This window comes from Astyanax mexicanus, chromosome 23, assembly GCF_023375975.1.
Source record: "Astyanax mexicanus isolate ESR-SI-001 chromosome 23, AstMex3_surface, whole genome shotgun sequence".
Taxonomy (NCBI): Eukaryota; Metazoa; Chordata; class Actinopteri; order Characiformes; family Acestrorhamphidae; genus Astyanax; species Astyanax mexicanus.
This window is the reverse complement of record NC_064430.1, coordinates 8,382,314-8,526,492: the sequence shown is the minus strand read 5'-3', so window position 1 is coordinate 8,526,492 and position 144,179 is coordinate 8,382,314. Positions and strand designations below refer to the sequence as shown.

The following is a 144,179-nucleotide window of genomic DNA, read 5'->3' as shown; positions in this document are numbered from 1 at the left end:
AGATTTGAACTGAACGCTCTTACTTCTTACTACCATAAACAGCAATAAACCCATACAATGTTTTATTTTTTTTTTCTCTTGTATTAATAGCAAATAAATGTGGCGGGAATTGAATTGAAATCCCTCTTTTTTTTTTTTTTTTACCACAATCTATATTTAAATATTTTGGCTTTTTAAAAATTTTTTATTAATACACTAACTTATTAAGCTAAATTCCACAGCCTGTTTGTTTGTTATATTTAATTTTTAATCTCTAAAAGACCAGAAGGTTTGGAGGTCTGGAGGTTTGGAAGTTTGAATGTTTGGAGGACACGTACAGCTGGAAAGGTGAGCAAACATGAGAAAATGGATCCTTCTCCACATCTACTTCCTCTCAGCTCATAACAGACCAATCATATTGGGTTTCATAGGTGTTGTGCCGGGTTGGCCCGCCCTTACCTTTTGTATTCAGCCAATCAAGAGCCTCCCCTGGGAGAGAGAGCGAGTCCAAGCTGGGAGGCCGAGTCAAAGCCAGGTAACCGGTAGAGGGAGAGAAAAAAAAAAGGAAAGGTAGAGAGAGAAAGAGCTGGAGGGCTTGTTATGGGGTTAGCGTGAGAGAAAGCGCTGTGTTTTCCACCCTTCCTTTACCAGTCCAACCAGTAACTCTGGATAGAAAAGCCTCAGCAGGTAGAGTCTCCGGCCGCACTCTCTGCCGTGTCCTTCTCCTGAAATAATCCTCTTTTCCACACTTCGCCTTTTACCATTATTATTGAGTTTTCCAGACCTTTTGTTTGCTTCTCTTATCACTTTGGAGAAAAGGTGAACCCTCGTGTTACTGTGTGTGTGTTTTTTTCTGTTTTTTTTTTCTTTTTCTCTTTTTTTTGTTCTTTTTTTGTGGATCTTTGCTCTTAATTGTAGTTTATACCCTTGTGGTCCCTGATGGCTTCGCACAGTGATACTCTGGTGGTGTTCTTTGGGGCAACAGCTGGTGCAAATGGGGGTAAACTGGGTTCGGATGAGAGGGAAATAATTCTGTTGGTGTGGCAAATTGTGGACCTACATGAGAAGAAGGTACGGACCTTTTCACTCGTTGTGAGGTTTCTCTCTCTCTCTCTGTCTCTTTTTGTCTCTTTTTTTATCTTTTTTATCTATCTCTATTACTTTCTCAGGTAGGCTACAAACAGCCCCTGTTGTAGCAAACTAAGCTAGATAACTAAAGCCTCACTGCACTGACAGCTGGCATTTATCAACAACACACGCTTTACTGGCCTCTTAATTAGCTAGTTTTAGTAGGAAACATACAGAGCTAAAGCTGTACGTGAATGTGAGCTAGTTTATTATGTAACAATTAAAGTAATAAGGGAAAAAGAAACGGATATTAATTAAGGTTGAGAGGACAAAGCGTGTCTTTTGTGGTAACATGTCAGCACCATGAGGTCTGCAGGCTACAACCTGTGTTTTTGTGAGTGACCTGTGAAAATGTGTGTAAAAGTCTGTGTGTGTGTAAAAGTCTGTGTGTGTGTTTTTGTGTGTGTGTGTGTGTGGCCCTATCTAACCTAGCTAACTGTAACTTTGCAGCTGTAGCTATTGCACCTTCTTTAAAAATGAGTGACTTGTGTTTTCATACAATAACTACTAGCTAGCCAAGCTATTAGTCTGTCTATCTAAAGCAGGTGTGTTCAGTTCACTCACAGAAGTGTTGGATTTAAACTATTTAGTGCTGGGCGATATTTACAGTCAGTATCACGGTATTTTTTTTAATTTACGTCACAAGTTTTTTTAGGGAGCACTGAAATAATCGTTTATGACCGAACTGAAGCTGAAGAAAATAAAAAATGTGGGCAATTTTTAGCACTCTTTGCACCACTGCATGAATTATGTTTTTTTTTTTAAGGCAATTACTAAAACTAGAATTTTAATCTTACGTTTTTTTAACATCATACCAGAGCAATTCGCATTGTTAAAGTAATTTAGCAAAAAAGTAATTAAGTAAAAAAATAATAATTATTAAGCATAAATTACTTTTCACTTAACTGACCAAATTCCTTTTTTTTTTGGCCAAATTATTTTTCTTGCTGAATATTTAATGCATGCCTTATTTTAGGTAAACATTTAGTTAAGTATAGGTATATAAGGCCAGGTTTAGGAGCAATGATAATAAATGCTAAAAACTAATCAGTTGTATTAACATGTTTTAAACTAATTGTCAAGCTGCATTCTTGAATCTCCATTTTCCTGGTTTTTAAACTAATAAAAAGTGTTACTGGTAGTTTTACTGTTGTGAAATTTCAGGATAAACAGATGGAACAGAAACAACATTGATTTTTTTTTTTATGTTGATTATTTAAATAAAATTTAAATGGTTGTAAAGATTTTTTGTTGTTGTTTTTGCATGTTATTAACTATGTTTTCTTGCAAAAGTTAACCAAACAAATTGGTAAAAGATGGTATTCATATTTTTATTAAAGCTCTTTCAAGCACTTTTTCTCTTTTTATCTATAAATATGTTTGATTACCTATTAAAACTGAAATTAAATATCACCCAGCACTATCTTATTAAAAAAATTCATTTTAATAGCTGAATATGTTCAGGTGTGTGGTTCAGATTGGGTTGAGTTCAAGCACTTCATGGCTTTATGATACAGGTTAGGCTGCTTCTTGTCGTAACTGAAAATGAGCTGTTGAGTGCTGCATGCTGTGACCGAAAAAAAGTTGCTTTTCTTGACAGGTGGGAAAGATTCAGCAACGACTGATTAAACCAGACACGCTAGAGCTGACAGACCAGTGCAAGGAGGAGACTGGACTGACTGTGGAGGAGCTTGGCAAAGCAGATCATCTGGACACAGTTCTGCAACAGGTGAGGAGCGTTTGGACTAAAGGTGCACCCAATAATCACCCAGATCACCTGGCTTGTTTTGGCTCTGAGTAGAGAACAAGGGAGGTTCTTCCCAGACTTTTTTTTTCCTTTAGAGGTGGGGTTAAACAGTCGCCTTAAGGGTAGTCTAATTGCCCCACCCTAATGCAGATCCAAGATTGCCCCTTTATCTCAGAAGTGTAGAAAATGGTCCACTTTGCAAAATGTACTAATTTATTAGGCTATAAAGGTGTGGAAAAGTATTTTCATTTATTACTCTGTAGGTAGAAGTATAGATATTAAGGCTTTTTACTCTTTAAGTAAAAGTGTAAAAGTTCTGCTTTCAAAACTACTTAAAGTATAAAAGTAAAAGTAATGTAAGAGGAAAAAATAAAGCCATTAAAGACAAAATCTTAGGCCACGCCAAAACACATTTTTCGAAAAGATATAATGACTGTAATGTTGTATTAAAATGTTAATGTTGATACATTTGGGATGCACTAGGCTCCTTAGTGTTTCAGCTGCTTATATGCCCATTGTAATGTATTTTAGTAGAATGTAAATATATTAAAGAAGCTTAGTTGGACTGGAGTTTGTCTAGAGTCCTCTTGAGTCTCTGCACGAATCGTCTTCATACTAGGCTACATACGTCTGCTATGTTCTTGCTGGAGTCTGTGTGTGGGAGTGGGGCGTGTGCAGGATGTGTGATAGATCACAGTATAAACCAATAGGGTGTCAGAATGATATATGTTTAGACTTCAATACATCCAACCACAATCAGATTCATTCTATCTGGATGGAAAGATTTATCTGGATAGGGGTTTTATTGAACGATGAGAAGCTAAAATGAAATTGAATTAACAAGGCTATTTTTAAAATATAATTAATAGAAAGTTCAGATAATTGTGTGAAAATGTAAAAATAGTTACTAAAATAAAATAGATACACAACATCTCTACTTAATTAAGGTAATGACGTGTTTGAACTTTGTTAGACTGCAATTTAAAGCAGTAGTGCCATAATATCAAAAATAATAGAACGTCTGTTACTTGAAAATGTCAAACTAAATTCCAGTTTGCTTGTCTGTCTGGAGAAGTGCTTGAAGTTTCAGTTGTCCTAGATTAAGGCTGCTCTGTTTGATCTGTGTTGTCAGCAGGTGTCTGTTTCAGTGACGCCTTAAAACTAAATGCCATGTAAGCACAGGTTAGGTAGGTGGACCCTCAGTCTTAAATGTTATTGTGCTTTTTTGTGTTCTTCCTTTTTACAACAGAAACACGCACTTGCACCAACATCTTACCGATTAGACACAGTTTTAAGTTAAATTCTAAATTGTTTGTGGTATGTGCGTGTGTAGGTGTGTGTGTGACTTTTTCTATGCTGGGGTGAGATAGGCAGGGTTGTCAGGGAAGCTCTTGGTTACAGTGGAAAGTTGCAGGCCTGGTCTTGTTTTAGTCTGGTGTGATCTGCCGACACCTGGAAGACGGAATGTTTACCTGGGAACGCTCCTCTTTAGCTGCTGTAAATGTCACTGGCTTGGGGCTAGAAAGAAGGGGCGTTTGAGGGAGTTGGGGGGTAGACCAATAGGACAAACAAGGGAAAAACAGAGAGGGTGCAGTTACCAGTGTTTTTTTGTCCTGAAAGGTATCCTGATCAAGCGCTCTAACAACCAGGATGTGGACAGTTTCAGGTTCCTCCTGAAGTGCACAGGTATGTTTTGACAAAAGGCATATGTTGCCAAACGTGTTTCTCAACGTCCCCGTCGAGAGAATTTGTTTGCGCTCACTCGACTCCTTCCCACCCCCCACTATTTCATAATTGAAACCCTGTCATTATTGGCCCCACAGAGAGAGATCCGAGCTTGAGATTAGACTTTCTGACCAACCCAGCCTCTCTGGCTTTCAGGTTGGAGCAGGCTTGTGGATGCGGCTTTAGTCATGAAGTGCAGGGAGGGTTTATGGCAAGTATTGAGTAAATGTGAGGAACTTCAAGCTCTTTGTTTGGCTTAGCAGTGCTGTATTGAACAGGCTGCCTGTTAGAGGTAGGCGATGTGGCTCTAAAATAATATCACAAAATGTAATGTTATTTTTCGCGGTAACAATACTCTTGACGATTTGACAAAACGCTGAATAAAAAAAATAATAATCAAGAATTGCTACTGCCTGCACATGTTTGCACCTATAAGGATTAAGCCTAGTTTTAGTTTAGTAGAAAATCTCTATTCTAAATGCTCTGTAGTCCAAGACTAGCCTTCTTAATCCCTGTTTGGGAAACTGTGCCTAAATATATTCATACCTGAGTTTTGCTTGAAACTTATTAAATTGCACCATTTAGATTTAAATATCAAATTGTAGTGCAGTGGGGATGTTTTGTGTGAAGCAGCCTTTAGCTTGGAGCTAATTGGCAATTAATGATAAGTAGGCTGACTAACAGAAGTACCATATTAAGTGAAAAAATACCAATACTTTTACCTTACTTATGTATAAATGTTGGTCATCTATACCTTACTGGAGTAATTATTTTTTAGATTACTTTTTACTTTTACTACATTTTCACACAATTATCTGAACCGGCAAGAAACCGTCCTATTGAGATACAGCAAACATGCAAATTAGTGCTATGAGCATCTTCCCTGTTTTGTGTCTTCTAGTCTGGGCTACTCCTTCTGTAGTCAGATCTGTATTTGCTGTGGATGCAAATATAGGTGTGAAAGATCACCAAAGTTAAACCGGATGCAAAGTTCCACACAGAACAACACAGTAGCTGTCCAAAGTTTGGACAAACCTTTTCTCATTCAGTGCGTTTTTTTTTTCTTTTTATGTTTTTGACATTGTACATTTAATATTGAAGACTATAAAGCTATATAGGAACACATGAACTATTCTGTAAAAATGTTAAACAAACCAGAATATATTTTATACTTTAGATTTACGTTCAGGACAGATCTGCACACTCTTAGTATTTTCTCTGGTACTTAATTTGGTATTTAGAATTATTTAGTAAGGTTTTATGGTTAATATGGATTCTATTTGTTCCTCCAAGATTTTTACAGTCAGGTTGCTGCTTGGTTCTTTTGGATGTTTTTGAAAGTTTTGTGACCTGTGTTGTGCTAGTTTAGTCAGCCTGACTCATACATCTGATTTCAAATGCAGTTGATCTCCATGAGCTCAGTAAAGATTAACCAGAAAAATCAATTTCTCCTTGCATTCCTCACCAAGGGAAACACTTTCTCCTGACACAGGACTACTGTAGCTCTGTCTGTGTTCCAATCGATTTAATTTAGTCTAAGTTAAGTTAAGAGCAACTTAAATGTCTGAATGAAGTCTGGTCGTTTACTGTGTGGCGGCGACCTCGCTCTGTTAGGTTTGGTGAACTATTGATCTGATATGAGTAGTCAGTGTGGTACACTGTGCCCCTTCCCCCAGCACACGTTTACACATACGTACGTCATCTGTTAGGAAAGCTACTGTCTGCTATATGAAGGATAGAATAAGAAAATGTATACAGTTAAAATGCATTTATATTCCATATTTAAGTCTAATTCTATGTACATTGTGTATACACAAACTAATTTATAAATTATTACAGTCCTTTTTCTTATATCCAAATCTTTGAATAATTAACCAGCTAATAGTACTGAAAAAGGTATGTCCTTCAGTTGCCCTCAGATCTCTGTATAATGCTGCAGTATAAATGGTAGATACAGTACCAGTCAAAACAATTATTTGATCCCTTGCTGGTTTTGTACATTTGCCCACATTTAATAGTAGGTTAATTTTAATAGTAACATAAATTTATTTGCAATTTTGCAGAGAGACATAAGTATTTGATCTTTCTAGACAACAAACTTAATACTTGGTGGCAAAACCCTTGTTGGCAAGCACAGCAGTCAGATGTTTTTTTTTTTTTTTTTTTTTTTTTGTAGTTGATAATGAGGTTTGCGCACACATCAGGAGGAATTTCGTTCCACTCCTCTTTGCAGATCATCTCTAAATCATTAAGATTTTGAGGCTGTCGCTTGGCAACTTGGAGCTTCAGCTCCATCCATAGGTTTTCTATGGGATCTGAAGACTGGCTAAGGCACTTTATGACTTTAATGTGCTTCTTTTTGAACCACTTGCCTTGGCTGTATGTTTTGGGTCATCGTCATGCTGGAAGACCAAGCCACTACCCATTTTAAATGTCTTGGCGGAGGGAAGGAGGTTGTCACTCAGGATTTTACAGTACATGAATTCATTCATTGTCCCATTGATGCAGTTAAGTTGTCCTGTACCCTTAGCAGAGAAAAAAACCCTGGATGGTGGATGATGTTCTTTAGGTCATAGTCAGCTTTTCTCTTCTTCAAAACATGGCAGGCATTGCAGGATTTTAATCCATTATGGCATAATGTGTTACTGGTAATTGTGGTCCCAGCTACCTTGAGATCATTAACAATTTCCTAAACCCAAATGAGATGGGTGATTTGGGTAGGACTGTATGTAAACAGGTAGATGAGGCTGCTACTACTACTATTACTACTGCTGCTGCTGCTGCTGCTGCTGCTTTCCCAGCCTCTCCCTGAGAGAGTGACGCCCATCTACCCAGTTCCACAGGAGCAGACATGCTCCTACCAGCCTAAAGCAAGGCCCAATCTTTCACTCGCTCGCTCTCGTTCACCTCTCTTCCAGAAATGCCCGTCTCTCACTTTAACTTGCGCACCAACATGCACTCACGCTCATGGCGTCACCCCAAACCCATACAGGCAGGTGCAAACCAGTGAGTCAGACTCTCAGGGCCCAGAGCCATAATTCACCCTGTCCACACACACACAAACCTAGAGCTCACCTGAGGGCTAAAAGGGCTAAAGAAACATTTTAATTTAGTCTGGTTACTTTAAAACAACAGCTTTAACATCAAGCTGATGGTCCACTGCCTCTGATAATAAGAACGCTGTCTCTGTCAGTTGCCAATCAAGGCCAGAACGCTGCTACTGCAGCACTATGTAACTCTTGATAACTGAAAAACTATGCATTTCCCAAGTCTTTTTCTTTGTGCAAAACCCTGTAATATTACTACTCTGCTGCCTAAGTGCACTTAATTTCTTCTTTATCCTTGTACAAATGCTTGTACAAATGTACATGGTATAATTGTCCGTACGGGGAGCTCACAGTCTGATTTGTATTTACACCGTGGAGTAAAAGTTAGTTAATTATACTCCACTGTAACTTTAACGGAAGCTCAGGAGCAAAAAAAAAAAAACGAATTAGCACTTAATGCTGCTTTAAAGGTGACTTTATTTCAAAACGAAATTGAAATAATGTTTTTAACTTAAGGTCATGCATGAGAATAGATGATTCCCTGAAGTCGCCTACAATTATTTTGCAGAAAATGTATAAAATAAAGACAGAATGCTAGCATTCTTTATAAACAAAAATTAAATTAATACATTTAAAAGTTTCAATCTTTTCAATTTGTACTGTATAGGCATGTCACAATAAGAATTTTTTGTGGACAATAAATGTATCTAATAAATTTGACAGTTGCCAACGTGATCGTGCAACTACTTGGTTGGTTAAGGATTATGTGCAGATGTGGACTGTAGGATAAACAGGTTCCAATGTATCTGATGAATGTGCATTTTATGTGGTGATATGGTTGTGTTGCTTTTATTTGTACACCCTTCCCATTGCCTTATCTTGGAGTTGTCCCTCCTATGAGACTTAGACAAACAACCTTAGGTAGTGCTGATTGATTGGCTGTGTGTGTGCACTAGAAATCAATTCGCTCTCACTCTCGCACTTTCATTGTTGGAATGACTCAAGTAATGTGAAAGTGACGCCACAAACTGAACTGTTGAGTCTTTTTTTTAAGGGTGCTTTCGCTCACACACCTTGTTCGGTCCAGAGTTTTGGGCTTTGGATTTTGGTCTAAAAGCTAAATAGCAAGTGTTAAAAGTACTGAAAAACGAGGTCCAGGCAAAAGGACCAAAATTTGGTCTCTGCCCTCATCAATTAGGTTTTTTGTATGGTTCAATCTTTGAGATCAATTACAGAAAGCTGCAGTAGGCTGTCCTCATCTGTTAATTAAAGAAAAAAAGGAACAGGCATTGAGCTGAAATCCGTCTCTACCTTCACATTAATGTGCATCATGCAGCAGTATGGGTACAACTAATTGTACAACACTGGAGATTTTTGTATCTACTGTAACTGTAGATTAGCCCTTATTTATCAATTGAGTCTGAGGATAATCTGCATTTTCATTCTGCCATTTAACACAATGCCTTGCATGAATTAACATTTGGCCATTCTGGTTAGTGTCAAATATAGAAAGATGGTGTAGGTGATGACAGGATTGTTACTTTGGAAAGTTCTTTAGGATGCTACGCTCACTAAGCTGCAGTGTGACACCAAAACTACTGTATTTTTCCAACTATAAAGGCACTTAATTTTTTTTTTTTTCAAACATCAACAGTGTGCCTTTATGTATGAATTCTAGTTGTGCTTACTGACCTCAAACCGATTTTAAGTGGTGCATGGCACTCTGTTGCGCCAAGTTCCTCACCCCTGCCAGAAAAAAAGCACTCCCTCTCAAGACTGTGCACTCGCTTAATTTTGCTTAAACTAAAAGCTGAGATAATAAAGATCAGCATTCCCACCATTAAAAGCATCCTTTTTTTGGAATTGGGTGCAGGTGACGTTTCTTTTCATTATCTTTAATAATATATATTTTAAATTATGTATGTGCATGTGAACACGTGTTTTTGGACCATACAGTCAAGCCAGGAACTATTTAGGAGACCTTATCATTAAGAAGTAGTGTATTATAATGTCACCTTTTTCTGAAATGTGTGGTGTTGAGTAGGAATGTACTTAAGATGATTTGCATGTTCGCTTCTTCTACTTGGTTGCAATGGTTGTTTTTGACCTTGTGTGCCCCCAGCTCACTTGCGCTCTCTCTCTCTCTCTCTCTCTCTCTCTCTCTCTTTCTCTCTCTTTCTCTCTCTTTCTCTCTTTCTCTCTCTTTCTCTCTCTTTCTTTCGCACAGTGTTGTTTTGCCTCTGAGGAAAGAGCCAAAACAGGCAGGGTGTGTCACTCATTTCTCCAAAGCCCTTTGTGGGGTAGGAACTAATCCGGTTGCTGATTTGTGCAAGGCGGGGCTGCATAGCTGCGACCGTGGCCGTAAGCAAACATGCAGACGCGGCGTCAGTTTGAGCGGTTCTTTTCTGTCATTATGATGGAAGTTCTGTACTAGAAGACCTCTACTTAAGAGCTTAGTGACTTCAGAAAGAGGCCTGAAGATCCTGAGTTGTGTGTATGAATATGTCTCAGGAGTCACCTACTGCTGCGCTGTCAGACCCCTTAAGGTCAAGGCTTAGGTGGGTAGATGTGTTTTTAGGCCAAGTTTAGACAGGTAATCAGACATTTCAGTTAATTTATCCCATAATATCTGGATGGAACCATAAAAAGACTGTAATGCTGCTTAGTGTATATTTAAAAGCTCTTTTAGTGTAAGTTTAGCATCTAAAAATACACTACAAAGTTTAAAAGTACACCATAAAAGATTAATTTTAGGTTTATTACATTGTTATTCTATGCCTAGTTTATTACTTAAAGAGACAGTCTGATTTGGTGATTTATTGTCCTCTGTGGTGAGAATGTATAATTGCACAGAGCACATGGAAGAGTACTTTTAAGATTCTTGCAGATTGCTGCTTTAAAGCAGCACTAGGTAGGATTTCCTTGATTTTTTATCTTTTTAAAGAAGTAAAATTACAACTTGAAACTCACTGCAGCGCTGCATTGAGGTGTAATAGGAGGAATAGCAGTGCTCTCCTGTCTGTGCCGGACTCCTCTGAGCTCAAACAAGACTCTAAGTTTTCTGAGGCAGCCGCGACCAACGCTCGCGAGAACTGCGCCCTGCTTTCCGATCTTTAGTTGTAACAGTTCTACAAGGACTACTGGTTCATTCTTTACAAACTAACATACAGACACTCTGGTAGAAGCTGGAAAGAGACCGAATATATCTGTAAAAGCCAGAAAACGAAAGAGAAACTAATCCGCCTGAAACATTTATTACACTCTACAACTGTAGGGGGAGCCCACGAGCACAAAATCTCAATCCTACCTGGTGGAGCTTTAAATATTATATTTTTTCTGTATAATTATTTGTAATGTATATGCAGGAACTAAATATTCAGCACTTTAGTATATTGATAGATTTTTTGCCACATTATTTGTTACATTTTGTGTAAAACAAAATAAGAGACTAGGTAAGTTGCTAATGTTCACAAAATAATTATTATTAATAATAATAAATAATATATGTTTCTTTATTTTTTTACATAATGGTAAATAAAGAGCTGTCAATTACTAAAATGCTAGTATATTATTATGAAATGTGGGGCAGATTTACAGGAAGACATGAAGATTGTCTTCCCCCTTCTGATGCACACCTCCAAATCACTTGTCAATCAGTAACTAATGTTCTAGTAAAGGGGTAATTTAGTTGTTGTGTGTAATAGATGAATTTTGTGTGAGTGTGTGTGAGTGAGAGTTTTCAGTATTACCTGTATTTAAAGCTGATTTGTAAGAGCTGGTGATGTGCTTTTATTTCTGTGGATTATTTCCATGCCTTTGCTTCATTTGGTTAGGTCTGATACACTGTCAGCACATCTCTGTGTGTGTGCATGCTGGTACAAGCACACAGATCTTTGGTACTGTGCTTGTTGGATATGGCCACTGGCCATGCAGAAATTACTCCAATTATAGACGCTGTTGCCGCTCTGTCAGGATGAACGAATGGAGCTGCTGGATTGGTTGCATCATTAAAGATAATCTGTGCACACACTGGAGGTGTTGGTGTAAGTCTTTTAGTCCTGTTAGACGTGTGTGTGTGTCTGTGTGTGTGGATATATGTGCTTTTGTTTGAACTAGAGGTTATTGACAGTTGTGGAAATGTGCAGGTTTAGTAAATAGACCATTAAAACGAATGTTTCCTACTAAACACAGGTGTGTAAGATGAGAGAGAGATGGAGGTGTGTTAATGGTAAGCTGGTTTGGCCTGTTTTTTGTTTTGGCTTTCTTGGAGAGCGACTCACACTGAGTGGGTGTGTGTATACTCCCTATTAGGGTCGGCGATATGGCTCTAAAACAATATTACAATATTTCAGGGTATTTTTGCGATACCGATATACTTGGCGATATAGGAAAACTAATAATGATTCATTCATTTCAGGAATATAGTATAACAGTATAATCTTAATGTGGCAAAATAAATAATATAGCATAAAATAATATAATGCAGCAAAAAATATTGCAGAATATTTACTGCATGCATATAAACTGCAAACTAAAACAATTATACAATAAATACACCTAAAGCTTCACAGTAAATAATAGACTACTTTTAAGACAGAACAACCCTATTATCACGATATGGATTTTTAATATCATGATATTTCTGTGTTACGATATATTGTACACGATATAATATTGCCCACCCCTACTCCCTATTGCTGTTTTTTTTCCATTAATATTCTATGGTCTAGTGATGTGATACTTGTTCTCAGTGATTATGGACTAGTAGTCTAGTGCCCAGTTTTTCCCTAGTATAGTGCTTTACAGGTATGTACTGTGCGTGTCTGAATATCAGGGTATCTGGTGCCCAAGTAGGCCTGCTGTACATCTTTCAGAACCACACTCAATGAGAAAGTGTTGTTGTACTATTCAAGTCTAAAAGCTTAATTAATGTATCTAACATAAAATAAAAATGACTATAAAACTTGGCAGAACTGCTTGGGAACCTTTTATTTTTAATAATCTAGAAAATCTGTTTTTAAGACCATTGCATTAGCGTAAAGCATGATTTTAGCATTTTTGAAAAGTATTTGTTTAGATGGAAAATATTGAATTAATGCAGTTAAACCAAACACTAAACTTAATCCAGTCTGTGAATATGAATATCTTGATATGTACAGCAATACTTTGTTGATTCTCAAAAAAATCCAGTAATTTGTATTAATAGTTTAAACTGCATACTCAGAATACTTAGAATGACTGGATTTAACCTGTATCTTTAACCTGTAACTAAGTGAAATCTGTTATATAGAGAATGTAGAGTCCGTCCTTATGACCTTGTTTCTGCATTATCAGACAGTATCAGTTTCTCTGGTTGATATCTTGGATAAGAGCTTTGCCTAACAGCAACTTTTTTGGTTGGCGTATATTTAAATACTTAAACACCATCTTATGTTCCGTGCCCAGGTTTTATTGCTACTTGCTTCTTGCTAGAGTACAAGTAAAGTCACCTGGAATTCAGGCTTTCAGTTAACAGCTGTGCTGAACTTGTCAAGATTTGATTACTTGAATTGTATTCCTCTTAATGTGTTTGAGAGCATCAGTTGTAAAGTAGTGAGGAGGTAGAGTTGGTATACAGTGAATAGCCTTATTTGAGTAATGTTTTAATACATAAAAATACTTTAAGAAATGAAGATCAATCAATAATTTTTGAATGTATCCTGCAAAGGCCATCAAAAATGTTATGATGAAACTGGCTCTCATCAGGACTGCCACAGGAAAGAAAGACTAAGAGTTTTCTCTGTTGTACAGGATAAGTTCATATAACACTGCAAGTTAACAGAACCCCAGATATAAGCACCTAAATGCTTCAGAGTATTTTGCTTTGTTTAACACTTTAAAGTTACTGCATGATTTCTTATGTGTTCCTTTATAATATGCATCACTTTACTTTTCATTTACAATAAAGAAAAAAAAAGTACCTGAATTATTTGAGACTTAATGGAAATCTGTCTGTCTCTTTTGTTTTTTGTCTTTTCCCTCGATGGGCAGTTCCAGCAGGCTGTCTCAGCTGAGGTAAAGGCTCTGGGTCGGAGCTCCTACACGCTGTGTGTTGACGGACCCCTTCTCATCCGCCAGGCGCTGCACCCTGAGGCATCCAAAAAGGTATGTTTAAAACTCCAGCAGCACTGCTGTCTGATCCACTCGTACAATTAGCATGAAAGGAGGACAGTAATAGGCAGTGCAGAGAAATACTGCAGATACAGGACTACAGTCTGTAACTATTATACAACTACAAAATGTCATATATATTCAGTGGATAATCGGTGTAGAAACAAGGACGTGGTTATAATTCATAATTCCTGTAGCATCTAGGCCCTGCCCTGGCTCCACACACTGCTCTTAGTGATTACTTCTAGTCCTATAGTTCTCTAGTCCTTTCAACAGGGATGATAACAACACCTAACATGTAATTCTGTTCTTTATTTATCTGTTGTTGCTTTAAAATATTAAAGTGACTGATTTAGGTTTTCCTCCTTTTTTGTGTGTGTTTCAGAATCTGGTCCTTCCAGAATGTTTCTACCAATTCGTGGATTTAAAGAGAGAGTTCCACAGATGTTGTCCAAACGCTGGTCCAGTGAAAGACCTCAGCCTACCCTCAATGCTCGAATGTATCCTTAGTTGCTAACTTACTTATCATTGCATTGCAGTGTAAGATATATGAAGGCAATAATAGACCTTTTTCACACTTTTGGTGAAATACAGCACTTTTAGTCCATGCTCCCATAAGGTTAACTACAAGCATGAATTCCAGATGTTACTGAAAATATCTGTATAACATTCATGTATTACCACATAATTAATTTCTTAATTATAATTAATTAAGTCTTTTCACCTATCCTACCTATTCGATACTGCTCATCAGAGGTGGAAAAATACTGAAAAATTGTAATTAAGTAAAAGTACCTTTACTTTGGTAAAATTCTGCTCAAGTAAAAGTAAAAGTACCCATCTAAAAATCACATAATTTATTATTCCACATAATAATTTGGACCTTTCAGGCAGTATTTGTTTAGACCACCCCATAAAACAAGTGGTATAGGTTTCTATGATCCATTTTTTTTCTTTACTATTAAAAAGTTATGGTCATATAGGTGACTATAAACTGTAATTTTTTAGTTTTACAGTTCATTATTATTTTTTTACTTGCCATTGCTATGCTTTAACTGTTATTTACATGTTTTTTAACATTTAAGCAGATTGTTTAATGAGCAAAGTACTTACACCACATGCTTTCGCAGATTTGATGTGGAAGTTTTTAAAGCTGACAGCTCTGTCCGGCGGGGCACACTTTGTATTGCATGAGGACGTTATTGCCTCGTTATTCCATGTGCGAGCATCCGTGCCATTTTTTTTTTTTTTTTTTTTTTTTTTTTTTTTTTTAATTCAGACAATTTTTTTCCCCCCCAGCATTTTATTTTTTACTCAGTAATTGGGAGTTTTCCAATGTAGCAAAGTAAATTACTTGTGTCAGAATGTACTTAAGTAAAAGTAAAATTACCTATTTTAAAAAACTACTTTAAAAATTACAAATTACTCATAAAATCTACTCAATTACAGTAACTTGAGTAAATGTAATTAATTACTTTCCACCTCTGCTGCTCGTTCATCAATTTATCATGAATGAATTCCAAGGTGGTGGTGCACAGAGAGTCTCTTTTTAATACGTCTGCCTCTAAAACAAAAGCTCATGCCTGGCCAGTTTACATGATCCCTTTCTGTCAACATATGGTGTTTTTGGCCACATTGTGAAAGAAGCAACCAAAATATGGGAGTTTTGGTAGTCTTAGCATTTTTCCTTGTTGTCTCTTGAGAATGATGATGACAATTTTATATTTTGTTTTAGCAATATTAGGCTTTACGTTTTGCTTTATAAACAAGCAGTTCAAAACCACAATAAAAATAAATTTCAGTTTTGTTATTTGTCATACATTTTTTATACAGGCCATGCTAATCCAACTCATCAGCTGATTATTTAGACTTGTGTTAGATTTGCTGTGTACACTGGTGTTGAAAACCACTGACCTACAGGATGTGGAATTGGTTGCACTTTAGATTCTAATCTACAGTATTAATCCCTCAGTGCAAAATGTATTGCATTTTTAACACTATTGAAAGTCTAGTTTAGTTTATTTGTTTATTTTTTATTTTTATTGGAAAGCAACGAAAAAAGTTAATTTAAAAAATGATTTTAAAAGTTAATTGGTGGCATTCATGAGCTGTGCTTTTACCTTTCATTTTCCATACTTTCTTATTTATTTTAATTATTTTAAAATTGTCTTAACAGCACTGTATTATCACTAGTTTAAATATATATTTTTTGTTTTATCCTTTGTGTATTGTATATGCTGGTTGTCCTTACATTCGAGTCCACAGATTTGTGTCTCCCTGCAGTAAACGAGCAGCTGGCTGGAGTGAGGGAGGTGAAGAGCATGATGATGATCATCCAGCACATCCTGGCTGAGCCATACAGTCAGTAAAAGTATCTTTACATCCTCACATATGACTGCATACACTCTGGGCTCTATCGTACACCCGCCAGTCAACAGTCTATTTTTTTACGCCTTCCGCCTGTTCCATTTAAATAGCAGCAGAATTTACAAACATACCCATGCCAAACAACGTGGTGGTCAGGCAGTGAGGTGTGTTCAGGTAAATTTGTGGTGTATTGCTATCTTGGTGGTGGAAAACACAGATGCGCCACTGACTGATTAAAACCCTGACAACAGTCAACCGTTAGACATCCATACCTATCTTGGCTTTGCAGATGCACCAACTTTTACATTAATGATAAACAGAATACTAAATAAAATAACATTGCTGTTCACATTTTCACAGCGTGAATGCGGAGATCATTTTCCTCTGCTTAGAAGCAAAAAGTGCTGCACAGTTAAAATACCAATCCGCCCCAAGGGTAGTCCGCAAAAATGGATTTACGAGTGACCCATGGATCAGTTTATTTCATAGATCGTTAAAATACGGCTCTCAGTCTTATTGTACTTCTGGACTTTAGAGTTCTATAGGTGTAGTTAAAGTATTTAATTTCAGATTTTAATCCAGAATTAGTAGTACTGGTGTTTCATGGTGTTCCATTGGTATTTTTTTCATTTTACCAGTGAGCCTACACTAAACAAACTTAAACCTTTGATCTAAGTCTTAAATATTGCTATGGGGACATTGGCTTATGCTATCGTTTAAAAAGCATTACAGCCTTAATGTGCCTGTATATGTGTTCATTCATTAAATGATGAAATTATAACGTTTGTGATTTTAAAGTGAGCGCTTATAATGTAACACCTTTTAAATCCAATGTTTAGAGCACCAATAGATTTAGATGTTTAGGTTGAGTGAAATCCTCTCTTTAAACCCAGAGATTATGTTTTGCTGATTATGAAAACTAAAGTTTTTAAGTGGAGTTTTAAGCTCAGGCCCTGCATTAGTAGCTGTAATCTGTTAAAACATTAAAGTTACTTTGGAAGCAAAACAGTTAGTGACCTGCATTGAATCATGGCTTCTGTGGCAAACACCCACACCACAGGGAAAAAACTACCTGACTAGGATGTGGGCTATTTGCAGAATTTTAATGGAAAAAGTAAAACCATACCCACAAAAAATGTCAGAGGAGACCAGAAGTGGAAAGGTTAGTCACAGCCAACTTCCGTTCATCTCCGTTAGCAAGTAATGATCTTTTATCAAGATCAAATTGTCTTTTCCTGTTTAAGGTGAAGACCAGTGATGGTAAATGTTTATTTACTTTGAATGGTAAAGAATGAATGGTCATACTTTGAATGGTCAAGAATTTCCCCTCGGGGATCAATAAAGTATCTATCTATCTAATAATGTGCAGTAGCGCAGTGGAGTAAAATGTCAGGGAGCTTTTGGGGGCAATCCAAAAGCTAGTCCATAGTTGAATATATTGAGTATATTTTGGATCATTATCCTGTAGTACAAGCCTTGTGCTTATCAAGTTAATCCGTATAACATGAGATTTTGCATTTGCATCCAGAATTCTCTTGCATTTTTGTGTAATCCATTTTTCCCCTTCACATATGCAATGTGTCTCTGTGTGCATCACAAACCCAAATCCTGATTCATTTACCCTGTGCTTTACAGTTTGCAAGATGTTCTTTTCATGAATGATTTTTAGATTATAACAGGGATTGTTATAAGTAAATGTGAAAACAATGTAACAGCAAAAAAAATTATAAAATAAAATCAATTGAGTTGTATTTGAGGAAAATGTCAATTTACATATGAGAACATTTTAGACTTGTGTTTCCCATGTGTTGTGCTGATTTGTCAATGTCCTACACGCTTTCTCAATTTGGCGGTTTCACAGATTTCACATGCACTTATTTCTCAACCTGTGTTAATTTCAGGTTAAACTATTGCTTTCGCTTTGTTGATTCAAACATAATTTACAAACCGAATGGTTTGAATGTAAACTATCTATATAATATATAATGTATTTAAAGCATTAACATGAATGTCAAGCCCTCCTTTTTCTCTTTTTTCTCTTTTCTAGATCATAAATTCTCGTCGCTTGAGCCGGTGAAGTACAAGTTTGAGTCTGGAGCCTGGTAAGTCTCTCCTAAAGCATCTGGTCTGTCATGTTTCTGAGTCTGTGATGTAATAGTGTTTGAGCTGCTCTCGGTCTGCTTGTATCTCTTCTACAGCAGTAAGACTGAAGCTGTGGACAGCGAGACGGTCATCAGAGCCAGAGGGTTGCCATGGCAGTCATCTGACCAGGACATCGCTCGCTTCTTCAAGGGCCTTAACATTGCCAAGTAAGAAGAGAGCTCAGAATATTTGTATTCTGCTCCGTGTTCAGTTTGTCCTGGGCGTTGTGTTTAGTCACATTTAGAATTAAGTTACATTGGTGGGAGTGACATTTGTTTGGAGTTTGTCAAATTTATCAAACACACTGCAGTATTAAGAATGTTTGCAACTGGCATTGCAGTATTCTAATAATTCGCTATTCTTAATCTACGTTTTATTCTGTTTTGTCCGTGTTTTAGAGGCGGGGTGGCGCTGTGTCTGAACGCTCAGGGCCGCAGGAATGGAGAGGCTTTGGTGAGATTCATCAACTCTGAACACAGAGACATGGCTCTGGAACGGCACAAACACCACATGGGCAGCAGATACATAGAGGTGAGTTGCCCCCAGAGCCCTTCAGCCATTTACTCACTCCACTTCCATTAAAATGTACGTTTATTTTCTTTTATGTTAAATATTTTGTTGGACGTGACACTGAGACCTGTTGTCCATCAGAATAGATCGTAAACCAGCCAATGAAAACAATTACAGGTCAGAGAAACAGTAGCTTTGGCCTGCCCACTGCATTGGAAAAACAGTAACACACACATTAGAGCATGGCAGCACTAGAGAACCAATAAGGCAAAATAAAGAGCTAAATTGTATTTGGTTTCAAAACGATTTTTATTATATTTATATTTACTGTTTAGAGATGGTTAGTGAACTAAACAGGTCAATATCAAATATAAACTAAAAATGTGCACAGAGTGGCCCAGTGGTCTAAAGAACAGCTGGTTTGAATCCTGCCCATGCAGCTTGCCGTCAGCTGTCGGAGCCCTAAAAGAGCTCAATTTCTCTCTCTGGGTAGGTAGATGGCGCTCTTTTACCTAATCACTTCTAGGGTGATTTATCCTATTTGGGGGATAAATGGGAGAAAATTAGGAATAAATCTTTAAAATAAATAAAAGGTTGAAAACAACATTGTTCACAATTAACCCTTTCAGTCCCCAATAGTCATTGTTGAGCTTACTTCCCAAAATAAAGCCCATTGAAAACAATTGAATAGGGTTTTCTAGAGTAGCCAAACATAAGCTTATGGTGGGCAGTTCTGAGCCTGGAGGGCTGGATTTGGGCATTTTTGTGCTTTTCCTGCTCAAGCGTACGTGATTCAGATTACCTGTTAATTGGCAGATTAAGGTAAGGACTGATGGAGCTGGAAAATCTGCAAACTGTACTTTTAGAAGAGGGGAATGTTAGGATGTGGCACTGTGTGTGTGCTATAGATGCTGTGTGTAAAAAAAAAAAAAAGACTATGTGCTATTAGAAATCCTATACTTCTTGTGCTATATTTATCCTCTCCTTGTTGCAGGTGTATAAAGCAACTGGAGAGGAGTTCCTAAAGATTGCTGGAGGTGAGTAGATTCTATAGGCTTTGTGGTACGGTGTATTGGAAGTCTTAGATTACAGACTTCCAGAATATGGACACACACACACATGATTGAATAGTAGCGGGAACTTTTCCCTGTGATGTGGTGTATGAGTGAGTCTCTCTCTCTCTTTTTCTTTTGCTCTCGTTCTCTCTCTGTTTCTCTCTCTGAATCAAAGGCTCTTTTGTGTGTTGTGTACCTGTGCTGACTCATGTTGAGCAGGTTCAGGGGGAAACTCTATTCTCCCCCTCCCCACCTCACCCGTGCCCGCACCCGAGAGACAGCAGCTTCCCCTGAGAGGCAGCAGAGGCAGCAGCCGCTGAAAAGGCCGGCTCTGCCCTCTCACACTCAGGGTGTAAAGAGCCGGTGGCAGGCCGCGATATTGCTGTGCCTATTGAGAGAGGGGTGAAAGTAGATCCACAGCAGATGCCCTGACACACTTTTTTCCTTTCTCTGTTGAACTTTGAACACAATCCTAGTGGGTCAATACACTTTCTGTCAATACACTTTCTGGTTTTCAAAGTATATTTGAAACACCAACAAAGCAAACCAAACCTTAATCTCAGCAGTTCTATTCTGAGTTTACCTCAGCAGTGAAATTTTAGTCAAAAATTTACCTCAGTAGTGCTACCCAAGTCCCACTTTTGGTTAATAAAATAATGCTAACACCTTGTTAGCTACTTTAGCGAAAACTACTATTTTAGACCTGTACAGCTTGTATCTTTTATTGTAAAAAAAAGTTTGCCAGTTTGTTAAAAGGTAGTAAACTTTATTTCATTTAATTCATAAGGGTGTAAAAATTAATTTAAACTCTCTCTCTCTCTCTCTCTCTCTCTCTCTCTCATTTCCTGTCTTGTAACAACATAGCATTGTAGTTCTTTCATCTCTTTGCCTATTCAGCTGAACATCAATTTTAGCCAATTCAACAATTCAAACATTTTCTGCATCCCTAGTTTTAATCTATTAAATTTGGATTAACACAGAAGTGTAAAACTCCTAGTGATGACTGACTGCTGTTTCTTCCTCTTTTCTTCAGGCACATCCAATGAAGTGGCTCAGTTCTTGTCTAAGGAGAACCAGGTGATCATCCGCATGCGTGGCCTGCCTTTCACTGCCACGCAGCAGGACGTGCTCGGGTTCCTGGGCCCTGATAGTCCTGTAACGGATGGAACTGAGGGCCTGCTCTTTGTCAAGTTCCCAGATGGAAGACCCACAGGCGATGCCTTTGTGCTGTTTGCCTGTGAGCAGTATGCACAGAACGCTCTGAAGAAGCACAAGCAGATTCTGGGGAAGAGATACATTGAACTTTTCCGCAGTACTGCAGCTGAGGTCCAGCAGGTCAGTCGAATTCTTTATAGGCAAGTCTGTACACTTAACTTTGAAGGTCCTTTTGTCCTCATTTATGCAAGCTATGTCACCCTATACTTGACACTGATTGGCTTTTGTTAATTCGATTAGATGCCTTTCCAGGTGTTGTGTCAAATTCAGCCTTCTTGCCAGAACAAAACGTATAACATATTAGTCTTAGATTCCCTGTATTTAAGTTTATAACTAATGTTTAATCTATATTTCAAATAGATACAGGAATCAAATATGCAAATATGAGAGTTTGGGTTTTGGCCCTTGGTTTAGATCATGGTTCACAACACCTTTCACACCTGCTTATTGCTTCTGACCAAATGAAAGAAACTAAACTCAAGGTCCAAATAAGGTTCAAACATGATAACTTTCATGAATACTAATCCTGGTGTGTGTGTTTGTTATTTTGTTTTTCAGGTGTTGAATCGTTACATGTCCACTCCACTGATTTCCACGCTCCCTCCTCCTCCCATGGTTCCGGTTCCTGTACTTGCTGCGCCTCCCTTCATCACCACAGCCAGCACCAGAGACTGCGTCCGTCTGCGGGGGCTCCCCTACACTGCGGGTATCGAGGACATCCTGGAGTTCATGGGAGAACACACTATAGATATCAAACCACATGGTGTTCACATGGTGCTCAATCAACAGGTGGGAAGAGGAGAAGACTGACTGACTGACTATCGTCTGATTTTATAGTTTAGCCCTAAATGAATTTCTCTATTCTGACAATACTCTGATAATAAACACACATGCCTTTACAGTCTCACACCAGAAACAATAAATAACCTGTGTCTGTTATTTCAGGGTCGTCCTTCTGGTGATGCCTTCATCCAGATGAAGTCGGCTGACAGAGCATTCATGGTGTCCCAGAAGTGCCATAAGAAGATGATGAAGGACCGTTATGTAGAGGTGTTCCAGTGCTCCACTGAAGAGATGAGCTTTGTGCTGATGGGGGGAACTCTGAACCGTAGTGGCCTTTCTCCTCCTCCCTGCAAACTGCCCTGTATGTACCCCTCCTCACCCTGTAATGAATGCAGCTGGTCATGTTTAGGCTCCTCCCAATAATCAGTGCAAACAGTTCTTCACAGGTGCTCAGGTTTTCAGTTTAACCTGTGTTCTGTGGTATTGGGATATCGTTATAATGCAGCTAGCTGGTCTTGGTTCATTTGACAGAGAGTATCTTCATCCTCAAGTGAAGGCTTTGTAAAATTGACATTCATTACTTGGGTAAAAGTATAGATAATAGGGTTTTTTAGTACTTCTGTAGAAGTTTAAGTTTTTTACTCAAGTAAAATTACAGGTTTTAAAACTACTAAAAGTATAAAAGTAACTAATATAGCTCTGGAAAAAAATTTGACCACTTCAGTTTCTGAATCAGTTTCTCTGATTTTGCTATTTATAGGTATGTTTTATTCTATAAACTACGGACCACATTTCTCCCAAATTCCAAATAAAATATTGTCATTTAGAGCATTTATTTGCGGACCGTGAGAAATGGCTGAAATAACAAAAAAGATGCAGAGCTTTCAGACCTCAAATAATGCAAAGGAAACAAGTTTTAAAATTTTATAAATCAATATTTGTGGAATAACCATGTTTTTTTAATCAGTTTTCATGCATCTTGGCATGTTCCCCTCCACCAGTCTTACACACTGCTTTTGGATAACTTTATGCCTTTACTCCTGGTGCAAAAAATCAAGTAGTTCAGCTTAGTTTAATGGCTTGTGATCATCAATCTTCCTCTTGATTATATTTCAGAGGGTTTTCAATTTGGTAAAATAAACAAAATAAAAAAATTGGTCTCTTATTTTTTCCAGAGCCCAAAAAATAAATGTATTTTAGTACAATGCAAAATATATTAAAGGAGCTGGGTTGGGACATATAGCTTGAGTTTATTTGAGTTTCTGAGTATTATTAGCTATCTAGTTGCCTGGACACTCAACAACATCTCTGTTAAACCATCTTTTCTCTGTTTAAACATCATACTGCAACCAGCCAGCAGAGGCATTAGACCTTTGCTGGCTTCACTTAGCGTTTATGTATTTCTATAGTCATTGCTTTTTAAGTTCAGAGAAACGTATTGTAATTTCGCTGTTGTTTTAGATTATGACATGGGTGCAGCAGATCTAGATTGAGAGCTAAATCATTTCTTATGTTTGACCAGCATTGCTTGCCTACAGTCAAAGTTTGTGATGCCATAAAAAAATAGCTTTCTGTTTCCCAATAGGGTGGATGTGAGCTTTGTCAGAGCAGTGGGTGCAGCCTGTTGAGCAGGGCTGATAGTGTAGATTGTACTCAAGCCTGTGCTGTTCTTCGCTCCTATCGGCCTAGACTTTTGAGATTAGATTTCAGCTTATCTTGGACGCCGCAACGTGAGCGCCCCTGTCCCTGCCGGAGAGGTGCAAGGTTTTGGCATTTATAAAGACGGGGCTTAAATCGGGACTAAAAGCGCCCTGTTTGCGTGGAGATTTGATCTGTCTGCCTGACCTTGGTTTGGGAATGGGCCCTTATTTGTGCATGCTGAAGCAGAGAGGGGTAGGCTGGCTGTTCTGGGGCCAGTTGAGGTAATCTAAAGCAAATGACATTCCCCCACACACACTGTAAGGTTGTGTGTACATTGTTAATGTGTGGAGTGCAGCAGGTCCTTTTTGCAAGCAACCTGTTTGTGTGTAAATATCCGTGTCTGTTTAGGTGTGTGTATATTTTATTTTAAGTATTTTTTTTATTGACCTTTTGAAGGATGTGCTGTGCCAGGAAATTCTGCTGTTATTTACTTGCACAGATATAAATTGCTAACCAGTCTTAGGAGCTGTGCAGTATTGGTGCCAGACATTTAGCTGGGTTTCCTATGTTACATGTGTTAATTCCTCAGTCCCTTGCAGACTTACGATCCTGCAGTCCTGATCTTATGATGTTTAGGTTAACTTGTGTTGTGTTAACTAATGTTTTATATAGTTGTTCTCTGGTTTTGTAGCTTGCCTGAGGGACCACAGATTGAAAGCTATAGAACTTTCTATTAATGTTTTTTTTTTTTTTTTTTTTTTTTTTAATTTTTATCCCATTTACTCCCCAATTTAAAAGGCCAATTACCCAACCCAGTCATTAGAACTCCCCCTATTACTAGCAATGCCCCAACACTTGGAGGGTGAAAAATAGCACATGTGAAATCCATCAACGCTTCTTTTTAAACTGCTGCTGATTTAGCAATCCCAAATAGCCAGCCCAGCGAACCGGCAATCCTCAGATCATAGTCTGACTAGGACTTTTAATATGTTTTATAGTTTGTTGGTATTATCATGATGCTTTTTACTGTGGAGCACTTCGAGATTTGGTTCAAATGTAAAGTGCATTACAAATAAAATGTATAATCGTGAGGATGACAAGAAGCTTCACACTGTTAAACTGTAAGATCCTAGAGGAACTTTTGGAAGCTCATAAAATTGAAATGGTGGAGAAACCGTTTTAATTTAAAGGGTTCCTTAAAGGGTTCTCCACAGTTTTAAATCGAAGAACCCTTTAGGCCCTTTGGTGAGGGCCACTCAAAAGCAAAGCAGATTTGGCAGCAGCCGGTTAGCCACAATTTCCTTGTAACAGCAGCGGCGACCAATCTAAGCATTTTGGTTCTTTTAAAACTGCGTGTGAATTATGCCTGAGAAAAAAATATGGAAGTGTGGTCAGAGATAAGTGACAACTAAGTGCCAATAGTTGCCCCTCTCTAATAAATATGCTTTAGTCTGTCCCACTATTAAAGGCTTTAAAACTTTGTGTTCTCACTTTTAAACCTTTTGCTGGACTTATATTAGGACTGAGTTGCATTGGCAGTGTTGAATTATAATGCTTAAATGACCTTCTGCTCTTTGCAGTATATCGCTATCACGTATGTGGCTGCTCTTGTTTTACCCTTGTCTTGGTTTACTCTTATTTATTCCTTTCTCCCCCCCCCCCCCCCCCCCCAGGCCTTTCTCCACCGACCTACGCTGCGTTTCCGTCCCCAGCAGCCATGCTCTCCGCTGAGGCCCTCTATCAGCCCCCCCTGCTGGCCACACCCAGAACTCCACAGCCCCCGACTCACAGTCCCGCTCCCGCTCTGACCTACTACTCTCCTCAGCCACAACTGTACATGAACATGAACATGAACTACACAGCCTATTACCCCAGGTACGAGCTCATTCCAAACACAGCGGCTTCATCTTCAGAGCAGGTGGTTCTCAAACTGCGGTTCACAAAGCGTTTCAGAATGGTACACCAGATGTCCTGGTGAAATATGAGGTTTTTAACCTAATTTTCACAATTTCTTCAGTTTTTTTGTGTTGTGTTTAACCTGTTAGAGCTTGTATGTAAGTGTACTCACTTCTGTAAATACAGTTCTACACTATAGTTTGATAGGCCCTACAACTAAACCCTGTGGAACCTCATGATTTACAGTAATCTCTGCATTAGTAATAATGGCAAAATAATTAGATTAGGATTTAAGGGTGTGCCATGTAGACTCCCCTGTAGTCCACTACATTCTCTCGCACTCCTGTTATTTTCCTCTTGCATTTACAAGACACAATTGTAAATTTCCCAATTTCCCAAGTGGGTAAGGCCCACACAGTAGCCCCAGTAAGTGATTCCAAAATGTTTTTTTGTTTTTTGGTTTGATCATGGGTGGTACATTTCTTTAAAAGTTTATAAATTGTATTATTTAACTTCTTATATCATTGATGAATGATTGGGTTATTATGTACTACATTTAGTACAAAATACAAAAGAGTGAGGTAAAGCAAACCACAGCAATCAATAAGTTACTTAAAAGTGTTTGTTTGATCATGGTTGGTACATTGCTTTAAAAGTTTGAGAACCATTGTTCTTAATTTAAATGTACTTCATAAATACTACTGGATATTGGAGTTTGACGGTAATTCAATCAAGGTGTCCCTATTTAAATTCTTCAGTTTCAGCGTTGTTCCAAAAGTGTTGGGACGCGATCATGCGGATGCTGTGTTAATTGCTGCTTGCTTATTTTCTGCTTTGTTTCAAGCATGCATGGACTGAAAAATCTGAGAATACTCTAATTTTGGGAAATCTGATTAATAAGTTTAAATCCAGCGCTCTCTCTCTTATGTCTTAATCAGACTTTTAGGCCATATTCTGATTTTTAAAAAACATAAAGGCTGTCTACATGAACAGGGGTAGGAGTCAGAGGGCATCTCACGATGGTTGGGCACCATATTAAGCCTATGCTTTAATATAAATATTGATTAATAATGCCACAATACAATATCAGTATTATTTTGTCCAACCTGTAGTACTGTAGTTATCAGATTATCAATTGATCTTTGTGTGGATGTACAGTGAAGCCAGTCACTTGTGGGTAATGTAAATGTAATGCTCTCTCTCTGTCTCTATTTCTCTTTCTCTCTCTCAGCCCTCCAGTGTCGCCCTCTACAGTAGGCTACTTCGCAGCTCCTCCAGGTTCAATGGCGGCTGCAGTGGCTCAGCCACCTCCACCCGTTCTGCCCCAGCCTGGAGCTCTGGTCCGCATGCAGGGGTTGCCATACAACGCTGGCGTCAAAGACATACTCAGCTTCTTTCAGGGCTTCCAGGTAAAAGACTGAGCCACCGTCTATCATCTTCTATTATTCTATTATTATGCTACTTTCTTTTGTTGCGGTGACATATTTTATTTATTTATTTTTTGGATGCTATATTAAGAAATATTGGGGATAAACAGTATCATGGCCATTTTAAGACCATTTAAGAACAATTTATCCTTCTGATAAGATCATATAAAAGCATAACTTTGCAGTTACACTAATGCATTTTTAGCTGTTAAGAATTTTAAGACATTGGAAGTTTTTTTTTTTTAATATTCTAAATAAATAAAATATATAAAGCCACAAGTTTTAAACAAATTCAGCATTACAGCTCCTCCACATTAGTGACAGAGTAAACACAGTGGGCACTATACATAATGCATGTATATATTTTTATCAATTTTCTATGTATACATATACAAAAAATGTTCAAAGTACAAATGCACTGTTCTGTGTATTTTTGCCCCCTTTCTTTCTCCTTATTGGCTGACGTCTGAGTAGACGGAGACATCAATGCATGGTATGAACTTCAGCAGCTAGGATTTAACTGGGGTGCAGGAAAGGGAATGAGTGAAAGGATGGGTGTGTGGATGGATAGATGGTAGGAAAGAGTGAGAAATAATGAATGATTGGTGCTTTTATATTGGGAATGGGTGTTTGTGGGCTTTTAATTCCCGGTTGAGTAGCAGGGTGTTGTAGATGGAAGGTAAGAAGGGGTGAGTGTGTGGTTGAGGGAGGAAGGCTGCTCACTTCATTGCCTGTGTCTAAGTGTGGGAGTGTGTATGGGAGTGTGTATGTGTGTGTGTGTGAGAAGTTGGATTTAGCTTTGACTTCTGGCTGAACCATTAAAAGGGAACTCTAGCCACCTTGCTAAGTGTGCTTTTAGCTGCTCAGACAGAGCGCACACTTCACATACATTTTACGGGAAGAGGGTTTCCTTTTGGTGAGTTTTTTTTTTTTTTTTTGTACCTCTCATTTCCCCCTCGCACTCCCTCACTCTTGTGTGTGTATATGTGGGAGTGTGTGTGTTGGCCACCAAAATAATGCACTCTATATATTCAGAACTGAAGTAAAATAAATACTTGACAGATATAATCAAAAAAAATTTACCTGATGGCCCATATAGCCTTAAATAATATTATGATACAGCTCTGGAAAAAATGAGACCATTTAATGAATGTTTTTTCTTAATTTTATTCCAAAGATTTTTAATTTGGTAAAATTAAGAGGAAGATGGATGAACACAGCCATCAAGCTGAACTGCTTGAATTTTTGCACCAGGAGTTATAAAGTTTACATTAAGTTATCCAAAAGCAGTGTGTAAGAGAACATGATGCCAAGATGCCTGAAAACTGTGATTAAAAACCAGGGTTATTCAACCAAATATTGATTTCTGAACTCTTAAAACTTTGAATATGAACTTGTTTTCTTTGCATTATTTAAGATCTGAAAGCTCTTTCTTTTGTTATTTCAGACATTTCTCATTTTCTGCAAATAAATGCTCTAAATGGCAATTGTTTTATTTGGAATTTGTGAGGAACGTTGTCCAAAGTTTATAGAATAAAACAACAATGTTAATTTTACTCGAACATATACTATACCTATAAATAGCAAAATCGGAGAAACTTAATCAGAAACTAAAGTGGTCTCTTAATTTTTTCCAGAGATGTATTTTATGGTATTTTTGCAATAACAATATTTAGAAATGTTGGCAATATTATTTTGTACAATACAACATGACACATTTATTAGAACATTTATCATGATATGTTAAAATATTGTCTCATTGGCCAGCTTTAAATTGTAAGGATATTGCCAATCACTCTATGCTGAAGGTATTCTTGAGGTAAACTGTAAAATATTACTGCACTGCTATTCAGACATTATTCCAGTGAAGTGATCCAGTGTTTAGACTGTTTAACCTGTGAGTGTGGTGGATGTAGCACTGACCGTAGGCTGTTGTGCTGTATAGTATGCTCCTGAGGATTACAGCAGTGTGATGGGAGTGAACGATCAGACCCGTGCTCTAATCCAGTCCAAAGAGTGGCTCTGCCTGTAGGGGGCGCTCCTCCAGGTAAGGTCCCACAGTGAGCTCTGCTGCCGCCGGCCCTGCATGGACTGAACCGCTGTGCTTCCTTTTCTTCCGCTTTCTCTCCTGGGTTTCCTGATAGACAGCGAGGTTCCCAGCAGTTCTCAGCAGTCCCCTCCTTTTATTTTATCTGCTCAGTTTTCCTCCTTTACTTTTATCTTATCTGTCGCTTGCTGATTAATGAAGATGACCCCCCCCCCCTCATGTTTGATTAACCAATTTAGCTTTATTCCTTTCTGTCAGTGTGCTGTTGGGTTTGGATGGTTTTTTAGCTGATCTTCATCAGGCTACATCGTCTTTCTAATGTAACCACAAGAGTTGCATTGCATTCCTTTCTGTTCTGGAATTTCTAATAAAGCTCTTTTATTTTTATGCATCCTTACTAACTTGTTTTGTTGTCTGCAGGAAGCTCTTTAGATGTGTAGAATGGGTCTGCATGAACTTAAAGCATATCATGTTAATTGATCTTGATACTCTGTGGTGTATAATGCTCTGTCTTCGTCTGCAGGAAGCTCTTTAGATGTGTAGAATGGGTCTGCATGAACTTAAAGCATATCATGTTAATTGATCTTGATACTCTGTGGTGTATAATGCTCTGTCTTCGTCTGCAGGATCATGATTACAATTACGAAAATATAGAGATATGGCAGAGGTTCTCAACTAGAAATCATATTGGGTACCATGAAAAGACTTTGCTTTTTATGTAAAAAAAAATCTCAATTTCTGACACTGTAAATGTGAAAATTTGGACAAAACAAGTAATTTTCTTTTCCCTTTCTTAGGGCACAAATCTTTCAATGTTTGCTTATTAGTTTTTTTCAATCATAACCTACTTTTATGACATAAAATGCCATTACTGGCCTACTATGGGCAACTCCCCCATCTTGAAATTGGGCCTGCAGACCACTATTGGGGTGTTTCACGGCCTACGGGTGGTTTAACTGCCGCTCACTAGTTGAGAACCCTTGTATACTGCTCAATTGTATAATAAATAGAATATATTTTGAAGTGTAATCAATGAGTGGATATTTTAGCGTTGTGAGTGTAATAAATTGTAATAAATTGGAGAAAAAAAGCTCAAAATAAAAAAAAGTTTTAAAGTAATTAACTTAAATAAATAATGTTAAGCTTTCTGTGTTCTTTAAAAGACCTAACTAAAATCAACACAAATAATGCAAGATGAGCCCCAATCACAGTCTGGGGGAGGTCTCAGAACGAACAATGCAGTGTTGATCACCAATCACAGTCACAGTAGTGACTAGTAGTAGTAGTCTCAGTCAAGCAGATGGTCATGTCATATAGTTTGGGGCTGGTACTGGAAAATATTTAATGATTAGTACCAATTGCAGTTAATACTATGATAAATGGAAGTAGGCCTATTACAATAATGTTTTATGTTTGGAGATGGTGCATTGTTCCAAAACTCTTCTATTTTATTTCAGTTTAATTTTCTGTTTTTGATCCACCCTTCATCTAAAATTACATCATAATTCTCACAAGTGAGAAGTGATACCAGTCACCAAGCAGTGCAGCTGCTGTCTGCAAAACAATAGAGTAAAATTAAACACAAAAAAGGAATTGAAGAATACATTTTAATGACAAAAACTAGGTTCCTTTTTTATAGTATGTTTGTACTTTCTAATTGCTAAAACTTTAACTTTGTGTTAACATTTGCGCACTTGTAACTGAACAAATGGGAATTAGTTACTAGCCACCTCTGGATATAAATATTGTTGCTGTCCAAGGAAAAACATGTGTTTTCAAAACAGCAAGTTTTGAACTAAAAACAATTTTAACTTTCAATGTAAGACAATGTAAAGAGTTTATTTCAGGTCATTTTGTAAATGTTTTATTGGTCCATTCATTAAGAAATTTTGACACAGAGTAAGAGATGGTTTGTGTGTTCAAATGTTTAAAGAATATACATGAATCTCCATTCTTAGCCTAGTCCAGTCCAGTCTAGCCCAATTTATCCTACACGTTAGTAAAGTGCTGTAAAGTGTCAGCAGGCCATAACAATCAGTCTCCTCGTTTTTGGCAGCTCTGTGTAGATGATACTTATTTCCACTCATTTTTTTTAAGCTGTGAGGAAGCAACCTGCTAAGATTAGGGCTGTGCTGTCTTTCTTTTGTTGCCTTTACTTCATTAACCAGAGTGCAATACCAGCTGAACAAAGATTGGCAGGCCTCTCTGGCAATCGAGTGGGCATATTCTTTCTTGTTTTTTATTTTAAGCAAGTTTGAAACCTGTGTGTGTGTGTGTGTGTGTGTGTGTGTGTGTTTGTTTTTTTTGTGTGCGTGTCTGTTACAGCTCCAGGCGGACTCTGTCCTTGTCTTGTACAATCTGAGTGGCCAGCGGAGCGGGGAGGCCCTGGTGACTTTCCCCAGCGAGGAGGTGGCGAGGCGGGCCGTGGCCGAGCGCTCCAACCTCCCTCTCTCTGGTCACCCTGTCCGTCTGATGTGCTGCGATTGACCAAAACTCTAAACTGACTGCTGGACCGAGGAACGAGCAAGCTCCGCACTTCACCCGACGATCCTCCATTAGCCTGCGACCTGTGTACCCCACCTCTAAACCAACCTCTTGTGCAGCTGGCACACGGGCAGCCTTTACTCCTCCTTTTTTGTGTTTGTTTTTTTGTTATGAATAATGTGCTGCTACCGCTGGAGGGAAACTAACATGAAAAACATTGTGTATTTATATGTATTTGTATTTGGATATGTATAAGTGCCTTATTTTTGTGTAGATCAGCCGTGTGCGTTTTGAGACACAGGGAGTAAAAAAAAAGGCGTGGATATTAGCTGTGTGCCTTATTAATATTATTTCTTGTTATGTTTTAGATGTTTGTACATCTAAACCGTTATCGAGGCCTTCTTTTTCCAAGTGCTATGGAGCAAAAAAAAAAAAAAAAAAAAACTAACCTCAAGCTCTTCCTGTGGGTGAATGCCACACTAAAGTATCCACTCTTTTCTAACGTGTACACTACTCCCTGTAAGCCAATGGAAGGCAGTGCAATATTATAATACAAGGGCTAAGCCATAAGGCCTGCTGGATATAAGAGTTAAACTGAAACTGAAACACTACTGAATGCCATATAGCTGTAGAGTGTGGAAGCCACTACTACTGAATGTACAGAGAGGTTATACACAGCCAAAGTATGCTTTAAAACCTAGAGACTATGTAGACGACTTGCTGAAAGTAGGATTTATAAAGATAGGATTTTTTGTTTGTTGGCTTTCTGTTATTGAGCACTGTAGAGCCCTGTAAAACCACACTGTACCTGAATGCTCAGAATGAAATACTCAAAAGAGTGAACAGAGTGTTCCCCTCTTAGTTTATTCAATTCCTGAAGAGACATCTCTTTTTATTTAATGCCACAAACTAGTTCTGTTTAGTTTGACCTGCATGCTCTCCCTCTAGGCCTTTGCTAGTGACTGAGGCAATGGATTTTGTTCCCTGCTGTATCTACTGTAAGAAGTGCTGTAAAGTGTCAGCAGGCCATAACAATCTGTCTCCTTGTTTTTGACTGCTCTGTGTATTTCCACTCATTTTTTTAAGCTGTGAGGAAGCAACCTGCTAAGATTAGGGCTGTGCTGACTTTCTTTTGTTGCCTTTACTTCATTAACCAGAGTGCAATACCAGCTGAACAAAGATTGGCAGGCCTCTCTGGCAACCGATTGGGCATTTTCTTTCTTGTTTTTTTTTTGTTTTAAGCAAGTTTGAAACTTGTATGAATCTAGAGACGACATTTATGTGACTCTTGTATGCAAACAAATAAAATATTACTCTGTAAAACCTGATCTAATCTCATTTAATTTTGTTCAGCTGAGACAAAAAGAGGTTTGTGCATGGGATACTTGCAAAAGATTATACATCTAAGCCAAGTTTAAATGGGATATATCAATATCTGGGCAATTTAAACACACTGACAAGTTTGTGTTTATGTATTAGAAGTACAGCTTTATAATTATTAACATCAGTAATACAGATATTATCTTATTTACTGCACAGGTGTTAACACCTTCGTGTTTATGGTGTTTATGTAACCAATTATTAATATTTAAATCATTTGTAATCCACTCTAAAATATAAAAAATTAATAAATACTACAAATGAACCAAGTATTAACATTCTCAGAAATGTATAGTAAACTAAAGTAATAAAAAATATAATAAATAAATGTAAAATATAGCAGGGTGCTATAAAAAGTAAGTAATTTTTTTTTTTTTTGCTAATTGTTACTATAAATGTTCTTGTGGAATATAAAACTGTTACAAAATGACTAATAAAACAAAACTTTTACAATATTATTAAGCACTTTAAGTAGTAAATAGTAGTAAATAATTTAAATAGTAATGCTGGTGATAAATTCCTTATAAACAAAATACTAAGTTGTTTTGCTGTTTGCTTCAAACGTGCGACAGATATATATTTTGGGCTAGTTTAGGCCCGTTTTGGTTGAATCGTGCCGGAGCACGGTTCGGCCCCCTCCCCACTCCCCCGCAGGCCTGCACTCACACTGCGCTAAACGATCCGTGCCCGAGCACGCTTTCGTCAACAGGTGACTTTTGTTTTGAAGAACAGTATGCGCGCGCAAAACAATGGAGTTCAGGATTGTACTGTTGTTTTTGTTTCTCTGGAGTCGTTTTGGGCGTGCAAATACGCAACTGAACCAGAGATTCATTGATTGTGCAACACAACGATTTACTGCTAATCGTGCTGCACGTGTAAGAAGGTTTTTACACAAGCAGCAGACGTCCAGGGAGAAATTTGCAGCTTTACTCGCGGACTACAATTCACGTTCATCAGTAAGGTAGACGTACTTGCTATATACATAAATAGTGACCAAAGGAGCGAAACATAAAACTCAAGTAATATAAAATGTGTCACTGACGTCATCTTGATCCGTGCTCGGGCCCACCTCTCCAAGCGGGCCCGGGCACGGTTCAGCGTACCGTGCCCGGGCACGGTTCGGAGCGATCACACTACCCAAACGAACCGTGCTTTGGGAGGTAACCGTGCCCGGGCACGGTTCGGATTGCCTAGTGTGAGTACACCCTTAAGCTTCTGAAGGGCGGTTTTTAGACTGAGTTTGGGCTGGATATTTTTTTTGTCGGACCTGGCAACCCTGTACAGGCCACGTGAGTGCCCAGCGTGCCGCTGTGCTTACGCATTATGCACTGACCCAGGCGGAGGAAAAAGTAGTTCCCACTAAGCGCATTCCATTTAGACATGGTCTAAATAGTTTAGTTACTTTTAATTGTGTTTCCGTTATACATTGTGATATTCATTGCCTCAAATGACCGAAGTATCAAAAGTATCGATATTTTAGAGCATAAAGATCTGGGTATCGGAGATGCAGATAAGCATTTAAAGATGCTTTAGAGATGCTTTAGAGATGCTTTAAGCATTTAAATTATTTTGTTTAATAGTTATATGTAGAAACTTTATCTACTAATGATCAGTCAATGTGTGTGATAAGTAGCAATCACGTCAATGTGTGTGATAAGTAGCAATCACACAAATGTTTGCTGATTTGCCTGGCATTTAAAAAGGGTAATTAGATTGTTAGTTATTTTAGATAGCTGTCATAGTTATCCGACAGCCAGATCTCCTCCCCATCACAGCATTTTCATGAAATGGATTTGACAGATGGATAACATTTTGCATGAAAAATCTGCTCTGCCAGCACATTGCGGTTTAGAGTCTTAAGTCAACAGAGTGAGTTCTGTCAGCTGCTGAAAGCTGATGTGAAAATGACAAGCGTTTGTTTTCCTTTATTAAAGCCAATTTCCTGTAGCGGAGAATGGTCCTGCTGCTGGAGCTGGCCAGTAATTTTGAGGAACTGTGGAATGAAGCTGAGATGGTGGGCATGATGCACTTTATACCGGCACGCAGGATATGAGGGGTTTGGAGCAAAACATATATATTTTTTTCTTTTTTTAAGGTTCTCAGTGGGATTAAAATGGCAGTACAACAAAAGAAAATATACATTTTCTTTGTAGTAGTACTGTGTTTATCCGTCTTAACCTGGTTACCGGCGCCTCCCACAGACCAACGTGCTCATGCAGGTCCTTCTCAAAAAAATAGCATATTGTGATAAAGTTCATTATTTTCAGTAATATATATATTTTGTTTTTGTTTTTTAGTAGAAAAGGGAAAATCGTTTTTTTTTTAAGATAATTTGGGATAATTTATGAAAGTATGGATGGAGGTTTTTAAGAATCTGGGATAGGTTGGCAATGCTTTTTGCGTTTTTGTTTGATTGTGATGTGAAACACTGTTAGTAAGCTTGAGTTGAAAAGAGACTAAAAATAATTGTTAGGGTGGAACTTCAGGAGTTTGGCTTTATGTCAGAAGCACTGAAATGATGCCCTTCTGTCTCTGACAATAAATGAGACACTTAAAGATGCAAAGAAAACCATAGATGGAAAGAAAGCTCAGTCACCAGTTTTATAAGCAATTATTGACATTTATTTATAAATGGAAGAATTTTGATTAGAATATTTCCACTTCTTTCCTGAACAGGCTCTATAAAGGCCCTATAAATGTCTTGCTCAGCTTCAGTTGCAACATTCACCCTTTATAAAGTTATTAAAGTTTATTCTGAAACTCACTGGTACATGCTAGTTACATACAAACATTTATAAAGGTATTTAAAATAAAGGTCAATCCCACTATTTTTTTTTTCGCTTAAAAAAAAAAGAAAAAAAGAGATTAAGTCTGACTTTTCGGGACAATGTAAGCCAAGATCAGTTCAAACTCAAAAACAGAACAAAAAAAGAAGGACAAAAACAGACAGGCTCAGTCTTTCTAAACACTCTTTGGAATGGTTTGGTCAAATGTCAAATCAGTCAGGATGTTTGGTGGTCACCGCGTGTTTCGTTTGGACTTCACATTAACAGAAGAAAAGAAGTATGAGCACTGTTCTTTATTCAAGTTCATTTTGGCTATTGGCTGTTTACATTACAGTTAAGTGCATTAAAGTAAATCCATCAACAGTGATAACTGGGGTCCAACAACTCCAATCGCCAAACCACAATTTTTTGAGCCTTTTGAGCTTGTAGTGATAGATTTGTGTGAAATAATTCCAGCAGTATTTGAATGGATGATCAGATTGCTTCATAACATGTTCTATTCAATCAAGTGCCTCCATTCTACTCCTTGTCTTGTTTTTAAATCTGGAAAAAATAATAATAATAGTAACATTAAGCAAAAGCATAATTGATACTTAGCCTCTTAATCTCTATAGTCTACGACACAACACATATATTATATATTATTATATTAAAGTAAGAGCTTGTTGAGTAAGATGAGCTAGTTTGAATAGAACTTGTTTTGGTGCAATATAATCTTCCAATCCCCTGTTATTGAAACTGATTCACAGAATCATATAATTTAAAGCTTGTAAGTTTTTGTTTTAACATTTGGAGTGTTTGTACCGCAGTAATCACTGTTGAGGGCTTTTAAGTAAATCCAATAGACACATTTATTGGAGAAAGATAAAGATATGGAAACTGTTCTGTGTTTATTTACTTAAATAAATTTATTTTAATTACCGAGTGGGGCAAATGCTACAATCTAACTAAGAGGAGAGAGACAGAAGGTAACATAGACATGAGGGCACACTAAAACAGTGGCATCTATTCACATCAAGAATCACCCTTTGATCTTGATTGTGAGGTTGGTTTTGTCATGTCAGATTGCATAAAACAAACAGTATCTAATGTATTCCTATTGTTTCAGTTGAATAATTAATGCTGAATTATTGCCAGTGAGCCACTAGCTGGAGCAGCATTATCTGATACAGTTGTATGGCTTTCAGAAGTCTTCTGTGGCGCAGCTCACTGTTGCAACACATTTTAGGAATTTAATTTAAAGTTGTGGTTGAATACACAGCCCCCCTCAACCAGAAACTTGTGGGGTGTTTTAGTTGAGGGATCGTATTTAGAGGTTTCAGGGTGTATTAAAGCAGAGTGTTATTAAAGGAGCATCACATTCAAAATCCATTATTCGGAATGTGGCCAATGCAGACTCTTTCAGGACTGGATGGTCGTGCCATAAATAAGTTGGTTTAGTGATTTTGGGATATGAAGTGAATTATGCTCTTTGTTTCTGGGAGATTTTCAATTTTATTTTTACAGAAAATATTGAACCTTATCATTGCATATTTGCACAGCTGTCTAAGCAATCGAAGCACCACTCACATTAGACCAGAACTGTTCGCTATCAGTTTAACAGTAGACAAAAGTCAAAGTTTAGTTCATACCAGAAAACATGGCAAAAGTGATATTAAGTGGTATTCTGTTTGACCCTTTGGCATTGTTAGTTCATGTCATTCTAACATAAAGAACACAAGGGGGCGACAGAGTTCTCATAATGTGATCAAGCCAGTTACATTACACTATATACACATGAAATGTATTTCAAGAATGCACTACTGCAACAAAATTAAAATTTTATCATTATAATTATTTAAATTTTATTATAGCATACAATATATAGCACATCGCCTACTAAGATATCAAAAAATACAAAATTTTATCACATTTGTAACACAAGTTAATGATCCAGAATGTCAGGATACTAATAATGCACTCAAAATATTTACATATATCCAGGATTAAAAATAAATTATAGTGGACAAATCTGTCTCTAGTTGATATATAATGGGATATAATATATAATGAGAACAGTGTGAATTTTTCTAAAAAAGTAGTACCCTGATGTGATAATTAGGGGTGGGTCACTTTGTCTCTTACCCATTTGTGTCTGTCTGTCCTTCTATCTGTTTATCTGACAATCTATTAATCTAAACTCTCTCTTATGAAGTCAAATAGAGGAAATAAGCCATTCTCCTGCTCCAGAATCATATAGATGTTGGTGTGTGACTTTGACTCTGAAGCAGAAATGGCTCATTCTCACCCCACCAAGCAGAATCTGGCTGGGCTTTAGATGAGGTTTCTGTGTTTTCCCCAGAAAAAGGAAGATCAAAAAAGGTTTTGTGGTATTTCCTGTAGTGCTTCAGGCAGTTTCTCTTAAACTGATTTGTTGTCTTCTTCTCCAGATGTGGCATTTGCATACTTCACTTTGAGATTTGAGGAGATGCCATGCCTTCCTCACTGGCCTGTTGGCATCACAGACTCCAGCAGCCTGGATCCAAAAGACAACAGTAAGGACAGTGATTCTGGTGTATTATCTCTCGGTAAGACCTCAAATTTCACTCGTTCTAAATTAAATGTTTCTTACAGTGTTTTACACAAAATCTAGAAAACCTTTATTTTGACAAATCCATTGGAAAGACCTGTCAAGATGCCCACCTGTTCGAAACCAACTCCAAATATTTTAATGGAACTTTTTGACCTTGTTTTGTTTGTGTCTCTGGTTATGTTTAGCATTGTGTAACATTAAAAACTTTCATTGAGGATAAAGCCGTGTAATATAATGCAGAAAATTGACAAAAAATACCTGAGTGTTAAGGGGTTGAATAGTTTTTAAACCTGTACTTTTACTTACGTAAAACGCTTGAGTTGATACTTTAATTTTGCTTTAGTTAAATGTTTTATGTCATATAAGTAGTTCTGATACGATTTCTAGATCAAAATGTATAAATGGTAAAAAAACAAGTTGATAAATTGTACAAGTACAAGTTGATAAATTGTTGTTGTGATATTTACATAATTATTTTAACCTTAAATCTATTTATCTGATTTTATTTAAAATTAGGCATCACTTTAGTGATGTTTTGGTTCATTCAGTAAGCTGTAGTTGGTGGAATGCCCACTAGATGGTGGTAAAGGCCTGTAGTTAAACGCATTTTCCTAGTGTAGCCAGTTCAGTGTTTTGTCCCTGATGTTTTGCCGTAGTTTACCCATGCAGTAGTTAATTGTTGATTATAACTCTCTAATCACTCATGCTGTTGTAGTGGGTGTATATGGAGATGTTAGATGATTAGGTTAAATGATTTATTGCTTTCCCTTTGATAAATGCTAATAATAATACCCAACACAAGTAATTAACTCAGCCTAGTTAATGGAATATATGTTTGCAAATAGCGCTATGTATGTACCTAAGCACTCAGATAAGCTGTAAATGTGTGTTTTTATCAGTAGAGTAACTGCTTTATGTATGGTTAGTTAGCCCTAACTATAGTCAAAGTAAAAATATAAGTCTCAGGCACTGTTTGTGTGTATTAGGCAGACACGGTTAATTAACCACACACTTACTATGTTATAAAAAATGTTTGAATCTTTTATAAAACATGTTGGAATCTCTTTTTAAATCAGTATTTTAAAACATTCAAATATTTTTAAAGCAGTTTAAATCAGTATTTTAAAAAGATTCAAATATTTTTTGAAGCAGTTTAAATCATTATTTTAAAAGATTATTTTTTAAACAGCAGTTTAAATCAGTATTTTAAAAGATTCAAATATTTTTTTAAAGCAGTTTAAATCAGTATTTTAAAAGATATTTTTTTTGAAACAGTTTAAATCAGTATTTTAAAAATATTCAAAAAATTTTGTAGAACGCAGTTTATTTAGTAGTTTAAAAGATTTAAATCTTAAAAAAAGCTGTTTAAATTAGTTCTCAAAGATTAGTGTTAAAAAAAGCTGTTTGAATCAGTTATTTAAAATGTAAATATTTTTTAAAGCAGTTTGAATCATTTTTTAAAACATTTAAATATTAAACAAACAGTTAAATCACTTTATTAAGCACTTTAGCATTTTATCAAAAGTATTTGAATCTTTTTAAAATGAAAAAAGTGAATGAAGCTGCTGTTGTAAAGTCTTGACTTTAGTGATGTTTTGGTTCATTCAGTAAGCTGTAGTTGGTGGAATGCCCACTAGATGGTGGTAAAGGCCTGTAGTTAAACGCATTTTCCTAGTGTAGCTAGTTCAGTGTTTTGTCCCTGATGTTTTGCCGTAGTTTACCCATGCAGTAAACAGAGCTGGAGCAGGTGTGCTGTTCGTTTGGTGGATTTTGATGATTTCTGAGCGTCAGTTTGAGCAGAAGTAAGTTAATTGTTGATTAGAACTCTCTAATCACTCATACTGTTATAGTTGGGTATATATGGAGATGGCAGGTTAGATAATTATTCAATTAGCAGTTAATGAGAGAGAGCTGCAGGAGGTAAAGTGAATGGTGGTGTTTGTTTATTAATCACATGTGGATATTTTGCTCTGTTTGAATACCTAAGAACTCAGTTCAGTTGTAAATGTGTGTTTATTAGTGGAGTAACTGCTTTATGTTTTCTCTAATTTTAGTCAGTGGCTGAAGGTGGCATCTAATTCCTCCGCGTCTTATTCAATCACCTTAAAAAGTCGTAGTACTAACGTGGCGCCAGTAGGTGGCAGTATTTATCCGACTCAAAAAAGGACATTTATTTAATATTCCATGCTCTTCACTGTTTATTAAATCTAGTTTCATAAAACAGTGTCAAATTCAGTAAACTGTTTGACAATCTTTAGTAAAGGCAGCTGGAAATACGCAGAAGAGGATTTTTCCTCATTCAAATCTTTAAAAAAAGCTATTTGAAGTCATCAAATATTCTAATTAAAAATTACAGGTTTTAATTTTTTCAATAAATTGTGCGAATTAGTCCTTTAAACATTCAAACCTTAGGAAAGTTGTTTGAATCAGTTTTGTAAATATAAAAAAAGCTAAAATCAGTCTGTTAAATGATTTAAATGTTTTGGAAAAGAAGTTTAAATCAGTTATCAAATTTTATTTATTTTTTTAATATTAATTTTATATATATACTATTACAAAGCATTATACACTTTGGATGCTGTTATTATCAGAAGAATCTACTTATTACAGTGATTCTACTTTAGTTATTATTTATATAAATTGTAAAAGTCTGATTATTAGTTTTATATTATAATTTATTAGTCTTTACTTTAGTATTAACATTTCCCTTTATGCTGTGCTCTTAAAATTGACTTCCAGGTTTGTGGGTTTCCCATGAACATATTGGTAGGTGAACATTTAGGGGTGCGAGTGTTTTTGGCTACCTTTATATTTATCGTGGCCGTTAAAAAGCCTTCTAAGTGTTCTAATGAAAATGTACTTCCTTTTCCCAATTTATTTTTTTTAATTGATTCCTCTTAGTTTTAATTTCAGAGAAAATAATGATCCTTTACTTGATTCTCTAATCTTGCATTTCCGCATCTTGTACCAAGAGCAGGTTGGATTAGATCATTCATCATATTGGGGGGAAAGAATCTAAAAATCAGATCAGATCAACAAAAAAAAAACTTGTCATTTCTTTGCTACCCCTTAATTTGAGATTTGAGAATATGAAGAATCAAGTAAAGAATTCTTTAATTTCTTGAATCTTTCATTTTTACATCTTATAATTTAACCTGGTTTTGTTACATCACCTGATTAGTGGAGAGAATCTGAACAGTCAAGTAAAGATTTATTTCAATATTTTTCCTTTATGGTCTTGATTAGTAAATTCACATCTAATTTTAGAGTAGATTCAATAGAGCTGTTAATAAGTCCATTGTTGAGTTTGTACATGATGGCCCTGCCTATGAGTTAGTACCCAATAGTTTCTGCCAAGCAGTAAAAGAAATTGCAAAGCTGAAATGAAACTCACTTCCATTATGGATACAAAGCAATCCATTTTTATTAAATATGAATGAACTTGTTAGGAAATGACACTTTGAGTATTGAGTACACATTCACGCTCCAGCTGTAAGTGGAAATTCAGCACCTTGACGTTTTTTCCCTCTCCTTTTCTTTTTAAATCTTGAATTGCTTTCATAGTTCATGTTCAAGAATGGCACTTTAGTGATTCCTTGGCTGGCTGGCTAATGCATAAAGCACGTACAAAGTTATCAGTCCTTAACCTCCTACTTGCTATGTACTCAAAGCACCACTGGTGCAAATATTTACAGGCTATGTGCATTTTTATTTGTCTGTTTTTGCTGTTTTATTTGAAACTCAAACAAGACAAGTGAAATGAAATTAAATGAAAATTCTGCCTCCTTTTTCTTTAAACAAGGCCAGTCCAGCAGTGATCAGAGTCTGGGAGCAGCACAAGAGGGCACAACTGACCTGAGGCCAGTGGAAATTCCCCCCCAGCTCCTCAAACTGCTGACTCTACAGGAACTCCAATAGAACAGGTCTGACTATCAAAATATGGAGGGGCAAATAGCATTCAAACTGGAAGTGCTGACCACAGGTCAGCTTCAAGAACTTAAACAGTAATAAATGAAGAACTGAACAGTCCACAGTCTTTAGAACAGAATGCTGCTGGTGCAGAAGAGGAAATCCGACTGCGCCACGTAGCCACAGGATCTCTTTATACCTTCAGGTACTAAGGTATGTATATCCGAGCCACATGCTTTGTAGTCTTGCAGTCTCCAGCAAAGAAAAGTGGTCAACAGACAAAACGAGGAAAAACAGAGAAACTGAAACAGTTCATAACTGCATTATAAACTAAAACAACACATATTTACACATAGATAAGAGTATAGAAAACTACTGTACCAGAACTTTTGAAAAGATAAATACAAGAATATTTAAACTTTCTTAAAAACAAAACAAAAAAACAAACTATATAAGCTATGAAAGCTCAAAAGTCGCCTTTTTTAACAGTGCTATTTTCCAGCTCTTTCAAAAGTCCACATGAGATGAGATGTGCTGGATTTTTTTTTTTCCAGAGGAGCATAAATTCTGTCTTGACTCCCCTTCTGCATGTGTCTTCTCTTATGGGAGTAGCTGGCCCTTAAACCTGTGAACACAGAATATGATTAAATTACAAAGTGCATTTAATATGAAAAATTTTATTCCTTTTAGATCAGATAATCAGATAATGTTTTAGACATTGACTGGTACTGTATACAAAGCTAATGAATGGTATTGTTGTAAATGCAGGTGATTTGCGTTTCTGACTGAAGCAGTTTGAGTAGGTGAGAGCGGAAGCAGGACTTACGGCAGCAGTGGTTACAGCAAGCGCTCACACTATAGTAGATGGGCCTATAACCTGAGCGCCTTTCTGTGGGGAGAAGGAGATGGGGAGGGGTTAATATTACAGGGTTAGGGGTTTTAGTTTTAATGCTTTATGATACTGCAATGTGGTAATTAGATGTATATGAGATTGTTATTTATGCTACAGGACAGTAAAAGGACTTGTGATATTGGCGTGAAAATGAAATGTGTGAACTTTTAAGTATGACCCCCCATACATAAAGTCTCAAAAACTCCAAACCAAACACAGATGGTTCAGATGGTTCAATAACAGACATTATTCAACAGTATTCCATAGCAAGCTCTCACACCATATGTGGAAAAACTTGCATCCAACAGAATTCAATGGGAAAAAATGCATTTAATCTTTTAAAAAGCATGAAAAATCCAGAGTTGGCCAATATGCTGTGTTTTATATTAAAATGTCAAATTTGAGAACATAGATCAAACTAATGGATAAACACCGTTCTACTAAAAACAGGAGAAGCACAGTTCTTTCCATTGTCTTCAGTTGGATCGGGAAGGGTTGGACCATGTGCCAATGTCTTAAAAGGTGTTCCTGACAAATGCGCTCAAACACACAGATACTGACCGCTGAAATGTACTGGCTGTTGAAGCGTGGTTTGTGGTCGGAGGGAGAGGCGGAGGCGATGGAGGAGTAGCAGGAGGCGTCGCAGGGAGAGCTGGGCTCCTCAGATAGAGCTTCAGGGAGGTGACTGGAGACACAGCCGCTGTCTGAGCCACTGGAGCCGCTGCCTGACAGACAGTGTGAAGAAGATCCTGAACTCTCTGTAGCTAAACACACAGAAATATGGCACTGTTTATTTACACATCTGTTTAATCTGACTATAAATCAGTTTCATTTTTTTTTTTTAACAGTACTTGCTATGATCTGTTCCTGTACATACTCATAGATGGCTGGCTGCTGGTCTCGTGCTCCAGCTCATCCTCTTCAATGCAGGGGCTGATGAGGGGTCTCTCTCCTGGTAGCAATGTCTGGCTGCTGTATACATGCAGATTCAGGGGCCCCAGCAGCGTGGAAGAGGAGGGCCCGCCAGCCACCGGAGGACCGCTAACAGGAGTATTAACCGGAGCTCTTTTAAATGGATTTGAGTGGTCAAACAAGGAGACGGCAATGGAAGCTCTCGTTCTGGCTCCTGCAGGAACAGAAGACGTGTGTGATCATAAGAATGGCTTGATGTGGTTAGAAGCATAAGCTCAGTGGTCTCGTTAAAGTTAGTTACAGGGCAGCATTTCAAGGAACAGGCCATGTCTGACACTGACATTGTTTCAGCTCTGAGAACTCAACAGATGTGCACAAGCATTTGTAGCTGGCAACCGACCCTGATTTGGCAAAAGTCATGGGATAGGAGCTAGTGTATTGTTTAGGACCTATTCTAGCCTGGCGAGGTGCACTAACTCAACTTTGCATTAATTCCACAGGTGGATAGAAGACATCTGAAGGTTGCTGCGCCAAGCCATCTAATCAGCCACACACATTTCTGTTTTATTTGAAGGCGCAGGATCTTTTGTGCAGATCCTGCACAAACAAGAAGTGTGAAGGGCTTCAAATTGTCATTAAGCAGTGAAACGTAGCAGGTACTGGTTAAAGATGTGTTAAGACAGACCAGTAAACTAACGTCTGTTTGTACAGGCAATTCTAGCCAGATGCCACAAGGCACAATCATGAAGCACCTGTAAAAAGCCACTGCTCTGTGAAACTTTGGGTAATGATGTCTCTTATAGCTTATTCCTGCTACACAAAAGACACTATGGATCAAGACATGTTAAATCCCCACACAATTTTAGAAATGGAACATCTCATCTATCTGCCACCCTTCACCAGGGTTGGCTATCAACTTGCCATGAGCATGCTGGCCAGGCTTCAGCTTCACTCACAAGATAACACCTCACAACTTACTCATGTGTAAGTATTCCTAAGCCACCTACTGAGGAAACAGCACTTTATAATTTATTCACATACTGCCATCCAGTGACTTTTGGCATTTTTATTTTGATTTGTGATTTAGGTTGTTTGGTTAGTGCATGACATACCTCTGCCCTTCATGATGTAATCAATGGCCCGGTCATTTATAGCAGCATCACTGGGTTTGATGTCCAGAAAGGGCTTATTACCGACTCCCATAGACACCATTTCCTGCATACGGATCTCTGCACACACACACAAACATATATATTGAATACATTATCACAAATACATAAACTTGGACAGCAGTGGTGAACTAGAAATGTATCAGATCACCATTGAGAAATCAGTAATTGAATAAAATATTCAGTGCTAAGCCAGAGTGTGAACTCGAGATGCTTTCAAAGGCCTAATGATTTGGGTTTTCATCACACTCTGAGATCCCACGTCCAACAGCAGTAAGATAATACAGGTGTGATTCAAATGAGGAGTGTTTTTAAAAGCCCGTTCCTGCAGCCCTGAGGCGACTACAGCTACAAATGCAGAATTAATGATTACCAAACATTCTGCTGAGGTGCTGGGAAACAGGAGACCCCTCAAACAGACTCGCTCTCTAGTTCTCTCCCCTTTATCCATTGTTTTCATGTGATGACCTGACACAAAGCCTCAAAACACACTACACCAGCTCAGCACTCGCAGAAAGAGACACACACACACCTTTGTTGCGTGTGGCCTGTTGCCACAGTATGCGGGCGATGTCAGAGGTCCAGGAGTGTTTGATGTCAGCCGTAGCAGCCTGAAGGATGTAGGCCTGATTCTTTGATGTCCTCCTTCGGAACCAGACCTCAAAGCGCAGAGCGTTTTCCCCTGACGTCTCCGTCATCCCCACATCAGCAGTCTACAGTAGTGAGAGAGAGAGAGAGAGAGAGATATTAATGAAGTATTAAGAGAACAAGTCGTTGTGAGTCTGTGAAACCAAATCAATTCAATTTAGTTTTCTACTGGATTCTGGAAGTATTGAACGCCTTTATTATTTTACTTTTGTTGTCTTTGGAGCCAAAAAAACAGATGGCGAGTTACTACCAGCTGCAGCCAGGGTCTCCAGGTCCAGCAAAGAATCCTGTCAAAAGTCTGTCTAAAACCCTCAGACTTTCACAACACAGTACATTTTCACTTTGAACGCTTTGCAAATAAGGCTTTTTGGCGACCACTTAAGATATAAAAGTAGACCAAAAATCTGCACCTCTGATTTTCCAATTGGACAATTTCCAATGTCCAATTTGGCAGGAAAAATTTAGCTGTCAAGCTGCAGTAAAACATGCATTGGATCAGATTAGTCGACTCATAAAAAAGTCATTAGTTGCAGCCCTATAGTGAAAGTACTTTTGCCAGGTGAATTACCTGTTATTTAAATTCTGTTGATTTATCCTTAAGGCGGACAAATGTTTGGAGTGCTGTTACCTAGTAATACTGGTACTCACAGGATGTCTCTCAGCCAATCACATTGCAAGACTGTGGTATACCACTTAAATAATACTTCTGTAATCAAAAACACATAACTGAGATCATGATAATTCAAGCTGTATACACGCAATTTACCTTGAAGGAGTGTTTGTATATGTACACGTCCAGGCCTCCTTCAATCCGCTTAGGTTTACTAAACAGTACCAGGTCCTCAAACAGGAACACGTGTCTCTGGCACTTTTTCCTCCCGTACCAGATGGTAAACTCATCCTGCCGAACCAGCTGTCCTTGTTCTTTTAGATTTACCTGAGACATCGGAAAGAATAGCAAACATAGGCAACTTCAGTACGGTGTTAATATGTCATGCATATTGAATTTATAATGAACATCATTTTTACAGTCTCCAAAATCTAACAAACAGGTGTGACTCACATCACAATCACGGATGGCGTCCATGGCGAGCAGGTCATTTCCGTGGCGAAGCTGGAACTTGACCATCTCAGCAGCAGCACGCAGGTAGGACAGCTCCTGCTCCTGGGCCTCAGTCACCTCCTTAATAAGGTCTTTTAGGAGCAGGGCATATTTACTCATCCGCTGGATGGGCTTTAGCAGGTATGAGGCAAGGTCCATCTTATCCTCTAGCTCTAGCTGCTTATTCTGAGAAGGGGGAAAAAAGAGACAGAGAGAGAGAGGTTGAGATAAGCATAGGACACTCAAGCACAAACATGATGGAACATTTGTCTTGCTAATGTTTGTGCAGGGCTTTATTAACTTACCCGAAAGAAGCTGTTGCCATGGCTGGCTAGCAGTGCATCTGACTTGGGCTTATTCTTGCTGTAAAGAGCGTACATTCCAAACTGGTCTTGCTGCAAATTAAGAAAAAAATATATTAATAAATACATTTAAAAAATAGCATGCTTGAGTTTTAGCTAACTGAGATTTCTTACTGTCTAAGTTACCACAAATCCACAAAGCAGTTCACCAACCCAATCCAGCATTTCAAACCCTGAGGAGCAACCTGTCACTTTATATTGGACAGATGTTGTTGAATGGAGTGGAACAGTGGACCAGGCATTTATTTTCAGTTTTATTTGGAAGCTGTTTTCCAGTGATATGGTGCAAAATGCTTTATAATGTGTTTTACGTTCATTTGACACGCGCTGAGCTGCTCTCGCTGTGCCAGGAATGTGTCGGGTAATTTTAGACCCTGAGATGAGGGCTCTGCTGTAGGTCCAGAGGGTTTCCTCACTGGCCTTTATTAAACACTGATCCTCGCTCCCTCAAACACTGTGCGCATACTAAACCTTCCTGGATCACAATCCTCAGAGAGAATCAGCGCTATGAGGCGACCACAAATATGATGGACAGAATAAAGGGAGAGGCTGCAGTAGAGCTGCACTCACTCAGCAGCTCTGTACCTGTTTCATGTGGCTTACTTTGATTTCCACTTAGAGTTTAAAACGTAAAGAGACGTAGGGATTTCTGAATGTATTTTTACAGTTGTTCTCTCTTATGGGTTTGGTAAAATATACATGTAATATTCTTATGAAAGTACTTAAGAGTAAGATTGATTTTCAGTGGAGAGGCTCATATTAATGTGTTAATGTAGTCAAATAATTTGCTTAGCTTGGGGATACTGGGTGGTGCAGTCTAAAGATCTTGGCATACATCTTGTAGAAACTGCATTTGCAAGCAAAATTACATAACACTACGTGACTAAGCATGTGATTTGGTTGCTTGTTTAGTGCTAAAGAGGAAAAACATGCCACATTGTGTATGGAACTGACCCATGGTGTCACAGTGCCACCTACAGTACTGGAGAGCTCAAATGCATGGCTAAAACCAGGGGCGTCGCCTGGCCTGGGCTTCTAGGGCTTTAGCCCTGAATAATTTTCCAGCAGCCCCGAATCATTTTACTCAGATCAGCTGTATTATTAATGAGGAGACAGGCTGTGTGTGAATCAAAAATCTCTTAACGCTAATCACGGAGCCAGTTCAAGGATAGAGTTCCGCCTTTCAAGAGAAACAGCCAATCAGCTTGCTGGTTTTGCGAAGCTCGGTGGGCTAGTAGGAAAGTTAAAAGTTGTTCTTACATGCCGCAGGAAGCAGTGGCTGACGCGTAGTGGGTGGTTACAGCAACTCTCCAGCTCCTTGAGGAAATACTGACTGTGGAAGTCCACCAGCTTCTCCAGGTTACCGAAGATGACGCTACGTTTTCCCCGCAGGTCCTGGGGCAGGTCGAGCCGTTCCATCTCAGGGAAGTAGTGATCGATGATGTAGCGCAGAGAGCGCACATACTCGCGCTCCGTCGTCACCATCTCATCCACAATGTGCCGCAGTTTACTGAAAAAGAAACATTGACAATTCTGGTTAACCAGAAATAAAAGATACCATATGCTGCTTTCAAGCTCTTGACCAGCTGGATTTTTTTTTTAGCAGGGTTTACAATAAGGGTACATTTATTAACAGTTCTTACAACCGATTGTCTCAACTTATTATTTAACACCTGTTAAGACAGTATCAATTATTGTGATTTTTTTAAACTAATGTCTACATTTATTACTGTTTACAAAATCCTTAAGCACTAACATTTATAATGTTTATAATTGTCCTAAATAGTGTCAATAAGTAGTTAAGAAATTCCTTAACTATCAATCAATGTTTATTACTGTTGTAAGTTTTGTTATTTGGGTCCCTTGTTGTAAAATGTTAGAGAAAATTGTGTAAATCAATTGCAATTTAGCTTCTAAAGCTTACGAATGTTTTCCAAGGTAGTTTTCAGACTCTACTAGCATAGCAAAGCATTAGCACTACATTTAGTCTGAAAGAGTGACTAGCTGTGAGCATCTCCTTCACAGTGTAGGAGTGGCTGGAGCTTAGGGCTTTAGCTTGTCAGTATGGTATGAGCTACAAAACAGTACAAACACCTGTAAGCACTGCTGCATGGGTGGATCTCCTGTAAGCCAGGGATATGATTCATAACTATAAAAATCCAGACTGGAATTACTAGAATTGGGTGGTAATCCAAACATACTTAAGAACCGTGTGTGTTTAATTATAGGCAGTATGGGCACGTCTCCAAATACAAGTGTCCAGGCCCTTCAATACAACAGAAATAGAAATCTCATTGAACGACAACAAGCAGTTGAAGGAAAGCGGGATGAAGAACTGCATTTTCAAACTAACAATGTTTATTCATTCTCTGCAAATCCAAACCTTTATAATAAAAACAGATACTTGCTGATGTATTTGTTATACACTGGAAATGGACCAAGTGATGCTGACCACTCTACTACAGTCGGCCAACACTGGCTGTGCTACTTTAACACCCGTTGATTTAAGCCATTTTTTTAAGTAATAGATCTATTGATTTATTTAACCTGTTAATTAAAAAAAAGAGTTTCAAGCTGTGACCATACTATGTAAGGAATATTTAAGCTAAATAAATGAGAAAGCAAATTTCTTAGTAGATACCTTTTATTGTATTGTTTGTATTAAATTGGTTGAAAGCCAAAACATAAGTCAAATAAATGTTTGTCAACATGTTTTGTAAAATTATACTGGGGTGTGTAGTAAGTTATAAGCTCCCAGCTGACCACATACACACACACACTTATAGAATTTTTTTTCAGTGTAACATAATGTGAAATGTGTTTCCTTTTTTTGCCCCTGGTCAACTAAGAGGCAATGTGCAATTATTTGTAAATACAATCTTAAGAGTTTTAGATTTTTTATTATTTATATTATATATAATGTACTGTTAATTGCATCTGTTTTTTTTGTAAAGAGTGCCTTTCTATCCTTTTTGCTGCTGTAATACTGTGAATTTACCCATTCTGTAGCAAATAAAGAATTATCTTATCTTACCATATTTGTAATATCTGATATCGGCATTGGCCTGAATTCTCACATCAGTGCATCCCTAATTGTTTTTTATAGACTACATTAAACTAAAATAAAAAAATAGTAGCACTCTAAACAGTATTATATAAGGGATGTTCTATTTTAAGTGTCTAAAAAATAAATAATAATACGTTAAACAGGAGTCCTGCCGAGGACTTCATCTGTAGCCTTATTTACTCCTTTATGGCCTCTCCCTCCTCCCTCCCCAGTGCTAATAAATGGCTGAAATGGCCTGGCCTAATTTTTGTAGTGTGTAAAGCAGCGGAAGACAAACGCTGCACTTCAAAGTCCTTCCACACTGCTCTCATCTGGGAGAGCCATCAGGGGCTGTGTTTTTTCTCAGGGGGGTTAAGAGGGGGCAGGGGGCCCTCTCTGCAAAACACATCACCGCCCTATAGAGGAGAAGGATTATGGGGCAAAGACTGACACACATATACTGCACCGCAGGACTCCTGCATGGCCTATAGTTCCTCACATCCACATGAGGCACTTGCACACATGCCTAGTGTCTGCAAACAGCTGCTCAGCATGAGGCAGTGTGTGTGTTTAGCCAGGACAGAGGGGGTAATGTGTGTGTGTTTTGTCAAGGTGACAGTAGGTGAAGTGTGTTTGTGTGGATGAAGGAAAGACTCAGTAAAATATCTTCAGCTTGGCTGTGTGTGTTGGCTGTGGTGTCTTCCTCACTGAACATGCACTGTTTCCTTAGGCACTGGGTTGCTGAAACAGTCCAGAGGAGCTTTATTAAAGGTGTGTGAGGGAGGATAAGAGTAGAGAGAGAGAATGAGAAAATGTGCATGTGTGCCAGGCTATTCTTCAGCCTAGAAAAACACTGAGCCAGCGCCTACCTTTCGGGCATGAATGCATGTGTGTGTGTTAAAGTAAGTGTTCGTGATTTAGACCAGAGGTTCTAAATTTATCCTGTGTGGAGCTTCAGCCAGTCCACACTGTACTCCATCCATTCTGGCTCCAAACATGTCTGAGTAGGTTAATCAAGGACTGCAGGATGTGTTGAGGCTGATTAATACCTAATACTTTGTACTGTGTGAATCTGGCAGTGGTTCTTTATGTTGTGCCAAAATTTCATGATTAATGGACCAATAGTAAGCTAGCAGAATCAGATATTTCCAGAATCTGAATATTTGCATGCATGCTGGCCTTAAGGAATCAGGCCTCTTTTTCCAACACAGGACCAAATGGTAACTAAAGCCATGCTGTACTGTTCTGTGCTGGTGTGGCCCTTGTTAGACTGGTTACAGTTTCTTTTTGCTTTATTAGTGTTGTAGTAGTGTTGCTAAATCTGGACCAGAAAGTGCACCATGTTCATAAAAATTATGAGATTAAGGACAGTTGCTAGTTTTAGATATATCTGGTCTCACATTCCCACTCTGACTGCAGGGCTGGGCGATATTAAAAAGAAACAAAATCGATGTATTTTTTAAACAAATCAGCAATTCTGAGTAGAGCACAGTTTAGAATTTTAGTTCCTACAAAACTTCATTTTTTGATTTATAAACAGACAGCATCAATTACTCTCTGGCTACAAATCAGGCTAAACCTGATTTGCGTGTGTTCCATGCTGAACAGTCTCTGTGTATGGGAAAAAGTCCCAGAAACGGTAAACCTTCGTTTTCAGAACCATTCGCACTGCAGTGGAATATAGGCCTGGAAATACTAAACACAAATTCAGAGGAGCAGGGGATCCATAAAAACATATCTGAGACAAAATGAACCCCACAAAAACAACAATACAATGGTGATAATTTAACTCTTACCTGCCCTTGGCCCGTGGTTCTGGAACAGGGCTCCCACTACGGTGTGTATCCACTGATGCCCAGCCGTGTGCCGGGGTCAGCCGCGGGCTGTACGGCCGATCTGCCACCTCTGTGCTGCTGACCTCCAGGCCTTTGATAAAGACGCCAGTGTTTCCTCTGCGGGCCGGTTCACTTAGTGTTCGTTGGCACGTCCCATACCGTGACCCCACCTCGCTACCTGCAGCATCAAAGCTCTGAGTCTTCCGCAGAACTCTCTGATTCGTTTCCGCCAGAGAGGAGAGACTGGGGCTGTAAGAGCAGGAGGAGGAGGAGGTCTGAGGAGACTCCTCCGAAGAGACGCTGCGGGTTAGCCGGTGAGATTTAAGGAAGTTTTTGTGTGGAATTCGATGTTCTAGGTGATAGGGACTTCCTGTTGGGGTCCTGAATGAGTCTTTTGTGTCCGGGCGGTTGCCAATCGGACTGCAGGGAGTGGACGAGGAGGAAGAGGAGGAGGTGCTGGAAGACTGGAAGGAGAGTCTTTCACGAGCCCAGCTACCACTAAAGGCCTTCCTACAGGAGAAGGACAAGCTGCTGCTGCGCTCCTGGGGCTTGGCACAGCCTTCCGAGTGCCGCCGGGGTGTGCCACTCACTGACCTGGTTTCACTCTGGTCGCTTGAAAGGGTGCGGCGAGCGCGCAGGGCTGCTTCCAGCTTCTTCTCAAACATCTGTTTGGTCTCCTGGCATTTAGACCAGGCGAACTTCCATTGCTTAAGACCCTGCTCACTCTTCAGCTCCCCGGCCAGGTCCTTCATCTCCTGGAAGCGTGTATCCGGTATAGGCGGGTGCTGGCTGCGGTAACTCTCCAGGCAGGCGATCACACCCTGACATTTCTTAGGCATGCTGCAGTCCTCCATTGTGACACAAGCCAAATGCCTCATACCTTCCAGAGCCCACTCGTATGCCTTGGAGAAAGACAGAGAGAAACATAAACTGTTATCGACCTTTTTTAAAAAAAGAAGTGAATGCGTTTTTGACAAGGTAGAACGTCTCCAATTTGTGCTTAACTCAGGGTTCTTGCTCCATTTTAAAAGTCAAATTTAATGCTTTTTAGGTCCTTTTGCAGACCTCAATAAATATAATTTAAGGCACAAAAATGTAGTCAGAATTTCTTAAGTAGAAAGTAAAGGATTGGTTTGAAAATTTAAATTTATTGTTTCTTATTTGTTATCAATTTTCTTTCGTTCCATATGTGATGCAGAACATGTTACTATGTTCACTCGCTCACCGCTAATGTTAGCTAGATCTAGGGCTGGGGCGACGCGTCGACATAATCGACGTCATCGATTACAAAAATACATCGATTTGCATAACGTGCGTCGGCGCGTCGTAAACATGGCGGCGCCTGTGGAGAGCATTAGAGGTTAGATCGGGCCCAAAAATTCCAACTGGCTGTTTTCGGGCTGTTTTAATGAGCGAAATGTGATCAGAATTATGTTAATTAACACGGTAACATAGAACTATTATTTAATTAAAATGATTTTTAAGAACAGCTAAACACAGTTCTGCAAGTCAAACGCGGAGGAGTTCACGTGCGAGAGACACAGAGAGAGAGAGAGAGAGAGAGAGAGAGAGAGAGAGAGACACAGAGAGAGAGAGAGAGAGAGAGAGAGAGAGATTGTTCTGACTTGTTCTGGTGAGAGCTACTCACAGGTGAAGGTTCTCTTTGATCTCGTGCTCATATTCTAGTCCCATTCATAATTCTGCAGCTCCCTCAGTGTTTTCTGTCGTATTTTGCGGCTAGCGCGAGCGCTTACAACTGACACCGCGGACCGCGAGGTGCCGCCGCGTTTGTGCCGAATCCGACTCTCTGCTGAATCTGACTCCCGCTTCGCGGACAGAATCGGCACAACACCCCCGCTGTAGAACTGCGGTAGTGAAAACAGCGCTTATAAATAAATTAGTTTAGTTTCACTTTCAGTTTTCGTTATTTTTTTTTTTAATAAAAATATAATTAAAAAACAGACGCCTACATCTCGGACTATTTTCTGGAGCCCGGGTCGGATTTACGGGCGGGCCTCGGGTCATGTCGGGTTCGGGCAGAGAATCTAAGCTCTAGAGAGCTTGGACTCCGGAGAGCAATCTCCAGCTACAAAAAAACGCCAGCGGGCATCTAAAGTTTGGGAGCATTTCACGCAAAAGGGCAACGATGTGGTCCTCTGCCATACGTGCAAAAGGAGCACTTGAAGCGCAAACATCCAGGAGCACTATGTCAACAGGGTCACACAGTAAGTTACCGTTTACATCAGGGTCTCCGCGGGTGTCCTTAAAAAGACTTAAGGCTGTCTACCAAAGGTTTTAAACCTGCCACAGGCAGAAATTATACATTTTTGGTTTATATTTGTGCATGGCATTTCGCAGTTTCCAGAAACAGTAGCATTATTCATAAGTTCAGGTGTTTAGCTAAGCTAGCTGCCTTAAGTTATTTTAGCTAGCGCCGTCGGCGCTGCGGTGTCACACCGTTTTCTGTCACCGTCGGAATTTTGTGACCAGTGCTCACGGTTATGAGCGTTCATTGGCAAAACGGAAGCTTTCTATACCTACACCTTACCCTCAGCCCTAAACTGAACCGTTTTGGCCAGTCGGGGTAAACATTAGAAACGAACACGTTTCGAATCGGCCAGTGCACCGGTCTGCTGAGAACTACTTGCCAGTGGTCACAAAATCTAGCGGTCACAGAAAGCAGTGCAACACACGGTTGTGGTGTATGGGAGCTTATCCATTTTTAGCGTTAAAGATCTAAACAACGTGCTGTACATCTAAGTGATTATAAGTGTGGGGTTTGGTTTAGTAGGCTTGTGTTGTTGTTGTTGTTGTTATATATAAATATAGTAATTTATCGTTTGCTTTAAAACGTAAAATAATTATTTAAATATGTTTCTCAATGAATAGATTAGTCGACTAATCGAAAAAAATAATCGTTAGAATAATCGTTTAAAAAATAATCGTTAGGGACAGCCCTAGCTAGATCCACGCTAACCTTAGTTATCTCCCTAGTAACGTTAGCTAGCTTGCAGCTTATGTTAGCTAGCTCTCCACTAACCTTAGTTCTCTCCCCAGTAACTCGCCGCTAATGTTAGTATGTTTTTAAGGACCTGCGGGAATACTGTAACTCAAGCTTAACTCATCTCGAAATAAATAAACAAGTTTCTTTTCAGAATGAACTATGGGAGAAGGCTGGTTAAATCCACAGCAGACTGTGGCCGAGTGTCTCAGATAGATATTTGGCCTTTCTCTCCACCCAATCATTTAGTGCAATACTGAAATAGCCTATCAAGTAAGCACAGAAATTAATAATTTATAAGTATAGCACTGTTCACCAACTGCAGTACATTTAATATGTTGTACAACCTTGCTATTTTGCATCATATAAAGAAATCATTTCTGGTCTCAAACTCTGAACAATGGTGTTGGTAAAAAGAGAAGATTCATAAGTATAAAAATAATAATTTATAGTAAAATTAATCAACTCTGCTTTTATAATCCCTTACTAGTTTCAGAGCATTTCCAGTAAAGTGTGCGCGAAAAAACAGCCTGGAACCCAAACTGTGTGTGGCACAGTGCCATCGCCTGAGGCAGGGATGATCTCCAAGAGAGATGAGAAGAAAGCACAACAGCATGTTAGTGGAAAGACAAGTGGAAAAGAGAGTCTGAAAGGCAATTCTTTTTTCCCTGCTAAAGCAGTCTCTATGTGAGTTGTGTCTGTGGAAATGTGTGTGAAGCTGGGAAAGAAGACAGAGAATGAGAAAGAAAGACCATGTGAGAGAGAAGCTCACACATCTTTGATGTGAAATAAAGAGGTATTTATGGAGGAGCTGGGAGGTCTATGCAGTAAGGCTTTAACACATCAGCAGCAGGAGAGTAAATGGGTTTAGCACTGTGAAACAGGCCTGTGCAGTTAAGACACAACTTCTCTTAATCACTATACCACCAATGCACATCCCCCAGTCCCTCACACTCGCTTATTCTCCTATAGCCTCACTACCTCACTCTCTCAAGCTCCGATTCACAGGCTCTGTCTCTCCTAAAGCCTGGCTCACTGTCTGTCCCACTATAAACTCCCACAACACAGTGCTGGTTGTGTTAGAGAGGATTAAGACCGATCAAACACTCACTCATGGCCCTTTGACACGACAAAGCTCTGACAGATTCCTAAAGGAGGAGACAAAACCCTTCAGCTCCCTTTACTCTCTTCCCCTGCAGGGTTTTTTTTTCTGGTGGCTGGTTGACATGGTGTGGCTCTCCAGACATTCTTGCTTCTCTTAATCCATGTGTCAAAGCAGGCCTACCATGTTTTCCCTCCAGAAGGTACCTTTTCAGAAGACATTCGTCCATCACCCTGAGCTGACATATGGAATCTCACACATTCCAGGTATCTCTCTTAAAGGTGCTAGATGTTCTCTCTCGCTTCCAGGATTCTGCCAATTCTTTACCCTCCTCTTCTCTTCTGTCTTGTCTCATTTTTAAGTGGGAATCCAAGACTGACCAGGTAATATACCCATGTGGTCCAAGTGGGTCCCACATATGGATGTTGTTGATGAGACCAGAATAAGTTTATACATGGCCCCCATCTGGGTCTTTTCTATGGCATTGTTCCTATTGAAGCCATTCAGCCACTTTGCATTTGCACATCTGTTTCAGCAATGGGTGCAATGTATACACAAACACTGACACAACTTGTCAAGTCCTTGAAGAGCAGTAATGCAAATATAATATGGCACTCTGGAGCAGTTAATGCATTAAGATAAACCTATAGGCACCATAGCTTCTACCAGGTGTAGGGTAGAGTGGGTATAAATGTAGGAACTGTGTTCTCTGGATAAACTGGGCGATGACCACACTAATGTGTGTAGAAACAGTTACTCCAACAAAAGCAGGATAAACTCTTAAGACCATTAAAAAAAGGTAACAGCGTCCCATACTTTTGTCCATATAGTGTATGCAAATAAGGTTTGTCCTTTACTGGCTCTGTATTCTGCCTCTTATTACCTCCATGTGAATGGGTATAGTTAATCAGCTATATACACACACACAAACAAACACACACACACACCACAAAAACAATACATTTAACACTGATTGTTTTTGCAGCTTGGTTTCCACATGTGGATAATATAGATTGGACAGCAAGTACATCAAACTGTTTTGTTCTCCAAAAAGCCTTGGATAATTTAGGGACCTTTTTAAAACAGAGAGAGAGAGAGAGAGAAAGTGTGTGTGTGTGTGTGTGTGGCCTGGGTGACACTGTAGAGCCACATACCAGTGTTTTGAGCTCCTCAGCACCCAGATACTAAAGTCACCCAGCAGAGCAGAGGTCAGTTCAGACTAACAATACACACTGCAATTGGGTGACACAATGAGAGAAAAGAGAGAAATAAAGCAAGAGAGAGAAAAGAGAGCGAAAGAGAATGGAAATAATTGATGACTGTAATTTAAACACATGAAGGTATTTCTTTTAGAAAAAAAAAAACATACTTGGTACCTCACTGTTGTGTATAAATGCACACAGATTTAGGCATTTCACATCAGTGTTACATTAAACACAAAGACACAAAGGAAGTGGTCTGAACATAGAGCCATAAGGAACTCCGTTTTCCATCAGAGTTTGCAATGACAAAGCCACCACAAGGCTTTATAGAGGCAAAGAGGTCACAGTCCCGAGGCAAACTATCTTTCACAGCTTCCCTTGATCTAACACATCTCATTTCTCCATTAGGGAACTCAAACCATGCACTTTATATCAATGCGGCAATTCACGCTCTCTGTGATCGCCTATTTGATGGTTGTAATGCTGTGGATGGGTTGACGATGACATCATGTTAGAGAGAGCGTAAGGTCCTTTGAAGTGTGAATGGTGTGTGTGCTAGCCGTGTGTGTGTGTAAGTGTGTGGCAGGAGTGTTTGATTGGTGAGAGAGAGCTGAATTAGAAAGCCTGGAGGAGGCACCTCTAAAGGCCTCACTATTCAAACCTGCACAAAAGACTGAGAGAGGGGGAGAGAAAGAGGGAGAGAGAGACAGACAGAGCAAGAGAGTAAGAGAGAGGGGCTTCAAGCTTTTGTATGGATGCACAGATGAAGCTCCTGCCGCGTTAGGGGGTCGAGAGGACGTTTTAACACTTGAAAGAAATCTTCTTTATTATTTCCTTAAAAATAAAAGAAAAGGCGGAAAAGGAGGAAAAGCGGGGAGAGGACTTTCGGACAACTGCCAATCCCTGATCTCATGCTTAAGTCATGCCAAGAATGTGTTTTTCTCAATGTGTGTGTGGATGTGTGTGTGGTATGTATGTCTTTTCAAGACATTATGTGGGCAATGTATAAACACACCACTCTAACTAAAGGTTTGGAATTCCTCCAGGAGGTACAAACACTCAGTGCCTTGACTGTCTGGGAAAGCCTGTCCAGTTGGCCTGAAGATCTGTGTGCTGCACTGTTCCTGAAGCTCCATCAGGACCTAGATGACTAGCACAGGGTACTAAAGCTTGCCTGCAGATCCAGCAGGAGATCACCGTTCATTACTTTCCATCTAAACATCATTAAACTCAGCTTAATTACCTTTCCGCCTTCTAGCTGGACTGAAGGGAATGAGATGATAAGATGGCAAAAGAGTCCTAGATTGAGTCCTCTTGATATTAAATGATGTTTGTGATGTATAAATAGTAAGCAAGCAACTTATGTTGCTTCAATGTGTGGAATGAAATATGAGAAACTTATTTTATTGCTCAATTTATGACAAAATATCATTTTGTAGTTTTGACACAAAAAAAGCACTAATTATTCCTCTTTGGGTCAGTCAATTGGCTTTCAAGGGTATAAAACATTGAAGAGAAAATAGGATAAATGTCTAGCATTAGCCTTTAGCATAATATGGTTTGCCTCCCCAGCTTTCACTTCATTACATTCTGTGATTGGGATGCCCTTCTGTCACAGGCACAGGAAAAGCTGCAATCACAGTGAGTCAAGACTGTTACATAACAGTTAAAATTGGCCCTGTTTTGGTTTTGGTTATGCTGAATGTAGGAACCTACTATTTCGGCAAAGACAAAAATGTGAACATTTTTGGAAAAAACAACATTGTTTAAGGTTTGCGATATGTGACTTCCGTGTAGCGAAATCTCATTATTCCGATATGGTAAAGGCAGTGGCAACTGGTCGCTAAATTTCAAAGGTTTATGAATGACACCTGGACTTCATTCCTTCAGATTCTAAGAGGTTAACAACAGCATGTCAGACACCATCTGGCATCTGAGTGCAGACTAAAGGAATGCTAATAAAATGAATGCAGTGAATCTGTGCTGATAAACAGACATGATGACCAGGGCCAGCACCTGTATGATAAGTAGCGTCTGATGGATTTGACTCATTCAAGCTGATTTTCTGTGATCACGAACTTAATAGTTAACATAAACAGCAGAGACGATTCATGGCCAGTCTGTCAATCTGAGTTAAACTCTGAAGTGATTGATGAGGATGACGTCATCAGCGTGAAATGTAATGGAGTGAGAGGTCAGAAAACACGTGTCTCTGTGTGAGTTTTAAATCAGAGATTCCAGAGAACACACACCAACATACTCATTTACATTTAGGGCGTTTGTGCCTACGTTTTGAAACATGTTACACACACACAAGTAAATGCAGAGTTAGGAGTCTGGCCCAAGCACTCATCAAACCACAGTCTTTCAGAAGGAAAGACACTGTTGTTACCCACTGAGCAATACTAACACACACTTACACACACATCTATGCATTTGTCTTGTGTCTCTGAGTTGGTAAGCAGGGTGTGCATTAGTATAATCACATTGCTCATAGAGAGCAGCCTAAACAGGGGGTCCAGCCCAGGCAGCAGCTGTTCCACAGAGAAAAGAGAGTGAACCCTGAACCTCCCACCCCCACGGAGCATAAGTGTGCTCTTTATGTTTATATACAGGGAGAGAAAGAGAAACCAAAGAAAGTGAGAAAAAAGAAAGAAAGAAAACAGAGAAAAAAAGACTGAGAAAGAAGAAGAGCAAGAAAGAGAAAGAAAAAATAAAATAAAAAGAGGGAAATATAATGTCAGATAAAGACATAAAATAAAAAAAATTGAAAAAAGTAAGGGAGAGCAAGATAGAAAAAAAGAGGAAAGAGAGTATATGAGTTAAAAGTAAGAGACAGAAAAAGTGAGAGAGAGAAAATTAAAAAAAGAAGAGATTAGAGATGTAGAGAGAGAACTGCAGGGAGAGAGGTAAAGTAAAAGTGAAAGAGAAAAGAAAATAGAGAATGCAAGACAGAACAAGAAAGAATATGCTGAATAAATTGATGTAATGAGGAGTAAAGTATCAGTTTTTAATAAGAAGATGAAGCTGGTCTGGAAAGTGCTCCAGGCTTTACTGGCTGGTGTTCCACCTGCCTGCGTAAGTCCCACAGAGTGAACTGGGCCGGAACTGCCCCTTGGTCTGTCTCTCAGCCCAGCTTTACGAGCCGAACAGGAAATTAACCTGGTGAGAGATTGTGTCTGGAGCGCTCTCTCTAGCAGGGAGAAAAGTTCAAAGGTGTCAATGAAGCGTTACATTACTGAACACACTGGGCTTCTTTACTATATACAGACTGAACAAAGACTATTAAACTCATTTTAAAAATAGCTAAAATAATAGAACTTTTAATTTCCTGCTTAACTTAAAATCTCTATCCAGATTTTGTGTTTGTTAAGAACTTTCTGTATAATAGAAGTGTGTTTTTTCAGTAAAAGTGTTATTTGCCAGTACAATGTGAGTGACTCTTGGGCAGTGTGTCAGTGGGAGGGGTGTGTGTTAAAAGTGTGTGTGCGGTTTGATTAAGTGGGGCTCAGGAGGGGGCTGGGAATGTGAGGTCTGCAGAACGAGCCAATCAGACTGCATTAGAGCGATCTGAGTAGCGGTAATCAGGCCCAATCATAACACTGATCAGTGTAAGGCCTACTCAACCGTCACACACACACACACACAGGCACACACAGGCACACACACGGTGACTGTACACCCCCTTAGGGAATAAACATCATCCTGATGGGAAAGACAGGATCTCTAAATCTAACACAGGCCTTTTGTTGGCTTTGTTTACACTTTCACTTCTCGCCCAGAGAAGCGGCAGTGATATCACTGGATATGAGAGGTGAGAGGATGTAAACAAGACACATATCAGCAAGTCTCAGACTGCTCTTTGTTATAAGAAGCCCATCTCTGCCTGCTCTCAGAAATCTGACTTTAAATAGAATGCAATATAAAACAGAAAGTGGCTTGTTTTGTTTCAGATTAAAATGATCAAGTGTCCACAAGTTCTCAGTAAGATGGAATAACAGAGGCAAGGTAGGGCTGCACAACATCAATTAAACGCACAACAAAAATCAAAAGTTCTGTTCTACTTAGTTGGACCAGTGTACTAATGCCTTTACTAAAGAACCCTTGATGAAACTGTAGGAGTTCAGTTTTACTGCTTACATATGACACCCTGTGATTAGGAAAAAAAAACTACACCATATGTCCAGATATTTGACATCCCTTCTAATGAACACATTCAGCTAATGGTCCAGTAATGGTCTAAGATATAGTGGACTGCAGAGACTGACCAGCGCATCATTAGGCAGCCAACTCCGAGCCTAAAGGAAAGCGGCAGACTCCAAGCACTGATACACCAGCCAACAGATGCCCGTGCCAGCCAGCATCACAATGACAGAGATGTAGAAAGACATTGCCATCTATCCACTCAGAGAGAGCATAGCCAGTTGTGCTCATTCAGGCTCTGACTGCTTTTGGTTATGCGGCATGAAACAGGATTCAAACTTGCAATTCTCAGGCACATCTTGGCTCTTTTATTAATACCTTTGATTTTGGAAGAAATAATGAACGAGCAGGTTGCCTAATACTTTTTATGTACAAATTGTATTTACTTACTTATTAGTAAAATATAACACTATACATGATTAAATGGATTTGCTATGCTCCAGTGTTGCAATGATTCTATACATTGTGCAAAAATGACTGAAATAAGAACAAATAAATGATAAACTGTTTATTTAAGCATTTGATTAGTTATTAAGATACAAGTTGCAATTCAATATGGTGTGACTATGTTCAAAATGTGCAGATCCAGTTTCCTCCCTTTTCTTTTAATTTCACTCCAATTTCATTTTAAAAGGAATACTGAGTAAAACTGTACAAGTTATGAATCATCAAACCCTCAAAGGGCAAAAGTTGTGTCTACCTATATTTCTCACTTTTCCAAAACTGCTTTTTCTTTAAAAAATACTGAAAAGGAAGTTGAGAAATGGGATTTACTTGCAGTTGTTCTGGACGAGGCACAATTAGTAGTGCAGATAAGATTGGCTCAACGTATGGTGGGCAGTAAACCCAGCACATGTTACACAGGTGGCTAATTAGTGAGAGGTGAAGCAAAAGCATGCTCCAGTGATCAGTCAACATGTCATTAACAAGCTGCACAGGGAAAACCTGACAGCCTTTTATTTTCTGAGTCTTTTCTTCCCCTCCTCTGCTTCTTGTCATTTAACGGGCATGGAGGTCCGTGTGTATGGAGCCACAGGTGTCCGCCCTACAGCCCTGCTACTGCCGAGCAGTGGACTTACACACACACACATATACACACACGTATACACACATGCACACACACTTGCAGACAGGAAACAGTAGTCAGTTACTACAATACACAGTGACAGGACAGGCCTAATTAAAAGAGCACAGGCTTGTTTTTGTGTTCACGTGGCCGCACCCCTGCTGTCCGCTGGGTGTTTTTGGTGAGTGCAGCAGTTGATGTGAGGGTGCTATGAGGTTGTGTGGGTGGGGAGTTTAAGCGTGTGTGGCGGTTGGTGTGTTTTTGGGGGTCTGTGCCCTCAGACAGCAGCCCTGAGGGGGGTGACATGCCTCGGGATCAGTGAAGCAATGTGATGAGAGGGCATGTCCACTACTGCGTGAAGGTTGGGTGGGGGGCTGCAGATAGATTAAAATAAGGATAGCTAGCCAACTTTCCTGAGGACAGAGACAGTAAGGACTGACCGATACATCATTTAGCCAATAAGATTAATTGATATAAAGCTCTAGGTAGGAAATTTTAACTGGAGGTGGATTTCCTTTTTGGAAAGTACGAAGAACTGCACCAACTTTGGGTCTGGAATCCAATATGGCAGCACCTAACATAAACAGCAGTAAAAGTGGGACATATTTCAAATGGATTTGGCGTAGAGAACAGTTAGGTCAAATCTAATAGTGTAGGTAACCAGCAGTGGAAAACCACCATTATAAACGTTTAGGATGTGTACAGAAGAGGGAGAATAGAACCATGTATTTCCACTGATAAGCACTGTTTAACAGCCTATAGACTCTCTCAACTATCACCAATTCACTGCTGATAACTGTGTTTTCCTTTTGCTTTGTTCACTGGAACTAAAATAAACAGCCTTGAGTGCAATACAGTTCATTCTTTTTTCTTCTTCAAGACATTCCACAATCAGTTCTGAGTGGTATTTTTTAAAAAGTAATAGTGTTTAGAAACCACAGCCACTGCTGTAAAGTTTACAACTACGTATACAATAAAATTACAGAGTAAGGGGGTAAAACTGACCATGAAAATTTACCGGGTCACCGGGTTCTGATACACATAGTGCAAAAAAAGAAAGTTTCGTCATACAATGTCGCAAAATTAATACTTTTGTCTAAATAATGTTAATATAGTGTTTAAGTCCAAATACTCAGATGTGCAAGTGCACAAAGATGCAGCTTATATAGTCCCTAAAGAAAAGTATTGCTAATGAAGCAGAACTCTAGGGGGTAGATAATGCCAGTCTTGAGGTTGTCTGCAAAATCTAGTACCTATTAGAACTTAGAATACAACATATAAACCACAGACAGAAAGTTGCAAAATGATGTCAGAGAGATCATAAATCATTACTCATTCCAGCAGAATGTGTAGAAGCTATCAGTTTAATCTTAGCTTCAGGTGTTTCCTATAGAACATCATCACTGTACCTCTCCTGATAGCTCAAATTGTACTACAGCACAGCCACTGTAACGTAACCCAAACTCTATAGTGTACAGTGATCTGATCAACACTGCAGGCAGTTACGGCAAAACTATTGTAAAGTGTAAAGCTAGATGAGATGGCCTTTTGCCAAAGGCTAAGTTAAGTATTAGCATAAACACCCAACACCAGCCTAAGCAGCAATGTGTGGGGATTTTCTCATGGAAAGTTTACACACCTCCAGACTTGCACTGCAATTCCTAACCACATCAGACTCACTGCTCAAGCAACACATTTTCAGAAAGAGGGAAAAGGAGAGAGAACAGCAAACAGAGAGAGAAAGGGAGAGAAGGTGGGCGAGAAGGAGAGAGAGAGGGAGGATTAACAGAGAAAAAGAGAGCGAGGGAGTTAGTAAACTATCCATGGAAACCCATTGAGCTCCATTCAAAACTGTTCCGCCACAATTTCAATTAGACCCTCGGTGGTGTGACGTGCAAACACACATGCACGCAGAGGCATGCGAGCTGCAAGCACTGAACCATGAGAAAGATGCTGGACATTAAGCCTAGTCCCCTATACCTTTCTGTTAATGGAACTCATAGAATACACTTAATCTGTCAGTAAATTCGGCCATAAAAAGTGTATGTGAGTTCCTGAGCTATACTATATCTTCGAATATAAAAAGTATATCAATAACAAAAACAACCATGTAGTTTTTATTGGAATACTATTATGTAAAACTCTTAGAACCAAATTAAGCGAATTAATACAGCTCCTAAAAGCTGTTACTTTGTGCTAAAACTGACACAAATCTGAAGAATCTAAAGAATTTGACTGTTTAGTTAACCTTAATAAGGCAGTATAATAAGAGCATAGCAAAAATGATTTAAACTTGTTATTATTTTATATTTATTATTTAATATTCATTTGGTTAATTTTAAAACAACCTGAAGCAATTCTAGTATTTATTTATACAAATAAAACTTCATTACATATCAATCCAAGAGTATAGACACTGTATTAAATCACTATTCCCATTATTATCATCATTATGACCAAATGAATGCATTTGTCTAATTTTATGTGCACCCATTGTGTGCATTTGCACATCTGTGTCAGCACAGTTTGTCCAAAGCCTGCAGAAAAGTACCGTCAATAGAATAAAACTCTCTGGAGCAGATATCCATTAAAATTAACCTACTGGCAGCATGCCTAATGCCAAGTGTGGGTTAGGGCCATATAAAGCCCCCAAGAACAACTATGTGTCTCAAACTTGTGGTCCTACCTCCTCATGGCTATATCCGTTCTCCTGCTCGAGTAAACCGCTGCTAGTCCCATGAGCAGAGCAGGGAGCAGCGGCAGTCATCCTTCTCTCTCTCTCTTTCCCTCTGAGTGACGGGCTCAGTGAGAGAGAGGGCCACTGGCGCCCACTCCCCTCCTCTCCCCACCTCCATGCTATTCACAGGCAAATGTTAGTCTAAATACCAGATGGGCAAGCCCCAGCAACTGAGTGAGCGAGTGAGCGAAAAAGAGGGAGAGAGAGAGAGGGAGATGGAGGGAAAGAGAGAGAGAGAAGGAAAGGATAAAGGGGGATGGGGAGAAGTTGTCTGTCGTCGGTTACTACAAAGACCCTTAAAGAAAGGGGGAGGGGGGTGAAGAGAGAAAGGAGAGAGAGAGAGAGAGAGAGAGAGAGAGACTGAAAGAAAGAGAGAGAGAGAAAGAGGAGAGTCAAACTTGGCACAAAGACACTACCTGGACCCTGTGAACCCTCATGTTTCATGCCGATGACAGAAAGTTCCGGTACAGTGATGAATGGTCTAACCTAGAGCCCAGTAAAGTAAACCTGCTGCTTATTAACACACACACACACACACACACACACACACACACGGCTAATGGCTGTTAAACCATAAATGATTGGTAAAGCTTTAACAGTGCATTAGGCAAGGGGTCTGCTAGATGTCTTCTGTGTACTGCTGACATGGTGAGCTTAGCAGAGACCAGTGAGGAAAAGCTACAATTCTAAAACATTGAGGGTAAAAATCAATAAATCTGTTATAATTACACAAACCAATTAACTAATACAAAGCACTGCACCATTATTAGCAATACTACTGACCTGCACAGACTATAAAGGGAGACTGCATGGCTAGGAGCTAGATTTTACACACCTTTGGCAACTGAACTGAAAGAAACACCTGAAATTAATGAATTGTCCCCCAATACTTTTGTCCATACTAGGGGTGGGCGATATGGCCCTAAAATAATATCACAATATTTCATGGTATTTTCGTGATAACGATACTCCTGGCAATATATAAAACACCAAATTAAAAAAATCTCAAGAATACACTACTGCAACAAAATAAGAATTCAATTTTATCATTGCATATGATAGGACATGGCACACCCCTAACTGTGATATTAAAAAATACAAGAATTGTCATCAGATTGTAATAGAAATTACTGATCCAGAATGTCATGATACTAAGAATGCACTCCAAATATCTCAATATATTCAAGATTACAGTAAAATAAATTATACTGGACAGATATAATCTGTCTCTAGTAGATGGGAAATGAGAACAGTGTGATTTTTTCTTTTGCTAAAAACAGCAAAAAGTACTACCCTGATGTTATAATTAGGGGTGGGTAATATATATTTCAGGGTATAATAATGTTCACAATATTAAAAAATGTTGGCGATATTATTGCGTACGATACGATATGGCACACCCCTAGTCCATACAGTGCTGTAAAGTGCTTTATCAAAGCTCTTAACACTACTTTAACACTACTTTGAAATTCTCTCTGAATTTCACAATACACTGCTCTAGCTCAACAATACATGTATGATTTATGACTGTGCAATACTCAATATCGCAAGGAAATTCCATCCTAGATTCCTAAAATAAGCAAATAACAGGTATTATGGATTTATTGGTGTCAGTTTGACAAAATTTAACTTTAGTAAGTCAAAATTTGGGGCGAGTCTTTGGATGTTTCAATACAAATAATATTTGACTACATGTATTGATAATGTGTACAATATATTGGTAACAGGAAGTGGACAAATCAGGATCATTCCAAATTCACTGAAATGCCTCTGTCTGACTGAATCACAAAGCCCTCACACTAGACCCCATTCACACTTTTACTAAGCACTGTCCATTTACCAATACACATATGTTAATGCAAGGTGTGAACGAGGCCTTGTGTGTATGGCAATGTGTTCTCTGTATTGTAATGGTGCAATGTTCCGAACTTTAACTTTTTAGAACATATAAGAATATAAAAGACTACTGGTTTATAAAAAAAGAGTAAAAAAAAGAATTCTCTAACACAGCAGCAGCACTAAACTGGTATTTTGCATAAGCTGAGTTTAAATACTTTGAAGAAAAATCGATTAATTAATTGCGGTATTTATAGTCAATATGAAATATAGTAATTTCTTGGCCTTAAAAGGTTATTTAATTTTTTATATTCTTCTTCGCAGGTTTACTTTTGCTAGAAGGATGCTATGGTGTTGCAGAGTGATTACTACAGTATTTCACAGTTGCCAATATGTTGCTTAGCGGTTGCAAGTGTTGCTAAGTGATCGCTAGGTGGCTGATGTGGTATTCCAGGTGCTTTGTATGGTGCACAACCATAAACAAGCAAAATATTAAACATATAGTTGTACAAACAGTAAGAATCAAATACAGCTCTGGAAAAAATCTGTTTCTGAATCAGTTTGTCAGATTTAGCTATTTATAGGTAAATGTTTAAGTAAAATGATCATTGTTGTTTTATTCTATAAACTACAGACAACATTTCTCTCAAATTACAAATAAAAATATTGTTATCTACAGCATTTATTTGCGAAAATGAGAAATGGCTGAAATAACAATAAAAAGATGCTAAGCTTTTAGACTTCAAAAAATGCAAAGAAAACAAGTTCGTATTCATAAAGTTTTAAGAGTTCGGATAACCCTGGTTTTTAATCACAGTTTCCATGCATCTTAGCATGTTCTCCTGCACCAGTCTTACACACTGCTTTTGAGTAACTTTATGCTTTTAGTCCTGGTGCAAAAATTCAAGCAGTTCAGTTTGGTGGTTTGATGGCTTGTGATCATCCATCTTCCTCTTGATTATATTCCAGAGGTTTTCAATTTGCTAAAATAATAAATAAAAAAAACATAATTTTAAGTGGTCTGGTTTTTCCAGAGCTGTATTTTCTCTAAATTACTTAAATTAAACTAATAAAAAGTCAGACAAAACATGCAAACAGGCAAAGACTGTTAATTGTAGTGAAACTAGTGTGAATTCGCAAGGCTCTATATTTTTCAAAAAATAATTATAATCAAATTAAAGTGAGGGCAGAGAAGTAGAGATGTGTGTGTGTGTGTGTGTGTGTGTGCGTGTCTCTAACTGTGCGTGTCTTTTGAATGGGCAGCGTGAATGAAAAGCTTGGCCACACTCTTGGCCTGGTTTTGCCTCTGTTGGTGGGTTGGTGTGTCGGTGGGGAGGCTGCTCAGGCTTTGAGATGCTAATACAGAGTGATGTTGGGGAGATGAGGAGGAAGTGGGGTGCAGAGGGACAGAAGGCTGGTGGAGAGAGACCTCAGAGACACGGCGTATCAATAACCTGATCAATACCACAGCGCTCAGCCACTGCTGCATTCATACATATATGCGCTTGCACCCATGATATCGATATCAGCCCAGAATCACTCTGACCTATCAGCATAACCATATGGCAGGTCTGGAACTGTGGCCGCTAGTAATGCCGTAAACCCTTTGTTGGTCTGAGATGGGATAAACGTCACTTCTTATCTTCACTCTGAAAGAACTGGCATTGTTAAATCCAATCAAAGCTGTCATCTTGTCATCTAACCTGAATCTAATTTATTAAGCTGTGAATAGAAGAGGGTACATTTACACATTAATACATGCAGTGAAAAAAGTTGTGGAAAGTAGAATTGTTGCTTTTCTTAATAAAATACACACATGCAGCCTTTAACCCTGTATTTTAAAAGAATAAATGTGTTTAAACTTGCCTTATAAGCCTCATTATACCTAATGTGACCTCCTCCTCAGCATAGATGACAAGTAGCAACCCTAGCATTTCTTATTCATGCACAAAATTACACTCCTGCACTTTTCTTGTCAAAACAAAGAACCTGTCATTTTAAAATCACACAAACGTTCAGTTTTGCAGGTCATGGCTTGTTGCTTTTGAACAGGAATGGCCACGTATACAAGCAGGGTTGACTTACATGTTCGAAATATACTCCCTTATGTTACCTTTAGTATTAAAAAATTCTGATAATATATAATAATAATAATAAAAAAAAAACAGAACTGCTAGACTTCACTGTATTTCCCAGTAATGTACTGGTGTTTCACACAAGATATTTTGGTAATCAGCCAGAGAGTAAATTAGGTTAAATTAGATTAAAGTTAAATGCTTCTCCTGTGCCGGACTGTGTTTACACTTAACCCACTCCTGTTTAATTATTAGCAAATTCCTGATTAAAATGATTGGTGTGCAAGAAGGTTATGTTTAGTTTCTAATTTATGTATTTATTTTTGTATGTCTTGCCTGTCTGTATTTGGTTGATTAAAATACGCTTTAGTGACTACTGTTAATTCCATAGACTGTATATAAAGATGGACGCCGTGTCGCCGTTCCCATTCATTCAATGAAAATGAAGCCAAAATCTTCCGCCATTTTGGCGATTCAGAGACCAGAGTCTGCGCAGTAGAGACCAGAGGAGGGAGAAAGGCTGTGGAGAGACCGCCTACTCATTTGAATAACCCCGCCCCTAAGGGCTGCCTCGCGGTCACAGACTGCAGAGCGGGGCGGAGCGGAGCTGACGGTCTGTTATTGGTCCCGCCCATAAGCAGCCCTTTTACAATAACCACATCTTTTTTGAATAGAGCCGAATAAAGTTTTAAAAACCGAATTCTGTGGGGATATAAAAATTTGACAATATAAGCAGAGGTTACACTAGCTGTTGCATTTAAATAATGGAGGTAGAATTACAGTATATTAGAAAAAAACGTGACTGTTTTGCCATTGAAACCTATGGGGATGGGTGGAGTTACAGCAGGGGGCGCCCGACCTGTGGTGGCTTCACTTTTAAGAGACGATGCTCTGTCCAGCTATATACAGTCTATGGTTAATTCAATAGTTTTTGTTTCCATTTATTTTAGATCAAAAAGTTTTTTTTTACAAAAAGTAGAAAACACCAGTGCTGGGCAATATGACCTTAAATCAGTATTATGATTAATTTAAGAGTTTAAATTGACTACAATTAAATGGTTAAATCTTTTAAATGAATAGTGAACTCCGCATTTTCCTTTGCTCTAGGTTTCTTGACTTGATTAATTGGTTAAATGTTTATGTTCTCCTCTATGTTAAATAAATATTACATGAAAACACACAAGAAATAACCAGCCAATAGCTCACCCAGCCAACAAACACCCTAACACACTTTAGCTCCTTTAGTATTACTCAGTTTATAATGTAATGTTTTCTTTCAGTTGCTAATGTTATTTTTTCTACTTCTACTCAAGTAATTGTCTCTTCTTGAGTTATATTACTCCCCTGAAGGAACAATGCTGTGTGTCTGCTGGGTGGGCTTGTAAGCCACTTTACGCACTTCTGCTTACAGAGCTGTGTAATCCCTTTCAGGACCTAGTTACTAATAAACTGAGAGTGAATGTGGGTAAAGTCACGTCCATCAATCCTGGAACTGTTGGCTATTCATTCATTGTGGAAATGGAAAGAGGAGAACAATATGGAAGTGGCATTTCCTATTTGGGTCATAATTCTGAACTCTGCCTTTCTTTCTTTTCAGGCTACAGTTAATAAAAGCTCAAACCCTGCAGTGATCTGAAAGGCTTGCTTTGAGATGGGGACTTCCATGCTGGAAAAAAAGTCACATAGTGATTATGCTGGATTCAAATATGCATATTATTTGCATATGATTAAAACTCAACAAATAAATACGGCTTACTTTTGGCAATCAAATGCATAGTCAAGAACATTTAGACTGAAACTGAACAAGATCAAACATACAAAAGGTGTCAAAAGTGTACATTACTCTGTAGGTAGACATATAGATATTAGGGTTTAAAATACTTCTGTAGAAGTTGAAGTTCAAGCTTTTTACTCTTTTAAGTAAAAGTGTTTAAAAAAAGTACTGAATTCAAAACTACTTAAAGTATAGAAGTAAGAGTAATGTAAGGGAAAAAAATAAAGCCATTAAGGACAAAAGCTTAGAAAGTTCCCCTAAAGCTATAATTACTATAATGATATATTATTAAAATGTTAATGTTAATAAATTTGGGATTCACTAGGCTCCTCCCTGTTTCAGCTGCATATATGCTCATTGAAAATGAATGTATTTTAGTAGAATGTAAATATATTAAAGAAGCTTAGTTGGATGTTTGTCTCGAGTTATCTTGAGTCTCTACACGGTGGCATGTTCAGGTGTGATGGATCTCATTATAAACCAATAGGGAGTCGGAATACTATATGTTTATACTACTCTTCATCCAATCACAATCAGATTCAATCTATCTGGATGGAGAGCTTTATTTAAATAGGGTTTTTTGATCCTCTAAAAAATATAATAAAACATATAATAAAAAATATAATAAAAATATAATAAAATATAATAAAAATATAATAAAAAATATAATAAAAAAAATAATCCAGTAAAGTTAATTAAAAAATATACCAAACACTGTACAGTATACCAAAGGTACAGTATAGGAAAAAAGCATGAAGTTGGTCCAAATTGTTTAAGGAGCTGCGTGTGTTATGTCTGAAATCTTCTGACCACAATCAGAGTGGGTGGGCAGCAGCACTGTGCGCAGTTAAGCGTGTCAAACAGATGCTGTATGTGTTTATGTATTTCAGTTTTGACTCTGCTCTTCTCTCCCCCTCATATCGGGGTCTGCTCGACCTGTCACTCTCCCTTTGTCCTTCCATTAAATCACAGAGACAAATCATCTCGGTGCTCTCTGTACTCTTGCGTGCACACACCATCTGGACACAGACAGACATACCCTCCCCTCGCCCAAATCCCTACATACACTAACCCTACCCACTTACCCCACAGCCTGATGCACTCAGATACTCTCAACTATGGGGTAACCGCACCGAAATCACACAAAAACTCACTGTTTGTGTGCTGCTGACACTTTGCTGTCACTTAGCCCATTGATCTGTGTTGATTTCTGCAGGAATGCCTGCAGGCCAGTGATATAGGAGTGTCAATACTGTGTTTTGTCACTGAATGTGCACCAGTGGGCTTCTGTAAGGCTGACTGAGGCCAGACAGAGTTGATTTACAGGAGCTGACAGCCTTTGTCCTCTCTCTGGTTGTGTTAGAATGCACACGTTATGGTCCTCTAATAAGGTATAATGAGATCTGTTTATTGCCAGTATGGGTTTATGACTTATTGGGGCGTAAACACTACAGTTGCTCATTTATTAAACACATAATTACAATTCTGAAATCTGATTGGCACATAACAGTTGTACTACACACAAATATAGTCACAAACATCACCTAAACTCTGTATTAATTATGGACAGACCAAAATATTGATATGGCAATATAGTGTATTGTTTTTCGGTTGTAATATTTTGTGTTACCCTGCATCAAATATCAATATTTTTATTAAAACATAGGCCCTCTAATTTCCCTAATAATCACCCATTTGACTTAGTTATAAAGTCACTGCTTTATTACTAAACATGGTGGCACTAATCAAATAAATAGGAACACCAATAAATCCATAATTCCTGATATTTGCTTATTTAGGAGTATTTTATCATCTTTATTAACACAGATGGTGTAAAGTATAGCAGAATCATAGCATCATAATATCATCAATATCGTATTGTGAGATATTGATGACACTTATAACTAGAAATGCACAATTATAATAAAATCTTTACTCAGTGGACAAATATGATCCTTACTGGTAACTTCAAAAGGCAAATTACTTAGGCTGACTGCAAGTTCTGTTACTGCTAGACAGCACTAAAATGAGAAAAGGATCAGAGAGAGGGCTTACTCTACTTTACTGAACTTACAACCACAACTAGACTAGATTATTAGTCTAGAGTACGCTGCTCAGTGCTGTTTACACACGTGCTCTATACTGTGTTCACTGCTCACAGCAGGTGACTCCATGAGGAGACAATGTGCTCATGTGGTTTACTGGTGCGTATTTTGGTGCGTTTAGGTTTTTGCCTGTGTGAAACCAAACCAAACCAAACAGAGGGAGAAAACGCTCTACACGAACTTGAAAACTAACTACAGGTGTGAAAACACCCTAAAAATCCTAATATTCCAACTCTATTAGGTCAATTTTCTTTATTATTTATCTTTTCGCTGTTTAAATGACATGAGCAAACTTCACATGGAGTGTCTGACTTCTTTGCTCTCAAAACATGTAATTCTGACCTTTAGTGTACAGCTGACACATACTGCTGTGTCAACTGTCACAAATAGATTGAGTTTAGTTTGGCACAGCTTTCCCTTTTTGTGATCGGCTCCTGTGCTAGCCTGGGATAACAAGCATTCAGACTGCGTTCTTTTCTATGTATTGAGACAACATTTGATTTGACATGTACATGTAATTGTTCACTACATACAATGCTGATATATAATTTGAGGCTACTTCAATATACAGGGTATTTATGGTGACTTTGGACCATCGTTTCATCTGTCCGCTGCAGCCTGGTTGCCAGGCAGCCAATACAAACAGCCGCTTTCTAACCCTGGGTTGGGTCCACGTGTCATCAGAGACAAATTAAGAACTGGGTTCCTAGACTTAGTGACTCCGCACACACACGCACACACACACGCACACGCACACGCACACGCACACACGCAAACGCACACACAGTGAATACGTATATAGGGCATACTGAGGACAGTTGGCAATGCCTAAACACATGCATACCAGGTCCACATTCACTTAGGCCTATTTATTGAGTTTGTAAATCAGCTGCCTCTGCCAGCAGTATAACAGAGGGATGATGCAGTGCCACAAGTGTCACCCTGCTAAGCAAATCCTGACAGAATTAGCATTCTAAATCCCTCTGAATTAACACTACTAAACAAAGCCCTGACTTATATTCCTGGTGTACTGGCAGAAGTGTAGAATCATCAGTGTTAAATACACACTCTGGAATAAACTAAGCTAGGGACTGGACAGAAATACATATGAATTGGTTAAGCAAGCACTCGCAGGGCTTTGTGTCACACCCTTGTAAGTCTGGTGGGTCAATATGCCGACAGATGGCGTGAGAGGGTCGAATGAGTTAACAGGGAGGAGCTTTAAGTAAGAAAGACAGAGAGGGGGAGAACATGAAATTTGTTAATGGTAAATCTCTAGTGGTCAGACTCCTAGGATGGCTACTAATGTCACATAGAATGAAACGGGTCAAAGAAAACTGGATAACAGAATATAATTACTATATATAATTACAATATAAACTAATCATAGTATACACACATTTGTAAGGGTTTGGCCAACAGAGCACAGACATTTTTTTTGTAAATTTATGGCAAAAAGTAATCATGTGATTTTTTTTTTTTTTTTAATTATTGGTATTAACAAAGTTGTAGCCTGCTTTTGTTAAAGTAACTCTCTCTACAGTCAACATATTTTAGGTGATCCACAAGTGGTCAAGATTTTAATTCTAAAGTTCCACATGCCATAAAACCAACTTAAAAGGCCACTAAACCCTCCGACTTTTGCTGACTCCACCCTCAGCTCAAATTTAAAAAATGCTAAAACTTGGTTGGGTGGCTTGTGTGCGGCACAGAGTGATGTATGGGTTTAGGAGCTGGGCAGGAGGGAGAGCTGATTGGCTGAGCGGCAGCAGCAGCAGTTTTCCTCTGATAGTGGTGAGACGCAGATGATTTAAATTAGCTTTTTTAAAGGTTAGGAAAAGATTTATACATTTTTAAGCAGGACTGGTATGTTTCATTACTTTAAAAAGAACAGAACATTTCAACTATTAATGGAAAATATGATTCAGGGTTTAGTGGCTCTTCAAATTACCCATTTCAACTCGCCAATTTCCACTTCATACAGCCTGCTTAGATGCTTTCCCAGCATTCAAGCATCTATTTTAGGGGAAGAACCTACTCTGCACGCAGCTTCATAAATAACACAGAACAAAAGGCACTAACTGGTAATTATACTTTTCCTGGATTTATTAAACAGCTCATTATTGACGGTTAGGCACAAATAGCTGTTTCTTAAAGCTGGATCTTTTTGAGGATTCCAACTCTTCACCTTGCATTATAACTGCATTTCCCATCTCAAGAGTTTCTCAATTATAGTTATTCAATCCATACTGATTTATACGCTCCTCAAAACAATCCTCAGGTCTGGATTTGTGGTGTTCCTTAGCCACGATAAATGCTGAAGGTCTCTTTCATGTGCTTCTTTCTATTCCAGTACTGACGACGGAAAGACAATTACTTCACTGAGAACGGGACTATTCATTGCTACAGCATCCTTGTGAAGTCACCAAAACACTGAAGACAGACAGAGCTCAGTAAGATGCAGCTTCTGCCCTGGACTGTCCATCCATTCAGAGGAAAAGAGAGGAGAAAGAGAGACAGGAGAGAGAGCAAGAGGAGGCTAAACCTATTGGCACCAATAGACACCATTGTTTTCAAGCAGGAAAAGCTCAAGCCTACTTTCTGTAAAAAAATTAGCACCTTGTTGACAGAAGGTCCTTTGGTCAAGATTGAGCACTCCAGAAAAGGACAAAAGAAACATCTTAAACCCAACATAAGGTTAAACTTTAACAGACAGCCCCTAGACTTATTGGCTGCTAGCTTAAACTGTACAGGGCTGAATTAAAAAAGGCCAAAATCTAATGACTTGGTGTAACGAGCAAAATAGCTCATTTTTAGCCTCTATTACTTTAATTATTGCCTTGAATATCGGGACTGTATCTAAATAAAGCCAAGCTACATTATAATGCAAGTGTAAACAAAACTAAAACACATTTAAAACAGATACAGTTTGGGAAATGATCCAAGACACATTTGAGCCACGTAATAGAAGCATAAACGCAGCCATTTCTCCAAGACACATTCAGCTACTGAAATATATTGTCCCACACAGCAAGCAGACATCAGTTTAACCAATTACCATATTTTCACACTTCAATGAGCACTTAAAACCCTTTAATTTTCCCCCAAAATCTGCAGTTTTCCTTAAAATCCGGTGTGTCTTATGTATAAATGTTACCAGTCAGGTTTTAAGAAGCAGTAAAGCCACTCCGTTTTAGTCAGTAGTTTGAGTTTAGCTCTTCTGCTGGAGTAGCATTAGCATTAGCCGCTAACTGCAATTTCCCCAGTTACAGGGGAGTATTATCGGCCTGTAGCCTGCTGTTAACCCTGGCTAGCACTGCTGGAGCAGCATAAGCATTACCTGCTAACCGCACTCGCTATTTCCCCGTTTAGAGGGGAGTATTATTGGCTTGTAGCCTGCTCTTAACCCCAGCTAGCACTGCTGAAGTAGCATTAGCCTGACCCGCTAACCGCGTTCGCTATGTATAAAAATAGACCAGAAAATAGACCAGAAAATAGACGTTCATTGATAGTGCGCCTTACTGTGTGGAAATTACATATAAATACAGAAATTTAAAGAGCAACTGTATCCTAATCCTAAATCCAGATACTACTGAAATGAAGTGCCCAGACGTAAACAGAGTCGTCATTGATTTCACTAATCAACATTGTCATTTTATCATCCTGATCAAACTGGGTCTAAAGGTGCTTCTGTGCTCAAATTCAAAGCTCTGCCTTTCCATCCACCAAAGGAAAACTGTTCCCAAGCCCTGGGACAGAGCTGCATGCCATCAAAGGCCCAGACAAAGATGATTTGACGTCAAACTGAGCATGTAAACTTTAAACACACACATCACATCTGGGTTCTCGATGCCAGCTTGCTGATATACTGTACTCCACTCCTAATTCCTTGCATGCCCCTTTTCCACTAGCCTTCATAAACCCTTCAGTCCAGAGACAGGTTCAGATTTACACATGTTTACAGTCTAAGACTCTCCGTGCAGGGACTCAATTTGCAGACATCTGCAATGCTTGTTTTCAGTCTAGAGAAAAGTGTTTTGGTCTGCAAAGACATTTAAAGCACAAAAAAATGCACAATTCAAGAGTTGGCAATTCTTGCTCATGGGCTCCCCCTACAGTCGGGAAGTATTTTAGTAATTTTAAACTTTGAGCCCCTGAAAAAAAGAACATGCTTTATACTGCACACACTTTTCTGGACAAGCTGGGAGATACAGAACCACCACTGAAAGTAAAAGTATCATGTGTGCAGAGGTGGTAGTCGTGCAGCGTGAGTATGTAATTAGCAGTGTGTCGAACACAGAGTAGCACTGATGAAACTGATAGATGCTAAACTCCTTTTTCCAAATTGGAAAAGCATCATAATGATTTAAAAAAAAAAATGCTATTCTAAGTAAAATGTTACACATTGTTGATTAACTGCACTAAGAGCAATCACAGTTACATAAAGTGAATGAAGACTCATGTCTCACCTTGTCGAAGAACTCATAGAGGCGAACAGTCTTATCAATTTTCTCCTTAGTGTCCTCCACCCTCTGGGAGAAGTCGTGCAGGTGGACCCAAAAAGAACGAACTTTGACCTCGTACACTTGTAGCTCGGCTGAGGAAACGTCCTCCCATCGCTCCAGTCTTTTCAACAATGCCTCTCCACTCTTACAATGCTCCTACAGAACACACATACACAACAGTAGCATTTATGAGAAACTGTACATGCATGCACTTACAAAGACTGCAAAAACTATTTAATCAATATCATCAATAACAGTTAGTAAGAAGAAACACTGGCAATTAATCTTGTTATTGATAAGTTGGATGGATGGTGTTTACCCTGCTCTGTACTTTAATATGGTCAAAAAACTTGTGCAGTTGAACTTGTGCAGTTGCTTTGGTTCCTAAACACTGCCACTGTTATGGTACGTATCCACTAGCCCTTAAGCCTAAACGCATCCTATTCATTTCAATTGAGAGAGCCACTACATGCAGACTTCACACACATACGAGCCTCACACACACAGAACAGAGCTTAGATTGGGCCCAAAAAAATCCAACCAGACCTGACCCACTCCACCCGATAAACTGTCATTATGAGCCAAAGCCCAATTTTTAGTAAGCAGCGCATTAAAATTGAGCTTTTTAAAAACATTTGGGGCTGTTTAAATGAGCGAATGAAACACTGAAGCATTGAAACACTGAAGAAGCAATTACGTAAGAAATATGTTTTTTAAGAACAGCTACGCAAATCAAGTACATATTTAGGACGACGTGTGGAGTCATGTGTGCGCATGCCAGAGCTCCGTGATTATAACATTTAACTTTTTTTTTATAAACAGTTTGATTTGTTACTTTGCTGTATTATCAGGCCATAGCTTTATATAAAGTAAGAATGTCATTTAAAAACAGACGCCTACATCACAGACTATTTTCTTGAGCCAAAGAACCGTGCTAGTGGACACGTACTGTTAACCACTTACAGCTGAAGGTGGAATCTTGACTTGTTACAATGGTGCCACCCTATTACAGTACCACCCAGGAGTTCAGTGATCTTTTTGGGGCAACCTATTTTGCACTAATGTTTGCAAAGGCAGACTGCATGGCTACGTGCTTGCTTTTATACACCAGTGGCAATGGGACTAAATAAATTGCCTTAATTCAATGAATTTCAAAGTTCTGTTTACGAGTACAGTAAAATGTTAAAATATATGAGCTTTTAGAGTGGTTGAAGAGTAGAGAGACAGTTCTATGATCTCAATTGATGCTGAATAACGTATCTGTAGTGCAGACATACATAAGCAGCAGCGTGGAAGTCTCTGAAGAGGGTCTGTTTGCTGCGCAGCTGCTCCAGAGAGTCTTCCAGCTCCCCCAGTGTCTGCAGTCGACTCTCCCCGACCTCATCTATCCATTTACTCACCTAAAAAGAGGGATAAACACATTTAAGTATTTATTATTTATTTTTAAAGCTCAAAGCAGAGGACAAAATGAAGCACAAATGATAAGACAATGCACACTTTGCCCAACCTTTCTTACCTTTCTCACGACTATACCTTTCAGAACTATGTGGAAATGGAAGATTCTGCAATTATGCAACAGCTAAGCTATGCAAAGACAACAACTCTCCCATAGAGATCTGTGCAGCTGATGTTTAGGCAGATTGGTTACCAAAACAAATCTTAGTCGTCATATATCAGCAGAAATGTATCTATCCATCTTCACACTTAAAAATATTTCACAATACACCATACGTATCACAATACTCGTCAGTTTCTATTGGTTTGAGCAATGTCTAAAAATTTAAAGATCAGTATTATCATCTTGTTTTTAAAACATATTTATTAAAACAGCAGTTTTTAGGAAAATAGGATCTAAAATGGTAAGTACATAAAATATCTGATGTAGGCTTTTTGTAAGGGGCTTTTTAAGGAACACATTTAAGAAAATACACCGAAAGATACTGGTGAATATCTGTACAGTAAAGACATTAACCCTTTAACATTCTCATTAACTTTTTAATAACTTTTAGAGCCACTATATGTTACTGAAAAGCAAACTAAACTTGATTGTGCCATCGCTACCAAGTTATGAGTTACGGAACAAAAAACTCACTACAATCACTCTGTCTTTCAAAAGTTTGGCCTTTCAGTTCTGTAAATCTGTAAAATCTGTAAATCACTTTACACATATAAACACGTTTTGGTGATTTTGGTTAATGGAATTATGTAACATATATATATTTATACATTTTTTTCTGTATTTGTTTTTTGCATTCTGATTTTACCACAAAGCGTTATCTCAAACAATTGATATAGGTGTATATAGGTGTATAAAAACTTGAATCTACAAAGACAAAGCTTTTTTTCTTTGGTGAGGATGTCAAAGGGTTAAAAAGACAATAGGATCCATAATTATAGGAACATAGCTGTAAACAAATAGGTAGTTCATAGAAAACAGAATAAACACGTATAATGTTAGAGGACTTTCTCTCAAGTGCAAATTTAAGAAAATTAAAAAAATACTTGCTCAAGTTCAACCATCTCCAAGTTAAAATACAGTCTATATAAACTAGATGTTTGTTGATCTTTACTGATCCTCCATAATCTTAAATTAGTTTATGTACGCATTTCTTTATAGATTCAGACACATAATACACACAGCTAACAATAAATGTAATGTAATCAGAATAAAAAGAAACATGATTCAATTTATCACAATAACAGACCATCATAGTGCTGACCACTAGTGGCCAGAACTGAGTCTAATTTACTGTTCAACTGTTCAAATAAATAAATAAAATTAAATAAATAAATTAAATAAATTAAAATAAAAACAACTAAAAACAATCTACCAAATGTAAGACATGAAGAGCAGCTCTCACCTCCTTAAAGCCATCTTCTAGGCTGTTAAACTCCATGACGAACTCCAGCTCTTGAGTGCACTTGTTTGACAGCATCACCAGCCTGTGGACCAGCTCGTCCACCTGATTATACAGACTGCCCACACTCTCGATGGCATCTCTGCAATGTAAAAAACAACACACCCATACAGACAGTGAATCAAGTGAATCAAGACTTGAGAAGAACATATACCATGACTTCATGAGATCTACAAATTTAAGGTCAAAGCAATAAAAAGAAACAAACAAACAAAAAATAAAAGTATAATATATTCCCATAATTATCCATAAAGGCTTACTGCTAAGATTGAGATTGGAGTTCCTCTGCATCAGAGACAGATCTCATAGAGCTTTGACAAGATTACAGTATCACTGACCCAGTCTGTTTCAGTAAGGGCTCTGATTGGATGTAGACAGAAGAATGGCATTCTTCTGATTGGGTGTGTGTTTTTCTCTGTGATTGATTGACAGAGCATTCCAGCAATGAAAGACAGTACAGACTGCTGTCTCTGATAAGGCCATCTAGGCCGGCCCTCCCTCACAGCCAGCTGTGCCAGACCTATCACCTTAGACACACACTGTGCGAGCCTGTGTGTGTGTTTGCCCTTTTCTGAGCAGAGAAACATTAGTGCAGAGCTGTGATGCAGTGACTGGGCACATTGTGTGTGTGGTAGCAGAGGTTGATGACTAAAGGATGACTTCATTTCTGCTGCAGCTCAGTAACACAACGCCGGATTGTGCTCGGATTCTACTTCCACACGACTCTTAACTACAGATCACAGTCTTGGAGTTTTCCTGTTTCTGAATTGCACACACACAAACACGCAGAAGCAGCAGAAGGAATCAAAAAAGCAAAAGAGGAGGAGATAAGGAGAAGGAGGAGAAAAGAGAAGATAAAGAGGAAATTTAAAAAGATCAGAAGAAGTACAAGACAAAAAAGTAGGGTAAGGAAAAGAAGAGAAGAAAGAGGCAAAGAAAAAGCAAAAGAAGGAGGATAAGGAGAAAAAGAGAGGAAAAGAAAAAAAAGAAAGAAGACGAGACAAAAAGATGACTTGAAAAGAAGAAGAGAAGGAGGAGAAGAAGATATAAGGAGGAAAAGAAAAGGACAAGAAAGAAAAATAAAGCAAAGAAGAGGAGAAACAAGGGACGAAATAGCATATGGTGGTTCTTTTTTGGAAGAATCAATAATTAATAAATGAGTTACCACCATGCTGATTGTATTGGGGTCAGCATAATCAATGTTTCCTCAAACACAAATGTGTCATGTGACTCCATGTTGGGCCTGTTTCTTTACTCAGAATGAGGTCTCTTTGAGAACATTTTAAAAACATTATCTGTGAGCAGGTGTTTAATCTGAGTTCACACTTTCCTAATCTCCTGTTTTGGTGAGATTCTGGTGTTTATTAGAGTGTGAGAGGAAAGACAGCATTCTGGGTTTATCTTCAGCCTCAGTTCTAAAACACACACACATCTCTGTGCACATGTTCATACACAAACACACACACACAGCTAATGCCAACAAGCACTAATTTCTCAACAGGCTTCAGATATCAAAGGCATTCCAGAGAAAGACAGAAAGAGAAAGAAGAGAGGGAGAGGATCTGAATGGTTGGCTGAACAGAGTGATAAGAGCAGAGGAGATGCACTCACTCACTCACTCACTCACTCACTCACTCACTCACTCACTCACTCACTCACTCACTCACTCACTCACTCACACACAAACACACACACACACACACACACAAACACACACTAAATAGTCTGCACTTGAGAATTGGTTTTCTTACACTTTTGTGAGGTGTGGAAGTGAAGTGTGTTCAGGTAAATTTATGGCGTATTGCTATCTTGGCAACAAAAAACACAGGTGCACCACCAACTGAACTGAGCCAAGGTAGTCAGTCAACCGTCAAGACTTCCATTGCTATCTTGGTGTACACCCACGCTCTCGACACACACACAAGGACACACAGCAGAGCATAGACCTAACTTTTACATCAACAAAAAACAGAATACAAAATAAAATAACATCACTTTTCCCGCAAGTAACCTACCTCCACATTGTACTCTGCTGAGAAATGCAGAAGCGATGAACCATTAAAATAGCAATCTGCCAAAGTCAGTGAGCACCTGGCTCTTAAAGGAAATGGCAGATTTATTTATTTTATGTTATGCCAAAACACACACATGATTAAATTAAGAGAATAAGTACATGAATAAGTACATTCAAACCATATAAGGTGTACTTGTCCTGTAGTAATGATAGCAAAGACACACTAACGTGTCACCTAGAAATTGCTAAAATAGGGCCCAGAGTATCATTAAAAGACCTGTTTATTTCCAAATACAGCTCATCCAAAAGTAAGAACAGTGAAAGACAAAGGATAAAGAGAGATAAAAACAAGTTACTTTTCAAATATCGCAGTGAAAAAAAGGGGGACAAAAAAAATGTAGAAAAAGATTTTTGCTATTTACTCTATAGGGACAGTCCTATTCTTCTTTTTTACAATCTGATAATTGACAACTGCTCATATTATTCAGCTCTAGTCAACAAATTTCAACAGTACAAAAGTACACAGAAAAATTATGACATGTCAAAACTAAAAGAATGAGAAAGTCCCTTCTTTCCTTCCAGATCATCCATATCAATCAGACGTACTCTTCCTGCAGTCAGGCTACACACACCACGCAAACCTTTTATTCATCAGACTCAAAGTTTACATTCAAGATCCAAGAAAAGTGTTGACCTCTACACAACCTCAAGGCTCAAAGCTGTGACACACACACACACACACACACACACACACAAGCTCAAAAACACAACCATATAAAGTTGCCTTTCAGTGAAATTCAGACAATGGAGTGCCAGGTTTGACCACAGTCATGAAAGACTCAACATAAACCAGTGCAGAGAGTGAAGAGGAACAAAAGGAAACACCACACAGTGCATAAAACAACAAGAATTATGGCTCCTGGCACAAGCGCCAAAGCAGTGACCCTGAAATCTTCTGGATCCCTGACCATAAGAGGATGACCCTGACTGAAACACACACACACACACACACAGTCATTAAGTACTAAGACAGCATCAAAGGGAATGTCCCACAAATATTTAGCTCACTGTGTATATCCTCCACTAATGGCTGCAAAGGAAGACAGATGCAGAAGGAAGCCTGCTGGCCCACGGTAAACAATCAAGACACTAGAACCCTTACCACACCAGTGCATTTTAACCATACAGCATCAATACTGCTAACAACTTTAACAACAGATTTAACAACCTTCTGATCCACCAATAATGAGCCATGGATCAAGACTGACTGAAATTATATTAAATAGCTTGTGGGATGACATATTTGTGGGAATGCAGTGATCCACAAATAACTCCTCAAAAAAGGCATCTGCTGTGTGTAAGAACTGATCATGGTGCTCACAGCACACACTAAAAAAAATAAGGATTTTTTTCATGTTGGTTTACTTGAATGTTGAAAGACACAGCATTACCGCTATGCAAAAAGTCAATACTGCAGCACAATGTAAAGATTTCCCAAAAACAGATTGTGCAGAAACCAAAAAGCAGAGTATGAAATTCATTAGATTTATATTTGAGTGTAACTATATGTGCATTTTTGTGAAACCACCATGTATGGATGGATAAATCTGTGTTTTTGGGGTCAATACCCATGACTATATTAATGTCACAGGCAGAACTGTATACAAGAAAGTAATGGACCCCATGCAACTACTTTAACCTCTTGAGACCCTGCATCCTCATATGTGCACAATACATTTCTGCTTCTCTGCACCATGATCCTTAATTTTCTTTTTTTTTACTTAATGTTGACCCTTTGGCCTCATATGGAGAAACTGCCCGTACCAATAAGTGGTCACATGGCAAAATTACACTCAATTATTTAAAAAACAAAATGGCGGGAAACCCAGTCAAAGGTTTCTACAGCCAGTCCAGACTAAAAAATAGGCCAGGTTAAAAAAAAAAATCTCAAAATATTACGTTTAAATTAAGATTTTCTCACTGTAAAAAGTGAACAGTTAGTTTAAGAACTAATTGGGTCAATCTGATTCCAAATGGCTAGGATACTTTTAAAATTAAAAGTTAAAATTAATCTACTGTCCCCATATGATGACTTCCTGTACAAATACAAAGATAAGTTTGTTTTATACTTGTTAGGTCCTACTAATCCCAAAAAGATAAGAGAAATGAAAAGAAAAAGCACACCAATTAAAAGTTCAGGTGTCAGGAGGTTAAGTTTCATCAGTTGCTACATTGATTAAACAAGCTGTGTGTGTATACATCCACTAGCGATGCACCAAAATGAAATGATTCATCATAAACTGAAACCATATAAAATTAAAAGACAAATACAGAATTCTGAAACCGTTAATACAATTTACATTAAAATTCCCACTTCTTTCACAATTTTATATAACAAACAAAGCCCACATGTATTGTTTTGCTTAAAGTTAAATTAATTATATATTTTTTTTTATTAGCTGTGATTTGATTGCTTTAACGTTCTAATGGTTAAATGGTTATTTCTTTACTTATTTATTATGATTAAAAGCTAATCAAGAAGCCTTTTCTGACCACATGGAGTCCATACCTCAACATCACTTGAGGTAACTTAGATGAAAAGGCTCCCACTTCTAAGATTGAACTTTTGGAGGGAGGTGTGGAAAAAAACCTCCCTGCAGACTTGCTGCAAAAAAGTTTAAGTGTGAACACCCTACTTTAGTAGTATATATGGGGACAAATGTGTGGCCCCTGATCCTACCACTGTAAAAGCAAGTGTCCAGTGTGTCCATGTGAGTGTAAGTGTGTGTGATACACTTTTAGGGTGCACAGAAAGCTTGTGTTGATAAGGTAATTTCTTTTGGCTTGGCCGTAGGAAAAACACTCTACCGCACACTCACTCTCTACCACAGATGTACTGCGGCTCATCGGCGGTCTGGACATGCTCACTCACTCTGTCATTCTCTAACAGCTTTTGTTCGGTCTCCCCATCTGTCTGCCTCGTTCTAAAAGCCCTGTTTTGGCAGATTGTTCTGTGTTGTATTTTAGGCCCACCATAACAGTCATAAGCACTGCTCCGGACCACTGCAGGAGAATGCCCAAGGGTAAGGTCTTGATTTTGGTTGTAATGGTCCATTTACAATAAACAAGCACATTTGACTGAGGAAGAACAACAACTGAGGAAGCATGCGTGAGAGCCTGAGAGGGTTCAAAAGAGAGTATGAGGGCTCTTGGCTCTTTTACTCTCTGGTAGGGAAGTTCAAATGTATCAGTGAATCTTGGATCCATGGATCAGATGTTGTTATTTATTGCATCATATGTAAATTTGAATTCAGATAAGACTGGAGTTCTGAGTTGTGCAGCAGTTTGAAGTTACCCTAAACTGGAAAACTGTATTTACCGTATTTTTCGCACTATAAGGAGCACTTAAAAGCTTTAATTTTCCCAAAAATCACCAGTGCGCCTTATAATCCGATGCTCCTTATGTATAAATTCGATCAGTCGGGTTATAAGAAGCAGTAAAGTCACTCAGTGTTTTACAGGAGTTTCAGTAAAGTTGCTCCAGCACTGGAGCACCATTAGCATTACCCCAGTAACCATAACCATAACCACAGTAAGTGCTGGCTCTTTCGCTGTTCAAAGGTGAGTCTACCAGACTGCAGTCTGCGTGTTTAACTTGTTAAAACAAGCTAAGTGGGACAAACCCCTAGCTAATATCACCCTGGCTTCCCGGAACACTCAGGGTTCCTCAAGTGTTAGCTGCTAATGCTGCTTTACTCACCCAAATAAGAATTACAGTTTTGCTTATTTAGCTTATCTTTACTTAACTTAGTTACCCCCATGGTAAACACCACTGTTCTTTACTAGTGTTGCATAATGTGCCTTCTAAAAAGCTTTTTACCCCTTTAAAGATTTAGCTCTTCATCAGAAGATCAATGTGTGCTATTTGAGTAAAATATATAAAATTAAATATTGTTTCATTTATATTGGTTTGATGTGCTTGACTTACACCCCTTGTTTCTGGTGTGCTAGTCTCCTGCATTGCAGGGCATCATTATATTCTTCAGGCAACCATTCATTTCAGTAGAGCCATTAATAGCCAGTGTTGAAGCACTCGCTGAATAGAACTGCGGCTGCATTTCCTTAACTGTAGGATGTGCTGTCATGAGGGTCACGCCTACAATTAAATACATGTTATCATTTTCACACACGTTAACCCACTCTCTCTCCTGGGAGGGACACACTAGACACCAGAGTGGACTAGTTCATTTCGCACAATTTATCTGCAAGTTAAAATATGCTAAAGATCTATATGCTAGTATCTGAGAGAACATTAATAAATTATTAATGTTAGTAAATAAAAAGATTGCAAAGTGTCACTGATGTGACATCATAAAAAATGGGCCTAACAATAAATACAGAAGCTGACACAGGTTTAAACTATTTATAGTATTACTGAGTCCTTTGTGTGTTGACGCATCATATCGTTGCTCACCTGTAGTCCTCAGTGAGGCTGATGCTGGTCTCCTCTTTGCGGAGGCGGGACAGAGCAGCTCCGCCCTCCAGCTGCAGCCGCACCAGCCTGCTGTCCTCCAGCACGTTCCTCATCAGCTCCTGGTATTTACACAGCAATGCCTGAGCCTCCTATTCACACAAACACACACACACACACACACACACACACACACCTTATTACATATACCGTTACACTCTCTAAACTTACCCACACCCATCTCTGTAACTATGTTCACGTGAGTGGGTGTGGGTGTGTGAAGCAGAAGAAAGCATCCTTTGTATTCAGTATCAGACAGTCCCTCTGTCCCAGGTAACTTCCACCTCAGGATAAAGACAGAAGGATCTGCATGAAAGCGGCAGCAGCAGCAGCAGCATGCAAATGGCGAGGGTGAGAAATAAATGTGGCTTAATTACTTCAGTCTGTCAGCACACAGTAATAAACACCTACAGCAATGACTCCTTTAATTATTGTGTTTGAGTATGAGAGCGTGTGGTTGAGCTGGAATGCTAAAGATGAGTGCAGAATGCTGAGGCTTTCAGGCTCAGCATTCTCTGTGGATTACTTCACTGTTTGTGGGTGAACAGAGACAGAACTACTAAAAGGAAAATGCAGACCCAAAACTGTGAAAAAAGATAATACATTTAAAATAGACATTATATACATAAATAGACATTAAGAATTCCATGTTTAGGTTAGGCCAGGTTTACAATTAGGGCTGGGAATTGAAATTCAACAACAAAACCAACTCACTCCTTCTCGCTATCTAGTACTGTCTCTCTATCTCTCTTTCTGTCTAGCAACCACTCGCTGTCTCTCTGGTGGAGTCTACCCAACCTACACTACACTATTATTACTGTCCCCTTACAATAAAACAGAGAAATTCCAGCATAAAAAAATAAGCATGATTTTAATTTATTTTTAAGTGATTGCCACCACTAATAAAAATATATTTTAATTTTGCCAATCTAATGCTGTCATTGCTCAAAAAAGAACTGTTAAAAACAGAAATGCATCCAGTAATGTGCTTAGGGAAACATATTTGTAGTTTTTGTTCTTAATAAAAGTGCCACAATCATGTTCATGGTTTGTTTAGATCCAGAAGTATGGCAGCCCCTCTACTTTTCTGTTATTTTCCTTAGCAAAAGATATTGTAGCGTCCGGCTGGATGTGTTGAAAGGAGGGAAGAAAAAGACGTTTACATTCATTGCTTTACTGCTGGAACTTACATTGGTTGCTTTCGGAGGCAACCACACCAAACAACAACAACAGGCTAGCAAGCTAACGGTCTAAAACACACACACACACACACACACACACACACACACACACACACACACACACACACACACACACACACACACACACACACACACACACACACACACACACACACACACACACAAACACAGACACAAACACAGACACAAACACAGACACAAACACACACACACACACACACACAAAAAGAGACTCACAACCGCACAGAACAAGTCCCAAAGGATAAGGTAAGATTCCAGTAAAGTGAATATTGGCAAAACTGTTATGTTGAGGGCGGCAGTAACTTAAAACTAACCTAGTTACTTTTAAAATCAAGTAATGCATAAAGGGGAAATCAGTAACCAGATCACTTTTTCGAAGTAACTATGCCATCATTGACCGTAATACATACTTTAGACGCTTTCACACAGGAGCATCATCTTTTTCTTGACCAAATATGTTATTTTGTATTGTTTACATCTATTAACATGCTTTACTGTTTTTTATTTTAAATATGTTATGATTACTATTATGATGATAATTTTCACATGCCTGGTTTCTTATATCACTGATCAGTCATGTTGTCTACAAGTGACTGAAAGACTCCAGATTACAAGACAACAAGTTGCGAAGTGTAAAGAATACAACAATCTAACTACTCTGTAAGTAGTGTAGTGTGAACTTGGCATTAGACATATAAAGAAGAAGAAAAAAAAAAAAAAACTCTTCCCCCCTTTCCATGTTGTGTTATCTTGATCTGGGGTGCTTCCTTTTCTAAACATATAGCAAAGAAATCCATACCCTCATCAGAAGCTTGTTTCAATCTACACGCCCCACTAAATAGTTGTTGTTAGTGATTTCAAAGCCGGGTTGTGATAAACGCACCTCAGGGAGGGGGTTTCCTCTCCTCATTTCCAACTCCCCAAGGACAAAAGCTGTCCTTCACTGACAGCTAGAGGTCAACCCAATCAAAGGCTTGACACAGTAACCCTGCTCTACTAAACACACTCTCTTGTGCACACACAAACACAAATACACACTACTATCACGACTACACTACATGTCTTGGCCCGGCCTCTGTTAGAATCCTCATTAAAAGCATGGTGAGCTGAATGAGCTGCTCTAGTCTGCTGTGCAAACACAATAAACAAAGAGCTGAATATTATAATGCTGGCAAGGTGAGTTGGAGCAGTGGATATGCAACTCGCACAGCTCAGCAAACACAGCGAGACCCAAGAGGCACAGAGTCTGGAACGATATCTACACACTCCTTTCTCTTATTCTGTACTGAACTGATGAGCAAACAGAAGAGGAAATGAGAGTTGAGAAGCACTGAGATGACTTAAGAAGAGTTCACCATCAATAACATTAGTTATTGAGCATTTTAGATAATGAACAGAGCATAAAACAACAATCTAAATTATCGTTTCTACACCTACCCCTTGTTTTTGAGTGGAACAGTGTTACAAGGGAAAGGTGTGAAATCCCCACCCCTAAAAATTGGGACAATGCTTCAAGCTCTGTACTAAAGCTCAGTAAGTAGTTGCTGGTTTACTTTTTATCTATTTTTATCTTTTAATCACTGTTATTTAAAAATGTATTTTAATGTAAAACGATATTATTTATTTATTAATTTCTTTATCGTGTTAATTCAGCTAAAATTAGCTGTTATTAGCGTTTCTTTCCATTCCACCTTAAACGCTGCAGTTTCTGCTGTCTGTTGGACTATTTAAGGTGGAACAGGAAAGTTAGCTAGCAAGCTAGCTACAGAGACAAACTAATAGTATTTTTTTAAATGCTTCTTATTAAGAAAATAGACATAAAACATTGGAACTACACATTAAACTACGGTGATATAGTGGTTATTATAATTAACAAGGAAAATACTCAAATTTGTGGGTCTTTTGGCATTCGGATGCCTGTGATGCCATCTTGCCATCAGTGATTCTCATTCTCATTCCCACTGTTTTGAGCAAGCCTCTGAAAAATCTCAGTTTAAAGTGTAATGTAGCTTTAACACTTCCCCTAACTTACCCCTCTAGCCTAACTAGAGTCAGGACACCCTACCTCTAGACGTGCACTTGCAAAATAGAGCTGTTAAATAGTTAAATAGAGAAGTGTTAAAGACAATGGGTGAAATGGGATTGAGCTTAAATATCCAAATGGTTGTGAATACCCCTTCTAATGAATGCATTCTTCTACCATAGGTTTCATTCATTACTGACACAGATGTCAAATGCACCCCCCCCACCCACCCCCCCACACACACACACAGCTTGTCTAGTCCCTGTAGAGGGGTGCTGCCAATAGAACAGGACTCTCAAGGTATCAATAGAAATGTTATAGTAAAATATTTTACACTAACTACACTGCCAGTGATCATATATAAACAAATAAAAAGTATTTATTTCAGAAATAGTAGGATAATTTTACAATCTGCATTGTTTTCATGCCAACCAATTGATCCACACTAATTCAGAAGGTAGATTGAATTAGTTTTGATAAATCAAGTTTACTTCAATAGTAGTAGCCCTAATTCTAACCTATGCAGATATTATATTGATAGATAATGGAGTGTATTGTGTGCTACTATACCTCTGCAGTAGGAGGCAGAACTGTTGACTCCAGAGTGCTGATGGTGCTTTGCAGAAGAGTTACTGCGTCCTCACAGTGACTGGTTAATTGCTCCACCCTCTGCAAGAAAGAGAGGAAGGGTGAGAAAGGAAAAGAGAGAGAGAGACAAAGTACACTCAAGTAAACAAAACCAGGAGTTATATTACTGATGGCAATGATGAGAATCTTACCGTCCTGAAACAAATCCAGTTGGGATGGGAGAAAGGAAAAGTGCCGTCGAACTCGGTGGGAAGCTGAGAGACGTCTATGTGCTTATGGAGAGACTTCAGTGAAGTTAACAGCTCCACCTGCCAAATACAGTACAGAAACCTCATAATGGTAAACAAATGAACCTCTTAAACCATCCAAACATATCTCCAGCAATAACAGAACACTGCAAATGTAGTGCAGACTGCACATAACAGAGCCAATAACCAAGAGAAATTGTCTCAATTCAAAAAATGAATTGATGTAACCTTTCTAAATATCACCACCTTTATTAGACAAGCTTTAAATCAAGTTTGAACATTCTGACAGCTTCAAGTGAGACATCATGTAAACCAACGCTGCTCTGGCAAACAGAACAGCCAATTCAAACACTGCTTTGGAAATACAAGGGTTTTCCACAGCAGTAATGATATCTCTCTGCTGCAATATTGTGGCAATTATTTGTGGCTGTGTAAATAATTCTTTAGCTTGCTGTGTCCTTGACAGTCCGCTCTTTGTCCATCAGCAGGAACACTTGTATTTCAAATAGTGCTTCAATCTGACAAAGCAGGTAGTTTTCTCATGTGTGTTGAGTGCAGCTCCAGGTAACCTATTTGTATTTGCATTATAGCATTTAAATCTCTCTTTTCATTTTAAGGAAGTGTACATGTGTGTGTGTTTGGATTTTACCTGTACTGAGGAGGGCTTTTCTATGCGTAAGGCCAAATCCCGGTCAGCCAATAATAGCACAGTGTGGATGCAGCCAGGCATGGCCTCCTGTGTACACAGAATAAGAGAAACACACATCACAAACTGTGTAAAGACCAGCCAAGACAGATGCAAACCAATAGCATCAATTTGAAGCAGCATAATTCTGCAATGTTTTTGTTCCTGGGCTCCCCCTACAGGTGTGAAAGGTAATTCACTTTCACACCACTGCTGTAAATACAAATAGTGGAATTAGCTTCCTATTATAGAGGGCTGTAGGAAGTTGAAGAATTAAAGGATAAGGAAGCACAAAAAGCTTCTAAACAGCAAGAGTTGTGTAAAAGCAGTCAGTAAAACATCTAACTTAAAAAAAAAGCTACTCATTAAAAAAATAGCTGTCAACAAAGGTGCCCTATTCTCTATTTCACTATGTTAAAATATAAGATTACTTTACAGGGCAGTGTTATAGAAAGCATAATTTTGGACGCCTTCTTTGTCCTGTTTTTTTTTTTTTTTTTAATTTTTAAGATTTAATGCCATTTTATTTTATTTAGTTGTATTGCCTTTTTCATTTGCAGCTACTGTTTTAAGCCATAAATGCATGGGAAGGGGCCAAACGTGTTATCACTATTTGTCACAGGAAGTTTCTAAGGAATGTTCTGAAAGAAGGAAGGGTGCTGTTTCATTTTGCTTTCAACAGTAATGTCACAAAACGTTTGTTCTGCTTCTATTACAGTATTTGCCCATTGTTTATTAGGTTCTGAGGAAAATCTGTGGATATTACTCATACATGTGTAAGGTTTCCAGTGTTCCTTCCACGTAGGGACTAGGGGAGGGGGTTGTTTTCCTGCCATGCTGGGACTTGGGCATTAGTCTTCTTCCAGACACCGTGATGAATGGACAGAATGATAAATGTGGAATTTGGTCAGGGCAAACAAAGAGTGTGGAGAACGGCAGGATCCAGGTGAAACACCAACACACCTATGCAAACAAGAACCCTTCTTGGAATGCGGTCAGTTAGAGACTGCTTAGAGTGATAGACTGGCAGCCAGCCTGTGTTTATATATTAGATATTTATATATATATATATATATATTTAATTTCAATTCAATTCAATTTCTATAGCGCTTTTTACAACAAACGTTGTCACAAAGCAGATTTAAAGAGAAAAAGACAGAGCAGCTAGACATTATAGAGCTTTCTTGCCAGATTGCCAGTGTGTGAGTATATATATATATATATATATATATATATATATATATATACACATACATACATGCATACATACATACATACATGTAGTCTTTTTATATTTTTTAGTACCCTTAAGCGATTATCATCACCATGGTTCTGCAGTACACAGCAATCATCACCATTTACTCAGTCTGATTCAGTCTCAACACACGCTCACTCACCCACTCAAAATCCGCGAGTAATCAGTAATCAGCGAAGTAATAAAGATATGGCGACACACAGATACCTGACTTTTCTAACCAGGGCATGCTCAATCTGGTCAAGCAACCGCAGAGGAACATATTACTCACTCCCCTCATTCCTTCTCTTCACAGCTTTTATTTGCACAGCAAATCTTTAGTCATCCATGCGATTTGAACCACTAAACCCCGTCAACAGGCAAAGGTTGGGCAGCACACAGCTGAATAAACCAAAGGCAAAAACTGACAGATGGTAATATCCCATTTTCACACCCCTGTACATCCCAGGATTCAACATAGAAAAAGCAATTAAAGCATGACAAATTTCATTTTTTTTTTTTTTATATCTCGCATACCTTAAACCTTAAGACTCGTGAGAATCTGGCAAGAAAGCTTTATAACGGCTAGCTTTCCTTTTATAAAGACTATAGGCAAGACTTCTAAAAGCTTCAGGCTCTGCCAAGAACTCATACCTAATCAAAAGCCACAACTGCCTGTATAAACAAGACAAAGTCAAATTGGCTGGATGAACACAGTGACACAAACTGTGGCCCGACTGATTAATAGAAAAATTCAATTCTTTGTCTGGCTGCCGTTCAATCTCATCAGATTAGATAGACAGGCCTTGAGGGGGTTTGCAATGTCAGCTCAATGAGACTATAATAGGGTGATGGTATCTGCAGCAGACATTGTGGTGTGAGGCTGAAGCCCCAGGAGAAGACGCTGGATTGCCAGAAGCATTAGATTGAACTGGATGTACAAGCGACCTCTCAATCATAGTGAGCACTGATCTTGAAAGGAACGAAGGGCGCCCTTAACATGCATGAGCAGCTTTATTTGGTGGTGCTCAGGCTTGGGCCAAGACAAAAGAATATTTTAAGATACTATCCTCAATCAGGTTCACCACAAACCTTTAGATATCACATGAAATCCTGAACAAGTCATTCAGTGGTCATTTGAGCTTATATGAAGGTTTCTTAGTTTCTGATTAGCAAAAAACGAGTACTTGTGTGATCCATCAGCTCTATTTATGCACTTTTAAATCTGTAAATTTAAAGTGAGCTGGTTAATGAGTATAAGTGACATGGCGCCAAAAGCAACTATCCTCTCATCCCTCATAGTTAAGGGCAGCTGTGAGTGAGTAAGTGCAAATAAGGACCAGGATGATATGTTTAAAAACTACTGTATCACAATTTTTAAAGCAACACATTCTTTTAAAAAATCGGCAATTAATTCCAAAAGTGATTTTACATAAATTATCTGGCCTTTCACTCAATTAAACAGGACTAATGCATTGTAATAAAATGTACAGTTGATTACTGTTTTCAACACATAAATATATATCAGTGGCATGCAGTTAATACAGTGGGTACCCCTTCTGCAAGACCACCCCCTTTAAAGGTAACAGTTAAATATAAGTGTAAATGTAAGCTGTCAGAAATGTAAACTTTTAAATATATATAAATAAATAAAATTAATAAATAAAATGCATACATTTAAGATAATCCAAACAACTAATGCCACTGTGGTATTATAAAAATACATAACTAAATAAAACATTTTGGAATCAATGATTTTCAGTTTGAGACAGCTGACAGAAAGCTTTGGGGTGCTTCAGATGTAGAAAGGTGCAAAACTATATAATTATAACCAGTAGTTCACCAGACAGCCTCACATACACTAGATCAATTCACTATTGTTACTAATACTAAGTTTTAATAGTGCCAGAAAGTTTGATCTGTAAGCAAAAAAACTTAAACTTTCAATTTCTCAACAATTACGCTGCTAATCCATTGATGGCATGCACACTTCTCAGACCTAAAACCATCGTTTGCAAATAGGGCTTCTTTCTTTGCTGGCAGGGGCATAAATATGGAGAAATATCGAGTCATGTGCCTCTCAGCCTCTCTGGCGCTTTCTCTCACTATCTCTACACTAACAATCTCATTCTCACAGCCGACAAATCATGTCAAGAAGTAGCAGTTAAACTTAGCATTGAAGATTTAAGGACTGAAAACAATCTGAGCTAGTATGAGTGCATACCTAAGGGATATGAATGGTATGTGACAGTGTATATTTATAGCTGTACTGATAATAAAAAAAAAAAACAGCTAGATGAAGCATATTCTCCTGGAGGATAGTAACAGGCATGTATTCTCACCTGGAGGATGTTGAAGGCTTTGAAGAGTAATAAAATGCATTGTAATAAAATGTACAGTTGATTACTGTTTTCAACACATAAATATATATCAGTGGCATGCAGTTAATACAGTGGGTACCCCTTCTGCAAGACCACCCCCTTTAAAGGTAACAGTTAAATATAAGTGTAAATGTAAGCTGTCAGAAATGTAAACTTTTAAATATATATAAATAAATAAAATTAATAAATAAAATGCATACATTTAAGATAATCCAAACAACTAATGCCACTATGGTATTATAAAAATACATAACTAAATAAAACATTTTGGAATCAATGATTTTCAGTTTGAGACAGCTGACAGAAAGCTTTGGGGTGCTTCAGATGTAGAAAGGTGCAAAACTATATAATTATAACCAGTAGTTCACCAGACAGCCTCACATACACTAGATCAATTCACTATTGTTACTAATACTAAGTACTAAGTACTAATACTAAGATATGAATGGTATGTGACAGTGTATATTTATAGCTGTACTGATAATAAAAAAAAAAACAGCTAGATGAAGCATATTCTCCTGGAGGATAGTAACAGGCATGTATTCTCACCTGGAGGATGTTGAAGGCTTTGAAGAGTGCAGGGACAGGTGAGCACCTCCGGGCATCCACTAGAACGGTTAAACCTAGTGCCCGCATTTCCTTCCTAAAACACATGCACATATGTAGGCTCAGGAAGGTGAACGGCAGGTACGAGAGAATTTTAAAGCACACATAAATCATCCCTTATGTTACGAAACCATGAGAAACTTCCCCACCAACAACACTACTACGCTATGAGGAAATATTACAGGCAGGTCATTTAAGAGATGCTACTTCTTTATATACAGCTCTGGAAAACATTAAGACCACTCCAGTTTCTAAATCAGCTTCTCTGATTTTGCTATTTATAGGTATATGTTTGAGTAAAATGAACATTGTGCTTTTATTCAATAAACTACAGACAACATTTCTCCCAAAAATGGTCATTTAGAGCATTTATTTGCAGTAAATGAGAAATGGCTGAAATAACAAAAGATGCAGAGCTTTCAGACATCAAATATTGCAATGAAAATGAAAAAGTTCAATTTCATAAAGTTTTAGGAGTTCAGAAATCAATATTTGGTGGAATAACCCTGGTTTTTAATCACAGTTTTCATGCATCTTGGAATGTTCTCCTCCACTAGTCTTACACACTGCTTTTGGATAACTTTATGCCTGCACTCCTGGTGCAAGAATTTAAGCAGTTCAGTTTGGTTTGATGGCTTGTGACCATCCATCTTCCTCTTGATTATATTCCAGAGGTTTTCAATTTGGTAAAATCAAAGAAAATCATCAATTTTAAGTGGTCTCAATTTTTGTTCCAGAGCTGTATATTTTTTGAGAAGGCCAAACCCTGTTTTTGTGTAACTAATATATATATATATATATATATATATATATATATATATATATATATATATATATATATATATATATATATATATATATATATATAATATTTTATAATACAATACATTTTATGACAGTAAAAAAAATATATATAAAGAGCTTAAACATACCTAAGAATGGTGTAGAAGTAGACCATGATCCGCACAAGCTCACCACTGTTGCAGTTTGGATTCAGCCAGGCTGTGTTTCTGGTCGTCACTATTACGAGTGCATGGCCTGACTTGTCTCGCGTGCCTGAAGACAACAATACGAGGGAGCAATGATTTATTACCTTTATAAATGAGGCAAGGCATCTCTAGCATCATCATCTGCACCCACAGTGTCATTCCTTCCAGCACATGTGCCAAGCAATTTGGGAGGTCAAGCAGCAGTGGAGGCGTGACAAAGAGGGTACAGGCTGCCAAACATTACTTAATTTTTCATTATAAATATTTTAAAGGAGAAAAGCGGAGTGGACTTTGGGTGTAGTAAAACGAGTACAAACTTTTGTTGAAAAGCCACCTCTGTTCACCTCTAGAATTCCCCCAGAAATACAGCACTTTAGGCTGATGCTCCCAACAGGCTTACAATGCTAGTGATGGGCATAGAGTTACACATGCAAAGAAATCTCTATTTTTACACCGTTGACATGACATTTAAACACAGCACTGAGAACTTTAAAAGTGCACATGCATTTTATTAAAAACACTGTTTATGGCGTGGTGCAGCAGTCTAAAGTGCTGCCACTATGAGCGGGAGGTCGCAGGTTCGAACCCCTGCTCATGCAGCTTTGCCATCAAGCTGCCGGCGTTAGAGGGAGCAAAATTGGCCTTTCTCCCTCCGGGTGGGTAGATGGCGCTCTCTCCCCACATCACTTCTAGGGTGATGTCTGCAGCACAGGGCGTCTGTGAGCTGATGTAATGGAACCGAGACGCTGCCCTTTCCTCAGAGCACGCTGTGATGCTACTCAGCAATACTGCATCAGCAACAGCTCAAAAAGAAGCGGTGGCTGACTTCACATGTATTGGAGGAAGCATGTGCTAGTCTTCACCCTCCTGGTGTGTTGGGGCATCACTAGTGGGGGAGTCCTAATGAGTGGGTTGGGTAGTTGGCCGTGTAAATTGGGGAGAAAATGGGAAAAATTAGAAATAAAAGTAGTACCTTAAGGTAGTTCTCTGGGTGCCGCCAACTTTTAAATTAAGTCTCGAGAAGTCGACTGTTAAGCACAAACTAATAGGTAGGATGGGGAGGAAGAGAATAAAGGCAAAACTATTTCAGAAGAAAATGCACAAATATTAGAGAGGGATTTTCAGCTACAGCTGGAATTCATGCATGTCCAAAGAATTAATTTTAAAATCTGTTCTCCTATTCTACCTAAAAGTCTGTGATTGTGATTAAATTTTAAGTTTGGAGAACTACCTGAAGCTACTGTGTGTATAAACAGTTTGGAATGCTGTTGGCAAACAGAGGTTTTTCTCCAGATGTGGATTTCTTCTTTAACTTAACATAAGAAGAACATTAATTATTGCAAAAGACATTTAAGGACATTTCTATTGGTCCTATTCATCAAGAATGGGATGTGAAGAACATCTGACAGTTTTACATAACCCCAAAATTGAAATACAAGGGATCTGTATGACAGTGACAGTATGTATTTCATATATACAGGTCTAATCCCTCACCAGGCAGACAGAGTACTCCCGAGCTCAGGACTTCAGGGTTGACGTTGTGGGCTTCAGCGAGAACAGGCTGGCTCTTTACAGACATCAAAGACAATGGGAGAGGATCCTGAAGCTTCACCACTGATGGAGCCTCTGTGCAGATTTCACTCAGGGAAGCAGTCACTAAAATGGGACCCAACGATGGACCCTCTGCCTGGGTGGAGTCTGAGAAATGGAAATTGGTTAAGCAAAGTGGAAAAAAAATAACTGAAACAAGAACCACAGCCAACAGATATCATTCTCTGTCTCACAGACATACTGTACATACACACACACACACACACACACAAACCATAACGATAATCTCTTTTCCACTGCAGGACTGAACGGTAACCCTGGATGTATTAGGCAGTTCTGCACCACTGTGAATGATTACAGATGGTTTTTCCATCTGTTGTGCTACTAAATCAGTGATGGCAGCATCTCGTGTAAGTAATAAAGTTGCTGTCATCACTCTCTATTCTTCTGACTGGAGGAAGACTTTCATCTGAGCTATCTATTGACTTTGTTATTTCAAATTCCACCTACTTGTTAGGTCTTCTCGTTACAAGTTCCTACCAAGCTGGCAGTGTGAGGGCTACCATATGTTTCCTTTGAGAATGGATCGTCAAAATGTTAAAAAATAAAATATAACGAAATCACAGTTACAAAACACTGCAGAGGGCTTGTGATTTAAAACAAGAGATTCTGGCACATGTGCTTCATCATGGATATTAATAATGATAGAAATTAAGCCAACCCGCCCAAACACTGCTAAGTCTGATTGATGTGTCTGTTAGCATCGCAGCTCCAACTCTGCTGAGGCTGACTAGTAGCATCGTGACTAACCTTCCTAAAACTTTCCTAAGCCTGGCTGCTGTGTCTGTTAGCCTCAGCAAACTTGCTTCAACTCTACTGAGCCCAGCTATTAGCATCGCATATAACCTACTCCAACCCTGCTGATCCAGTCTGCTGTTCCAGTTAGCATTGTGGCTTCAAATGAGCTGAGGCCAGCTGTTATCATCATGGCTAACATACTCCAGCCATACTAAATTTGGCTTTTAAGATCACAGCAAACCAGCTCCAAATCTCGACTAAGCAAATTTAGTCAATTTGGGTAAGGTAAAGTTAAAGAACCCACAGAAGGACTTGGTAGAACGATGATCAAGCTGGGAGATGCCTGGATCATTCTACCCAGCCAGAAAGAATGATGCAAATATGCTTTCTTAAGACTAATGGTCAAAAGAAGCCTTTGGCATCACTCATAATTCAACTTTTATATCACTATGTAAGACAGTTAGACAGATGCACCACTCATGATTGGTTTTGAATGAGGCCTGATGTTATGTAACAAAACTATACAAATGTAATGTGCACCAAAGCTCATTGATGCAATGTCTTGGCACCAGATACCACAGGACGCCTTTAGGGGTCTTGTGGAGTCTAAGGCTTAAATGGTGAGAGCTGCTGTGGTGGTACAAGAGGGGCTTACTTAATATCAGGTGGTTAGCATAGGAAACACCATCAAACAGCTGATGGTCAGTACCGGGTACATTTTCCTCCAGCCTTTTCATATGATTGAATATGAATAGGCAAGATATAAATCACATGGGCAGTGGCTTAAGCTCAGCCTACTGATGGCTAAGTGATTTACTTTCTTTTGGTTCCAACTTAAAAAAAAAATAAAAATCATTAACATATTCTAAACACAAGGCCAGAAAATACAAACCTACTAAAGTTTACCAGCATTTCCACACAGTCACTGGACAAAGCACAAGCAAGATCTACATTCCATGGTCAAATGTCCCAAAAACAACCATTTAACATGGAAGGTTATTATGCTTGTACTTTCTGAGCCTGCTCCAGTGCCTGGCCTGGACTCATCTCACACACAAACACAATATCTTGGCTCACAAATCCATAACATTCCAGGTGTTTTTTGGAGCGTCGGACCACAAGAGGCCTTGGATCCAAGGATTCTGACAGCACTAAGGAGCTCAGAGATAATCTTTAGTTGGAGATATGTTGAGATCAGCTTCTGAGAACAGTAAAAAACGAAAACACTCGCCTCCAGTGCTGCAGAAAACAAGTCAGATCAAAAGCAGATGAGCTACAAACCAGGGAATTCCAAATGTAGTCTCATGCTTATAAACCATGAGTACTAGGAGAACAGGTATAAACTGTTCAGAGATACAATCTCTGGGTGTCATAGTTAGCTGTATTGCTGTATTTCAATAGGGATTACACTATATAAAGCTGGTGTGGTGGAGGTGAGGTCCTGAGATGGGGGGGAGGGTTCCATATTCCATATCATAATGTAATGTTATTCTACAGAAAGATAAGGTGGTGGTGAATTGTACAACTGTTTCTTTCACTCTTTCTCGATTTCTCTCCAAGGCCTGGGCTTTTTCCCCGTCAAAGTACGTAGACTTGCTTCGGAAAAGCCAACAATATCAGAGCTCTAAGCCTTGGCAGGGACCTCCGAGGATTTAAAGTGCAGCAGAGTTGGGCAGGATGAGGTTTCACACTTCTCCCTCCCCCCATGTCTGGAGGGCAAGTCTGGCTAAAGCCCCTGGGCAATTCTGCTTCTTTCTTTTTCCTCCCAATATTAGACTTTCCCCCTTTTCCCTCTTGTTTTCACTTCACCTCAGACGTGGCAGCCAGCACCAGGTTCAGTCCAGGTTTTTATTTTAGATGCCCGATGAATCCATTTATAGCTGTATAATTCTTGTGGCAGACATGCTAACTGCCTGAGAAGCGTGCATGCATCTATTTGTGTCTGTAATGTGCATCATGCAGAGATGGACAGATAATGTTCTTGTTTATTGTTCAAAACTGTCTAGAATGTTAACAATGGAAAAAAAATCCACATGGGTATTTACTGCTTTGTGTTTAAGCCTATACTGGCTCTCCAACATGCCTAGCTCATCAGCACTCCCGCACACAGGCTGTATAGTCATCATGCTCTGTTAACACAGAGGGGGGGGGATAAATTAGAGCTTTAAACTACTTTCCAGAGGTGAGGTGTCTAAAAATGTCAAGCACGAACTCAAAGACTTCACTGAGATTTAAAGAGAACTGGGTTGGAGAAGTTCTTTGTCCTGCTTGAAGGGCCTTTGTGATGGAAGATTTTAAATTTGTGTTTGTATACACTGGCCATTTGTTGTGCAGCATCTCAATATAAAGTGAGTGATCATGCAATAGAGAAATAAAAGACAGCTGATAGAAAAATGAGAACATGTTGAAGGAAAATGCTTCTTCAAGCATAGTTTGTAAATACAAATATGTACTGATTTAAAGTAGTAAAAATGTAGGCTTATTCAAAAGAACTGATCATACATACATAAGTGTCCAGTAATGATGAACACACAATAATACACTGAGGTTGTTTACACCTGGTAACTTCCTGTGACTTGTATCTGGATAGATTTTTAACCACATGCATTTCCATTTGTTTTATGCAAATCTAGTTAGTCAGTCTCAAATTTTTAGATTTATATGATTTATGTGTGGGGCAGAATATGCATCTTAGCTCATTGTGTGGCATTTAATATTGGTATTTATATATATTTATATTTATGTACTGGGAAGGGTTTGGGTTTTAAAAGAGTCTTGGAGGTCAAACATGGCATAACTGCATCTCAGGCAATCTGAGACTTTGACTTATACAGATATAATTCTGATGCTGAAGACTGCATATGAATCAAAGACGCAATGATGCTGGACATAAATATGACAATAGGTCAGGATCTCCTATAAATAACTTTTCACTTAAGCTGCAAAGTGCCAAAAAATAAAAGAAAGAGTAAAACCTGGGCCTTTAGATTTGGTAGGAGTACCTACATTTTCCCTAAACTAAACTACTAAAGAATAGCTGACAGGAATGGAAGAGTATTTTTTTTTTAAGAAAGTAAAAGTAAACTAATCGGTGCCAGTATGGATGTAATTACAGCCTCATCTCCATTGTAGCAGAGAAACCCAAACACTACTCAATGTGTGTAAACCTCCCACCTGGACAGAAACAGTGCCATCAATCACAGTGAGCCAACTCACAACAAACAAAGACACTGCCACTGTGGCCCTCAAAACAGCACAACCCCCCACATCCATCCTCACCATCCCCCACCCGCTGCAGCCCACCCACCTGCCCCTATACCTGCACAGTACTGTTCACACCTGGACATTGTTAGAGCAGGAGACAACCTTCCAACACTCGACCACAGCATTACATACAACACAGGTTTATTCATACGCATGCCACAGGTGTCCAGTTATTTAACACAGAGATGAGTAAAGACTGAAGAGATAAATGTTCACAGGGATGTGCATGAAGTGAATGAGATTGAAAAAGAGACCAGGGGGGTGTGAAAGAGAGCGAAAACAAATCAATGTAAGAAAAAAAGTCAGGAGAAAAGAGAGAAAGAAAAAGAGGGAGAGTAGATGGGGAGGAAGAGAACAGAAAACTGAGTAAAGGGAAGAAAGAGTTAACTGTGAGTGATAGCAAAGAGAGAGAGAGAGAGAGAGAGAGAGAGAGAGAGAGAGGGGGGGAGGTCAAAAGTGTGAGAGCAAGAAGTAGAGGGGAGAAAGAGACAGAGAGACAAGCAGAGCAAATGAGGAAAAGAGATAGAACGAAAAAACAAAAGTGAAGGATGATAGGGGACAGAGAGAAAGACAGAAGGGAAAAACAGAAGAAAGAGAAAGGGAAGGGGACCGAGAGAGACAAGCAGATGAACAAAGGAAAAAGAGAGAAGAAGGAGAAGATAGGGGTGACTGCAAGACAGTGAAAGATAAAGAGAAAGAGTGGGAAGGAAAAGGAGGGAGAAAAAGAAGAAAAGAGAGGCAGAGACATTGAGAAAGAGAGAGAGAGAGAGAGAGAGAGAGAGAGAGAGAGAGTACTACTGTAACACATCTTTATACCAGAATGATGATTAAAGGGAAGCTAGGGGGTGACTGCAAGAGAGAAAGAGAGATAAATTTATATAGAGATTAAGAGTGGGAAGGAAAAGGAGAAAAGAGACAGAGACAGAGACAGAGAGAGAGAGAGACAAGTGCATCCTGTCTTTATACCATATAAATCTGTCCACTTTTTGTTTAAAATCACAACATAATGTTGACAAGTACTTCATCAGTCTGCCTATTCTGTCCTTTTGGCTTTAAATGTTACCAACAGTCTGTCTGCAGACAAACAAACAAGTACTCTTAAACAGGCAGACCATCAGGAGCCAGTCAAAACATGGCTAAACCAAGTCTGCCATCAACAGCAGCCCACGGCAGTAAATGTCCACAAACAGGATTCAATCAAAAACGAAAGCTATAAAATTTCCAAATACACAAAAACAGAAACTGGGAGCTCTGCACATGACCCAGTCTTCCCTCCAGCTCTCCCCAAGTTTCCATCAGGAAAAGCCTTGGCCATTGTTCAGTGGAGTCACCAGTAAATTTGAAAACAAACCGTCTAGAGACCGGAATATGACCTGTGCTAAAGCCTGCCCTTGTAAAATCCCCAGTCTAAGCAGAAACAGGCCCCCTCGCGCTCGACTCTCCCCCATCCTTGCTGAATAGAGGTTGAAGAGAAAGGCAGGTCCCTCAGGCTGTAGCACGGACCATTTGAGAGCCATTTGTAGGCTGTCAGTAGGCTGCTGCCGGAGGTCCCTCTGCAGGGAACGGCTCAGAGCTGAGAAGCTGCCACTACTGTGCACTGGTGTATCTAAAGTAAACACAACCGGGCGGACGTAGTGCTGGAGAAATGGGAAATAGATCACATCTAACCGGATAAAGCTAACAGTACCCGAGAAGCACAGTGACAGTGGCGATGAGATATGTAAGACATGAATAGAACATTTTATTCAATCAAAGAAAACAGGAAAAAGAAAGATTTGGAATGAAAATGGATGATGCGATGATGAGATGAAGAAATGATTAAGAAAAAATATGAAGATTTAGAAAGATGTTTAAGAAAGGAAAAAAAGTAGGGTAAGATTTAGGAAGCCAGTGAGGAGCCACTTTTTTAAGTAAAAAAAGCAACTTCAAAAATCTGCAGCATGAAGGTACAGTTGTGGTCAAAAGTTTACATACACTTGTAAAAAAACATAATATTATGGCTGTCTTGAGTTTTCAATAAGTTCTACAACTCTTAGTTTTCTGTGATAGAGTGATCGGAACACATACATGTTTGTCACAAAAAACAGTCATAAAATTTGGTTCTTTCATAAATTTATTATGGGTCTGCTGAAAATGTCACCAAATCTGCTGGGTCAAAAATATACATACAGCAACAAAATTTGTCAATTTTGGTGATGTAGCGAGTTGTGTCAATCAAATTAGCTTCATGTCATGGCCTCTTCACTTCTTGTAAGTGATTCTGATTGACTACAGCTGTTGACTTCTCATGAGCCCATTTAAATAGGGCTCATTTGACCCAGTGATTAGACTCCGCTACAAAAGCTACAATGGGAAAGTCAAAGGAACTCAGTGTGGATCTGAAAAAGCGAATTATTGACTTGAACAAGTCAGGGAAGTCACTTGGAGCCATTTCAAAGCAGCTACAGGTCCCAAGAGCAACTGTGCAGACAATTATACGCAAGTATAAAGTGCATGGAACAGTTGTGTCACTGCCACGATCAGGAAGAAAACGCAAGCTATCACATGCTGCCGAGAGGAGATTGGTCAGGATGGTCAAGAGTCAACCAAGAATCACCAAGAAGCAGGTCTGCAAGGATTTGGAAGCTGATGGAACACAGGTGTCAGTCTCCACAGTCAAGCGTGTTTTACATCGCCATGGACTGAGAGGCTGCCGTGCAAGAAAGAAGCCCTTGCTCCAGAAAAGGCACCTTAAGACTCGGCTGAAGTTTGCTGCTGATCACATGGACAAAGATAAAACCTTCTGGAAGAAAGTTCTCTGGTCAGACGAAACAAAAATTGAGCTGTTTGGCCACAACACCCAGCAATATGTTTGGAGGAGAAAAGGTGAGGCCTTTAATCCCAGGAACACCATGCCTACTGTCAAGCATGGTGGTGGTAGTATTATGCTCTGGGGATGTTTTGCTGCCAGTGGAACTGGTTCTTTGCAAAAAGTAAATGGGATAATGAAGAAGAAGGATTACCTCCAAATTCTGCAGGAAAACTTAAAACCATCAGCCCGAAGGTTGGGTCTTGGGCGCAGTTGGGTGTTCCAACAAGACAATGACCCAAAACACACATCAAAAGTGGTAAAGGAATGGCTAAACCAGGCTAGAATTAAGGTTTTAGAATGGCCTTCCCAAAGTCCTGACTTAAACCCCATTGAGAACATGTGGACAGTGCTAAAGAAACGGGTTCATGCAAGAAAACCATCACATTTAGCTGAACTGCACCAATTCTGTCAAGAAGAGTGGTCAAACATTCGACCTGAAGCTTGCCAGGAGCTTGTGGATGGCTACCAAAAGCGCCTAGTTGCCGTGAAAATGGCCAAGGGACATGTAACCAAATACTAATGTTGCTGTATGTATATTTTTGACCCAGCAGATTTGGTGACATTTTCAGCAGACCCATAATAAATTTATGAAAGAACCAAATTTTATGACTGTTTTTTTGTGACAAACATGTATGTGTTCCGATCACTCTATCACAGAAAACTAAGAGTTGTAGAACTTATTGAAAACTCAAGACAGCCATAACATTATGTTTTTTTACAAGTGTATGTAAACTTTTGACCACAACTGTAAGTAGGAATTTAGGAGGTCAATAAAGGTCAATAAAAGGGATAAATCCAAGAAGTGTTAAAAAGGAAGAAGGGATCAAGGAAAAGGCTGGGAATAGTCAAAAAGGATCAAGAGGAGTAAGTGGGTCGGGATAAGAGAACAGATTCTACCTTGCTGATCTTGATGTTGCTGCTGCTGATGTTGATGATTATGTTGTTGATGATGATGATGCTGATTTGATCCAATGTCTGATTCCAGCTGTGTGAAGCCATTAATATGAACAGACGAAGCAAGCTCATTTTCCGTCCTTGTCTTGTCTATTGTCTCCACCTCCACCTCCACTTTCTCCTCCTCTGGTTGTGTCACAGTACATGTAGTCTCTCCATCAACCAATGTGTCTGAAGTGTTAAAGTCCAGAGTTTGCTCTGGAAGTGTGTCCTCATTCGCGACTGGTGCATCCAAAACTTGAGAGATTGACTCTGATTCCGTCTCTAAAACAAGAGCAGCTATGGTCCCTTCACTTTCAACTGTGGGGCATCCCATAATCCCACTCTCCTCAGTTACCTTTAAGCCAACTGGTGCACATTCAACTTCCTCCAACACTTCTCCAACTACTTCTATCTTTCCCCTCTCCTCTACCTTGTTTGTTCCCTCCTGCTCTACCTTGTCTGTTTGTTCCAACTCCTGACCTGAAGGTGTGCTCACACTTGGGCTAGATTTGGGCGTGGACTCCACCAAACCTGTCTGAGGAGTCTCTCTTTTGTCTTCCACATCAACTGCTGCTCTGTCTTCATCCTCCTCACCTTCGCTCCTGCTCTCCACCTCCTTCTTTATCTCTCTCTTGCTGTTTCGTTCCTTCTCTTTTGAGATTTCTTCCTCTACCTTAACCTCTTCCTCAGGTTCTGTTTTTGTATCTCCCTCACTTTTTTTGCTCGTAATCTCTTTCTCCTCCGTCCTCTCCTGACCTGGACCAACAGCTGTAACTTGAACCTTCCCAGGCTCTGTGGGGACAAAGGCACAGTCTACCTGCTCTCCCAGGGGACCTGCTGACCCAAGATTGCCCTCCTCAACATCACAGAAGCTGGGAGTGCCTTCGCTACCATAATCGCTGCAAGAAGGGTCATTTTTGCTACTAATGCATGGACCATTTTCGCTCGTGCATGGAGCATTCTCAGAGTCTGTAGGCTGACCCACTGGTCGGACTACAGGATCCTCTGATTCAGGGCATTTATGGTCAATTGATGGTGCTGTATGTAAGTGTATGGGTGTCAAAACTTGGCTAGTCACCTCTAAGTGTCCTTCTACTTGCTTCTCATCAGATTTAGCAGCTTCTACAAACTCGGAAACTTGTATGTTATCATCTGCCTGTGTGACTTTCAGGCAACTGTCTATTGCAATCTCAAAACTTTCAGCTTTCTGCTTTGTCATTTCTAAGTCATTGGTATCACAGTTTATTGGTATTGTAGGCTGGTTAGAATCAGAGTATTGGTGTTCTCTGGAGTTCTCTGGCTCTATAAGATTAGCATCTTGACAAAGACTACGGTCATTTAACGTTTCAGTGTCTGAACTCAACATTTTCTTTTCTTTAGAGTCACAAAGTGCTGTACAGCTGCAGTCCGAGCTTTCAGGCATGCACACTCGCTCAGACTCATGCTCAGGCATACTATCAGGAGGATCTGTACCTGTACCTGCAGCACAGGTGACTTTGCATTGACTTTCAACCCGCTGTCGCTGGCTGTGTGCATCTTTTGGAAGAGTGCCGGCCACCATAAGCTGGCAAGTGTCACTTAGGTTCTCCTCAATCAGCATGGCGCATACCATGCTTTGGGAGCATGAGGTGCTTTTTATAGGGCTTTGGGAAGGATTAGTGCTCGGGTGCATCGGTGAAGGCCCTGGAGTCCGTGGCTTGTGCAGGTTTCTGTAGTTCATGCTTATAGACTGAGTCAAAGAGCCCTTCTGGGGGGAAAAACAAGGCAGCTCGATTTCAGACAACTCCACATATTCGCCCTCAGAATCGTCAGCAGCGCTCATCGAACTCCGCCCACTGCTGCCTTTGCTAGACTGTTCTTGAAGAACATGATGACCATGAGAAAGCTTAATTCCCTTAGGTTGCTCTTCCCTCTCTTCTGACTGGCCCGTGAAAGTGTCAATTAAAATCCCACTGCCTGACCCAGCAGAATTGAGATCTTCACGCTCTGTATCAGAATCATCTCTGACGTCCTTCACCCTTCCGAAGGCCACCATGGACTGGGCCACTTTCGGAGGTTTGCTGATGAACTCCGGGTTCACCACATCCTCCCAGGGCACCCTGAAAATATTGTTATCCGCAGAGAGGAGGCAGTGCTCCAAGGCGGCTCGTCCGTCCCCGCACTTCTCCCGGTTGATGGAGTCCAGCCAGGCCATGGTGAAGAGAGAAGTGTAGGCTAGCTCTGGGACCTCCAGCTCCTCCACATGCTGGCCACTCGCCGACAGGCACTTGACGGTAACACGTGGAGGGCTTTTGGGTGATGCCACCACCTGCAGGTAGAAGTCTCCGGGCTGAAGGATGCGCCTGTCCAGAGAGGACAGCTGGATTATGACCTTCTCATGGACGCACAGTGGCCAGCCCTCGTGGCGGAACAGGTAGCCACAATATGGGAACTGCGGAAAGACAGAAAGAGAGAAAATTATGGTCAACAAGGGTTTTAAGATTTATCAGCCTAGTCTTTCAACAATCAGCCTAGTCTTTCAACAATAAATAAGTCATTAAAAGTAACACAGAAAATGGAGGTATTTAACATAAAAAGGCTTATGGATGGCCTGACTGAGTAGTTGCTTCATCTTGATCTGAAGCCATGCTGGACAGTGCAGAATAAGAATGGACAATGAACCCCTTTATGCCAAAACAGTTCCCAAAAGAGTCTCCATTCATATGAATGAATCCTGCACACAACTTCCACTGTCCATTTACCACAGCATGAAGGACACAAGACCACAAACTGGTCCCTGCATGTCAGGAGATGGAAAAATCATCCATTAAAAGGTCCCCAAATGTAGCATAGATAACATGCTGTCTCCCTACAGACTGTGACAGTGTGTCACCGGCACACTGAGCTGCTCTGTAACACGATGCCAACGGCCCCAGATATGCCAGCGATGGATCGAATATTCTGGCGGAATCTGACTCTGGGGCGGCCAAAAATGACCCGAGGTTTCGTTTCAAAGCGAACGCTGGAGAAGTCTAGAGAGGATGTAGGGTAGTGTGTCGCAGGCGGAGGCCATGAGGGGGGTGAAAGGGCTTTTTATTCGTGGGGCAGTCATCCTGCTCAGGCTGCTGGTTCCCATTATGATATCATTATATGCCTTCATAAGGGCCTCTAAATGGCGACCCCTGTGTGCCTCGCATGGTGAAGATTGTGAGGCACCCCACTGACCCCAGGTGCAGCGAGGAGGAGACTTTCCCACATAGTTCAAGGGAAAGGATATACACACATAGGAAATGAACACAGAAACATAACCACCACGATAGATATACACAACCGACAAATGGTGGTCACAGATTGTGGCAGAGAAAACTAGGGTCAAAATGTCAGTTAAGGTCCCACACTCAATATTTATATCAAACCTGACTGAGTTTTTGCCAAATAATACTGACAACCTGGAATAAATGAAAATAATTGCAAATAAATATGTTAAAAATGAGGGAAAACATCAAATTAAGAGGCAAGATTTAAGGCCTTATTGAGTGGGTGCCAGAAGGATGGAACATTTATTTTTTTTTAAGGTTTGTGGCTATTTATCCCACAGGTCAGTGCAACCGATGCTAGTTCAAGTCCAATTCTGCCCCATTAAATGTCAATTTAAACCTTAAGAAGTACAGCATTAAAACCTTTTTAACTACAATTTCATGTGATTTGAATGATGTTAATGTACAGTGCAGCAAATTTTTAGCTTTACATATATAAAAAATCATTACAAAACAGGCCTGTCACAGATTGTGTTCTTGAGTTCGACCCGACAGAACCCAATGAAAGTGGTAGAAAATCTTGACACAGTTCAAGTTCGGGTTGGGCATCGGGTCAGACTCAGGCTAGGGCAGAGACTCCAAACTGAATAATAATACTTTAAATAGATTTAGATGTGCCTATTATTGTTCAAAATAAATGCCCTTCCCATCTGCTAAAATTGAACAGCAAATAAGTAACACAAACTGTGTACAATATATTAGTTGGAATCAGAAATGGTCAAAAATCTGTTATAATCAGAAATACCAAATAGTTCCAATAATTTTTAAGGCTTTATTATATTAGTTGGAATCAGAAATGGTCAAAAATCTGTTATAATCAGAAATACCAAATAGTTCCAATAATTTTTAAAGCTTTTCTTAATTAGATCCTGAAAGCTTTAAATATAGATTACTATGTTATTACTGCATCTTTTGTTGCTTTGGTCAGTGAAGCAATGAAAGAAAAAAAAGACCCCTCCACCCCTTAACCCTGATCGCTCTAATAGCTCAGTGACCACAGCTTCGGTTCTCATCCTGCTTCTCTCCCACACACACACACACACACTCATAAACACACACCTGTGAGAGTAAAAAAGGAAACTTTCCGGTGTGTGACAAGGCTGAGAGGTGACCTTTAAACGGAAGCTGCTTGACACTGGCTTGTTTATTGTCCCTCCCACCATTTTAAGTGTGTGTGTGTGTTGGCTTGTGCATGTACGCGTGTGTGTTCCTGGTCACTGTTACCGCTGTGTATTATTGCTTTCTCAGTTAGGGTATAGACAACCAACTAGTATTGTAATTATATATTATTAATATTTAATTATAACTATACAGCTCTGAGAAAAAAAATGAGACTACTCCAGTTTCTGAATTAGTTTCTCTGATTTTGCTATTTATAGGTATATGGTTTGAGTAAAATGAACATTGTACGGACAACATTTCTACCAAATAAAAAAAAAAAAGTCATTTAGAGCATTTGTTGGCAGAACAAAAAACAAGTTCATATACAATATTTGGTGGAATAACCAAATCACAGTTAATCACAGTTTTCATGCATCTTGGCATGTTCTCCTCCACCAGTGTTACACACTGCTTTTGGATAACTTTATGCCACTGCTGGTGCTAAAATTCAAGCAGTTCAGTTTGGTTTGTTGGCTTGTGATCATCCATCTTTCTCTTGATTATATTCCAGAGGTTTTCAATTAGGTAAAATCAAAGAAATGTGTTTTTTTAGGGGTCTCATTTTTTTCCAAAGCTGTACAAGTCAAGTCACAACATTATGATTATCTCCTTGTTTCTACACCCACTGTCCATATCATGATACAGCACTTTCGATTTCTCTAAATGTAGATAGTAGTCATTTTGTTTTTTTGCTTAGTTTATTATCCTTCTTTAACCCTATTATTCAATGATCAGGACACCACCACAGAGCAGGTCTTATTTAGTATGTGGGTGGTGTGTTGTTCTGAGCACAGCAGAGACAGTGGATTGGTGGTAGCAGTGTGTTGTTCTGGTATAAATGAACTAGACACAGCAGTGCTGCTGGAGTACTGCTTATTTACCATCTTCATTTCATTTCTCTTCTCTGCCTCTCACAAAAGCAAGGGTATCTATCTCTTACATAAATATTACACATGAAGTGGCACAAGAAGGAACAAGGTCACTACAGTTCCTCCACTACCTACATTCCTTTCGGCAAAGACTCAAAAGCTGTGACTGAAAAAGCACACCCATTAACCCTTAAATGCATGTTAATAGCTGACAGTTAATAGCTGTCAGTCAAAACCAGAGACTTTGTTCAAAGGAATGCAGGTAATGAAGATGGAAGAATCACTATCTCTCCATCTCTCTCTTTTCCTCACCTGCACTCACTGAAGTGATAATACTGCACTGTAAGCTAAAAGGGTTCTATATATTACCGAAAAAATGATCAAAAGAAACACTGAAGAACCCATATTTATATGAGTGTATAGGTATTGAGAGTATTTGGCCAGTCAGTGTGTGTGCATGTGTATGTGAGAAAAGTGCTAAGTGATGACACAATCACTCAAAAGATGCACAAAAAAAGCTTCCTTCCTTCCAGACGCTACCCACTAGAGGCCTCAGCAACTTTATGGAGCACTAAAAGTGGGCTATTCCTGTCCAGGGTTTAAGAACAGTACACTCGTTTAAAACCTAAAATTACTAGGGATGTGAGAATCATGATTTTGTTTTGGTGAATTTAGATTCCAAAGTATTTACAGTCAAGTTTTATACTCTGTATGTATTTATGTATTAGGTAATGAGCAAATTAATAAAATATTTTTGACTAAACTGAAATTAATAAACAATACATTGTCCTAAGACCAATATTTGCCACATTTGTTTGTGCGTCCCTTCTTCAAATACTTTAGAACATTTTCAAGACAATTTGACCTGTTTGCAAAAATAACAGAATAAGGAATAAGGAAACTAAATATTACTACACCTACAATTTATAGTGCTGTTTAAGCAGTTATTATAATATGGCCATTTTCTACATGTATACAGGTTGTACATACGTAATTATAAATGTGCATTTTATTGCCAATAAATTTAATTTACATTCTTTCACTCTTCGCCAGATTTGTATATGTATTATTTTATCTTATTACACTGCATTTATCGTCTAAAAAAGGACAAATGTAACTTTATATTTATTGTATATTATTCTCTATAGTATATAAAGGAGTATTTATTGTCTAATACTGTAAGAAATATGAATGATTGTTTCATTTATTGTCTACATTGTACTGTAATATTATACTTTTTTTATTGTGTAATATTTTATTAAGGATTTACTTTAATTTACTTGTCTATTGTGGAATACTGTATGTGTTAAATGAGTTATTTATAGCTATAGCACCTTTCATTATTTATATTTGCAGTTTTGTGTTCTAGAAATATAAAATTCTAACAACAGTATATGCAAAAAAGTGTCCTGTAAAGCAGCCCATTATTATAACAACATATAACACAGTATTCCCCACCTCACACACGGACAACACACAGATTGTGCCTGTGCTCAAAACAGCTGCTAATAAAAGTCTCTAGGTCAAGTGGGTGGTATATATAGCTTACAGCCCCACGGGTTGCCAAAACAGGGGAACTGTAAATGAAATCGAGCCTTAAGCGTGTGACACTGTGTGTGTGTGTGTGTGTGTGTGTGTGTGTGTGTGATACAGGCATATGAGAGAGAGAGAGAGAGAGAGAGAGAGAGGGGGAGAGAGAATGAAAGAGAGAGAGAGAGAGAGCATGTGTGGAAGTTTGGCTGGGAAAATTCCCTCAGCTTCTTTGAATCACTGATAGGGCTTCTGGGGCTGCTTCTCAAATAACCAAAACAAGAAGTGCTAACAAAAACATTTGAGCTTGCTGGCTCCCTCAGTCTTCTGTCTGAGGTGTGTGTGTGTGTGTGTGTGTGTGTGTGTGTGTGCTGGTGTCCTGACTGCACCCACATGATGACTAATATTGAGTAGAGGGAGAGCGGCTCACCTAACTAAACATGACACACCACAGCGCTATCTCAGGCATGATGCTACTTGACAATAAAGAGAGCGACAGCGCGGCTTTGCCATGACTGAAACAAAAAACACACTGTGGAGAACAAGAGGCGAGAAAGGAAAATACGATGCGTAAGAGGAACGAAATTCACAGGGACCACAGTGAGTCATTCACACAATGCGGGAAGCTAATTGAGAGGCATCAAAGCTACCCACCACCTCATTTTGCATTACTACAAGCAGGGGGCTACACTTGGTGACCGCACAACATTTGGATAATTTTGCGTTGTGTTGGAGAGCTAATTAAAGGGGAAATCTGGTGTGGAATGGACTTTGGGTGTAGTGAAACATAAGTAATTTTTTTTGTTAAAAAGCCCATCTCTGCTCACCCCCAGGATTCCAAAATACAGTGTTTTTTAGCCAATTCTCCCAACAGGCTTACAATGCTAGTGATAGGGTCATAGAGCAAAAATCACTATTTTTACACCATTAACAACCTCAGAGTAGCTCCACACTTTATTGGCAGAATTCTAAGGGCCCCGGCATTAAAATGAGGCACTGGGAACTTAAATTAGGTCCCAATAAATTAAGTTGATTGACAAGGCATGAATACAACAGAGATATGTTTAGCAACAGCTGGAATGCATGCATTTCCACAACTTACTGACTTATTGTGACTTTCATTATGACAGTGCCCAGAGAACTACATGAAGGAACTGTGTGTGTATAAACAGTGTTTTTAATAAACTAACTGTGCACTTAGTTCTTAGTGCTTCATTTTAAATTTCAGGGTCCTAAAAATGTTATAAAAGAAGTGTGGAGCTACTTTGAAGTTGTTAATAATGTTTCCCATGCACAGAAATATATATTTTTACACCAAGACCCTATCACTAGCATTGTCTGTTGAGAACATTGACTGAAAACATGCTATTCTGGAATGCTGGGGGTGAATGGAGGTGGGATATTTGACAAACGTTCATACTGGTTATTATTTTTCACTACACCCGAAGTCCATTTCACAATGGATTTCTTCTTTAAATATGCTCTAAATAACTGTGAATAAGCTTAAACAGCTTTTTGGAATGCTGGGTTCGACTGCATGACATGACCATAAACCATTTGATATGAAATGACTAGAAGTTCTAACAGGAATGTTGAAGACACAAATGTGGATAAAGGTGCATAGCACTGAAGAAAAAGTAAGAACAAGAGGGGAAAAAAGCTGGTGAGGTACTCACACATGCGTCCTGCTGGATGCTCTGGAGGATGTGTTTGGTTGGCACCAGGAAGTCGAGGAGGTAGCGCAAGCCGTCTCCACGGTACCGTGTCTCCACCACATCCAGCACCTGGCAGAGCACGGTAGCCCCAGTGGCCTCAAACGGCGGGTAAAGGGCCGCGAGCGTGCTCTGGATACAGTTGTCCAGAGATTCAGAGTCCTGTAGATATACAGACAAAAAAAAAAAACAGTAAGACTTAAAGCTCCACTAGGTAGGATTGAGATTTTGTGCTCGTGGGCTCCCCCTACAGTGGTAGAGTGTAATAAATGTTTCAGGCGGATTAGTTTCTCTTTCTCGTTTTCTGGCTTTCACAGACATATTCGGTCTCTTTCCAGCTTCTGCCGGAGTGTCTGTATGTTAGTTTGTAAACAATGAACCAGTAGTTCTTGTAGAAATGTTAGAACTAAAGATCGGAAAGCAGGTCGCAGTTCTTGCGAGCGTTGGTCGCGGCCGCCTCGGAAAACTTACAGAGTCTGGTTTGAGCTCAGAGGAGCTCCGGCACAGACACGAGAGCACCGCTATTCCTCCTATTACACCTCAATGGAGCGCTGCAGTGAGTTTCAAGACGAAATTTTACTTCTTTAAAAAGATTAAAAATCAAGGAAATCCTACCTAGTGCTGCTTTAATTTAAGTAGTGCAACATATGGACAAAAGTATTGGGACACCTGCTTATTCACTGTTCACTGTATTCTTCTGAAATCAAGACTATTTAAAATCTGCTTTTGTTGGAGTAACTGCCAATATTTTGAAAAAGAAGGCCTTCTAATAGGTTTTGAAGCATGATAAAAAAATTACTGAGGTCAGGATGTTTGATGATCTCACCCTATCCCAAAAATAATGGATTGAGCAATATAAGACAAGATAACACAGTTCCAATGCTATGTTTTATTGGTTTTACTTTTAAATACACTACACTGCCAAAAGTACTGGAGCACTTGCTCATTTATTAATTCTTCCAAAATAAGAGTATTCTCTTTTAGATCATTTTGCTTTCTTAAATTTTACAGAAGGCTTGAAGCATTGCTGTGAGGATTTGACTGCTTCTGGTGTTTAAGAGAGGTCAGTACTTCAGATGATGACCAATATCCCAACTCATCTTCAAATCTGAAAAAAAAAAACAAAATCATCCCAGAAGAAGTTGAGTAGCACCATAATTCTAGAGAACACAGTTAATTTAAATGTCACTGCCCCACAACTCAGTCCCAGCTAACAGAGAATGTTATAAGGAGATTAAGGTATGTTTTGAATACGTTCCAGGAAGGTTGATCTGTATTAGATAAATAATGTTCCAGTAATGTTCTTTAAATATAAGAAATGGGGGTGCAAAGAGTCCTATTCTATTAGCAATACCCCTCTACATGGATCAAACTAACTTTGTGGGAATATTTAAACATCTCTGCCACCAATGGGCACAATATAAAGTAGCTGGATTCGTAAAAGCACTCATTAGATACTTGGACATATGCTGAACCATCAAACTGTACACTGGCTGAATCTTCCAGCAATCCCATCAGTGAGAAAGTGAAGAATCTGAGAAGCCCTGGTGGCAATAAAAACACTACGGCTAAGCTGCCTTGCAAAAAGGCCACATCTGTACAAACACACACACACGCATCTGTACATATAAATACGGATGTAAAGATGTATACACACACTCAGAGGCCAGAACCACAGTGGTGTGATGGGGCCTGCTGCAGTGTGAGTGCAGATGGTGCAGTCTGCAGTGGTGTATGCAGAAGCCCTTGGCAGAACCTGACCCCTGGGTCTTTAGAGAGCAAAAGGCCAAAATCTGCTAAAAATATCAGCCACTCAAAGGTGAAGGCCGCTGAAGCTACTGCCTGAGCCTCTGCAGGGCTGATAGTAATAAAAGAATAGGGAAAATACCTAATATCTAAACATCTGATAATATAAGCTTAACACTGTATTCTTGTGGCCAAGATGTTAAACACTGTCTTTGGCTTGAGGCCTGATCGCTGAAGGAAGCACACTAGATTGTCAGCTAGTTGCGGTTATGTTGGCATGGCTCGCTTCTGACTGCTCTAACTGCTTTACAGGAAGTAAATGAGCCCATTAGGTAGTAGTTTATCATAACAAATATATAATGGCCTAATGGGAAATGGCCTATAATTAAATCTCCAAGTCTTGAGATTTGAAATGTAGCCTTTAGTAAGAATGTTTTGGCTAAAATCTAATATGAAAGATGATATGATACTCATCACAGTACAGATATTATGATTTCATACATTGCAAATCAGGGCAATACATTTTGCATTTTAATAATCAAATTTTAAGAAAACGACCATAGAATAAAAACACACTATAATATCTATAGAATCTTGCGTCAGAAAATCTAAAGATGCTACTATTTACCATTCGAAGTTTAAACATAACACAAACTGAATCACTGTCAGTTGTGAATCTTTGTGTTTTTGAGCATCAATTCAATACAGCATTGCAAAAAAATAAATAAATAACCTTAAAATTATCGATATTATTAAACACTTTTTTCCCTAAAGACTATTTCCACTCATTGAACTCCTTTTGAACTACGAAACTACAAAAAAACCCTACAAAAACCTACAAAACAGTTGGCAAAAAACATCAAATATGTGCAATTTTAACTTTTGGTACAAATCTACTAAATCAGTTTTTATTAGGTGTGCAAAGTTTGCTTTATTGGATTTCTAAAGGATATTATAGGTATGAAAAAAAGCCTAAAGTCCAAAAGCATCTATTTTGATAATATCGTATCATGAGATGCTCTGCGATTCCCACCCCCTACTTTACACAGTTTGTTTAGTTTTTCCAACCCTACCCTAGGGGTGTGCCACATCGTATCTTATGCAATAATATTTTTAGCAAAGAAAAATTCACACTGATCTCGTTTCCCATTATGTATCTACTAGAGACAGAGTATGTCTGTCTAGTATCATTTATTTTACTTTAATCCTGGATATATGGAGATATTTGGAGTGCATTATTAGTATAATGAGATTCTGGATTATTGACTGTTACAAATCTATATATATATATATATATATATATATATATATATATATATATATATATATATATATATATATATATATATATATATATATATATATTTAATATCTCAGTATCGCCAAGAGTATCATTATAGCATAAAAATACCATGAAATTGTGATATTATTTTAGGGCCATATCGCCCACCAATACCCTACAGTATATTATTAGGACCTTCTTTGCTTTAAGAGGTTGCAATTTTGTCTAAAAACTAATTCCCTAACTATTAGACCAGTCACATACATAGATATCACAGACTCGGATAACACACTACAGATAAGAAACAAACAAAAATAAAAATTGCCTCCCTGTCTGAACAATATGCAAATGTCATGCTTCTTTTTCTGTCAGAAAGTCAAGCCAAAAACATCTGTTACCTTTACCCTACTATCTCCTAGCTTAACAATTCACCCTCAAAATATCTGCCCCTGAGGCAGCTCTGAGCCCTCGCCCCTCAGCCCCCTCGTGCCGCTCTGGCTGCTTTCTCTGGGTGGGTTTGATTAGTGTCGGTCCTGAACGACTGAACGGCCCCAGGCTCTACAGTTTGAAGCAGGCCTGTAACGAGTGCTGTGTTATTGTCTGTGATGAGTGGGTAATGATGACTGTGCTCGCAGCTAGAAAACAAGAGGGTGTTGGGTCTTCAGAAATCAACTGTACTGATATCAGGCGCATGTGTGTGTGAGAGAGAACTGAAAAGTTTGGGAATGGAAGCATTCACACAGTGAAAAACATCAACATGACACACACACAGCTGCTCAGAGACAGAGAGAGGAATGGCCACAGGTGCTGTGTGGGTAAACACAAGACTTTCAACATCAGTGAAAGTAAAGATATAATTGGACATCATCTGCCAGAACAAAAAACATGGACTACCATATTTTACATGATTTGAAAATACCAGCTGCCCTTTTTTACGTTTGAAAGATTTATAATTAATAAGACAATATTAATGCTCTATAATTACATAGAAATACATTACGGAAAAAGCCAACTAGAGGAACCATTACTGCAGGTATTCATGCAATGGCAGGGTGGAGAGGTATATTTATACACTAGGGTAAAAGCTAACCCTACCTGATCTCATTAGTATGTGACTGGACACCAAGAGGGATTAAAAAATACAGCAAAACTATCTGGTAAGATTCTAATACATTTACCAGTACAAAACCATTGTTTTAGTGGTAAAAAAAATTAAGCTAAGCTTTGCCAAAAAAAAAATAAAATAAAATAAATAAAGCTCAGGTTTGCTAAGCCCATGCAATGACATTCACCAGTAAATCAGGAGAGCGCTCATTATATCTTTCACTAGTCCACCATAACCATCACCCAGCACACTAAATATCCCCAGTTAGCTAAAGACTAGCCATATTGGATTTAAAAAAAGCTGCAAGATGCTGGATTTGAATGGTATTTTGGGTTGGCCTGCACGGTATTAGGAAAAATGTAATGTAATTGTAGGCTTGCTTGTCTGTATTAACAAATATTTTCCAAAAGATATATTTACTCTAGAAGAGGTTGGATGATACGTAAATAAAACAAGGCCAGATATTTTTTTTATTATATTTTTTTACTGAATGCTGTTGTGTGAACTGATAATTAAAAGCGACAAAACACTCAAGGTAATGTGTCAGCATAAATAATATTTAAAATAAAAAAACATCCCAAACATGATAATATTAGAAATATGTGATTTCATGTTCCATTACTTTAATACTATGAATATCGTTATGACCATGGAACTACAGCCTAAGGAAAGAAGTTTTTATTTTTCTCCAAATCATGTTTTACATGATATTTTTCAGAATTTATTTTTAGCATCAATTCTAAAATTCTGTCTGTGCTCTCCAAATAATAAAAATCAAAGGGCTCTAATTAAACGACCTTCTGTACTTTTATTGGAAGCTGATACACAAGATTTTGTTTCTAGTAATTCTGGAGCTTTTATATTGGTTCATTCATCATAAAATCTTAAAACAACGTAAAGATCAATTGACAGTTTTCAATTGCATAATAGCAACAATGTGCAACTATCTATATGTAATAATAATTTCCTAAGCCCATCCCTAACTTTTCCAAAATGTAACCAAAAAAAAACCTGCAGTTTAAAACAACGTTTTAAGACCCTTTACTCAAGTCTGTTTTGTTGGTCCTGACACCATAAGTTACCCGTGTTTTTCTAGATTCTCCCACCAAGTCTGCTAATTTTTCTCCTGAAGACGTACAAAAACAAAACAAACACACCCACACACTCTCTATCTCTCCCTCTCTCCCCTATAGTTAGTAGGGTGGTGTGAGAGAGGCCATGTCTCTGCAGGTGACTATAGTGCTAGGGGACAGAAAGAGACATCCAGGAGAACACAGACGCCACACTACAGATAAAACACACTGGCAGTCTGAACTCCAAGGCAACAATGAGTCTCTATTATCTTATGTTTGTAGTTTCATCAATACGGGTTACGTGCACACATGCTCACACACACATGGGCGCACACATATGGACCCCCTTATACTCCTGCACAATGTTCAGACATGAGGCTCTGATGTTGATGATGGCAAAAACAGGTTATCAATTAACGGCGGCTGAGAAAACGGGCGGGTTAATGGTTGCTGGGGGAAGACAAACATGGAGATGCTTGGCTCCTCCTGAGGTGCACAAATGAGAGGCTTACGCTAGATTAATGGGAGGAAGTTGTTTAAGCTTGGCCGGTCGTGGCTTACGAATGGATTGCCCTGGTGTGTGTGTGAGTTTGTGTGAGAGAGAGAGTTTTATTATTTCAGATGGCTGAGCTATGTACGGTTAAACACAATGGAGTACACACAGCGAACACACAGATCAGTTCCCAGGCAGCATGCCTTTCAAGATGAGACAACACACTGCTGCAACTCATCCTCTGTGAACGGCTGCACACACACACTGTATGTTCCAATATTATTACTTATTGCTGACACAGATGTGCAGATGCAAGCACAGTGTGTCTAGCCTCTGTAGAAATTATGTACTGCCAATAGAAAAGAGCCTTTTGGAACAGACAAACATGGCCCTATTGTCCTTTGGGCACACAGGCTAGGATGGTGTATAACCACCTCCAGCATTTGAGCTTTGGATCTTTGGACTGGGTGCTCCATCTGGTACTTCTAGTTAAAGAGTTGAAGAGTCAAGGATGAGATGAGGGTGGTGATCATTCATCTAACATCATTTCTGATCTCACTGATGTTCTTGTGGGTAAGAGAAATCTTTAAAGCAAAGCTCTGCTTTAAATCTAGTGAAAAAAAAAACTGTTCTGGACAGTACGTACAGTTAAACAAATGTGGGATGAAGCCTTTTTAAATACTCTTGAGTATGTGTTCTATTACTATCACTTAAAGAGACTTAAAAACTACGAGTTTCTTCAAGAGGCAGATGGATGATCACAAACCATCAAACCAAGCTGAACTGCTTTAACTTTTGCACCAGAAGTAAAGGCATAAAGTTATCCAAAAGCAGTGTGTAAGACTGGTGGAGGAGAACATGCCAAGGTGCATGAAAACTGTGATTAAGAACCAGTGTCATTCTACCAAATATTGATTTCTGAACTCTTAAAACTTTATCAATATGTACTTGTTGAAATCTACTCTTAGTAAGATTGAGATCTAGTGCTGTAATGATGTGTTGAATCATTCTAGTGACTGTGTTAACCACAAGATGTTCTTTACATAATATTCAGACTCATCAGACAAACCTGTCAGACACCTCTTCCAAGATCATTGTCATTCTGGAATAGACCTATTCCATTAGACTAGAAATGCTATCAATCGTAGAATAAATGTGATCAGAGAAGCAATATATTGATCAGCAATCTCCCTCTGTCTCTCAATCTGTCCATCCATCCATCCATCTAGCACACTTCCATTAGACCTAGATCTCTATCTGCCTTACACTGCACTTTTCTTTCCCATACACTCCACTAATTACTTGCCCAGACCAACACCAATAAACTCTCCTTTTCAATATCTTGGCCTCTCTTACTATCTCATTCTCAATCTCTCTTTTTTTTACGTCTCAATTACTCGCTATTTATCTCAATATTTCTGTCTCTTTATCCAAGTCTCTTTGGTTCTCTTTTAGTCTTGGTCTGGAAGTCACTCTCAGTATTAGTCACAGTCAGTCTTTCTTAGTCTTACTAGTCTCAGTCTCTTTGCTTTGATCACCATCTCAGTATTAATCTCATTTCCCTCCTAGTCACCCAGTCTTAGTCTTTATCTATAAGGATTCTCTTGCATTCATGGTGTCTCGGTTTCTCTAGTATTTTCAGTCTCATACGCTTGACCTTGTTTTCTCTTGCTAGCTAAATCTGGTCACCTAGTCTTGATTTCACAGTTTTTCAATCTTAATCTCTCGGTCTCTCATTCTTGGTCTCTCCAGTTCTCTTGGTCTCAGTCTCTTGGGTTTTCTCTTAGTCTCAGACTTTTGGCCTTTGTCTCTCACTATATCTGTCTCAATCTTACTCTAGGTTACTCAGTCTCAACATCTCAATTTCTACATCTGAATCTCATGGTTTCCCTACCAGTCTCAGTATCTCTTGGTAAAGGTCTCCCTTGGCCTTGGTCTCTTCATCCTTGTCTCAGACTTATTTATCTTAGTCTCAGTTCTCTTGGCCTCTTTCACACAAAAATAAACATCTCCATATAGCAAGTAAGGATGTAGAAAGTGTAAAGAAAAATATAGATAATTGTGTGTATGATGCTGTGTTTTTAAACTATAACATTCAAACACGATCCCAAAATACTGCTTAGCTGCATTAGCTCACTCTGTACATTCACACATACATACATACATATACATTCACTATGCCCTTGAGATAAAGGAAAAACACAACCTAAGGTTCTAGCTCCGAGCTGTCCCACTTATTAAAACATTCATGTTCTAATACTGAAAAAGCCCCCTCATTATGATGGGGCCTTTCAGCTAATTGCCCAGAAAGGAAATGGGATCAATACACCTTTCCATCGTGAACTCAGTAAAAGCAAACACATTTAGGAGAAAGTAAAATATACAACCCTCCGTCTGGCTTTTAGGCCTATAATTTCCTGAGTTATCTCTTGCTTTCTCTCCCTCTCTTCCTGCGCTGGGTGGTGTGAATTTAACACTACACTCATCTTTCTCCTGCTAACAGACAGCAGCACTACAGCAAAGCAGAACGAACGAATAAGGATTTAGGGCTGGTTTATTGCAACCGCCTAATATTCTCCAGATCTGAAAGGCCACACAAGCAGCCATCGGTTATCCCCCTCCCTCTTCTGGTCTCTTCTTGCTGGTTGCTTTATTCTCTGAGGGATTGGTGTGTCAGTTTGAAGAGGTTTGGGCTTACAATGGCATTAATCTACAGAGTTCTGTAGCTATGTCTACCATGTAAACACATTTCCGCATGAGAAATGAGAAGAGCATATTTGGTGTGTCTGAGCATATTTTCTGTCAGTGAGTTTCTGGCATGAAAAACTTCTCTGAGGACCTAAAATTCCACATGGTCTCCATTTCACAGAACGTTCATATACCATCCAGTTTCTTTAGGCCTTTAGGAATATATCTAACCTCAGCATAAAAGTAAACGGAATGGGTCCACATTAAACACAGCAGTGAGGGCCTGGCGGCCGCTGATGTTCCACACTGTTAAAGGCTGATTTCTCCCGAGCCATTCGTGGCAGAGACCCATTTCAGTAACAATCCACATGACAGCAGCACTGAAAGCTGCTCGTCATCCAGCATCTGGCCTCTAACTGCTCAGGCAGGCCGACTCGCTGCAACATCAGATTAGATTACTTAACTAATCCGGTCTCCGTAGGCCACACTCTAGCCAATGAATAATCAATCACATCATCTGCTCCCAAGGGTGTACTGACTCTGCTAACTGAGTTAACCCCTCCCCAAGAGTGTACACAAAGGACAGAGGTAACAAACACTTCGCTTAAGAGAGCAACGGCTACTCATGACTAATGGCTTGAGGTGATTGTGGAGGAAAGGCAATAAAGTAGTAAGAATGATTGATTAGTGTATGGACTAGCGAGCTTAGTGCTCATCAAATCAGATATTGTAAGTCACTAAGAGAAAACACTAATTAATATTACAGTACCACCATCAAAAGGTTAAAACTGGGTTAAAATGGTTAAAAAGGGTTACATTTTTTGACAAATGAGCCCACAAAAGCAAAACAATAAACAAGACAGCACCAGAGAAAATAGACAACACTAGACATCTGCTTTCTAAATAAAATCTTTCATTTAAAAAAATTATGTAATAATTTATTATATACACATTGTCACTGTCTCTCAAAAACTTTACTTTGACTTTGATCTTTACATTATAGCAATTTTTTATATATATATATATATATATATATATATATATATATATATATATATATATATATATATATATATATAGTTTAACCTATTTTCTACTCTGTTTAGCTGAACCACTAAACCCTCCAGCTCGCAGTGACTTCAACTATCACCTGCAATGCTGGCGACACTAGGAGGGTGAGGACAAGTGCATGCCTCCTCCAATACATGTAAAGTCAGCCACTGCCTCTTTTCTAACTGCCACTAATGCAGCATCACTTGGCAGCAAACACACTCTAAAAGAAAGCACCAGATCCCAAGCTTTAATACATCAGCCAACAAATACCTGCGTCAGCCAAAATAAAAATGGGAAGGGAGCATCATCTACCCACATAGAGAGAGCATGGCCAATTTTACTCTCTCAGACTCCAGCTGTTGATGGCGTGTTATTGTCAGAGTGGTCTTATGATACACCACAAGAAAATGAAGAATTTTAACAAATATCCATTTTTAATTTTTAATTAAGTATTAAATGGAAGGACATAATGTGTTGATGCAGAACTTTAGGGCTGAGCAATTATTGCTTTTATGGTTTTTAATTCTTTAAACACATTTTTTCTATTTTTCTTCATTCTTCTAATACTTTCCCCACTGTGTTTATGTACCTTAAAAACAAACAACTGAATGTGTAAATGATGTTACTCCATCCCATTTAATCTACAACATGGAAGCATGGAAGGACTCAAACTTTGAGCCAACCGAGCAACCTAAGCAGTTTTTCTGAAGAAAAATGGACTGTCCATTACTAAATTAAAATGATCAATCATAATCAACGTAAAATGTTTAATTAAGTATGATGTTAACTTGAGGTCATATTGCCTAGAACTAGCGAACAGCCCTAAAATTAAGCTGTAAGCATGTTTCTAGAATAATCAAAGTACACTTTGACACGGGTGGAGAAACACTTCTGCCTGACAACTGTGAAGTAACAAGAGACACACTCGCCGACTGCACTGACTGACTGACAGGAGCATGAGCACACACTACACTACAACACACACACAGAGAAACAGCCATATTGTGTGGGTAGATCCCCAGAGGCCCAACCTTTCACCCCAACACAAGTGACAGAACTAGCCAGCTGTCCATCAGTGAGAGGGGGGCAATAAAGAAAAAAGAAAGAAAGAAGGAAAGGAAGATAGAGCAAGTGTGTGTGTTCTAATCATTACTAAGAGTTATGGAATATTCCCAGCTGCAACATTTTTTTAAACCCTGCTGATGAACCTAGAGGAGCACTACTGTATGAGGGTGTGTGTATGTGGAAATTACAGTGCAAACAGTGGTCAGCATGAGGGTAACCAGTGTTGCTGTTTTTCTTTTCTTTTTTTTTTATAAAAATATAACCTAAAGACCTTTCCCTCTGAACCTAAAAACACTCTAAATAAACACATTTAACACAACCTGGCAGACCCTGATGAGAGGAAAAGGTCCTGAACTGGCAACCGTGCTGGATCTGCCCTTTTTCCTGTAGAAATGAAATGTCCTTGGTTGTCCATCTGCTTCAACATCAAATATTCCAACTTTCCGCCCCCTCACTCACCCACTGTTGCCCTCCCTGTCCACACAGGAACTAACCTCACCTTGAGCACCATACTTTCTAAAATATAGTATCTAAGATAAGAAGATAAACACATTCAGGAAATATTTATCATTTAAAAGAGATTATTGGGCAAAAATCTATATATTGGCCCCATTTCCAGGAAAATGAATTCCCTATGAGAGAGTTAACAATGTAAATCAAAGGGAAAGGCCTGGAAATGTCTTTATACGGGCAATTACGATGGAAATACCCAAATGCTCCAATATGTGGCTTGACTTTCTTTAGGTTACTGATTCGGTTCAGTAAACTGCATGTAAGAAAAACATAAGACTTGCTACTATTAAAGTACCCATATAATATTTTCATTGCTTTTTAAATGTAGTATGCAATGATAATTACAGTTTTAGAATGTACCATTCATTCCACAGTACATACATAGACCATATGTGGAGCCCCACAACTATGAAATTATCTTTGGGACCTTGTTTCATTCTAGGCTAAAAACTCTTGCTTCGTTCAGATGTCAATACATAAAAGTTTTCTTTAGATAAAGGGGATCTTGCAATCACTTGGATTGGATGGATGCCAGTGTTACAAGGTGCACTCATGTCTATGTTACCTTCTGGCTCACTCCTTTCGGATTAATATATTAGCCACATTCTGATAATGTTCACATTCACCGTATCCACAAATCCAAATAAGAACTAATTTAATCTCTTTATGCTTCTTAATTTATTGGCTTCCCACCTGTCTGGCCTGATTTTGATTGATGTTTGACCATCAAACTCTACTGTTGCCTGTTGCTAGAAGATAGGTAAACTGTGGCCATGAAGGGACGCACATGGTCAGCATCAAATATCAAACACAGTGTGGCACAAGAAATAAATATATATGAAATATGCAGAAAACAGGCACTCCAAAAAATAAGTATATATATAAATCACATATACTTTTGTCAACATAATAAATGGAATTCCTGCACGAGATATTGGTGGCAAAAATATACATGCTGTTGCCTTCAGGAAATCTTAAGGAACAAAGCATTTTAGAACTTGTTCAGTCCCGTAGCTTAGTGCTTACAGACAGTTCACAGGTTACATAAATCAGAGATAATAGTTTACCTTTGAAAAAAAGCTCATGCCTTCATGCAGAAGCATTAGAAGCATTGCAGAAGTTGTGAAATTATCTTGTCACATTCCTCGTGTGACTGAGGTGGAAAACGAATGAGCATGAAAAAACAATCTAGAGCTGAAAGAGCTCATCAAAAAACACAGAAAGAACCAACACAAGTCATATATTCTCCAAGGACAGAACCTGGCAATGCTTCACAAGTCATAACTGTCCAACCACTTTGGCTTGACTTGACTTTCTTAAAGCACATTTTAAAAAACTCCCCTGAGTTTAGAACATCCTCTCTGGTTATTGAAGGGCCAGAGGCAATAAGCATGAGCCTGCTTTAAAAACATGGGCTGAAGACCTTGGTGGAGAGATCCCTCTCTGAACATGCGACTTTCTTATAGTTCTTCAATAAGGCTGATACAGCAGAGGATCTAGCAAAGCCCTTCTACATGACCTCCCAGGCCATACCGACGACCTTGTTCTCATTGGATTAGATACTGATGTAGTAAGCATGTATGAAACTCGGGGTTGTCAGAAAATAATGAAATATCAATAATATGCTTTGCAATATTAGGTAGATCCTCAAAAAGGGCACTGTTTTTAACGATGAGTTTTAGATAGTAAAGGTTGGAGTAATAGAAATTAATTTGGCATTGTGTTAAACGTCTCATTTCATGTTTTTTTTTTCTCATTAATTTTGCGGTGGCCTCTAGTATGAATGAATACCATTGTAGAATGTTTTTTGTGTTTTAGGCTGTTTTTAGTTTAGTTTAGAAGGAGAGTGGGCGGTTGAGAATGACAGTATTTCGGCATTTACTCATGAACATTTATGACATACGAACATATCTCCTCTGATTGGCTAACAGCACCGTGACTCTCCCTCCACAGCTTTGCAATGGGTGGTTGCAAGCCAAGGTTTGCAGGGCCATTAATCCTAAGTTATTTATGCCTATACAACTCTGGCTGATCTACTGCATTGCAAAAAGGGCAAGAACTAAATGCTTTCTAGTGAAATGGCACCTTTAAACCCTGAATGGTAGACAGAAGCTTTGTTTAGACTGGATAAAAAAAAAAAAAAAGAAAAAAAAAGTCAACCTTTCTTTTGCAAAAAAAAAAAAAAATGCATATGGTGATGTTTCATTACCTTTAAAACTTTCTTCAAATTTAGTTAAGAATTGCAAAGTATAGCAATATATTACAATATATTGAATCATAATGCCTCTATCATAATTTACCAAGATTACAAGCAGAGCTCAGTTTTAACATTTTACAAGAGAATGACTTCATATGACTGACCAAGCTCATGTTTACCCCATAATAGAGGTGTGCCAAAAAATCGATTCACATAAGAATCTTGATTCTCATTTACTACGATTCAGAATCGATTTAAAATGTCCCAAAATCGATTCTGAGGGGCGGGTTTTAGACTGATTTTGGGCTGGGTATTTTTGTTGGACCTGGCAACCCTGGGGATAGCGCTTGTCCCTTTGGAGATCTTCCAGACACACACAGAGCGTAGGTGTTTGAGAATCACCGGTAAGATGGCAGAACAAGCACTATATTACCTTAGATTAACGTGTAGTTTCAATGTTTTATGGCAGAATGCTTCATAACAAGCATAAAAAAGATCGCTAGTAGTTAGTTTCAGTAACTGTTAGCTAGCTAACTAGCTAACTTTCCAGTTCCACCTTAAATAACGCTACAGGTGGCAGCGGGCTGCAGCATTTAAGGCGGAACGGAAAAATAACAATAAGCTAATCAGAGCTAATTTCAGCTCCTCATCACAGAGGAATTAAGGAATGGACAATATGAATTAATTTCTCCACCTCCTGCCCCCTTTCTGAAGAAATACAACCACCTTAAATTAACTAGTTAATCAGCAGCTGCTCCTGAACTTTAGCGCTCCACTGCTATCATCACATCAGCCCAGCAGCGTCACCTACACACCACCGCTAGTAGCCTGGTAATAAAGCAGTGTTATTTATTTATGTATTTATTGTTCATTAACGTCATTGTGATATCCCAGTGATTCCTCTGTCACTGAGGACCCACATTCCTGCACATTTTATTGTTTTTGTAACACATTACTTGCTCCAGGACCAGTGTATATTATGGAGGGTTTTTTTTCAATACGATTCATAAGCCAGAAGCAGAAATATTTATAATTCAAATCGTTTTGAATCAAAAATCGATTTTGAATCAAATCGTGGCCCCCAAAATCGGAATCGAATCGAATCGTGAAATAGTAATCGATTCCCACCCCTACCCCATAACATACACTGATTTGTACTTTCATTTTTATGCAGGTAAGCACTATGACTTGGAATCTGTGAGCCAATGCTGATATCCATATACAGTACATGCTCATTCAATGTGTTTTCTTTATTTTCATGACTATTTACATTGTAAATTCTCACTGAAGGCATCAAAACAATGAATGAACACATGTGGAGTTTTATGTACTTAACAAAAAATGACCTGGCCTCCACAGTCACCGGACCTGAACCCAATCCAGATGGTTTGGAGTGAGCTGGCCACAGAGTGAAAGCAAAGGGGCCAACAAGTGCTAAACACCTCTGGGAACTCCTTCAAAAATGTTGGAAAACCATTTCAGGTGACCACCTCTTGAAGCTCATTGAGAGAGAATTTTTAGTTATTTCACCTTTTTTTTGTTAAGTACATAAAACTCCACATGTGTTCATTCATAGTTTTGATGCTTCAGTGAGAATCTACAATGTAAATAGTCATGAAAATAAAGAAAACACATTGAAAAAGAGAAGGTGTGTCCAAACCTGTGCTGCATTTTTATGTACATATCTGCTGGTGCATATGCATAAATATTTAAAAAACAATTAGAAAACTTTAGATTAGAATTAGCATTATCTGGAAAGTACAGTTTTACAGGTTGTCTGGGTAGATGGAGCATTGCAGTAGCAACACTTAAAGCAGTTATGATGCATTTTAAACTACATTTAGTGAGAACTCATCATCTTAGATCTATATATAGCTTCCATGCTTACCTCACCTTTGTAACAAACATCTATGCACCCACGTCCAACCTCCTATTACTCCTCACTTCTTTTACTACATGTTCACAACCAAGTCAAAACAAGTGTCCAAAACGTCCTTTTCAATTGACAATTCTAACTTCTAACAGGAGCAGAATGTATTCTTTAGAAGGGTTGTGCATATACAACTGGACACACAGTATTTGTCTATATACAATATAAACATATGTTTAGACAAATGAATCCCTTTCCAAAACCTAAGGAGGAGGAGCACATTCTCTTTAGTAATCTATTCCATTTGTCTCTTCCCTAAACTGAAGGGAACGATCTGCTTGAGTGATACTATAATCCTGCTATTCACTGACGAAAAGCAAATAATCATTATATCAAAAGCTATGGGAACTTTCCCAGAAGCCAGTCAACATGTTAATCTTTAAAAAGTAAGCCATAATTACACAAATTAATCTGCAGATAAATCTGGTTTCCATGGCTACACAAAAGAAGCCTGCAACAGCGAAAATGGAGATGCCACTTAGAATTAAACTGGCACTGAAACTGCCAAGGCCACACCCACACAGCAGACTTTCAGGACTCCCCACTGTCCCCCACAGCTTCAAGTGTCTCCTCAAAATAATCCAGGCTAATTTTAATCAGCCTCTCTCTGAAATCCAAACCCGGCAGAAAGACCCGTCCAAACATGCTGGAGGATATTCGCTCTAATACACAGGTCCGAATCCCCCCAGAGTGCCCTGCTCTTTAGGGTTAATCCCCAGAACGCTAAATAACATCAGAGCCTGTCCATTCACATCAAAGCCTATTCAGAGCCTGAGTGGGAGCTACACAAAAAAAGTTGACTTTTGGCCCAGTGCCAGTGATGGATAGAGTCCTGGTCTGCTCTATTGTAAGGCGCATGTCTATTGGCTGAAAGCTGGACTGTGGTGCTGGCGCTGTCTGGGGCTGAACTCAGCAGGATGTCACAACGTAAGGTCAAGTGGGAGGAGCTTCAGGGGGTCTGAAAATGCAAAGGCGTGTCTGGGAGTAGATGCATGCATCACCATTATGTAAATAAACAGAATTCTGAGTATAAACATCCAAGCAATCCTTCAAATATCCATAGATAGCCCACTTGAAAGCATTTTTTAGCAATTATATCAAAACATAAAACTGGACCTGGAACTGATCATTTTCAAATTAAATTCTTTACATTACAAAACATATGGCAGATGGTTTTATCTATAGCAACTTACAAGTAATGATGTACATTTAGCAATAGAGGATGTAGAAGTTCAAGGAAAAAAACATTTTGACAGGGCCTAAACGAGGCCAAAGGGAAATCGTGGAATAGATAAGGAAATTTGGGGAAGAAGAGAATGAGGTTAGAAGAAGTTTGTTAGAGGTGTTTGAAGAGCTCTCTCTTAAGGAGGTTCTTAAAGGTAGTGAGGGACACTCCTGATCTGATAGTAAAAGGTAGTTTGTTCCACCATTGGGGAACTCGGTTTGAGAACTGTCTGCAATGCTTTGTATGAATGTTTGCCAAAGCTGGGCGACGTTCACTGGAGGAGTGCAGCAGCTCGGAGGTAACTGTTGTCTTTTAAGCAATAAACTACTAACTAAACTGAAGTAACTCTCCTAAGATGAGAATCTAAACGTAGGACATTATTTTCAACCAATTAGACACTACTATTTATGGTGGGTCAGCCTCCAGACAAGTTTGGAGGCTGTTTGGAGACAAGTTTGTTGGTTGCCCTACTCAAACGCCAAAATCCACAATTTAGTCTGATTAAGAGACTTCTCAAAAAAAAAAATAATAATAATAGGATTGTTAGTCAATAAAGAGTAATCATTAGGTTCAGCCCTATTAATCATGGTACTTATTCTCATTGACCATATTAAACAAATGCTCTTTAATGTTTCATGTCTTTCGCTCTTCATCCAACAACCAACAAACTCAACCTTTGCCATAAAGAACTTTCCGCATGTGAAGATACTGTATGACACTGTGGCTTCAGATACTGAATAAACAATCCATTGTTTACACACACTGAGAAGAAGATGCATTGTATTTACTTGATTGGACTGAATGTGTACATAGTTTCCTCACGAATGTTACATATTAACCCAATTTCTTTCTTCTTTTGGCAACACTTGTGTTGACGTGATAGTTCTGTTCACATGGATATAATCTGTTGACATCTGACTGAAATACATTCCAATGAAGAACATTTTTTAGTGTGATGAAAAAAGGCAAAATAGGTTAGTGAGGGTTTCAGCGTACTGGAAAAAGTGATGCATCGTTTATCGTTGAGTCCTTGATGCCACACGAGCTGTCAAACACTTCATATATACATATATATCGCTTTCTTAGCCCTAGGCCCCTCTCTGTGCTGAACTCCACATGTGTTTAGTTGTAATGTGGAGTCATGGCTGTCAGAGGAAAAGGTGTGCGGGGTCTCGGGTTAATGTGCTGATTTACTGGGTTTATGTGCAAGAATTAACCTTCACGCCTTTTCATCATCAACATCTCTCCATTTATCTCTCTCTCCAATTCTCTATTCAAGCTGTTCTCCACTCCCTGCCTGATGGTTCGAGATTCAGCGCTCTCGTTGCATCCAGGATCGCAGGGTCAGAGTTCACGCATCATAAAACCCAAAAGAGGATGAAGCCAAATTAACTATAGTGTTATTTAGCTTATGTGGCTTTTTTAATATTTAATTACACCACAATATCAACATATTTTACCTAGACAACGATTATTGAAGTACTGCTTTCTTATTTCTATTTTCTAGCAGGGTCTGTTTTCACTCATGCACAGTTTTCTTGACTGAGAAATTCAAAAAAGACTCCAGTTAGGAGTATAAAGTACAGCCCTGAGAAATACCATTACAGAGCTTAAATCCAGCTCTCTTTTTCCGATTTCTTAATCTGATTTTTGCCATTTAAATTGAAGTATACTGTTTACATAACTGCATTAACTGCGTTCATGTGAATGCATACTATAAGGCAAATGGGATACTAATACGTTTCTATCTAAGCAAGAAGGGTTCTAAATAGTACTTGAAAAGAGTTTCTTAAACTTGTAATGATAGACCCCTTTTTGATGCTATACAGAACCACAAAAGCTTTTTTTTTCTCAGAGCTTGTTTATACCTGCCATTGTCTCTGTTTATACTTTGACCAGTTTCTATTTACACTTGCCACTACAATGCACTAAAACAACCCATCCCCCCAAAAGAAGTGGTTTGAATGATCTGATCATAATCTGATGACGTGTCCTCAGGGTATTTACACATTTAAAATAAGACCTCATTTTTGCTGTTTGTGATTTAGGGATGGTTTGTGAAATAAAAAGGTCAATATCATATTTAAAATAAATAAAAACATCCTTCAATGTAATGGATATTAAAATATATATATTTTTAGATTTTACATTAGAATATTAGAGTCTTCTTTTGTGTGCATTACAAACAAAAAAAACATCATTCTTCTAGGAACATAATTCAGGTCTGAAAAGGTTAAAAAGTATAGCTAAGCATTTTTAAACATTCTGTTAGCACTTAAAGAACACTGACTCATTGCATAATTTAATTAGAAAAGAGCCTGGATTGGTGTTTGGAGTGATTTAACTGGCAGAGGCCAGTCTACAGGGATTTCATGATAATTAAATAGGAAAGAGGTAAATTTCCAGAAAGACTGACGCAGCACTTCACCTATGTGAGACATAGAACAGCCCACATAAAATTACTGGGAAAGTTCATTCATGTGCCAAAGCAGAAGCACAATTAAAAAAGAAAATTACATTTATAATCATATAATTAATAGTGTCACATTTACAAAATATAAAAATAGTGATGACCATCCTTTGTTTTTACTGCTGTGTTATGCAGAGTGCCTTTAGGCACACTCTACAAGACTTGCTGACAAAGGAACATGATTTAAACAGCCTGCAGCAATGAGATGCACTTTAGAAATATGTGGATGTGTGTGAAAATATATATATTTTTTTTATTATAGTGAAAAAAAAAACTTAACATCTGTGGTTTTATTGCTATGAATGCATTTACGTAAACTTCTCATGCAATTATTGATTTACATTTTCTAGTGTTTCTGTTTTTTTTTCCTACAAATGTGTTGTTTTCCAGCTAATATACAGGAGCTGTACAGGGATAGAATGGTACCTTAGTGGAAGTAACTTAGCCTTATATTCATTTATATGTTTACCAAAAGCCTGGATGTCTCTTGGAGAAAAGTCTACTCACATGTGATCTACTTTTGCTTTCTGTGGTCCCAACATAGCTTAAATTTAACGTAGTACTGTTAAAATGCTGTGTGTCATTAAACATGTTTAAAAATCAGCCATCCAGAATGTCACATTAAATACACTGTTGATAAAAACAGCACATTTTATTACAATGATCTCTAAAAGCACAAAGATTTGTGGGTTATCATTCAAATAAACATTGCTAAGAGAACTGTACTGTTTATCACTATATCACAATAAATCAAAAACGAATAATACCAACAAAAATGTCATATGGTTCACTTCTCCTTCCAACTTATCAAACCATCATCAAAATATCATTAAATATGATAACACTCCCTGTCTTGAAGAGATTTTGGTAATGTGATATTATAATAATTATACAGGAGAGAGACACACACAAGGTCAAGTTTTGTATGGGACTGAGCAGGTCTGATCGGATGAGGCCTCGACAGTATTTCTCTATAACAGCAAAATAAACATCAGTCAACCATGAGACTCACGTACACACATCAAAACACACAAAACCTGCTCTGTTAGATTTGAGTTATACCCACACACGTGCATAACACCCTTTTCTCACACACACACACACGCACGCACACACCCCACAGCCTGTATAATATCCAAACACTCACTTCTATTCCGACTTTGCTCCAAACAGTCCTGACAGGGTGTTTGCTATTAATACAGAGCACCTATCCATCATTAAACACAGCACCGCCTTTTCTCAGGCCTTCAGCACTGCAGGTGATCTCTGCACCAGCATTAGCCGGCAGTAAACAGATCACACACACACTCTTTCCTCTGATGAGTTAACCAGTAACACTTCACACACGACCTCCACCTTGAGAACAGATACTCTCATCTCTCTGAGTAAATGCACACAGACACACACATCTGCCCGCCATTCCCGAAAAACAATTACTCCTCAAATAAGAGCCTGACTGAACTTCTCAGGACTGAACTATTTTAATGAGCTTACAATTCTGATAACTAGTAATAAGTGATGTATACATATAAAAAAAAACCTTTTTAACATTTAACATTCGGATGTCAGGTCTTCATGTTAACAATACTGAGAGATTCAAAAGGAAATTAAATTAAAATATGGGCAAATAATATAATAAATAAATAATAAAGTTTTTTTTTTTTTTTTACTACTGGATGACAATCAGATTTTTATGCCCCATGCATCACAGTAAGCTATTTCCAATCATATAAAGGTGTTTAATGCAAAATATGCATGTTTATCATTGTTAGCATAGTTCCAGGTTAGGATTGTCAGCTAACCTGTGTTTATAATTGATAACAATGCATTAAGCTGCATTTTGCACATCCAAACACCACAAAAATATGTCCACAGATAATGTTTGACAGTATTGCGTGTACAACTGATTTATATAACTGATTTAACGAGATACAAACAGACAGAAGTGTTAATAACTGTATAATCTGGACATATATGCTCACTCACAAGCTTAATACTTTAAAAATACCTTAAACGTCAATTTATTATAATACTGCTTTCATCTTGGATTCAGAATCCTGATTTGATGAGGCTCTTCCAACTTGTGGGGACTTTCCACTCAAAATTCTGATAACAGAGTTCAAATGGAACACAGCATTAGTCTGATTTATTGAGGTGAATGGTACAATATCACCATGGCTGGGTCTGAAATCAGACATTAAACTGTCCGGAAAAATAATTAGATGAGTAAAGAACATTTAAAACAACTGCCAACACTGCCAGGTCAGGTCCTTCTAGCAAGATCAGCCCATGAGCAGACTGCAAGATGTGAAGACGTCTCCAACAATCCTAATTTCTTCTTGTTGTTGATGTTACTCATGACAGAGTTTTGTATGTGCGCAACACATGTGCGCATGTGTTGACTGTCAGCTCACTACTCTCTTTAATGTAAGCACTATCCTTCAAATCATAAGTTTGTTTATTACAGTACTGTTACATTGGCAGAGATCTTGCTGATACTAATTAACAAAAGCCAGCTGATACATTTATATTGGTTGGTTCCTACTTCAAACACAGCTACTAGATAACTTACTGGCCTCGGGACCACCTCACCCAAAGCAGTGCGGACTGAGTTACACACCAGACGTTGTGCCAAGTCACGCAGACAGAAAACCTGAAAGCTACAGCTAAAGAAAGAGCAGACGTGAAAAGGAGAGATGAACAAAGGGCATCTATTTAAAGGCACTGACATCATGACATCAAGCAGTGCGGACTTGAATGAAACACTGTTAAAGGCTTTATGGAAGCATTTGTTTCCATTTAAGTTGGTCTTCCTCTGATGAGCGGACGCTAGGGGAGAGTTTAGCTTTAGCCAAGACTGCAGCGTTTCCCCAGGCACTCGGCAGGCCTAAACGTCTAGTAAAACGAGCTAGGCTGATTAATGCTCTCGTGAATGCATTAATACCACTTTTAGCTCAGGCAGGCAGTGCGAGAGTCTCCGGCATATTCTCTTTCTTTCTCTCTTTCCTTCTTTTCCAGGCCTTGGTTCAAAGGCAACTAACATCGACCCAAACATAGAAGAAGCTAAATTGAATCCACACGTGTTTTCTTCAATGAAAACGAGAAGAAGAAAGAAAGAGCGAAAGAGAGAGTCTCCACGTATTCATCCTGTCTGGCTCTCCTTATGTGTGTATATGTGCACATATATGTCCAAATGTTTGTGGACACTCCTTCTAAAGAACGTTTAGAATTTCTTAAGAACTTTTGAAGTTGCAGCCAGTATTGACACAGATGTGCAAATGCACACAGATAGCTTGTCTAGTCCCCGTTGAGAAGAAGAAGTATTGTCAATAGAAAACGGCGGACTCTCTTGAGCAAATAAACATGAACCCATTGTACTGGCACTATGTCTAATGCCAAGCATGGGCTATAGGTGTATAATGCCTCCCAGAGCACTAAGCTGTGCTCTCTGGAATGATGGTGCTCCATCCAGTCATTTTGGAAGGGCTGAGTTAGGAAGTTGGTGATGACCTCACTAATAACACTCTTGTCGCTGCTGAACGCAATCAAATAAATCCGAAAAGCAAAGATCCCTCCAGCAATGCTCTGGACGGCAGAGGCAGATATTCCAACTAAATCAAAATAATCTATTTGATACCAGTAACTTCTGAAGAAACAATTATTAAGCAGATGTCCCTATACCTTTGTTTATATAGTGCATTCACATATTTACATGAATACTCCATGTATATAGCTCATATAAAATTGGGATATATCTAGCTATAATAATACCTAATAATAATAATAATAATACCTCTGTCCGACATCTAGAATTAGTCTTACGACACACACATACGTACCATCATCACAAATGATCAATATCCACCACCACACACTCAACTACAGCCATACACACACACACACTTTCCTCTGCAAGACTGATCTCTCAACAGAGAGATGGTGTCTAACGGGAGAAGGGCATGGTAGAACAGCTAAGAACAGCTGCAGTATGACACACACACACACACACACACACACACACACACAAAAACACACACACAAAATCTCATCAGAAACACAATACATGCTCACTCACACATTTTCATAATTTTAATCAACTCATCTAACCAGGTTCCTCAGCAAAAATCATTCACTCCTATTTTAAATATGGAATAACAACTAAAGTTAAGCTTACTGGCCCAACACACACACACACCTCCCCCCTCAGCCCCCAAAAGGTGAAGCCATTAGCACCTCAGCACAGTCAGGCTCAACCCATGATCGACCCCCGAAACCCCAGCAAACCCTGCAGTAAAACTCTAAACTCACCATGATGTGAGGAGTGTATCCGGGATAAGCCCCGAATCTCTTGCTTCATTTTCCTGATAATCCTGCAGTCCCGGGACTCTGCTGCATGTGTGTGTGTGTGTGTGTGTGTGTGTGTGTGTGTGTGTGTGTGTGTGTGTGTGTTTGTGTGTGTGAGAGCGGCTCTACACAGTAGGTCTCCGACACACTGACACACTCCACACACTGCAGCAACACTCACGAGGTAGAGACTGCCCACACTTAACCCCGCCCCTCCGACTTTTGCCTGCTGTCACTCAGTCAGATAGGACCGCCCACAGGGAGAAAAACAGACACTGCCGGTGCCTGTGCTGCGTAGGGAAACTCGAGAGGGCCGAATTAAACTCTAACACTACTGTAGATGAGAAGGGAGGTGGTGTTAAACACTGCCTTCAGAATTAAAATGATAGGACTTCAAAAAAGAAAAACAACTATTTGGATACAGTAGATAAATATATAAAAAAAGCCTACATAAAATTATAGAGAGAGAAGAATGATGATCTCATCCCACAAAACTTAAAAAACAGCATCCATCCTTCATTCTTTTGAAATGTAAATGCTATAGCAAATGTAATAGCAATTACAGGATAGAACTTATGTTTTGCGTTTGGGGTTAAAACTGCAAAAAAATATAGTTTAAATAATTTTAACCTAAATGTTATCACGATATGCTGCTCTCGATAATGATGATATAATAATGCTATGATTCTACAATACTGAAATATTTGATACATCGCACAACAAGAGGATAAAATGCACCTAAATAAACAAATACCAGAAATTATGGATTTATTGGATTCACAGAATTTGACAGAAAAATGAATTAAGTTTCAATATGTCGACTGACGTGTACAAATAATTAGGTAGTTTGGGGGAACAGATTGTGAAATTAATATAAAGTAATATAATAAATGAAGTGAAATGCATATTATTATATTTAAAAAATATTTGCCAACTCCTGTTTTAAAAACTCAAAAAAAAAAAAAAAAGTCTAAAACTAATTCCAGTGTTTACATGACAGCTATAGTTTTAATTGAGCTCGTCATTCAATATCTCAAGACTTAATTTCAAGACAGTCGTGCACGGAAAATTATCTTTAGGTACTGTGTGAAAAAACGAAGTTCTACAAAGAACCTCATTTAAATGTTAGGGTTCTCAGAGTTCTACCAATTAAGTGTGGAACTACTTTGAGACTGTTAAATGGTGTAAAAGTAGTGATTTCTTTGCATAGGCATGTAAGCCTGTTGAGAGCATTGGCTAAAAATGCTGTATTTTGGAAGGCTGGAGGAATCATTGGTTAAAAAAAAAGGTAGACAAGTAATCACTTCATACTATTTAGAGTGATTTGGGATGCACACGGTTTGGGATGCACATTTGCAACAAACCAAATAACATTAAGAAAAAAGCCAAAATTCTTATAAATGTACTTTAAAAACAGTTTAAGCATTAATATTTTTGCAGTGTGTAAGAGTCTCAAATCAGGGCATGGGCTGTGTTAAAAAGTGCAGGAAATTTAAATAATTCACCCGTGAGAGTGTGGGGGTTGGGTTGGCCAGTTTGTTAGGTTGAGTTGGACAAATGGCACTGTAGAAACACATCTGGACGAATAGATTTTCAGAGCACTAAAAACAGACAGCATGCTGTAGGATCCCATTGGATTGGTACATCTTTTCATGTTCTCACTTTTATTAGTTAAACTAGTCACATGTTTCTCTCATGTTAATCATAAATATAGCAACATTTACAGTTACCCTAGTTCACATGACACTAACTCAGCAGTGAGGCAATTTCAAGCTAAGGCTCGTTTGGCTGAACATTTATTTGTTTAACTGCTCTTGAGCCTGTTTCAAGCACATGCTAATGATGGGCGTGTGTCCCAGTGCTTGAGTTCAGAAGTGCTTCCAAAAGAGAGCAGTGTTCAATCATGACAGTAGTACTAGAACACAAAATAAAGAACACTCAAGTTTTTTTTTTCATGTCATTACCTAGGCAAATGCTTTTGCCCAAAGTGACTGTAGCCCAAATGTTCATTAACTTCCCAGACAGTTCTCCAAATGCATTGTGGGGCTAACTGCCTGGCTCCAACCAACTGAACCCATGACCTCTTGACTCACAGCCAATGCCTCTTTTGTGTTGGTGTTAACCAAATCTTGTTAAATAAAACAACTAAAAAAAAAAGAAAAATAAGAAAAACAAAATAATACTTCTCAAACACAATATAAGAGAAAATGACCGTTTGATATTTGGGACATAATGATGGATTCAGAGTTTATGCAAGACTGTATCTACTTAACAAAGAGGTTAACAAAGATACCATGCTAGTAACTGTACACATTTTGTTTATAAACCCATCAGCTTGTTTCACACAACACACATCAAGGCACAAATTTTCCAACACAGTAAAAAAAAAAGCATAGGTTTCATTCTTCCTTCTTCAGACTATGGATGCACCGAATAAGAATTGTCTTATGGCTATATATTGGTATCTACCATTTTACTGCCTGTACAAATTTGTTTTGTATACCAATCAGCTCATTTATTGATCTGTTTTACACAATACACATCAAGCCACTAACACCCTAACACATGAACATAATTCCAACATTTTATATCAATAACACATTACTGATAGTTACATTCAAACCTATTTAACCCCTGTTGCAAATTAAGTTAATGAGCAACATCGACACACTTATAACTTTCAATTTAAATAGCACAACACACCTAATATAACATTAAGTTTCTTCAACAAATTCAACAAAAAAGCAACTCTTACCAGCTACTGCAGAATAAAAATTACAAGAATATCTCCATAATCACAAACATATTTAAAACTTAGCACAGCACCTATATTTGCAGTTATGACCTGCTGCAAACAGAAGCCAATAGCCTTCAGCTTACTAATATCAGTTTTTCTATGTGATTTAGTCAGGTAATGGCAATGGCTAATACAGAATCTTCCAGGACTTCTTATAAAACCAAGCCATGGTGGGCTTTGAGATAATAGGATAATTGTCCTGTTGGAAGGCTCAACATCACCAAAGTTTCAGGTCACAAAGGGCATCATGTTTCTGATTGAATCTATTTTGTCTTTGTCAACACACTACAAGTTTCCAGTGCTATAGGAAAGAAAGCAGCTCCAGAGCATCACTGAGTCATGGCCATGCGTCACTGTAGAGAAGTGCTTTTTTTATTAGTTTATGCTTAATGTTTCCTTATTCAATCAAACTGAAAACTTAACACTTTTTAACAGTTTTATGGTCAAATGAGAGAGATACAAAAACACAGCATACAAAAAACACAACTTTTACTGGACTACATGTTGATAGTTTTACCTTATTACTTTACTTCAAAATTAACTGTATGGTTAATACTGTGCTTACATACAGTGAGTCTGTGACAAACATTAAATGCAGATTATTACTATTGTTGCCTTATATCATGGTCACTTGCCATTAGTATACAAATCCATATAAATCAGCAAATCTAATCATTTGCTACCAAAACTGCATTTTTTCCTGCAACACAAACACCTTACAATGTGCAAAGCAAATGCTAAATGCTGGGCTCTGGATGTCTGGAAAGTGGTCAAGTCATCAGTACTTTATCAGTTCTGGCAGTAGAAGTACATACTTTGCAATAAAGTGGGTTCATTCTCCTTGCTTCTGTAATCTTGTCCTTTTCTTCATCCTCACTCATCTCCTCCATCATCCCTTCCCTTTCTGCCAAACAACCAGCAACTGATTTACATTTCAATACAGTTCAACGCTGCCAAGACAGATGCTATCAGGGAACTCAGCCCTCTCATGTCATCAGAGTTAAAAGCAAAGCATGGTGGTTTAAACCAAAACAGGACCTCCTCTGCAAGCAACATCACTAAAATCAATGTCTAATAGATGCCAGTGCACTAGCAGCTCACTCTCAGCTCGGTAGAGCTGGAGGGAACTAGGCAACCTGTCTGGACATTAGGTATTCTTAACCCCATAAATACCTTAACACCCTTTCCAGACACATCTGCATCTAAAAAAAAAAAATTCTAAAGGCATCAGAGAGCTTTTATGATCCCACTCAAACCTTAAAACTTAGCTTGAGGTTTAAATAAGACAGGCTCCTCCAAAATCCTCCCAGTATGTAAAGTGATTATGAAGTCTTACCTTGGCTTTGAAACGGCAACACCTGTATAAGTTGTGAGGTGTTATCTGAGGCAGAACACTGGCCAGTATACTCATGGCAAGGCAACATGAATGATCAGTATTGAAGCGAAGCGTGAAAGTGGGTACCATTTAAATTATATTTTAGACACCGGTCGACTTACTGGGTCACGTGTACAAGGAATACAACACATAAAGAATTACCACCCACAGTGGAAAGCACCGTAGGTTGTAGTGGTGCAGGAAAATATTGTTTTGAGCTTGGGTGAAGCTACTTTCGCGCGGAGCTTTATAACTCTACCGTGGAGCTCTTTAACTGTTAAAAAGCTCTGCAGGACAGTATGAGCTCCGCGGTACAGTTAAAAAGCTCCACGTGGTACAGTATGTGAGCTCCGCGCGACAGTTTAATAATAATTTTATTTATTTATTTATTTATTTATTTATTTATTTATTTATTTATTTATATTAAAAAAAAAGCTAAATAGCTCCGCGTGACAGTAAAAAAATAAATAAAAAACAAAACAGCTCCGCGCGACAGTTATATTTAAAAAAAAAAAAAAAAAAAGCTCCGAGCAACAGTATGTTGCAAAAAGATTTAATACAGTAAGGAACCTAAGTTTATTGTTTTAAATAAATGTTCTATTTGTATAAATTGTCCCTTCATCTTTTTATCTTCACATAATTTAAACAAAATTTATAGGCCATTTGAATTGAAAAATCGTTCCAGATTCGAAAATCATTTCTGACTCGAATCGTGACCCCAAAAATTGGAATCAATTTGAATTGCCAGACACTGAGAGATTCGTGTGATAGCAGAAATACTAGGACGTAACTCCACACATCCAGGAATCATATTTTCACCATCATATTTGACATGTCAGTAAAATCAACCACTACTGAACCCTCGATTAACCCAATTGTAAAAAAAAAAAAAAAAAAAATAATCATAAAAAAAAAAAACATTCATGCATGTGGCTTCTTTAAGATGCACCCATTGCTGACACAGATGTGCAAATCACTCACAATGCTTCTCTAGTCCCTGTTAAGAAGTAACACCAATAGAATAGGGCACTCTGTAACCAAAGTAAGATTTTATTTATCTACCAAATAATGCTTTAAGCAGAACCCTTCATCTCCAAGCCAAAAACCTTCTAGTAACTTGTACATTTATTACTGTAGACTGACATGTTGGGGACAAGCCCTTGCCCTTTTGCCTAAATAACTTGTTGCTCAGCAGTTTTTTTTATTAGAATACATTTACCTGCAGGGTCCATAACAGGTCGGTCAACCCTGACAATCAAATATCGAATAATCACTAATCTCTCGCATGTTTAATTTGTACTTTGAGGTGGATGTGGTGAGGGTGTGAACGCATGTGTGTGCCAACCTCAATAAGGCTCTGTGTGGCCTCTGTGTACTCACACACATTATACTGTAGTTATAATCCCACACTAGACCAGGCTAGATCTGTGGGTATTTACTATGTGGCAGTGTCACAGAAAAGGATCAAGCCTTGACTTGGACTACACAACATTTTGAATGGAGATCTTACATAGAAAGAAACATATAATCTATTAATATTCCAAGCATTACACTAAAACTGAATTCCAAACTAAATATACACAAACAATTGTATTCAGCTTAATTTTAAGTTGCACTGATTGCTGAAACAGATGCAGACACACATACAGTGAGTCCAAGAAGTATTTGATCCCTTGCTGATTTTCTTTGTTTGCCCACTAATAAAGACACTATCCTTCTGCACTTTTAATGGTAGATATATTCTAACATGGAGAGACAGAATATCAAGACAAAAATCCAGAATATAATTTTAAAGAATATATTTTAATTAATTTGTATTTCAATGAGGAAAATAAGTATTTGATCCCTCTTGC

The 144,179-nt window shown here is 38.6% G+C and overlaps 2 protein-coding genes across 6 annotated transcripts; one reads left to right on the top strand and one right to left on the bottom strand.

Moving 5' to 3' along the window:
- The first annotated feature begins 530 nt into the window (after positions 1–530).
- Positions 531–32,671, top strand: esrp2 (epithelial splicing regulatory protein 2). Of its 3 annotated transcripts, none has more exons than XM_049471158.1 (17): positions 531–666; positions 898–1,050; positions 2,708–2,836; positions 13,657–13,770; positions 14,162–14,276; positions 16,042–16,137; positions 18,191–18,245; positions 18,342–18,452; positions 18,684–18,816; positions 19,790–19,832; positions 20,884–21,185; positions 21,624–21,854; positions 22,011–22,209; positions 25,163–25,364; positions 26,617–26,794; positions 27,287–27,305; positions 28,758–28,851. In XM_049471158.1, exons 2-17 carry the CDS (start codon positions 919–921, stop codon positions 28,766–28,768), a joined length of 2,070 nt encoding a protein of 689 aa, XP_049327115.1. In that variant the 5' UTR covers positions 531–666; positions 898–918; the 3' UTR covers positions 28,769–28,851. The 3 variants fall into 3 exon arrangements, with proteins under 3 accessions (XP_049327115.1, XP_022522869.1, XP_049327114.1); XM_049471157.1 differs by lacking the exon at positions 27,287–27,305 and adding an exon at positions 31,185–31,307 and having other exon boundaries at positions 532–666; positions 28,758–28,859; XM_022667148.2 differs by lacking the exons at positions 27,287–27,305; positions 28,758–28,851 and adding an exon at positions 31,185–32,671.
- An 8,809-nt stretch (positions 32,672–41,480) lies between these two features.
- Positions 41,481–138,290, bottom strand: plekhg4 (pleckstrin homology domain containing, family G (with RhoGef domain) member 4). 3 transcript variants are annotated; one of them, XM_015605228.3, is made up of 24 exons: positions 138,119–138,290; positions 114,935–115,132; positions 106,364–108,833; positions 98,497–98,700; positions 96,946–97,069; positions 95,957–96,050; positions 91,757–91,843; positions 91,051–91,167; positions 90,842–90,940; positions 86,969–87,117; positions 80,424–80,562; positions 78,840–78,962; positions 77,527–77,718; positions 51,918–52,858; positions 48,336–48,585; positions 47,019–47,108; positions 46,675–46,899; positions 46,378–46,548; positions 45,496–45,676; positions 44,907–45,023; positions 43,760–44,008; positions 43,444–43,607; positions 42,817–42,879; positions 41,481–42,615 (listed from the first exon to the last, which is right to left on the bottom strand). In XM_015605228.3, the coding sequence occupies exons 1-23, from the start codon at positions 138,119–138,121 to the stop codon at positions 42,841–42,843; spliced, it is 6,426 nt and encodes a 2,141-aa protein (XP_015460714.3). In that variant the 5' UTR covers positions 138,122–138,290; the 3' UTR covers positions 41,481–42,615; positions 42,817–42,840. The 3 variants fall into 3 exon arrangements, with proteins under 3 accessions (XP_015460714.3, XP_007246957.3, XP_007246958.3); XM_007246895.4 differs by having other exon boundaries at positions 43,444–43,646; positions 138,119–138,289; XM_007246896.4 differs by lacking the exon at positions 42,817–42,879 and having other exon boundaries at positions 43,444–43,646; positions 138,119–138,289.
- Positions 138,291–144,179: the final 5,889 nt, after the last annotated feature.

Coding starts and splice junctions, on each gene's coding strand:
- esrp2 (XM_022667148.2), top strand. CDS start 919: ATGGCTTCGCACAGTGATACTCTGGTGGTGTTCTTTGGGGCAACAGCT. Junction 13,771..14,161: donor ACCCTGAGGCATCCAAAAAG/GTATGTTTAAAA, acceptor TGTGTGTTTCAG/AATCTGGTCCTTCCAGAATG. Junction 19,833..20,883: donor GTTCCTAAAGATTGCTGGAG/GTGAGTAGATTC, acceptor TCTTTTCTTCAG/GCACATCCAATGAAGTGGCT.
- plekhg4 (XM_007246895.4), bottom strand. Junction 46,549..46,674: donor ACGCCATCCGTGATTGTGAT/GTGAGTCACACC, acceptor CCGATGTCTCAG/GTAAATCTAAAAGAACAAGG. Junction 42,880..43,443: donor ACAGCCAGTACATTTCAGCG/GTCAGTATCTGT, acceptor TTCTCCCCACAG/AAAGGCGCTCAGGTTATAGG.